General features: G+C 39.2%; 2 pseudogenes; both read left to right on the forward strand.

The window, feature by feature from the left end:
• Nucleotides 1-23729: 23729 nt before the first annotated feature.
• Nucleotides 23730-24491, forward strand: LOC131277630 (zinc finger CCHC-type and RNA-binding motif-containing protein 1 pseudogene; annotated as a pseudogene).
• A 5624-nt stretch (nucleotides 24492-30115) lies between these two features.
• LOC139438533 (olfactory receptor 2G2-like) lies at nucleotides 30116-81091 on the forward strand (annotated as a pseudogene).
• Nucleotides 81092-144179: the final 63088 nt, after the last annotated feature.

A 144179-nucleotide genomic window follows, 5' to 3' on the forward strand; every position in this document is an offset into this window, starting at 1 on the left:
CCTGACAGCCTTCATGTTACTCAAATGTGGCCACTCTCACAGCCAAACTCAGCATGTAGATGCAGTGCATTCCCCCCAGCGAGGGACATGACACCTGGGGATGAGCTTCCCTGGCACCGAGGGATCACCTACCACATACCAGCTGAAGATGCAACTAGAAAATGACCTTGAATTAAAGGTTCAATACGGATCAGCAGAATATCCCTGTCTACATATAATAACATGACTTCAAAATGCTGTTTGACCTAATGTAAGGGGGAAATGGAAAGGAGACATGAGATTATAAGGCTATGAGTCTCTAAAAAAGAGTCTGGAGGTTGTCAGAAGGAATGCCCTTATGCACAAATTAGCAGAGTCTAAGATACAGATAAAGTAGATACAACCCCAGGTATTGGTTCTTTTGAGGGATAAAGAGACCCATGGGTTCTATGGTCATGGCAGATGGGGTTCACTGCCATGGCAGATGGCCCTTCTTTGGAGCTGGTGTTTCTGTGTGATGGAATTGGACTCAGAGGGGATCTCTTTTCACAAGACTTGCATGCTACTTTATTGGAATTGTAGTTGGTGCTGGGGTTTAAGATACATTTAGGGGATTTGAATTTCTAGACTGATAATATGACACCCAGGCCCAGAGCCTCAACAGACTTCAGCTCCTACACTTTGATTTATTGGACTTACCCCACTCAGCTAACATCGAGTTGAAGAAGGTCAACCACCACACCATGGAGCCTAGAGTGTCTACAACTGAAAGCAGGAGGAGTGCATCCAGTATCCATGTGGAATCTAAGCCCCCACTTGACATAGATGTGCAATGGACACAACCAATCCAATGTCCACAGAGAAAATGTGGAATGTGTGTGGGAAGGGTAGCCATGGTGGCTGCTGGGTTTGGGGAATGGGAGGAAGAGATGAGATGTGGAGGCAGTTTTGGGACGTGGAGTTGTCCTGGGTGGTGCTTCACGGACAAGTACGGGACATTGTAGATCCCCCCAGGGCCCACTGGATGGAACGTGGGAGAGTGTGGGCTATGATGTGGACCATTGATTTACGGGGTGCAGTGATGTTCAGAGATGTACTTACCAGGTGCAATGGATGTGTCACGATGATGGGAGAGAGTGTTGCTGTGGGGGGGGTGGGGGGTTGAATGGGACCTCATATTTTTTGAATGTAATTTTTAAAAATAAATAAATAATTTAAAAAAATTGAAACAGCTATCAGTACACTCAGCAGATATTGTTCTACAGTGATACCAAAGCTTAAGAAGTCAGCAGGATCTCCAGATCTTTCTTTTTCATTTCTCTATTATTTCATTCATTCTTGCCCTCATTTATTCATTCATCAATGAATGTTTATAAAGAGAAAGATGATAGCAGTGTTAGGCATTAAAGATGAAAAGCTGAACGGGACACAGTAGTTCATTTCCTATCCCTAGATTTTCATGTAGCTGCTTCCATACCATGCTTTATTTTCTTTTTTTTCTTTTTAATTAAAGAAGTTGTAGGTTTACAGGTAGACCATGCAGAAAATACAGTGTTCCCTTATATCTGCCTCTATTTTTAACATTTTGCGTTAGTGTGGTACCTCTGTTACAAATGATGGGAGAATATTATAATTGTACTATTCATACCATCTATGTAAGTGGATTGGGAAATAGAAAATCCAGGTTTCTCCATTACTGTTAGAGAGAATCTTGCACTGTATTTTAACATTAGTGATTGAAAACAGCAGTTACATATAACCTCATCTTCCTAATATTTTATTGGGAAAGAATATTGTAAAAAGATTTTGGTTTTGTAATACACACTATTAATATTTAACCCCTCTAAGTGGAGTTTGGAAAAATTCTCTAGTCTCACTTGTAGTCATTTTATAAGACCCTAGATCACACTTATTTGGGTGCAAGCTTTACTTTTATCTCTTTCCCTATAAGTTCCTTTACCTTCTACTGTTTCAATCATGCATTTCTTTGCTTTTGAAATTCATATATTTCTATAAGCCACATCAAATCCTTATGGAAGAAGGCTTATTACAAACAATAAAATTGTCTATTGTGTCTCTTGATGAAGGTAAATGTAGCCATTATTAGAGACCTGAATATTTCGCCTGTTTTCAAGAATCGCATTGGATTATTTCTTTTTTTGAGATTTATTTATTTATTTCTCCCCCCTCCCTCCATTGTCTGCTTTCTGTGTCCATTCATTGTGTGTTCTTCTTTGCTTGTGTTCTCATTTAGGCAGCTGTGGAAACCGATCCTGGCACATTTGGAGTGGGAGAGAGGCAGTCATTCTCTTGCACCGTTTCAGCTCCCTGGTCTGCTAAGTCTCTTATTGTCTCTCCTCTGTGTCTCTCTCTCTCTTTTTTAAAGATATTTATTTATTTATTTACTTACTTACTTACTTATTTATTTATTTATTTATTTATTTATTTACCCTTCCCCCTGCCCCACCCTGGTTGTCTGTTCCCTGTGTCTATTTTCTTCTGTCTCCTTCTTTGTCCGCTTCTGTTGTTGTCAGTGGCATGGGAATCTGTGTTTCTTTTTGTTGCATCATCTTGTGTCAGCTCTCCATGTGGGTGGCACCATTCTTAGACAAGTTGCACTTTCTTTCACACTGGGCAGCTCTCCTTATGGGGCACACTCCTTGCACGTGGGGTTCCCCTACATGGGGACACCCCTGTGTGGCACGGCACTCCTTGTGTGCATCAGCACTGTGCATGGGCCAGTTCCACACAGGTCAAGGAGACCCAGGGTTTGAACCATGGACCTCCCATGTGGTAGACGGATGCCCTAACCTCTGGGCCAAGTCTGCCGCCCCCTGTGTCTCTTTTTGTTGCATCATCTTGCTGCATCAGCTCTCCATGTTGACCAGCACTCCTGTGTGGGGCAGCACTCCTGCACAGGGTGGCACTCTGCATGGGCTGGCACTCTGTTTGGGCCAGCTTGCCTTCACCAGGAGGCCTTGGGTAATGAACTGTGGACCTCTTATATGGTAGATGGGAGCCCATTTACTTGAGCCACATCTGCTTCCCATGGATTATTTCTTTTTATCTCAAATACAATTCCATAATTAAAGTGAACTATGAGAACTTAAGAATTAAGTGTGTATGGCACAGTCTACATCAAGTATTCTGAGAACAGAAGGTAGTATTGTTAGTTTTTCTCAATGACTCGTTTAATAAAATATATTTAATGAATGCCTGACATTTTCAGGTATGAATGATGCAAATAGTGATCAATAAATGAACATAAAAATAAAAGTTATTTTCATAAGTAGGCAAAGCAGTTTTTTTCAAGTCACCCTTTGTACAAAGTATGTTTCCTGACCTCAAGGAATTTGGGGATAAAAAGGTATTATCTTTTCTCAATGAATTTTGAAAGATCTTATAAGAATTTTGTAATAATTTACTCCAGATCACATAAGATTCCTTTAAAATGATCTAGCATGACATTAAAGTGCTGTGAACTTCTTAGTCACAACTGAAATGCTGTAGTCTAATTTGAACGAAATAGACATTTTTTCTGTTGATTCTCTCAAATGTTTTTATTAGAAAAATTGTTTTTACAGAAAAATCATGCATAATACACAGAGATCCCATAAAGTACATTATTTTATTTTTAGCTTGCCAAAGTCAGCAGTTTATTGAAAAGTACATTATAATCAAATCAGATTTATCATAAGAAGGAAACCACTGTCTCCATATCAATTATATGAGTTCTTCCATTGCTAGAATCACATTAGGTCTATAGTAGAATACCAGCCATTCTACTCTAAGTCCTTCATTCATTCCCAAATCCTGAAGATTCTGGGATGCTGATGCCCACTCCACCTCAAATTGAGAAGTGGCTTAGATCCCCTGGGGTAGATGAATGGACTGTCTTGCTTGTAGTGGCAGACACCCTTTGTTCCTTGGGATGGTCATTGTCCATCATCATCTCCTTGTTTTTTGGGTAAGTCCAATGAACAGGAGAGTAGGTGTTGCAACTCTGTTGAGATTTATTGTATTTTATTTTATTATCTCTTTAAAAAATACCTAAATCACACAAAATGTTACAATAAAAAATATGAGGTTCCCATATACCCCATTCCCCACATCACACTCCTCCCACATTGACAACTTCTTTCATTAGTATGGTACAGTCATTGCATTTGATGAGTACTTTTTGGAGCATTGCTACACAGCATGGATTATACTTTATGTTGTAATTTACACTCTGTAGTTTACATTCAGTGTCTTATGGCAAGATATATAATGCTCTGTGCCTGTCCCTGCAATATCATTCAGGGCAACACCAAGTCCCCCAAAGGCCCAATATCACACTTCTTTTTCCTTCTCCCTGCCTTCAGGAACTCCCATGGCCACTGTCTCCACACCAATGATATAATTTCTTCCATTACTAGAGTCACAATAATTCTATAGTAGAATACCAGTAAGTTCACTCTAATCCACATTTCATTCCTCCATCCTGAGGACCCTGGGTTGGTGATGTCCACTTCACCTCTAAATTGAGAGGGGGCTTAGATCCCACATGGCTGATGGATGGAATTCTCCTGCTTGCAGCTATAGACTCTCTCAGTTCCCTGGTTTGGTGGTTGACCATCATCACCTCCCTGTTAGCTGACCTGGGTATGTCTAATGACCTGGAGAGTAGGTGTTGCAATTCTGCTAAGACTCAGGGCCCAGCTGGCACATGGACAGTCCAGAGATTCAAGTCTCCTGAGCATACACCAACCCCAGCACCAACCACAGGTTCAGTAAAAGTGACAGAATAGGCATGTGTAGAGAAGTCATATCTGAGTCCATCTCCATCACACTCAGGAGTACAAATTCCAAAGTAGGGCTCTCTGGCAAGGTACCAAACTCCAGAGCCATCTGCCATGACTATAGGACCTGGGTGTCTCTGTAGCCATCAGGAGCACTGATATCTGGGGTTGTATCTACTTTGGCTATCTCCGAGATCCTGCTGAGATGTGTATAAACATGACCCCTCTGATGGCCTCCCAACTCATTTTGAAGACAGCCATATAAACTCACTTGTCTTTACCATTTCCATTTTTATTCCAGGTATTTTTCTAGTTACATCACCAGTTGATTGATTCTTGGTAGTAATTGCTTGGCACCAGGGAGGCTCATTCCCAGGGGTCATGTCCCACACTGGGAGGAAGGTAATGCATTTATATGCTGTTTGGCTTAGAGAATGGCCATATTTGAGCAACATGGAGGCTGAGAGCCTCTTAGGCACACAGCAACACTAGACCAAATCAAAATTTCTAGTGCAAGAGGTTTATAAGCATATCCATCAGTATCAAGGGCCCATCATTGGACCATCATTTTTCACTGGTCTTTGCCCTTGCACTTGGGGATTGTTGCTTTTCCACTTGGGAATGAGGCAGAGCTACCCAGGACGGGAACCCAGCATTCGTCAATTGTCATGTGAACCTCTACCCACTGTGTCAATACCCAAGGAATATCCAAACACATCTATAAACCCTATATGCATGCCCAGATTAACTCCCTCCCATGTATCAAGCATCAATGACACCCACACCAATGCTCCTCCCTTACCATAGATGAACCCCTCTGTGATACAAAACTTGCTCAAAATGAAGCCTAACATATTGCCAAATTCAATTAATAGGAAAATGAGATAGTAATGATAGGTTTAAGCATTAGAAATAAAATACATAATAATTTAGAAAACTAAAAGTAAAAAATTGAGATATTAGATAAATTAAAAATATTATAGGAAATTTTTTGACATTTTGACACTATGAAAAGATGAGTACCCACATACTCCCTAGATGCTTGCCCCAGGTGCACCCTCTGCTGAATGCCCCTCATCCAACACCCAAAACCAGTAATATTTCCTTATTACAGTGTCAAAAGATTTTTCTCAACATTGTAGTTTCACCCACATACCCACCAATCCCCCATGTTCACCTGCCCCTTCCTCTAAACTTCCCCCCACTTCCAAGGACCATCTAACCAATCCTCCCAACCCTAGCCCCTGTCAAGCCTGCACTGCCCAACCCAATAGTATCCCTATACCCCCATCATATCCCTTCACTGCACGATTACTTACCTTTACCTTATATTAGATGTTGCCCATGTAGACATTGGCTTACAACCTTCCTCTCCACTCTATTTTCTCTAAGCCTATATTCCAGGCTCTAGCTCTCTGAGACAGCTTGATTTACTTAATTCATATCAGAGAGGTCTTATAGTATTTGTCCTTCAATGCCTGGCTTGTTTTGCTCAACATAAGGTTCTCAAGATTCATCCATGTTATCCCATGTATTTATACTGTATTACTTCTTACATCTGAATAGTATTCCATTTATGGAATATACCTCATTTTGTTTGTTCATTCATCTGTTGATGGTCATATTGGTTGATTCCAGGTTTTGTCAATGGTGAATAATGCTGCTTTGAACATTGGTGTTCATATATTGGTTCATGACCTGGTTTTCAGTTCTTCTGGGTATATATCCAGCAGAGGAATTGCTGGATCATATTACAGATCTATAGTTAGCTTTTTGAGAAACCACCAAAATGTCCTCCACAATGGCTGGATCATTCTACATTTCCACCAGCCAGGGATGAGGGCTCCCGTTCCTTCGCATCCTGTTTTTTTAATGGTCGCCAGTCTAATGGGTGTAAGATGGTATATATCTCTTTGTAATTTTGATTTGTATTTCCCTAATAGCTAATGATTTTGAGCATCTTTTCATGAGCTTTCTAGCCATTGTATTTCTTCTTTGGAGAGGTGTCTGTTTAAATCTCTTGCCCATATTTTAAATGGGTTGTTTGCCTTTTTATTAAAGATATAGGATTTCTTTATATATGCTGGATATTAGGCTCCTATCAGATATCTTGTAATCAATATTTTCTCCCATTGAGTAGGTTCTCTTTTCACTTTCTTGACAAACTCCTTTGAGGGGTAAAAGGCTTTAATTTTGAGGAGGTCCCAATTATCTATTTTTTTCTTTCAGTGCTAGTGCTTTGGGTGTGAAGTTCATGAAGTCACTTCCTATTACACTGTTCTGTAGATCTTTCCTTACATTGTCTTCCAAGGTCTTTATGATCTTGGCTCTTATATTTAGATCTTTGATCTATCTTGAGTTTATTTTTGTATAAGGTGTGAGGTGGTGTTCCCTTCCCATTCTTTTGCATATGGATAACCAGTTCTCCAAGCACCATTTGTTGAGGAGGCCATTCTCTCCCAGTTGAGTGGGCTTGGTGACCTTGTTGAATATCAGATGACTGTATATGTGAGGATCTATATCAGAACTTTCAATTTGGTTCCATTGGTCAGTAAGTCTCTCCTTGTGACAATAGCATACACTGTAGCTTTGTAGTATGTTTTAAGGTCAAGTAGTGTGATTTCTCTGATTTCATATTTCTTTTGCAATATGTCTTTGGCTATTTTGGGCCTCTTTCCATCCCAACTAAATTTCACAGTTTTTCCAGTTCAGTAAAAAATCTGTGTAGTTTTCTGAGTATAAGTTATTTACATCCTTAGCTAAATTTATTCCTAGGTATTTGATTTTTTAATTTACTATTGTAAATGGTATTTTTTATTTCCTCCTCATATTGCTCATTATTGGTGTTCATAATGCTACTGATTTTTGCACATTGCACATTGATCTTATAATCTGCAATCTTAGTGAACTCATTTATAAGTTTTAGAAGCTTTGTTGTAGATTTTTAGCACTTTCTATGTATAGGATCATGCCATCTGGAAATAGTGAAATTTTGACTTTTTCCTTTTCAATTTGGATGCATTTTATATTTTTTCTTGCCTCAGTGCTTGAGCAAGTACTTCTAATACGTTGTTAAAAAGGAGGCTTGATAGTGGGCATCCTTGTTTTTTCCCCAAACTTAGAGGGAAAGCTGTTAGGATTTCACCATTGTATATCATATTAGCTGTTGATATTTTACATATACACTTTAACACGTTCAGAAAGTTTTCTTCTATTCCTATCTTTTGCAGTTTAGTCAGGAAAGGGTGCTGTATTTTGTCAAATGCTTTTTATGCATCTATAGATATGATCATGTGATATTTTTCTTTAATTTGTTTATGTCATATGTTAAATTGAATTTTTTATGTGGAACCATCCTTGAATACTTGGGATAAAACCCACCTGGTCATGGTGTATAACCCATTTGATGTGTTGTTGAATGTGATTAGCAAATATTTTGTTAAGGGTTTTAGCATCTAGGTTTATTAGAGACATCAGTGTCTCTCTAATAGTAGTCTCTAATGTGGCATCTTTGTTTGGCTTTGGTATTAGGGTAATGTTAACATCATAGAATGAGTTAGGTAATATTCCTTATTCTTCAATTATTTGAAACAGTATAAGCAAGTTTAGTATTAGATCTTTCTGGAATGTTTGGTAGAATTCATGTGTGAAGCCATCAGGTCCTGGGCTCTTCTAGGTGGGAAGTTTCTAACAAATGATTCTCTTTACTTACAATTGGTCTGTTGAGATAATCAGTTTTCCCTTTTCTTAATGCAGGCTGCTTATGTGTTTCTAGGAATTTGTCCATTTCCTCTAATTTATCCTACTTGTTTGCACACAGTTTTTCAAAGTACTGTTTTATGATTCTTTTTATTTCTTTGGGATCTATGGTTATGTCTCCTCATTTCTTATTTTGTTATTTGCATCTTTTCTTTTTTTCTTTGTTAGTCTAGCTAAGGGTTTGTCAACTTTATTGATCTCAAAGAATCAGCTCTTGATTTTATTTTTTCTAGGGCTTTCTTATTTTCTGTCTCATTTATTTCTGCTCTGATCTTGTTATTTCTTTCTACTTATTTGGCATTAGTTTGTTGTTTTTCTACTAATTCCTCCAAGTATGCAGTTAGGTCTTTGATTTTAGCTCTTTCTTCTTTTTTATGTATTAATTTATTGCTATGAATTTCCCCTTAATACAGCTTTTGCTGCGGCCCATAAATTTTGATATGTTGCTTTGTCCTTTTCACTGGTTTCAATGTATTTACTGATTTCTTTTGAGATTTGTTCCTTGACTTACTGTTTGTGTAAGCGTGTGTTGCTTAACTTCCATATCTTTGTGCCTAATCTGGTTTTCTGGCCCTTGTAGATTTTCAGTTTCATTCCATTGCAGTCAGAGAAATGAATTTGTATGATTTCAATATTTTGAACTCTCCATCATTTTTGAATGCCAAGATTGCTGGGTAGACAATTTTTGGCTGGAAGTCTTTTCATTTAATGCCTTGACTATGTCATACCACTGCCTTCTTGCCTCCATGGTTTCAGATGAGAAATCAGCACTTAATTCTAGTGAGCATCAGTTCTATGTGATGGTTCTCTTTTCTCTTGTTGCCTTCAGTATTTTCTCTTTATCTTGAGCATTGGAAAGTTTATCAAGTATATGTCTTAGAGTAGGCCTGTTGGGATTTATACTGTTTGGACTGCACTGTGCTTCTCAGATATGTACAGCTATCTCCCTCAACAGGATTGAGAAGTTTTCAGCCATTACTTTCCTCAACACCCCTTCTGTCCCCTTCCCTTCTCTTCTCCTCCTGGGATGCCTGTAATACATATATTTGTATGTTTTGTTTTGTCATTCAAATCCTAAAGTGCCTGCTGGATTTCTTCTGTCTTTTTATTATCTGTTCCACTGTTTGATTTCAAATGTGCTGTCTTCTGCATCACTAATTCTTTCCTCTGCCTTTTCAAATCTGCTGTTATTTTCTGAGAGTGTATTTTTTATTTCTTGGAATGTGCCATTCCTCACCATCATATTTGTTATCTTTTTATGTATGTTTATAATTTCTTCATTATGCTCTCTCGGTGTTTTCTTAATATCCTTAATCTCTTCCTTCACTTCATTAAGTTGGCCCATGCTATTTTTTGGACAACTTTGATTAGTTGTTTGATGTTCTGCTTCTCTTCCTGGTTTTCAGTTTGTTCATGTCTTCCTTTTTCTTGGTATGGTTTATAATTTTTTGTTGCTGTCTGCTCATCTTCTTATCTTGATGGGTTTGTTCAATTGATTAGCTTCTCCCTCTAGTCTCAGGTTTTATTTAGTTGCTGTTTTTGTGTGAGTGTTATGGTTCTTCTTTGACACTGTGTTCTTATTTCCTTATTGTTATCTAAGTTTCCTAGATAGAAAAACATTAGTGCCAAACCAAGAAAAAGAGGTAAGAAAAGAAAAAAGATATTAACTATATTGATAGAAAAAGTTAGAAAAGGAACTGTGTAAGGCCTAGGAAAATGAATATTTAACCCATATAAGCAGTGTAAAGTTATAGGAATAAAAAAGTGGAGTACCTACAATGAAGTGGGAAACCAAATATGGAGAAGTATATAGAATGACCTAATTTTTTTGTCTTTATTTATTTCTCTAATGTTACCTTAAAAAAATATGAGGTCTCCCTATACCCACCACCCCCCTCATCCCACACCTCCCCCATAACAACATCGTCATCCATCATCATGAGACATTCATTGCATTTGGTGAATACATCTCTGAGCTCCACTGCACCTCATGGTCAATGGTCCACACCATAGCTCACACTCTCCCACAGTCCATCCAGTGGGCTATGAGAGGACATACAATGTCCAGTAACAGTTCCTGCAGTACCACCTAGGACAACTCCAACCCCCAAAAATGCCCCCACATCACATCTCTTCCTCCAGCACACACATTCCCTACCCCCAGCAGCCACCATGGCCACTTTCTCCACATCAATGCCACATTTTCTTCAATTACTAATCACAATAGTTCATGAATAGAATATAAGTACATCCACTCTAATCCATATTCTATTCCTCCATCCTGTGGATCTTAGAATGGTTGTGTCCACTCCACATCTATGTCAAGAGGGGGATTAGATTCCACATGGATGCTGGATGCAATTCTCGTGCTTTCAGTTGTAGGCATTCTTGGCTCCATGGTGTGGTGGTTGACCTTCTTCACCTCCATGTTAGCTGATAAGCCAGAGTGTAGGAGTTGCTAGTCTGTTGGGGCTCAGGGCCTGGCTATCACATGGTCAGTCCAGAGATTCAGGTCCCCTGGGTATACATTGAACCCCAGCAAAAACTACAGATCCGTTCAAAGTAACAGGAGAGGCTTTGGACAAAGGTCACATCTGAGTTCAGCTCCATCACACAGAAACACAAACTCCAAAGTAGGGCCAACTGACATGGCACTGAACTCCATCTGCCATAACCATAGAACCTGTGGGTCTCTGTAGCCCTCAGAAGAACTAATACCTGGGGCTGTATCTACTTTATCTGTCTCTGGGACTCTGCTGAGGTGTGCATAAGGGCAACCCCTATGATAACCTCCTGGCTCTTTTTGGAGACTCATAGCTATATAAACTCATTTGTCCTTTCCATTTCCCCCTTTTATGCAGTTCAAAAAGCATTTTTAACACCAGGTATTATATGTAGACTGAGATATTCTGCTGGTCCGAGTTGACCCTTTTATTCAAGGTCATTTTCTAGTTACATCATCAGCTGGTACTTGGTAGTAATCCCTCAGCACCAGGGAGGCTCATACCCAGGAGTCATGTCCCATGCTGATGGGAAGACAACACATTTACATGCTGAATTTGACTTCAAGACTGGCCACATTTGAACAACACGGAGGCTCTCAGACAGTAACTCTTAGGCACCCTGCAGTTCTAGGCCTTGTTCTTATTTCAGGTGCACAGGCTTACAAGCATAGTTATTAGTATCAAGGACTCATTGTTGGACCTTTCTTCTTTTTTGGTCACTATGAAAATATCCAAACATTTTTATGTACCCTGGATATATGCCCTGGAGAACTCCCTGCAAACCATGTGTACCCTGTCAGTAACATCCCACACCAGTATTCCTCCCCTGCCATTGTTGAACCTCTCTGTGATCCAAAACTTCTTCAAAAATGAAGCCCAATATATTGCCAGGTTCCATTAATAGTAAAATGGAATATAGGGATCAGTTTAAAGGTTAGATATAGAATACATATTAATTTAGAAAAGTTAAGGTAAAAATAAATTGGGATATCAAAAAATTTAAAAATTCTAAAGCTTTGTTTTTGGTGTTTTGCCTTCCATCACTGCAGTAAGTGTTGCCCTGTATGCAAATGGCAAGGCAACTTCTTCCGTCTTTTCCTCAGTGTCTACATCTTTTCTTTTATCTTTTCTTTTTTTCCTAATTATTAAGCTTATCTTCACAAAAGTTTTAGGTCACAGTAATTGATATATACAATATACAGTACTCCCACATATCCAACATAAAAACATTTTTCCTTCCACAGCAATAATCTTTTTACATATACTATATTTACTGAAACTGATGTACAGATATTGAGACAATAGCTTTCAAACAAGGTAACATTAGGGTTTACATTGTTGTTCATATTTTAGACTATACAATTTTCTAAATTTTTAGTTATCTTATGTTTTACATTATGACTTACATTTTAGCCTATCAGTCCCTATATATTTTTGGTGTAATTTAACATGTCTTACATCCATCCTTGCATAATCTTGTGGAACACTTCTATTGTCCACACAGTTACATTGATTCCGTCTATTTGATACCTCTTTCCCCTCCCCTCAGGGCCCACAGTGACAGTCAATCTTCATTACTTGAAGGGCCATGTTCAGAGATACTTGCAACAGTGTTGAGGGCTTGGCAATGCCCTAATGCATTGGGAGCCATCTTTCTCTTGAGAAATACAATTCCCTCTATTTGAGAACATCAGTCCTCCACAGGATGTGGGTCTCTATCCAATGATATAACCCACTATAGCAAAATGAGCACTCACACACTCCCTAAAGCCTGTCCTGCATCAGATTATCCCCCTGAAGCATCTTAAAAGGTAACCTTCCTTATTATATTTTTGAAAAAGTTTTCTCAGCATTATACTCTCAACCAAATACCTGACAATCTCCTATGTTCATATGTTCTCCTACACTCCCCCCAATTTCTTGAGCAATATTACCCATCCTCCCATCCCTAGCCCCCTCAAACCCACAAAGCCCCACCCAAAGTTAAACATATGCCCCCATTTTATCCCCTTCCTTGTACAAATACTTACCTCCCACTTATCATAGATGTCACCCATGTAGGTGTCAGCTTGCATCCTTCCTCTACACCCCAATTTCCTTTAAGCCTATCATCCAGTCTCTAGCTCTCTGAGGCAGCTTGGTTTACTTACTTCAGATCAGAGAGGCCATGTAGTATTTGTCCTTCAATGCCTGCGTGCCTTCACTCACATAAGGTACTCAAGAGTCATCCATGTTATCACATGTGTTTGTAGTGTATTCATTCTTAAAGCTGAGTAGTATTCCATTGTATGTATATACCACATTTTATTTATCTATTCATCTGTTGATGGGCATTTGGGTTGATTCCAACTTTTGGCAATAGTGAACAATGCTGCTATGAACATTGGTGTGCATATAATTGTTTGTGTCCTTGTTTTCAGTTGCATTGGGTATATACCCAGCAGTGAATTGCTGGGTCATACGGCAAATTTATAGCTAGTTTTTTGAGGAACCACCAAACTGTCCTTCAGAATGGCTGGATCCTTCTGCATTCCCACGAGCAGTGGATGAGTGTTCCCATTCCTCCACATCCTCTCCAGCATTTGTAGTCTTCTGGTTTTTTTTTTCATAGCTGCCAATCTTATGGGAGTAAGATGGTATCTCATTGTAGTTTTGATTTGCATTTCCCTACTAGCTAGAGATTTGGAGCATTTTTTTCGTGTGATTTTGGCCATTTGTATTTCTTCCTTGGAAAAGTGTCTGTTAAAATCTTTTTCCTATTTTTTAAATGGGTTGTTTGTCTTTTTATTTTTGAGATATAGGAGTTCTTTGTATATGCAGTTTATAAGTCTCCTATCACATATATGGTTGCCAAATATTTTCTCCCATTGTGTAGGCTCTCTTTTCACTCTCTTGACAAACTCCTTTGAGGTGCAGAAGGCTTTAATTTTGAGGAAATCCCTTTTATCTATTTGTTCTTTTGTTGCTCATGCTTTTGGCGTGAAGTTCATGAAGCCATTTCCTATTACAAGGTCCTGTGGATGCATCCCTACACTGCTTTCCAAAGTCTTTATGGTCTTGGCGCTTATATTTAGGTCTTTGTTCCATCTTGAGTTGATTTTTGTATAAGGTGTGAGTTGGTAATCCTCTTTCATTCTTTACATATGGATATCCAGTTCTCCAGGCACCATTTGTTGAATAGGCCATCTCTCCCAGTTGAGAGGGTTTGGTGGCTTTATCGAATATTATATGACTATATATATGAGGATCTCTATCAGAATCTCAATTCGGTTCCATTGGTCTGTGTGTCTCTCCTTGTGCCAATACCATGCTGTTTTCACTACTGTAGCTTTGTAGTATGTTTTGAAGTCAGGTAGTGTGATTTCTGGAATTTCATTTTTCTTTTTCAATATGTTTTTGGCTATTTGAGGCCTCTTTCCTTTCCAAATAAATTTCATAGTGAGTTTTTCTAGTTTCTTAAAGAATGCTGCATTGATTTTTATTGGGATTGCACTGAATGTGTAGATCAGTTTTGGTAGGATAGACATCTTAATAATATTTAGTCTTCCTATCCATGAACAGGGAATATTCTTCCATTTATTTAGGTCTTCTTTGATTTCCTTGAACAGTGTTGTGTAGTTCTCTGTGTATAAGTTAAATTTATTCCTAGGTATTTGATTTTTTATTGAATATTGTAAATGGTATTTGTTTCTTGATTTCCTCCTGAGCTTGCTCGTTATTGGTGCACAGAAATGCTACTGATTTTTGTACATTGATCTTATAACCTGTGACTTTACTGAACTCATTTATTAGTTCTAGAAGCTTTGTTGTAGACCTCTCAGGGTTTTCTATGTATAGGATCATGTCATCTGCAAATAATGAAATTTTGACTTCTTCCTTTCCAATCTGAATGTCTTTTATATCTGGTTCTTGCTTCAGTGCTTGAGCAAGTACTTCTAAGAATAGGTGATATTGGACATCCTTGCCTTGTTCCTGATCTTAGAGGGAAAGATTTTAGGATTTCACCACTGTAAATGATGTTGGCTGTGGGTTTTTCATACGTACTCTTTATCATGTCCAGAAAATTTCCTTGTATTCCAATCTTATGCAGTGTTTTTATTTAGAAAGGGTGCTGCATTTTGTCAAATGCTTTTTCTGCATCTATAGATATAATCATGTGATTTTTCCCTTCAATCTTTTTATGTGGTGTGTTACATTGATTGATTTTCTTATGTTGAACCATATTTGTATACCCGGAATGAATCCCACTTGGTAATGGTGTATAATTCATTTAATGTGTTGTTGAATACGGTTAGCAAGTATTTTGTTGAGGACTTTTGCATCTAGTTTCATTAGAGAATTTGGTCTGTAATTTTCCTTTCTTGTGGTGTCTTTGTTTGGCTTTGGTACTAGGGTAATTTTGGCATCATAGAATGAGATAGGTAATGTTCCATCTGTTTTGATTTTTTTGGATAGGTTTCAGCAAGACTGGTATTAGTTCTTTCCGGAATGTTTTGTAGAATTCACCTGCGAAGCCATCTGGCCCAGGACTCTTCTTAGTTGGGAGATTTTTAATGACTGATTCTATCTCTTTACTTGTGATTGGTTTGTTGAGATCATCAATTTCTTCTTTCATCAATATAGGCTGCTGATGTGCTTCTAGGAATTTGTCCATTTCCTCTGAATTGTCATTTTTTTTTTGGAATATAGTTTTTTAAGTATCCTCTCATGATCGTCTTTATTTCTGTGGGGTCAGTGGTGATATCTCTTTTCTCCTTTCTTATTTTGTGTATTTGCATCTTCTCTCTTTTTTCTTTGTTAGTCTAGCTAAAGGTTTGTCAATTTTATTGATCTTCTCAAAGAACCAGCTCTTCATTTTGTTTATCTTTTCAAGTGCTTTTGTATTTTCTATTTCATTTAGTTCTGCTCTTATCTTTGTTCATTCTTTCTGTGGAGTTTGTTGTTTTTTTACTAATTCCTCCAAATGTGCAGTTAGGTCTTCAATTTTTTCTCTTCTTTTTTGATGTATGAATTTATGGCTATAAATTTCCTCTCAGTACTGCTTTTGCTGCATCCCATAAATTTTGGTATGTTGTGTTATCATTTTCATTAATTTCAAGATAGTTATTAATTTCTTTTGAGATTTCCTCCTTGACCCACTGTTTTTCTAAGAGTGTGCTGTTCAATTTCCATATCTTGGTGTGAAATCTGGGCCTCTGGCCCTTGAAGATTTCCAGCTTCACTCCACTGTGGTCACAGATATTATTTTGTATGATTTCAATCTTTCTGAACGCATTGAGCCTTTCTTTGTGGCCTAGCATATGGTCTATCTTGGAGAATGATTCATGTGCACTTGAGAAAAATGTATATCCTGCTTTATTCAGGTGGTATGATCTATTAGGTCTAGCTCATCTAAGATACTGTTCAGAGTTTTTGTTTCTTTATTGATTCTCTTTTGAGATGTTCTGTCCAAAGTTGATAGTGGTGTATTAAAGTCCCCAAGTATAATTGTAGAGACATCTATTCTTTCACTTAATTTTTCCAGTGTTTGCCTCACATATTTGGAGGTGCCTTTGTTCTTCTTGAAAGATTATCCCTTTCACTAATATGCTGTATCCATCTTTGTCTCTCACAATTGTTTTGCATTCAAAGTCTATTTTGTCTGATATTAATATAGCTACTCCTGCCTTTTTTGGTTATTGTTTGCTTGTAAGATTGTTTTCCAGCCATTCACTTTCAACCTCCATTAATTCCTGGGTCTAAGATGTGTTTCTTGTAGACAGCATATAGATGGGTCATATTTCCTTATTCAATATTCCAGTCTGAGTCTTTTGACAGGTGAGTTTAATCCATTGACATTCAGTGTTATTACTTTCAAGGAATTATTTTTGTTAACCATATTTTGTTTGGACTTGTGTTTGTCGTATTTTGTTTGTTTTCTTCCTTCTCTTTTTGTCTTTTTTGTTGTTCTTACACTCTCTTCCATCTCTGCCTCTCCTGTTTTTTCCTTCCTTCCTGCCGAACTCCATTTAGTATTTTTTGAAAGTCAGGGCTCTTGTTGGCACACTCTTTTAATTTCTGTTTATCTGTGAATATTTTGAACTCTCCATCATTTTTGAATTCTAGCTTAGCTGGGTAGAGTGTTCTTGGTTGGAAATTTTTTTCTTTAGTACCTTGACTATATCATACCATTGCCTTCTTGCCTCCATGTTTTCAAATGAGAAATCAGCACTTAATCTTATGGAACCTCCCCTGTATGTGATGGTTCTCTTTTCTCTTCCTGCTTTTAGAATTTTCTCTTTGTCTTGAGCATTGGATATTTGACAAGTACATGTCTTGGAGTCAGCCTTTTGGGATTTATCATGTTTGGAGTGTGTTGGGCTTCCTGGACATGTACATTCATCTCCCTCAGTGCATTTGGGAAGTTTTCAGCCATTATTTCCTCCAAAACCCCCTATGTCCTCTTTCCCTTCTCTTCTCCTTCTGGGGTGCCTATAATACATACGTTTGTGTATTTTGCATTGTCATTCAGGTCCCTAAGTCTCAGCTGGATTTTTTCTTTTTTTTTTTAATTATTTATTTATTTATTTTTAAAATTACATTAAAAACAATATGAGGTCCCATTCAACCCCACCGCCCCCGCCCCCCACTCCCCCCACAGCAACACTCTCTCCCATCATCATGACACATCCATTGCACCTGGTAAGTTCATCTCTGAGCATCACTGCACCCCATAGTCAATGGTCCACATCATAGCCCAGACTCTCTCACGTTCCATCCAGTGGGCCCTGGGGGGATCTACAGTGTCCCGTAATAGTCCGTGAAGCACTATCCAGGACAACTCCACGTCCCAAAAACGCCTCCACATCTCATCTCTTCCTCCCGTTCCCCACACCCAGCAGCCCCCATGGCTTCCGTTCCCACACCCATTCCACATTTTCTCTGTGGACATTGGATTGGTTGTGTCCATTGCACACCTATGTCAAGTGAGGGCTTAGATTCCACATGGGTACTGGATGCACTCCTCCCGCTTCTAGTTGTAGACACTCTAGGCTCCATGTTGTGGTGGTTGACCTTCTTCAACTCCATGTTAGCTGAGTGGAGTAAGTCCAATAAATCAAAGTGTAGGAGCTGAAGTCTGTTGAGGCTCTGGGCCTGGGTGTCATATTATCAGTCCAGAGATTCAAATCCCCTACATATAACTTAAACCCTCGGCTGGATTTTTTCTCTTTTTATCAATCAGTTCTACTATCGGTTGGATTTCAGATGTACTGTCTTCCATGTCACTAATTCTCTCCTCTGCCTCTTCTAATCTGCTGCTATTTGCTGAGAATGTATTTTTGATTTCTTGAACTGTGGTGTTCATCACCATCGGATCTGTTATCTTTTTGCATATGTCTGCAATTTCCTATGATAGTGTTTTCTTCATATTGTTAATCTCTTCCTTTACTTCATTACATTGGTCTCTAACATATGCTTTGAGATCTTTAATTACTTGTCCAATGTTCTGGTCCTCTTCCTGGTTTTTAGTTTGTTCATTGGATTTGGCCATGTTTTCCTGATTATTGGTTTGGTTTGTAGTTTTTTGTTGCTGTCTGGTCATCATTTTATCTTGATGGGTTTAATAAGTTCCTTGGTGTCTTTGTTTAGTCTTGGGGATTAATTAGTTGTTGTTCATGTGTAAGTGTTATGTCTTCTCTTTGTCACTTTGTTATTCTTACTCTATTATCTTGTTTCTGGCTAAATTCACTTTGAAGGAAAATATTAGGGCCAGGGGAAACAAAATGAGTAACAAAAGAAAATGTATAAAGTAGTATTGGTAATAAATGTTAACAGAGCAAAAATGTGAGATCAAGATGAATGGATATTAAACTCATGTAAGTTGTGCAGAGTTATAGCAGTAAGTAGAGTACCTATAATGAGACAGTCTACTGAATATGGGGAGGAATATAGTATGAATTAAAAGGCCAGTGTTTTCATGAGAGAGGGAAAGAGAAAAGAAAGACAATAATATCAAGAGTGGATAAAAGACAGAAAACAGAACAAAGGTATTAGAATTAAAAAGTCAGACAATTTGGGGGCCAAAGAAAGGGAGGTGGAATGTAAGAGAAACAGTAGATGATGGAGGATAGAAAGATGTAGGGGAAAGGGGATAGTGTATCTGGCCAAATTCAATAAACACAGAAAAGAGGAAATGGGGGATAAGGAAACACAGCAAATGTGAAGCACTCCCTGAAGCACCTATTATATAAAGAAAATAAAATAAAATAAGAAGAAAAAGAGAGAAAAGAAAAAAAGAGAAGAGAAAAAGTGGGGGCAGAGAAAGGGGGGAAACAAGCAAAAAAAGTAAAAGAGAAAAAAACTAAATAAATGAAAAAGGACCTTGGGTGATAAAACCAGAGAAAAGACCAGGAGACAATGCAATATTAGCACCCATGACAAAAAAAAAAAAAAAAAAAAAAAAAAAAAGAAATAAAAGAAAAGAACCAACGTTTCAAGCTAGGAATCCTCTTTGCAGTTAAATAAAACACTTAGGGATCTGGCCTTCCCCCTTTCTCCCTTCCTCACTTCTCTCTCCCAAGGTAGCAGGAAAGCTACCTGAATGGTCTGGTAGGAGATTCAAGTGGGTCCTTTTTGAACCAACTAAACACAGAAAACAAGGACTCTTTATTTCCAGTGTGAGATCACCTATACCTCACCAGAATCCCCAAATATGCTATTGGAAGCTTGGATAACATGTCCTACAGTCCCTCCCCATTAGGCGTGCTAGGGGAGGTCTAATTGATTTTCTGACTCCACCTTCTCCCAGACCAAGTTTCTTACCCCAGGACATTTAGGTAAATAGGGCTTCTTCAACAGATTCACCTCTCTTTTCTTCCCAGACTCTCCCCAAGTCAGCTGGTATACTCCTCCAAGCTCAAGGAGAGAGAGAGAAAAAACAACAACAACAACCAAAAACATGGAGGGTTAGGGTAATCAAGGACCTCAGGTGGACCTCAGGATGTGGTGGATTCGGGGATGGGAAGTCCATGGTATTGCAGACTCAAGGTGTGTGAGTCTCTGGAGCACGGGCCACCAGGGTTTATGGGACACAGATGTGGGAACCATACATCCAGTTAACCTGGGGTTTGGGAACACTGCAGCACAACAAAGCCTTAAGGGATCCCTGTGGCCAGGCTGCCAGCCTTAGGGGAGGGGTCCCACCCACAACTTCTGACCTTCATGTCAGAAACCCAGAATTCCACCTCTCACAAGAATCTCATCACTGTCTCACCAAATCAACATCCAGACACCTCCTGCCCTGCAATCCCCAGAAACAGCCCACTTAGGGTTTGGGAACACAGCAGCACTACAAAGATTTCAAAAGTTCCACCCACAACTTCTGACCTCTGTGTAAGAGACACAAAATTCTACCTCTTGCAAGAATGTCTTCTGTCACTGTCTCACCAAATTGACATCCAGACACCTCCTGCAAGCACCCAAAACAGCCTGGTCCAGCAGGACTCTGACCCTACTCAGCTGCTTCTTTGCAGGAGAGATTATGAGGTGCAGTCACTCAGATGCCATCTTGCCCCACCTCCTAGAATGACTGAAAAGGCTGGCGTGAGGAGGTGAGAGGGGAAGAGAAAAGAAAGGACAAAAGTGAAAGAGTTTATAAAAGATAGAAAATGGAATAATAGAGTTAGAAATAAAATGACAGAAAAATTAAGGGCTAAACAAACAGGTGGAATGTAAGAGCAACAACAGAAAGCGGAAGATAGAAAGATGTAGGAAGGAAAAGAGATAGCATTGTTAGTCAAAATCGGTACACACAGAACAGAGGAAATTGAGGAAGAGGAAACACAGCAAACAAAAAATAAGCTGGCAGCACTTAATTTGAAAAGTAGGGGGGAGGTGATAAAGAGTAAAGAAAAGCAAGAAAACAGACAAGCTCACAAGTAAGGAGTCAACCAAACACTAAAAAAAAGCAGCCTTCCCTCTTAAGTCCCTATGGAGCTTCTCAGACTGCCAGTGTTTATCAATCAATTACCCTGCAGCCTTCCTGCTGCAGATTTTGAAGTGAGTAAACTAAGTTAAATTATAAAACAAAGGTAACTTTCTTTTTTTAGGAAAAAGAAGAGACCCAAGAGATGCTAATATAAGAATAATTTCTATGTTTTCCCTGTCCCAAGTTATCAGCTAGATGTTTAATATCCCAGTGGGTCACTACTCTCTACAAGGAGTTGGGAATTGCACTAGAGACCTTGTATATTCAAGGTGGAAACTCCTCCATGGAGCTAAACTTTCTTGTTAGGTCTATTAGCTATTCAGAAAGCTAGAGAGTCCATTTCCCTTGATCAGGATTGAGTCTTTCAAATTGGATAAATTCCTGCTGATTAGGAATCTGCCCTTCTCCCTTTTTATTCTTACTGCTTTCTCCCCCAGGGCAGCAGGATGCAATAGCCTCTGTGAGAGTTCCCTTTTAAAACTCAAATAGGACCCTGGTGACTTAACTCACCACAGGAAAAAAATGACTCTCAACATCTTCAAGAGAACCCACACCTCACAAGGCAGGTTCAATTTTAATTGTCCCACTCAGGCTTTCTATTATTCAATCAAGTTTGGAGACTTTAATGTTTCTAGACCATTGTTCACTTCTTTTATTGGCATATAATTATACATAACAAAAAGATGAGTATTAATATTAAAGATCTTAACAATTTTAGAAATTTGATGAGTTCCTATGTGTCATTGTCTAATAACAATGCAATACAAGTTAAAAGTAGAGGTGAAATAATTTTAAAAGAATACTATATTTATAAACTAAGGGATACACGCTCACTCTCAGCTCTAAACTATATGATTTTGTAGAAGAAATAACCTATAGTCAAATGATTACTGCTAGGATTCAACAAAAAATGTAGTACAAGAATGGAACACACAGAGTGGTATGTTTCTTTGTAAGCAGAGACTGTCTGTGATTGGGAAACTCAGGATGACTTCATAGGAAAGTAACAAGTGAGCTAAGCCTTGTGCATTTGTGTGTGTGTGGTGTGTATCTGTGTGTAAATCATGGGCAGTGCTAGAATTTCCTCTGTTTTTCTGAATTTATATTCTGTTTCCAGAGAAGAGGCTCTTGTGTGATACTATCCATCATCTTCCAATTTGTTTTTTATCCAAAATTATATTCCATTGTCACTTGTAGTTATTTTTACATTTCAGTTTCAGTGTCTTGACTAAGTTTAATTTGCCCATTAATTCAATTGTGTATTTATTCCTTTTGGTTACTTTTTGAAAAGCCTCATTCACTGAGTTTATAATCAGTGGTATATACCTTCACAAGCTCTTCTAGTAGGTCTTTTTACATTTCTGGTATCTTTATTTAGAATGATTGGGGTGATTGGAGCAGTTTTGTGAATCTCTATAGAAGACAAACCCTGAGGTGTGTTTTGAGTAAGATTATGATTTACAAGTCAGGTGATGCCAGGTCCCAACTAGTGATCTTATCTGCATCTGAAAACTTCAACTGGTCTTTTAACAATTAGAACAGAGTGATAAAAATATCTGCCCTATATTCCTCCTTTTCCCAAAGTGATTCTTGGCTAACAGTGTCCTAGTGAAAGCAGATATTAATTGTTTCCTTGGGGTTCTTTGCCCAAGTGACCTCGGCCAGTAAATACACCACATATCTCTTGTTGTGACTTCCTCACTTTCTCATGACTTTAAAGAAAAAGAAGATTCCCCTCCCTTTATGAGCTTACACATTTCTTCATTCTTGGTGCCTGCTTTTCAACTTAGATAAAATATGGTAGCCATTCTGCCAAGAATGCCTACATTTTTCTTTCTACCTGCAAGTGTCCCTAAAATCTGCAGGCAAAATGTTTATGGGGACAAAGTCAATTACTTGTCTGTGGCTCTTTACAAGAAATCAATAAGTAAATTATCTCCTGTTAATCAGATTAAAGAGAGGTGTATGTTAATTTTTAAGTATTTTATCAGACAAATATATGTTTCACTTATTTGAATTGATTAAATAAACTTTGTATAGAGATCCCATACTATTAATAGCTACTAAAATTCATGGAGAAAGTGCTAATTAGAAAATGTGTTATCCGAATATGATGCTAATATAGTAAACAAGTCTGTCCTCTTTCAACATATGAATGTATATTATTCTGTAGAAGAAAATAACTTTATGGATCATTTATAATTAGATTAATTTTTTAGGAAATATAAAGCAATTGCTTAAGTTCCCGTTAAGAGAGTAAAAATGGACAGTCCTCCTTGTGAATCTATAGACACAAGTAATTTTTAGGAGTGATCAGTCCTACTTTAATTTTCCTCCTTATTCTACATTATAGTCTTGTTTAAGGGTTTCCCTTGCCAAGAGGAAACTTGGCAGATGGAAACTACTGACAAACTTCTAACCATGATGCAACATCCCTGAGTAACTTAACTTGGTTCAGAAGGAAAATCTCTGGAGGTGAATGTCTTTCAGGATACCTGTTTCATTCATGAAGAACTGTTACGCCCGCTCCTGGGCCCGCCTCCGGGTCGGGGCTCTGACCGCATCCGAGGCGCGTCCCGACTGCAGCAAGGGAGAGACGGAGGCGCTGTCATCTTCTTGACTTGGGCGCCTGCACTCTCCCGGGACTCGGGATGCCAGAGCTGCCGCGTGGGGCGAGAAATAGTCGGGGTTGAGCCCCAGCTGGGCCGAGGGCTCACACTCTTCTGGTCTCTCGGACAAGACTCACCTGAAGGAATGTGTGGTGGATTGGCTCCAAGTAAAAGTACAGTGTATGTATCCAACTTGCCCTTTTCCCCAACAAACAATGACTTATATCGGATATTTTCCAAGTTTGGCAAAGTTGTAAAGGTTACTATAATGAAAGATAAAGATACCAGGAAGAGTAAAGGGGTTGCATTTATTTTATTTTTGGATAAAGAATCTGCTCAAAACTGTACAAGAGCAATAAACAACAAACAGTTATTTGGTAGAGTGATAAAAGCAAGCATTGCTACTGACAATGGAAGAGCAGCCGAGTTCATCTGAAGGCGAAACTACTTTGATAAATCTAAGTGTTATGAATGTGGAGAAAGTGGGCACTTAAGTTATGCCTGTCCTAAAAATATGCTGGGAGGACGTGAACCTCCAAAGAAGAAAGAGAAAAAGGAAAAAAAGAAAATTCCTGAACCAGAAGAAGAAATTGAGGAAGTAGAAGAAAGTGAAGATGAAGGGGAAGATCCTGCTCTTGACAGTCTCGGTCAGGCCACAGCTTTCCAGCAAGCCAAAATTGAAGAAGAACACAAAAGATGGAAACCCAGTTCAGGGGACCCCTCAACCTCAGATGATTCAAGACGCCCAAGGATAAAGAAAAGCACATATTTCAGTGACGAAGAAGAACTTAGTGATTAAGATTAATATTTATTATGTAAATATCATAAAAATAAAAAACTTTATAGTACAAAGTTCAGCTGGAGACTGAAGATTACTTTTTTTTTAGGAGGTTCTGGGGATCGAGCCTGGGACCTCGTACTTGGGAAGCAGGCACTCAACCACTGAGCTACACCCATTCCCCTCAAACAGTTCTTTATTTTACCATAAAATAGTTCACAAGCATCTGAAAAATAACTTTAAATATCATGTCTCTCTCTATCTTAGCAGATAATAAAAATCAGGATTTGCTAATAACCATTAATCCTGAAAACAACTAATTTTAATAAGAATAAGAACATGTAATGTTATCATAGTAATACTACTGTTCAACCCAAGAAAGAAGGTAGATATTAAAAAGATTTGAGAAGCTCTTTGTAAAAGCTTTATTAGTATCTGATTGGTTTACATGAATATTTTTGAAATTAGTTTAATATTTACCACAAAAACTTCATAAAAACTGAAAAAAGAGTTGAGTTATTGTTATTAAATGTTAATAAAATTTTCAGTATTATTTTGTGCTAAAAAAATAACTTAATTTTGGCAGGACACAATATTGAGTCAGAAGACAACAATCTTTTGAAAAAAATAAAAGACAAAGACAATATTTGACTTTTATTTTTAGCATGAATTAAGTGAAGGGAAAATGTGAGACTGGAGGATAAGCATGAAGTGTGTGTGTTTGCACATGTTTTTGAATGTTCTGATTAGAGGTGATAACTGACACCCTTATGTAAATGAGTTTGGCAGGAAGGAGCTTGTAGAGAAAGGAAAGCAGAGAGATGGAAAAATACCTGCTTTCTACCTAAATCTTGGCTATAGGCCTTTAAAACATTTTTTATTGCTCTTTCCTGCAAGATTCTTATACTATGCATGGTAAGGCTAACTGTAATATAGGAAAACAGTAGATATAAAAGTCAGTGTGTCATAAATACAGAATGACTGCTAAACACAAAAAACCTCAGAAGCTCACAGAGGAATACATACATTAAAACAGTAATGATTTAAATATTTCATAAACTGGGAAGCTGCTGCATGTTTTTATCTTGGAAGAAATATGATAGAGTCATATTTCTGTGAATTTTTAGGATCTGATATAAAGTGATGGCAGTAGGATGGGATTATTGGAGATACAGGAGGTAGAAGTTGGGGTCAAATATGAAGCTACATTTTCAGTTCAGCAGCCTGGAGAATGTTATACACTATTTTCAAGGAAGTCATCAAAAAACTTTGGTGGTGGGAACTTGGACTGATGGCTAGATATGTTTAGTGAAAGGTGATATTAGAATATGTATACATAAAAACAGACATACTAGTATAATTCATAATAAAATTTCATAATAAAAACTGCTGAAAAGAAGGGAAGATAAACTCATGATCGGGAGCAATGAATTGAAGTCATGTGATTGAGTAAAAATGTTGATAAGAATTGACATAAAAGAGAAGAAAGCAGGTTTTTTTATTTTTGAAGAAGCTTTAGATTACATAAATGTTAATAGAAAATATAGGGGATTCACATATATCCCACCCCCTCCCACTCCCACACTTTCCCCCATTAACAACATCTTTCATTGGTGTGGTACATGCATTACAATTGAAGAACACATATTGAAGCATTGTTACTAACTGTGGACTACTGTTTACATTGGAGTTTACACTCTGCCATGCACAATTTTATAGGTTATGAAAAAATGTATAATGGCCTGTAATTTTCATTTTAATGTCATACAGGACAATTATAATATCTCAAAACTGAACCATGAAAGCAGATATTGTAATCTGTGAAATGACAATAATAAGAAGGAGAAGAAAGAATAAAATTCAATATAGAAAAGAGAAATCTGTCTTAATGGAGGAAGAATTAAAACTGGTAAGAATTCCATTATGGTCAGAATTTAAAGAATAGAAGCACAGTGATTAATATATTTCATTATTAATAACAATGAGGCAGAATAGAAATGAGGCAAACCCATTGGATTTCCTGTTACAAGATGACTGCAAACTTTGTGAATTCTGTTTCAGTAAACCCAAAGGACAGAAAACATATATAGGAGAATGAAATGTAGAAATGTGGTAAGAAGGGCAGCTTTAGCTGCTATCTTGTGCAAATATGAAATCAGAAAATTGACCATTTTGATTACATGTAGATATGGAAATCATATAAATTTGCATCCTCATTGAAAAGAGGATAGAAGGTGAAAAGAACTGAAAGGACAAAATGAAGTCTAAAAGCACTGTTATGTTCTAAAATTGAGGGGATACAAGCATGGTAAGAGGTAGAACTAAAGAAATAGAAAAGTAAATGCTCAGGGAGGGAGCCTGGCTTGATGCCTTGATCTGGACAGAGCTGCCATCACGCACTGCCATGTGCCTGACCACCCACAGCTGGAGCTGGTGTGAGACAGCCTCTATGATGATGCCTTGATTTGGAAACTTTCATGACCTCAGAACTGTAAACTTTTAACCTAATAAATTCACACTATAAACACCAAACATGCTTGGTATAATGTTCCCAGCCATTTTTAGCAAACTAAAATAAATATAAAACCTGAAGAATGAAGGAATGAAATTTGGGGTAGGTATGAGGAAATCTGGCCAACAGAAATGAGTTGTACTTCTAAGGCACCAAGGAGACTGCAGGGCTGCTGAAGTGCAGGCGTGCTGGCTCAGTGGCACCGCTAGTATCATTTAAGCAGCAGGTAGGATTCTGGCAGGTAAGAAAGGTCATCCCTGGTGTTAGGGTAAAGGCTACTCTAGAGATGTGACAATAAAGAAGGGATGGCAAGGTACAGAGAGTGTAAACAAAGAGAACAGCTTGTGACCACCCCTTGGCTTGGAAGGACAAGGGAAGGAAATGTGTTTAGAAGTCAAAAGAGATTGGGAACTGTGGGGAGTGTTGCCTGGCACATCTTGAAGGGATGCAGCTACTCTCAGGAATGTGATATGTTTAAGCAAAGAGAAAGTGGGGGAAAATACTCTTCTCTTCCTCTCAAGTTTTCTCACCATTCCGATCTTCTGGTGATTTCAAACATGAATACTAACTACAATTCAGCAAGCAACCAAATTGAATAAGGGAGACACAGTCCATAGGGATCAGCTTCCCCTGCACAGACCAGAACAAGGAAGAGTAAAAAATGGTTTGGAACTCAATGAATAAAATAGGCCCCAGTCTTTTCTCTTCTCCCATGACATCTTGAGCATAAGTCTTCATTCACATACATTTGCCCTAAGATTACCTAATGACATTTTTACTACCAGGCATCATGTTTTTGTTCCAGGCAAGAAGAAGCAGTCAACTACAGGGAGAAATATATATTCTCTCCATTTTTAAGAATTTTAACGATAAAGGTTAAATCCCACAGATTTCCTATACTTTTTTTGTTGAAAACTGGGCTACCTCTAGCTCCAAGTTAGATAGATAATTGAGCATTTAAGTCTGGTCACTTTACTTTCTCAAACAAATTGGGTTTCAATAAGTTAAGGAGTAAAGCTGTGATGGATTTTGTGTAGAAATCATCAGGATCAGCAAACGATGAGTGGGATGAGCTTGGTAGAGAGTGGGGGAAGGGAGTGTCAGACAGAAAGAAACTGTGATCAAGGACTGGATATTTAGAAAGAGCTTTTTGGGGGTGTGGGAGTAGCTCAGTGGTTGATTGCCTGCTTTGCATGTGTGAAGTACCAGGTTCGATGCCCTTATCTCCTAAAAAAAAAGATATGTCATAAATTGGAATCAATTCAATATTTTCAGATAGTAAAGTGAGCCTCAGGAATTTTCAGCAAGGAGAGGCTGTAAAGGAATGAGGGAGTCAAACATTCAGTGCTGTTCAAGTCATTTTAAAGAATGTAGGTAGAAAAAAATTGGGATAGTGAACATGAAAACCACACAAGAAAGGATTTTCAGTGAAAGAAAAAAGTGAGATAGTGAACATAAAAACCAAACAAAAAAGAATTTTTGGTTACAACCCAAATGTAAAATTATTGCATAAATATAAAACACAGTTAAGAGCCTAAAAACAAAACATAAAGAAAATATTTACTACAGACATGCTATTTAAATTTTTATATTATCAATTCAGAAAGCTAACATACAAACCACGGAGAAGAGCTGAACAACCCAGCAGGAAAAAGTGTTCAAGTTAAGAAAAGGAACTGTCTGAGATATTTAGATACCACTATGCATAGAAAATATATTAAAACTGGTGAACAATCAAGCATGTTAAATAATAATTGAATATCTTTGTCATCTGAAATATATACAAAAATGAAATTTAATTCTTCTGTTGCCAATGGTGTGGTAGAATAAACTCTTTTTACACTGTCTCTTGGTACATTCCTGAAGAAAACAGTAGAGATATTTTTGAAAAGTATCATGCCATCATGCAACATTGTTCATATGAAAGTTTGTTGAAGTGCTATATGTAATTGTAAAAAAAGAAAAATTGTCATGTCCTACATTATAATATTTGTTTGACAAATCATTATATAGCATATTTTATAATAGAATACTTTCCAAGTATTAATAATACACATACATAAACATAGATGGATAGTTAGATAGTTGCAGATAGATGATAGGTGGTAGGTAGATACATTTTGCAATGGGCAAAGGTACACAGTATATTGTTTAATGGAGAAAATAGATTATAAAATAGTATGCATAGTTAGATACTATTTATTTATTTTTAAAGACTTTTTTATTTTTATTTATTTATTTCCCCTCCCCCCCCCCAGTTGTCTTCTCTCTGTGTCCATTCACTGTGTGCTCTTCTGTGACCACTTCTATCCTTATCAGCGGCACTGGGAATCTGTGTTTCTTTTTGTTGTGTCATCTTGCTGTGTCAGCTCTCTGTGTGTGGTGCCATTCTTGGGCAGGCTGCACTTTCTTTAGCGCTGGGCAGCTCTCCTTACCAGGTGCACTCCATGCGCGTGGGCTCCCCTATGCCAGGGACACCCCTGTGTGACAGGGCACTCCTTGCGCGCATCAGCACTGCGCATGGGCCAGCTCCACGCGGGTCAAGGAGGCCTGGGGTTTGAACCATGCACCTCCCATGTGGTAGGCGGTTGCCCTATCCATTGGGCCAAGTCTGCTTCCTGTTAGATACTATTTATACACTATTTTATACATGTACGTGTAATTACATTTAATGATGTCATCCCAAGGAACCTGACATTTTATTGCAAAAGTTTTAAAATATTTTTTAATGTAAAATGTGTTCTTGGGCAAGCACATACGTGCAAGTTTAGTGACAATATTGATAATTTAGATTTTTAAAAATTGCTTACCTGCCTCTCCCTAAAATAAACATCAAATTAAAAAAATAAATTTTAAACCAGAGAAAAAAATTTTTTAAAAATAAGCAGAAACGCTTTTTTCTTAAGTCCTGTAAGGCCCATGACAATCATAGTTCATGTCTGTAATTCACAATCTTACTTTTCTTTTTTTTCCTTCAGCTCCCACAATTTCCATTTTATCCTGATCTCTAAGTGAGGAGTACTTAAAAGTTCCACCCAAGCAATACATCCATAGGCTCTCATTTCTGTAGTTTAGGACTTTGATTTTATCCTATTTAAAATATCCTAAGACCTCAAACCGAGAACTTAACTTAAAAAGTGAATCAGCGGCTTCACTAGTGTCCCCCGCGCCTCTGCGCCCGTCTGGCCCTGGGCCGCTCCCGCCGCCGAGCCGCGGGGTGGGGGGGATGAGGAGCTCCCGCAGCCCCCGCTGCCCCGGCCAGGGGCGGCGCCTCCGCCTGCGGCCTCGGGAGGGCGGCGGCAGGGCCGGGGCGGGCGGCGGGAAGAGCGCCTCCGCGGGGCCCGTGCGCGTGCCCGCCTCTGGGCGTGTCTGTCCCCGTGTGTATCTGTGACGTCGCTGTGCGTCCTTCCCAGTCCCCCTCTGTGTCTGCCTCTGGGTTTGTGTCCGTCTGTGTTGATGTCCCTTGAGCCTGTGTCCCCTCTCGCCGCACCCCCCGGCACCGAGCGCCCGCCTCTAGGTCTTTTCTGTGCCCCTGAGTCGCCGTCTCTGGTTTTGGCCCCTGGAGCTGCGCCACATGCTTGCGTCCTGGCGGCGTTCAGTGTCTCCCTCCCTCTGTCTGGCTGTCTGTATTCTGTCCGGTCTTTCTTTCTTCTCCATGGCCTTCCTCTCCGTGGCCCGTTAGTCCCCGTCTTTCCCCTGGAAGCCGGCCCCAGGGCCTCAGGCCGTCGCAGGGAGTGTGGGCGCGGGGTGTGGGGAGACCCGGGCCGTCACTGCAGGCCCAGCCTTCGGGCTAGGGGGACCTTCCTGCCTGGGTCTTCCTGCACCTCCCCGCTCCACCCCAAGTCCTTCCACACCCGCGGGGAACCCGTTCGGTGGAGGCCCCTGAGTCCACCCGCAGGGAAGAGGGAGGCGGGCCACTGCCTCTCCCGGGGCACCCCAGTTGGAGCGCTTTGGGCCGGGCGGGGTGGGGTGCCTGGAATTGTCTGAAGGGGCATGGCTGAAGGTGTGGGTGGGGCCTCCCACCGCTGGGCGTGAGGTACTCCCTCACTGATGGGTCTTCCCAGATGGCAGCAGGCAAGAGCCCCCTCCTCTGCGGTCTCAGGTTGTCATTTTCTCCTGCAAAGACTCCTCCCTTCTCCATGCGGTAATGACTTCAGCGTTCTCAGCAGTCAGCCCCTCCAGTAAGAGCTGGGGATTTAGGAGGGGAGCAACTGCCTTGCTGAGTGCAGAATGCCACCCTTCGCGATTCCACCAGTACCCCTTCATATTTGGGGAAACTGAGTCCCAAAAAGTCAATGCACACAGCTCCCTCCCCAGGTCACAGGGCAGCCAGGGATTGGCAGCCCCAGGATTTCCAGGCCCTTGAACGGGGCGTTCCCTGGAGGCCTGAGTGAGGGGAGGAAATAAATTTGAATTCTTTTTGTAGGAGGCAGGATTAGCATAGGGCACTTCTGAGTGAGCAGCTCCCTGCCCCGCCTTCCCTGGAATGGAGCTTTCCTGAAGGGTGGGGATGGGCAGGCTTTCCACGTGTGGAGGGAAGAGGGCATTCTTCGGCTTCTTTTCTGAAAAGGTGTCAGGACACTTTGGGCAGCAATTGGAGGCTCCTCAGTAACACATTCAGCACACATTCATGGCAAATGCCAGCCCGGCATGCCTACCTGGCACCTGGCTCCCAATGTCTGGAATGGGAGGGTCAGCATCTCCAGGCAGCCACCCCCTCTCCTCTGTCCCTCCTCCTGCCCTCTGACAGACCCTGCCCCCATGGCCAGAAGGCCTTCCCAGAAGAACAATGCTGATGGTGTAGGTGTTTACTGAGCAGTTACTATGTGCCGGGTACCTCAGTGTGCTGCTTCAGCTTAATCCTAGTAAGACCTTGCGAGGTGGGAAAATTATTTCCATTTCACTGAACAGGAAGGAGCCTGAGGTTCAGAGAAATAAGTGATTTACCCAGGGACAGCCAGTGGAGAAGTGGCAGAATAGGGATTGACCTCCACTTGCTCTGACCCAGAGCTTGCCCCTGAGTGTCCCAGCAAGGCCTGGCTGCTTCCAGGGAGGAGAGCCATCCACAGGAGGCTGAGATCAGAACTCCATGACCACACTCTTCCTCATTGTCTCCTCCCCTGGCCTCCAGCCCTCCCCTGGCAAACAAGACACCTCCACCCTACCCTGTACCTGCAAAGCCATCCCCTACTCACTTGTCCCCCAACACCCACAAGTCCTCCTTCAGGTCCCAGCTCAAGTGCTGCCTCCCTGGGCAGCTTCCTCTGACTCCTCCAGGCAGACTTCCCTACTCCGTGGCCTGTGCTCCTTGCTCCCCTTGTGCTCTCTCTGTTCTTATGGCGATTGTGGTGTCATCACTGTCAGTGAGGCTGTCTCCATCTCCCCATGAGGGACTGTGCAAGCTGAGTCCTCTCACTGTCTCACCTGAGAAGGTACACATCAGGTGCCCAGTCAGCATTGGATAAAAACATGAACTTATGGCTCTGAAAGGTCTTGGAGGCCAAGGATATTGGAATCCTAAATTCTCAGAAGGACTTGAAATTTGATGTTCAGAGAGGGCCCAGCTTAGAGCCTGAGTAGATTAGAGCCAGAAGTGTGGCAGAGCAGCCAGGACAGGCCACCAGCCCTGGGTACTTGTACCTCCAGGAGTGTTTTGTGGCAGCTGTGACCCCTGAGGCTTGAACACCTGTGGGTTAATGAGGTAATTTAACTCTCTCAGATGGTTGGTGGTGCCCTGTAGTTAAGCTTAGGTGTTCAGAACCGTGCCCTCTCCTCGCAGGCAGTTCTAGAACTGTGGAGGGAGCCTCTGGTAGAGGAGCTTGGCTTTGGGCAGGCTCTTGTCACCTAAGTCAGCATCTGTCAGTGGGATGGGACAGATGCTGGACTCTCCGGATGAGGGAAGAAAGGGACCTCACAGGCCCTCTGAGTAGCATCTGCTGCAGCCTCTGCTGTGGAAGCCTGTTATGAGTGCTTGCTGTGTGCCAGGTGTAGGCTCATCACCTGCCTTGTTAGGGGGTGAGCAGTGGGCACAGTTGAGCCTTGGACTGCTGGGGCTGTGGGACTGTGCCCACCCCAGGTGGGATTTGGGTGTTTTGCCCACAGGAAATGACTGGGATTCCAGGTGACCTATGAACCAAACCAAGCTTCTGTGGGTTCCAGAGTCCAGTGCCCAGCTGCTCTGGGGTGGAGACCTCTGGGGCAAAGGTGGACTGAGCTGTCTTGTGGGCCCTGGGCATTTGTCCAAGTGTGTGTGTGTGGGGGGGGCTGGCCCCCTTCACAGAGACAGCACACATCTGGCAATGGGTCTGGCTGTTTGGCCGTGACCTGGCCCAGAACCAGGTGTGCTTGTCCTCTGGGCCTGCCTCCATGCATGTTGTCAAGAGCCACCCAGGCCTGGCTCCCTGACTGTTAGGAGGCCCGGAGAAGTTCCATCCTGTGGGGAAAAAGGAGTGTTTAAATCCCCTTGTTCCTTTTGTCCTTGAAATAAGCCCTGTGGTAGGTGTTGTTCTGCTCTTCTTTTGGGCCTCAATGAACCAAGAGAACTGGAGGTTCCAGGTAACTTGCCCCGGTTGCACACCTGGTAAGCAGCAGATGTTTTAGAACAAGCCTCACCTGCTTCCACAGCCTGCATTGCAGGTCACACACACACAATTACAAGACAGGGGGCCTGGTGGAATTGTGAGTGCTTGGGAGGGTGGGTGCTGAGAAGGACGCCACTGGAGCTGGGGGGGTGTGCTATGGGGGCGTGAACTCTGAGCCGGGCCCTGAGGCTGGGCAGGATTGGCTGGAGGTGGAGGAGAGTTGAGGCTGGAGAGGAGGCAGAGCTGTGGCCCCTAGACCCCTGTGCTCCCCTGGCCAGGCACCGGCAGCTTGGCAGGACTTGGGGCTGTTGAGGGGCCTGCCTTGGAGAGGGATTGACTGGCAGCCCCTGTACACACAACAGATCACCTAATTCCACCTTCCTGGAGGTAGGTTCTGTTGCTGCCCCATTTCACAGGGGAGGAAACGGAGCTTCAGAGAGGAGGGTGACTTGGCCAGAGACACAGCCAGGAGGTGGCAGAGCTGGGATTCCAGCTGAGGGCAGTCAGATGCAAATAGCCATCCCAGAGGACATCCTGGAATGGGTCAGAAGGAATGGAGGGGAACTGTCCTCCTGTGAGCCTGTCCTCTCTCTGAACAGTGGTGCCTGTGGCCCAGCCCTTCACTGTTGGCCCAGTGCAGCTGGAGAAGAAGCAAGGTGAGCTAGAGGTGGTCATGGGGGGCTGTGCTGGCTGCTAGAAAGAGAAAGAGGGCCCTGGCTGAGCACTGCACCCTTCAGTGCCTCTGTGTCCTCATCTGTGAAATGGAGACAAAAGGCTTCGTGGGGTCATGGGAAGTGGTAGGAGGAGACAGTGGACAGCTGCATAGGGCTGCTGCAGGGCCTGAGTGGGCATTGGGGGCTCAGCCCAGATTCCAGTCTGGGTGGGCTCTGCCCCCACAGTGCCACTGTTGGTCTTATTGTCACAAAGGGCTGGAAGAGCCTGGATCAGTGCCCAGCAGGTAGAATTATGGTTATATCCCTGTTAGGACATTGAGACTGCTATGCCATCTGGAGGATGGTTTCCCAGGGCTCCCTGGGGCTTCCTGGGGCCTTGCACACCAACCCCCTCTCAGGCATCAGTGCTGGTCCTGCCTAGTGCTGTGGGGAGGAAGTATGACCCTTTGAGCAGTGCAGTGGCTCTTTTGGTTCCTAGCCCTGTGTTTATGACCTGTGAGCTCTGGCCTCCTTCTGTTTGGGGTGCCTGGACCAGGTGAGCCCATTTGGGCTGTGGGTGTGGCTCTCTCCTTTCACAGGAACCTGAGGAATCTGGGTTTCTGACTTTGAGACCAAGGGTCATCAGTTCATTTGCACCTCCCCCTGCTCCTTGACCCTCAGGCTGCAGCAGAGGGGGTGGCAGACACTTGCCCTCCTTGTTTTTATTTGCCCTCTTTCCTGAGCTGGGTAGGGCTTGTGAATCTGAGCCAAGCAACGAGGCTGCTGAAGAGAAAAAAGAGCCACAAAATAGCCAAACATTTTTTTCAATTAAAAATTGTTGCATGCAGATTAGAGAAAACTAGAAAATAAAAGAAGGAAGTGGATGTGAGTTAAGCAGTTCAGCACTTGCCTACCAGATGGGAGGCCTGGGGCTTCATTCTGGGTGCCTCCTTTAAAAAAAAACAGACACAGAGAGTGGACAGTGAAGACAGTGAGTGCAAACAACAAGGGAGGGGAGAAATAGGTAAATAAAAATAAATCTTAAATAAAAGAAAATACAAGGGATAGGAAGAAAATTTTTTAAAAAAGTGAATCTGAACTGGTGGTGCTCTTAGAGAAAATGGTATTGCAGTTATATTTTTAAATAATTCCTATAGATCAAGCTATGACTAAATTGAGCTCACAATATGAAATTAAGAAATGAATGGGCAAATAACTCTAGTAAGAATTAGGAGAAAAAACAAATAACAGGCTTAGATCCCTAAGAACCTCTCAGAATACAGCTAGCCAAGAGAGGCCATGAAAAAAAAAACCCCACATTCTTTAAGGTGATTAGATGTATAAAATAAGGAATGGAAAATGTGAGGAAATATATGGTAATATCAAATTAGTCCAAATCAAAATCTAATGGAAATAGTCATAGAAGTTAAAAACTTTATGGATTAAATAGTAGACACCACTGAAGAGAGAATTCATGAAATGGAAGTAGATCTGAATGCAGCACAAAGAGGTAAAAGGAGAGAAAAAACGAAGGAGAGTTTGAGAGAGGAGGAGAAGAAAATGATCATGACTGATCCTAATGCATAGATTTTAACTAAAATGTATGAATAAATAGCTTTTTTCCATTGATGTGAGTGTGACATTTTGGAGCTGTTTCTGAATCTCAAAAAGGATCATTTTCTTGGAGCTCATCCATTACTGTGGGTTTGGGGCACTGTGGTCAGATTGCTCCAATGAGGTGTGTCCCAGGGTGGGTCCTGACCCTCTAACTGGAGTCCTTTATAAATGAGGGACTGACAGAGGAGACATGCAGGGAAAAGCAGCAGAAACAGAGAGACCCCAAGAGGCTGGAATCAGTGGAGCTTAGAGGCATGGAAAGAGACCCCTGAGAGGTTGAGAGAGATGAGGCCCAGAGGAGAAGGGAGAGACAAACCACATGCCTGAGCACCCACAGTGGAGCTCAGGGAAAAGTGAACTTGGAGGGAAAGGCAGATACCTCAGCAGAGACTGGCCATCATTGTGCCATGTCACATGGCAGGAGTCCAGGATCACCAGCAGCCAACCCTGAGTAAGATAGCATCTCTGAAGATGCCTTGATTGGGACATTTTCAAAGCCTTGGAACTGTAAGCTTTTAACCTAATACATTCCCATTATATAAGCCTACATTTTTCTGGTATTTTGTTCCTAGCAGCTTTTAGAAAATTAAAACAAGGTGGTTTCAAATGTTTTCTTATTTCCAACAATGCTGTGGTGATTAATGATGCATATTTCCTTGTACATATCTCTACATATTCCAACAAGGAGTGGGATTACTGAGTTGTGGGAAATGTGTTTGTCCAACTTATTTGCTATAGCCAAATGATTTTCAAATAAGATCAATTTATACTCCCATCAGCAGTGGCAGATAATTCCCATTCCTCCCCTTTTAAATTATCACCAATCAGATGTTTGTGAAAAAGCATCTCATTATTGCTTTAATTTGCATTTCACTAATTAGGTTATGTTGAGCACCTTTTCAAACAGCTAAAAGAAGTTCAGTTTTCCTGTTCTATGAATTGCTATTGCATATATTTCTATTGGTTGTTTTCATTTTCTTACTGATTTGAGTGTGATCTTCATATATTCTGCATACAAATGAGTATTAAATGTTTCAATGAGAATATAAATCACAGGACCATAGTTTGCCTTTTAATTTTGGTGTCTTTTGGGGACAAGTTTTACTTTAGTAAACTTTCTACTGTCATTATGATTTGCTCTTTTTGTTTTTTTTGTCTGAGATTTATTTCTCTACTCTGATGTTATAAAGGTAGTATTGGGGTTCTCTAGAAAAAGAGAACCAATATGATATGTATGCATATATAAATATTAAAGGAATTGGCTCACGTGATCAGGGATTAACACGTCCAAATTCCATAGGACAGGCCACAAGCTCGAAATTCCAGTGAAGTTGAAATTGTATTCTGAAGGAGAAATAGGCTGACTGATGCAGACATAGACAAACTTTTGACTGCTGAAATCCTAAGTTCTGCCTTACTAATCAGAAAACTGATTAGATGAGGAAAACTCTATCATTTCTATGGGCAATCTTTTTTGTTGTTTGTAGATGCAAACACCCATATGTGCAATCAAATGATATAGATACTAACCCATCTATGAGATACCGTCACAGTAACAATCAGATCAGTGCTTCCTTGACCAAAAAACTGTACACCATAAACTAGCCAAGGTGACACATGCAATTAGCCATCAGAAAAAGGTCTTATCCAAATTCACTGTTCTATTTGGAGTAGTACTCAAGAATAGAGAGGGGGCAGAAGTAGGGAGAGAGAGAAAAAAAAGATATAGAGATACAGAAATACATATAAAGCTATCTTCAAATTCAAAATATATAAATTTACATGTAAATATACAAATTTAAAATACTCATTTACATATATACTTTTTTACTAGAGAAGTTGTAGGTTTACAGAAAACTCGTGTATAAAATACAGTGTTTCCATATACTACCCTATTATTAAAACCTTGTACTGGCATTGTACATTTGTTTCAATTGATAAAATCATATTTTTATAACTGTACTATTAACTATAGTCCATGGTTTACCTTATGGTTCACTGTTAATACATAAACTGTGACAAAACTTTGTTGTGACATAAAGTTAACTAATCTCTATACATTTATTTAAGTTTATTTATTTATTGGTTAACTGAGACTTTAAAAAATTTGTGTATTCTGTTTTCTGTGTATGGATTGCACTGGAGGCAAAAATGGAAATAGGTAGAATTGTTACCAGGCAATTGTTCCATTAAAAAATTACGGTAGTTTAAACTATGTTGATAATGATGGGATCGGGCAAATTGGCAGTTTGGGGATGTATTAAAGAACTTGAGCTAACAGAATTTATCAGATTCTCAAATTAGGGTTTTGCAAATAGAGACTGTGACACCTAAGTTCTTGGTTTTGCTTGCTCTTACTCCTTTTAGCATTTTGGTGATTTCCCCCAAGTGGGTCAGAATGGGTGAATTTAACATCATTATTTAGGGTGCTCTGGTAATGGCTATTGCAGAGAACATTGTGGAGTCTTCAACTTTCTCCCTACCACCAGGATCTATGAAGCTGAATTATTAATGAGACTGAGATGAGGAGATAGCAAAGCAAGAGCAAAGGCTTAGTAGGGTCTCCAAAGAATAAAATATGGCATGGAATAGAAATGTGCAAGCAACTGCAATAAAAATCAGTTTTCCTTTTTTCTGAATATATATTTCCCAGCCTTTTTCTCTCTCTCTCTTTTTTAATGTTACATTAAAAAAATATGAGGTCCCCATATACCCCTCACCCCCTCACCCTACTCCTCCCACATCAACTTCCTTCATCATTGTGGGACATTCATTGCTTTTGGTGAATACATTTTGGAGCACTGCTGCACCACATGGATAATGATTTACATTATAGTTTACACTCTCCCCCAGTCCACCCAGTGAGCCATGGCAGGGCATACAATGTCCAGCATCTGTCCCTGCAGTACCATCCAGGACAACTCCAAGTCCTGAGAATGCCCCCACATCATATCTCTTCTTCCCTCTCCCTCCCCTCAGCAGCTACCATGGCCACTTTCTCCACATCAGTGCTACATTTTCTTCCACTGCTAATCACAATAGTTCCATAGTAGAATATCAGTAAATGCACTCTAATCCATACTCTATTCCTCCATCCTGTGGATCCTGGGATGATTATGATAGTTAGGTCCATAATTAAGTGATAGTCAATTGAACATAAGTGGAATGATGAGTGAACTTTCCAAGTGTATCTCATAGAAGATTCCCAAGATTTCACTTAATATTCAGATCTATTTCTGGGTGACATGTTTATTGCATATGCAGAACTTTGGTCAACCTGAGGACTGAATTTATGCATGAATTGAAGTCTGTCCCCACTCTTGCTGATCTGGAAACAAACTACACTGTTATTTGAATAAGACATAAACTTTTACTACATTTAATTCATTATAACTTTGGGTCAATTTGTTGCTGCAGCCTAGTTCACCAAAACTAAAAGAGAAACGTGAATTGGAAGTGGCCTGTGCCATAATATAAACCACAAATATATGACATTTTGAAATCATATTAATAGATCTTTAGCCATTTTAACTGATTTTCTAGTTTTCATATCTCTTTTCCCCTTTTATTAATTTTATTTTACTTTGAATCATCCTGCTTATCTTTAGAAACATATTAAATACTTTTTCAGCTCTCATTATTTAAATTTTAGTAACTATTTTTCCTCTAAGATTGTTTCTCTTTTATAGAATCTTGGTCTTGTTTTATGAATGCAGTATCATTTGTTCTCCCTCTAAGGATATTAAATTTTTATTTTAGGTGGACTGTCTTCTGCACATGAATTGTCTCTTTCCTGTGAGTTCCTTTTTAAATACCTGTGTATTCAATTTTGCAGGCTATCTCTTATATTATAGAATTTCCTCAAATACTTGCTTGTCCACCGTGACAGTTTTATACTATTTATGAATTCCCAAAAGAGATATATGTTATGTTTGTAAACTGGTCTGTTTCTCTGGGAGTGACAATCCTTTTTATTAAATTCAGAGGTTTCACATTCACTTTATGAAATCAAAATTAGCATTTTGATTCAACCATGCCATTAGGGTGTGAAGGTTTGAGTCCCTGCCCCTTTGATGGCTATATAAATGGATGCTCAATCAAGAACAAAGAAGTAGAACACAGAGGAAGAGAGACAGGTCCATAGATATGGCAGAGGCCCTGGGAGGAGAGATGAATCCAATAGCTTGAAGCAGAATAGAATACAGCATCTAAGAAAGTCTGAGAGACAAGCCATATGCCAGCCCTTAGCTGAGATCAGAAGAAGTTGAGACCATGGAGCCTTAAGAAGAAGAAAGAAGACTGAGCCCTTGCAGACATCACCCACCATCTTTCTTCAGCATGTGGCAAATGACTTTGAGTGAGAAAGTACCACTTATGGTACCTTATGTTGGACTCTTTAGGGCCTTGTGACTGTAAGCTTCTACCCCAAATAAATACCCTTTATGAAAGAATAAATTTCTGGTACTTTGCATGGCACCCCTTTGGCAAATACAGAATTTGATACCAGGAGTGTGGTGGTGCTTTTGCAATTACCAAAATGCTGGAAAGGTTTTATAAATGGAGAAGGGGTATTTTTTTTTTTTTTGAGGAATTGTGAGATGCTTGATGCAAAAAGCCTAGATTTCTTTGAAGAGACTTTTGGTAGGAATATGGATGCTAAAGAGACTTTTTATGAGGCCTTAGAAGTTAATGATGAAACTATTATTGGAAACTGGATGAAAGGTGATCCATGTTTTATTTTTATTTTTTCCTTTTTTCTTTTTTTTTTTTTTTGCATTATAAAATTTTTTTTTAATTTTTTTATTTTTTATTGACTTTGTAATAATATTACATTAAAAATATATATGTGAGGTCCCATTCAACCCCACTCCCCCACCCCCCCCTCTCCCCCCCCCCCAACAACACTCGTTCCCATCATCATGACACATCCATTGGATTTGGTAAGTACATCTTTGGGCACCTCTGCACCTCATATACATTGGTTCACATCATGGCCCATACTCTCCTCTATTCCATCATGTAGGCCCTGTGAGGATTTACAATGTCCGGTGATTACCTCTGAAGCACCATCCAGGGCAGCTCCATGTCCCGAAGACGCCTCCACCTCTCATCTCTTCCTGCCTTTCCCCATACCCTTTGTCCATTATGTCCACTTTTCCCAATCCAATGCCACCTCTTCTATGTGGACACTGGATTGGTTGTGTCCATTGCACCTTTATGTCAAGAGGAGGCTCAGATTCCACCTGGATGCTGGATGCAATCCTCCCATTTTCAGTTGTAATCACTCTAGGCTCCATGGTGTGGTGGTTGTCCTTCTTCACCTCCATCTTAGCTGAGTGTGGTAAGTCCAATAAATCAGATTGTAGGTGCTGGAGTCTGTTGAGGCTCAGGATCTGGCTATCACATTGTCAGTCCAGAGATTCAAATCCCCTAAATATATCTTAAACCCCAACATTAACTGCACCTCCAGCACATTAGCATGAAAGTCTTATGAAGGGAGATCCCATCTGAGTCCAGATTCATCACACATAAACACCATTTCCAAAGAGGGGCCATCTGCCCTGGTAGTTAACCCCATCGGCCATGACCATAACTCCCATGGGTCTCTTTAGCCCTCAAAGGAACCAATATCTGGGGGTTGTATCTGCTTTATCTGTCTCTCTGACTCTGCTCAGTTGTGCATGAGGGCAAACCTTCTGCCAGCCTCCAGACTCTTTTTTAGAAACTCGTAGCCATATAAACTCATTTCTCCTTTCCATTTCCCCCTTACTTTAGGTCAAACAGCATTTTAAAGTCATGGTATTTTATGTAGACATGGATATTCTCCTGATCCGCATTGAACCTTCCGTATAAGGTCATTTTCCAGTTGCATCATCAGTTGGTAGTTGATAGTGGTCCCTCGTTGCCAGGGAGGCTCATCCCCGGGTGTCATGTCCCACGCTGGGGGGAAGGCATTGCATTTACATGCTGAGTTTGGCTTCGAGACTGGCCACATTTGAGTAACATGAAGGCTGACAGAAGGAAATTCCCAGGCACAAAGTTGCTCTAGGCCTTGTTCTTATTTTGGGTTTATCAGCTCACAAGCATAGTCATTAGTATCAGGGGCTCACTGTTGAACCCTCACTCCCTCCCGGTCCCCACCACTGTACCTGGGAGACTGTCGCTGCTCCCCTAGGGACCACGACAGAGCACCACTGGCCAGGAACCCAGTACCCCCCCTACTGTGGTTTTTAATTGTTGCCACTATGAGTATATCCAAACATTACCATGCACCCTGGACATATGTTCTGTACAGCTCCCTGTCAGTCATATATCACCTGTCATTGGTATCCCATACCAGTATCCCTCCATTGCCATTGTTGAAACACTCTGTTGATCCATGTTTTAAAGCCAAAGAGAACTTAACAAGATTAACTCCTGATAGTATATTGAAGACAGAATTTGAAATCTACACACTTGGACATTTAGAGAAGGATATTTCCAAATTAAATGTGGAAAATACAGCCTGGCTTATCCATGCAGCTTATAACAAAATGTTAGAGGAAAGAGATAAGATGATAGCTGACTTGGACACAAAGAAAATAGGAACTGATTCTAGAAATTTCAAGCCTATGGCAATCAAGCCCCCAGAAGATAGTTCCCTATTTGAAGAATTAACTAAACATGGAACTTTTAAGTCAGGATTGAAAATGCAGCTATCTAGGAAAGACTTGTGGAAAATTTTATTGTCTGATGGCTTGGTCCCCTGCTTCCAGCATGCTAAACCAACAAGCTTATTGAGAAAGCTGTATGAAGAAAAACACTGTCAGCCTGGACTAAAAGGGACATGGAGGGGAAAGATGAAAGGGAAAACAGTTTTAAGAGGAAAACCATGGAAGCTGAGGTCTGGAATTAAGACATCTCCTTGGGCCAAGAGAGGAAACCCACCTATGTGTACCGAAAGAGTGAGTTTTCCCCAGCAGCTGAAGAAGGTCGATGTTCCATCCTGTTTAGGGAGAGTTTTGCTGCCCCAGGCTACAGAGAGGGTGGAGAACATTCTGCAGTTCAACACTCCATAGGTCTGAGAAGTGTGGGCATGTCTCCCATAGATGAGGGAAGGTGAGGTTGCCAGCCTATTTCTCTGAAAGAGTTGGGCATGTTCTTCAGAGTTTAGGGAGACCGTTGCCACCCCCTCACTGTACTAAGGGGTTGAGAATACTCAAGAGATTGGGTAAAGTGTGGCCATCACCCTAACATTCTTGGATGGTGAGTTCTGGAGCCATCACCCAGATGCTCGATGAGTGTGGAACCAGGAAAATGGCCATTTGGCAAGCCTGTGGAAAGGGTGGGATCCACGAGATCCCAGGGAAAAGAAAAAACATATTATTGTTCTGAATGATATTGCAATGACAGATACAGACTTCTTGCCAAAACCTACAAAATTGTGTGGGACAGAGTGAAAACTACAATGTAAACTATAATCCATGCTTAGTGGTAATGCTCCAAAATGTGTTAATCAATTGAAGGATGTTGTTAATGTGGAAAAATGTGGGGGATATAGGGAGCAGTGTATATGGAAATCCCCCCTTGCTTTTTATATAACATTTATGTAATGTTTTTTAAAAATATGAAATATATTAAAAAATACACACACACACACACAGAATGACTCTCAGACTTTGAAATATAATGAAGTGTACCCTACAGGGTTTTGGAACTGTAGGGTACCAGTGATACATGTTTCCCTCCCAAATCCTCTGTATGGTAATGAAAATGTTTATCTTTTGCCTGTTCCTTTGTATATTGGAATCAGATAAATTGTTTTGTAAATTTCAGAGGCCAACAGCCAGGTAGAACTTTGCCCCAAGACAAACTGTATTTCTAGAAACTGATTATGATGTGATTTTGTACTTAGCATTATTACTGTTTTAAGGTTTTGGGTTTATTTTTAATATGGTGAAGTCTTTTTGAAATTCAGAGGGTGGAATGTGGCAGTTTGATATTATTTATGCATTCCAAAAAGAGATTGTGTTTGTTAACTGGTCTGTTTCCCTGGGTGTGAGTCCTTCAGAAGTTTCACTTTTGCTTTATTAAATCAAGATTAAAGTTTTGATTCAACCATGTCATTAGGGTGTGCAGGGCTGAGTCCCCACCCCCCTGGTGGGCTATATAGATGGATGCTCAACCAAGAACAGAGAAGTAGAGACAGAGAAGATGAAGAGGAAGAGAGACAGCAAATACATAAGGAGGAAGCCCTGGGAAGAGACAAGCCTGATAATTTGCAGCTGAGGAAAGCAGAGCAGTGGAGAAACCCTGAGAGACAACCTTATGCCAGCCTACAGCTGAGGGACCACAGACTCTTAAGAGGAAAAAGGAAGGCTCAACCCCCATGGACATCACCTGCCATCTTGCTTCAACATGTGGCAAATAACTTTGGGTAAGAAAGTACCTTTTATTGTACCTTGATTTGGACTCTTTAAGGCATTGACTGTGAGCTTCTACCCCAAATAAATATCCTTTATAAAAGCCAACAGATTTCTGGTACTTTGCACCAGTACCCTTTTGAGTGACAAATATATCCATTCGTATTTAACAATGCTGAAAAATTTTGAAGGTCATGCTTATCAAAAGGTGGATTGTTATAGAACACTCATTTTTGGGAACCATTTTCCTATAGATGTTTCTCCAGAAGAGAATCCTCCAGTATCCACTGAAGGGTGGTTATTTGGCAATTAGTCTCCTGGGTGTAGTATGAAGGAGAGGGAATAAGGACCTCTAACTTCATTAAATAGACTCTTAATTAATGTCCCTGTGCCTAGCATTTGTTAAATCTTTGCATTCCCCTGTTACAAGTATTCTCAGGTCTTGAAATTTTCTCATTCAAATTCTCCATTTCTTTATTCCACAAATCCTTATTGGGACTTATGATGTGTTAAGTTTAAATAGAAACATAAATCCCTTACCATGTGGAGTTCATTTTCATTCTAGCAGGTAAAGGCATTAAATAAGCAACAAATATCATAATGTATGCTATAGTATTTTTCATTATGGTATTATATAAATTCATTAAATAACCATTACATAGTATGACTGTATTATCAAGGTTATGAAAAACAGGTATTAATTAAGAATTAGGAGAATAGGATGTTGGGAAGGTGTTGTCATTTTAAATGGGATTTCCAGGGAGGTACTCATTAAGAAGGGATTGTGGCAGTTGAGATTATTTTATGTATGCTAAAAAGAGAAAGATTGTTTGTAAACTAATATATTCCTCTGGGTGTGATACCCTTTAACTGCATTAAATAATTATTAAATTATTTTGTAAGATTGCTTTAGAGCAGGGGTTCTTAACCTTTTTTGTTCCATGGACCTCTTTGCCAGTCAGGTGAAAACCACAGACCCCTTATGAAGTCCACACTATAAGGTGATTATTTAATAAATATATCACACATATATTTTAATAAATATATCATAAATATACCAACCCATCCCCACAAGAATAATGTTTTTTAAATTTAAATTCAAGCTCATTGACCCCTTGTAAATAACACCTGCTTTAGGGCTTTTTTTTTTTTTTTAAAGATTTATTTATTTAATTTCCCCCCCTCCCCTGGTTGTCTGTTCTTGGTGTCTATTTGCTGCGTCTTGTTTCTTTGTCTGCTTCTGTTGTCGTCAGCGGCACGGGAAGTGTGGGCGGCGCCATTCCTGGGCAGGCTGCTCCCTCTTTTCATGCTGGGCGGCTCTCCTCATGGTGCGCATGGCGGGGGGACACCCCTGCGTGGCAGGGCACTCCTTGCGCGCATCAGCACTGCGCATGGCCAGCTCCACATGGGTCAATGCGCATGGCCAGCTCCACATGGGTCAAGGAGGCCCGGGGTTTGAACCGCGGACCTCCCATATGGTAGACGGACGCCCTAACCACTGGGCCAAAGTCCGTTTCCCGCTTTAGGGCTTTTGATTGGACTACATCAGTAGGTGTGACTCATCTGAGTCCTCACCCCTTTGCTAGTCTGATATAAATAGACATTTGTTAAGACACAGAAAGAGAGAGCTCTCATTTCTTTTCCTGCCATGTGACAGAAAGGAGAAGGTAAAACAGCTGAGGCCCTGGGGAGAGAAGAGACATTTGCCTGAGAGCTTACAGCTGAATTTGTGAAGAGAGCAGAGCAGCTGGGCCTGAGATCCAGGTAGAGATCACTCACCACCTTGCTTCAAAAGCTGACTTTATTGGGAAAGTCAACAGATTTCTGTTACTTTGCATCTGTATCCCTTTGCCAAACCAAGACAGACATGATAGAGAAACACTTGAAGGATGTGAAGGAATTCATCCTGCAAATATATGAGAACAAATATCCCAATCATACAGGACTGAGGAGGGAACATGGAAAAGATATAAAACATTGTGGAGGGATCCCAATTAGCAAGTGAGAGCTTAGGATGAGATGAGGTGCAGAGGAAAAGTGAAGTCAGTTTGGGTAGAAACCTACTGGCCAATTTTTCTGTTGTTAGAGTTGTGGGATTATAGATAATGATGCATAAAATACAGAATATCCATTTACCATGTCACTATCAACACCCTGCACTGGTGTGGTACATTTGCCACAATTGGTGAAAGCACATATAAAAAATTGTACTATTAGCTATAGTCTGTGATTTAACTTAGGGTTCACTGTGTAGTATAGATTCATGAATTTAAAAAATACATATTCTATTGCCATATATACAAGCTAACATTTCCCCTTTTAACCACAATCAGATATATATTTAAGAGCTCTTAATTACATTCATCGTGTTGTCCTACCACCATCACCATCCATTGCCAAAACATTTCCACTGTTCCAAACTCTGTACAGTTTAAGTCTTAACTTCCCATTTAAGACTTTAATATCCCCAAAATACCTACTGGCTTTTTAAAGGATTTTGGATTTTATTCTGAATGAGATGGAAAGCCAATGGAGAGTTTTGAAGTTATTGTATGACTTATCTTAAAAATGTCTTTGACTGCTGCATTGTGAATGAAATACATGGACTGATGTTGGAAGCAGGGGAACAGACTGAATCTCATGCAGGAATCCAGTAGAGATGATGGTGGTCAGGAAAAGCACCATACCATGGAGATGGTAAGAGACTTAAACTTTCTTCATATAATACCACAATGTCTCTTGAAAATTTCCATCAAGTTCTTTTTTATATAATGGCATTTTACTACCCTGAAACATATTAAATATATATGATAATTTGACATTAGAATTTTAGGCAAAGATACATTCATTATTTGCATGGCATAATAGCTGCTTCTTAGAAAATATGATATATGATGTAAAACACATAGAAACTGCTCTCTACATTTGAATGAACCCAAAATACTTTATGCACAAGTGAGAGGGTAAGGCAGCATCTAAATGACTGTGGTTTTCCTGGGATATTTCTCCATATTTTGAAGAGTTATATTGGAAACCCCAAGGAGGTTGAAAACTTGGTAAAGAAAATAGGGCAAAAAAAAAAAAAAGGAAAAAGGAATGGATAAAATAAAAACTCTAAGTGTACAATTCAGAAGTATTAAATTCATAATGCTATGCTACCATCAATACCAACCACTGCCTAAATTTTTCCTCACATCAAGTACAAACTCTATACCCATTAAGCAATACCTCTCCATTCTCCCCAATACAGGCTCTGATAATCTCTAATCAACTTTCTGCCTGTATGTATTAGTTTATTCATGTAGTTGGAATCATAGAATACCTGTCCTTTGTATCTAGTTATTTCAGCATAATAGTTTCATTCATCCATGTTGTGGCATGCATCAGAGTTTCATTCTTTTTTTTTTACTGAATATTGTTCCATTATTATTATTCCATTAAATATGTTTATATATATATATACACACACACTATGTTCCATTTATCCTTTTATCTTTTGATGAACACTTAAGTTGTTTCCACCTTTGGGCTATTTTAAATAATACTGACATGAACATTCATGTTTAAGAATATATTAGGGATTCTGTTTTCATTTCTTTTAAGTATATACCTAGAAGAATGGCTGTTGATCATAGGTAGTTCTACATTGAAATTTTTAAGAAATTACCAAAATGTTTTCCACTGAGCTTGCACCTTTTTACCCTTCCAGAGTCATATTATTCTTAACCATTTTTTTCTTTTGTAAACATAAAAATGCATAGAACACAATGGTCAATTTAAACATTAAGGCAAACACCCATATAATTGAAAATATAGCCAATAACTCAAATCCATCCCAATGGTCAATACTTTACTTTTCCCAGGAATTACCACACAACTGACATTATAGGAATTTGAATTCTTGTTTTTAATTTTTAACCACCTTTTATTTTTTTTAAAGATTTATTTATTTATTTATTTCTCTCCCCTTCCCCTCACACCTTGGTTGTCTGTTCTCTGTGTCTATTTGCTTCATCTTCTTTGTCTGCTTCTGTTGTTGTCAGCATCATGGGAATCTGTGTTTCTTTTTGTTGTGTCATCTTGTTGTATCAGCTCTCCGTGTGTGCGGCACCATTCTTGGGCAGGCTGCACTTTCTTTCACACTGGGTGGCTCTCCTTATGGGGTGCACTCCTTGCACGTGGTGGCATGGCATTCCTTGCATGCATCAGCACTGCACATGGGCCTGCTCCACACGTAACCACCTTTTAAAGCACCTGTACAATATTGCAAAGTTTTTCCTGTTTTTGAACTTTCTATAAGATGTGCCTTATATATTTATTTGTGCCTTGCATTTTGCTCTTTTGTTCTATTACCATATATACAACCTAAAATTTTGACTTTTAACCATATTCAAATATATAACTCAGTGATGTTAATTGTGTTCACAATGTTGTGCTAAAATCATCACCATCCATTACCAAAACCTATCCACCATCCCAAAAAGAACCTCTGTACATTTTAATCATTGACTCCCTATTTCCTACCTCCACTCTATTAACCTACATTCTAAATTCTGATTCTATGAGTTTGCTTACTTTACTTATTTCAATGAGATCATACTATATTTGCCCTTTTGTGTTTGGATTATTTCACTCAATATAATGTCTTCAAGGTACAACCTGTTATTGCCTGTATCAGAATTTCACTCCCATTTGTTGCTGAATAATATTCAATTTTCTGTATCTACCACATATTGTTTATCCATTCATCAATTAATGTACACTTGGATTCCTGCCATCATTTGGCATCATGCCACTAAGAACATGGATGTGCAGATATCTGCTTTCAATTGTTTTGGCTATACACCCATGAGTGCGATTGCCAGACCAAATGTTAATTCTATGTTTTCCACAGTGGCACCATTTTACATTCCTACCAACAATGAATGAGTATTCCTATTTTTCCACATCCTCTCTAAGACTTGTAATTTTCAGTTTTTGAAATAGTAACCATCCTAGTGGGTGTGAAATGGTATCTCATTGTGTTTTTTATTTGCATTTCCCTAATGGCTAAGCATCTTTAATGGCTTGAATGTCTTTTCGTGTGCTTTCTGGTCATTTGTATGTTGTTTTTGGAGAAATGTCTATTCAAGTCTTTTACCCATTTTTGAAATGGTGTGGTGGTTTGGAGCTATATGTACCCCAGAAACACATGTTCTTAAACTTATTCCTTGTAAATACCAAGAAATTGCTCTCTTTACTCACTGGTTACTGACACCCATCCCCCACTCTCACATTAGGCAGCAGTGGGATCCAGTCACTGCCATAGATTGCTGGTGCCAGACAGAGACATGTAAAACCTGGTTCCCAAGATTGAAGGAGTACAGCACAGGCCCAAAGCTTCCCACTGCTTCTTGATTAACTACTTTCTGTCTCTGGGGGCATGGCCTTAAGGGCAATTACTGTTCCATGCCTCCCCATCCTCAGCAAAAGTGACAGAGGAGACAAAGAAAGAATGCTTCCTCAGACCTGTGGAAGATAGTTGGACTACATTTTGTAGAAAGGTGCCAAGTCAAGAAAGTATAACTTTGTGGAGCTATGAAAGAAGTTCCTGACATACTTACTGGCCTCTATCTGATCCTCTACCCTGAAAGCTACTCTGGCTGGTGCTGGTTTTGTGGTTCCTGGCCTTGATCCAGCAGGAAAAGACTTTCTTGGGAAACTCTATCCAGCTTTTCCCTCCTCCCAGAATTTGTCCTACAGGCAAAAGCAGCTTGAGACAACTAAAGCAGTGTAAAAAACAATTGAGGCAGACAGCCTGTGGCAAGGAATTGTCTGCTTTAAATCCTACAGTGGGACACCTGGAGAAGGAAGGTCTGCCTCTGTGTAAGTCCAGAGGGGCATTCAAATGCTTGCAAACAGAGGAACTCATAAGAGAAAAAACAATTCTAGAAACAGCAATGAAGACCATACTTCTCTGGACATACCAGACAAATTCTTTAAAAAAAAAGTTATTCAATATGTTCAAGGAGATGAAGGAAAATACAGAGAAAAAGCTAAAGGATAAAAATATTTATAAAGAACCAAACAGAACTACTGGAGTTGAAGACCACAATAATTAAAATGAAAACTTCCCAGGAGGGTCTCAAAGCATATTGGAAGTGGAAGAAGAAAGAATTCATGAATTTGAAGACAAGAAAATTAATGAGCAAGGCTGATGAGTAGAGAGAAAGATGAATTATAAAAAGGGAAAATAGCATAGGAGTCCTGTGAATTATCAAGTGTACCAATATACACATTATGAAATTCCCAGGAATAGAAGAAAGACACAAAGAGGCAGAATGAATATTTAAAGATATAATGACAGAAAACTTCCCAAACTTGGCAAAAGACATGAATATGCATATCTAAGAAGCCAAGGGAAAAGCAAGCAATATAAACCTGAAGAGAAAATTGTACTTTCACATTCTATTCAAACTACTGAGTACAACAGAGAGTGCTCAGAAAGCTGCAAGAGAAAACACATTATGAAAAAGGGAGATTCAATTATTTTAAGTGCTGATTTTGTTGTAGAATTTGAGAGAGGTTCAATTATTTGCATATAGAGAGACCAGGACTCAGGAATGATTTTGAGAAGGAAAAATGGTTTATTGACGGCCGGCCAGACTCGGGAGCTTTCTGTTTGAATCCCAAGCCCCAAACAAGATTTTTGAATCCCTTTTATACAGAGAGGAAAGGCCAAATGGTCCCTTTGTTTCAGTTCTCAATAAGCTTCAATTAGCATATATATCTTCCACATCTTAGGTAAGCTTTTAGCATGGACTTCAGACATTCTAGGTAAGTTTTTAGCATATTTAGTTGGCATTTCCCCTAAATACTTAAAGTTTATAGACCTTGCATTGTTAAACTGTTTCCTGGGACTGGAGTCCTTGCCATTGTTACCAAGGGCAGGACTGCAGCCTCTTACCATCACACTCACAAGTCAGAGAGTTTAGGTTATCTCTGAAGAGACAAAGAGCCTCCCACCCATAGCCCACACCATTTCCCCCCTTTGCCAAAGTTTAACTTGCTAAGCTTTGGCATAATTATAGTTGGAGCTATGAGGTGGATGGCTGTTTGTTGTTTTGATTGATTATTTATCAATCTTTAGTGTAGCATCCAGGAGTGTTTTTAAAAGTTTAGAAGTTTCCATTCTGGACAGCAGAATCCTGGGGCGGGGGCCTCCTGCAGTCATCCTGCGGCCACCGGCACTCATGTGGATTTCCAGTCAGGTTCCAGATCCATCTATTAATTGTATTTTACCCTTGAAGAGTTTACACCTTTAATTTAAAAGGGGTGCTGAAGGGAGATGATCTCTTTTCTGTAACTGCTTCCTGCTGGCCATGGGCTGTAGTCATTGCCTAATAAGGTGTAAAACTCTTAATTTATTTTAACTGGAGGAAAATGGATCTGGCATTCTGTATGAAATTGGGTGAAGTTTTCATATGGTTAATAAGATGTTCACTCTGAAAGAAACAAACTTAATTAAAAATTTGGAATACCCATTTTTAAAAGAGGACATTGGATTACAGAGGTAGACAAGGTTAGGTGCCTATAAAGATGGCACTCCTTAAAAGCTGGTGGGAACAGCATATATATTCTTTTTTAAGTTATTCATCTTCAGAGAGAAATTGCAACAGACACTTAGCTTTGTCTGAAGACACATTCCAAGCTGTTCAATGATTGGCACTCATTCGCTCTGTCAGATGCTCCTGGTCAACTGGCACTCCTTGGGCAACTGGCTTCACTCAGGATTAGAACACTAAGTTGAAAATTCTCTTAGTTTTCACCTGTGGGAGTGATCAGAACTACAGAATAAAGGTTTTTTTACACCTTGGTTTTAATTGTACAATTTCTAGCAATTTTGACTTGTTCAATAGGTGACTCACCATCAGCAAGCAAGCCGCACTTTTGCTACACAGCAGAGTACAGTAGAATATAGAAGTTGACTGAGACTGGCTGAGACTGCCACCTTATTTTATAGACATGTTTATTAACTGTTTAGAAAATGATTTTACCAGGAATTTAACATGTCTAATATACTTCTGCACTTGATCCAAAATAGAAAAGATAACGTTATAATTATTAGGCATATATTTAGTACAGGATAAAAGTACAGCACTTAATATTAACTAATGTATTACTTAATGCATAAGGATTCAGAGTTGCAATGATTAGTTTTGAGTTTCAGGTTTGTAATACTTTACATGTTATCTCTCCATGAGAGCATGCCATAATGCCATTTGTGTTTAAGTTTCACTTACAGTATCCTGGTATCATGGCTCCACTTAGCATGTTCTTCATCGCAGTGAGCAAGTCACAGTATCCTTGATCTTAGAGAGATTTTCCAGTATTCTACTAGCCTGGTGCATAGTGCTCTCTGGCACTATGGAACAGGGCCAGTCTGGAGGCGATATCCATTGTACACTTGGCTGTACTGAGTCATTATTGGCTGCTGCAGGAGCTTGAAACTGCAACGTAGTTTCCATTGACTTCAGGAGCAGAACCAGAGGCTGATATAGCAAATATTTTTAATTGAGGGGTCAGTGACCAGCCTCACCAATAACTCACATGGAGAGGCCACCTGTAATGTATTCAAGGCCTGGTTTGAATGCACAAGAGTTTGACAATGTTAAAGTTTATTCCTTGTTTTTATATATATTTTAAACAACTTAATGCAACACATATATCAAATGACTGTTTACTTACACAATTTTACTATGAAGATAACAGTAGGTACTTTACTTTAGTAATAAAGGAAAAATATTATTTTTCATTGTTAAAATGAAAACAGAAGATTTCCAATAGAATCAAGATAACTTTTTATTACCATTTACTTAAATATGTACTTTGTGGTGGCCTTCAGACAGGTTTTATTATCATTAAGTTATTTCTGCTACCAATACCAATCTAAGTTTTAGTTAACAATGACTTCTAGAAGTAGAACTATTTAAACATTTTCAGTTTGGCAGATGTTTTACAAACTCCTTATAATTGACTATAACCACATTGACTAGACACATCATGTTTAAATAAACTTATTAAATTACAATTACCAAAGAAATTTACTCTATTTATTTAAGAGAGCATATCTACAATCTTTTTCCTTTAGCCTAATTTCACCAATGTGAACTTACAATTTTCATTACTCTAAAGATTTCGTACATAATGTTAATTTAGTTTATAAATTAACTATGGGAGATTACACTCACGTTAAATAAAATTGAAACCATTATAGTTTATGCAAGGAATGTTCTCTTTTTCCCTTACAGGAAGCTAAAAACTTTTCTTTGTTTAATTATGAAAATGAATAATTTAAAAGCATACTGACTACCAGGTTTTAAAACACATTACACAATTATTTAATTTGTTTAATCATAACCCAGGAAAGATCTCTCCATAGTTTTTATGGACTTTTCTTTACTTACTGAAATTTGTTAATAGAGCCACTAATTACCTTTATTTTGTTGCAAAGAAATCTTCTGGAAGTAAATAAGGCTCACCAGATTGTGGAGAAGAAAAGAATTTATTCTCAATCTTGCAAGAAGGGGCACAGAGCCAGATATGGCTGGTGCCCCGAACAAAGAAAAATGACACAATTTATACCCCTAAGCCTAGCATACAAGCTCTTCTTCTGCTTTTCCATAGATTGGATACTCCAGAAGTTACAGCTTATCTGAGATCTAACTTTCCAGCACAAAAGTTTGTGATTTAACTGCTTCCTCTATGACAATCATTTTAGTTTTTACCTGTTCCCCTTTGTTAAATAAGGAATAGAATTTAGTGCTGAAATGGCACCGACCTAGCTCCTTCTTGGGCATCCTTTCACTGCCCATAGGACTGGCCTAAGATGGTCTCCTCCACTGCTGTCCAACCCGGGAGTGGGAGACTGAGGCAGCAGGCCACCAGGTTACAAAAATCAACATTTTTTTAATGTGAAAACTAACCTAATCCTTGTTTGTTTGTTTTTTTAATCTAGACCAATTTCCAGGATGTTAGGACTTGAACCTACAAACAGCCCTTTTTATTAAAATCAAGCCTCCACTCCTTTAGTGGATATAAGACTAGTACCAGATTCTAACATGCAGTTAGACAAACCCAAAACACCAGGGCTTTTTCCTGGTTTTTCTCCAGGACATTAGGACTCGAACCTATAAACAACCCTTCCTATTAAAATCAAGACTCCACTCCTTTAGTGGATATAAGACCAGTACCAGATTCTAACATGCAGTTAGACAAACCCAAAACACCAGGACTTTTCCCCAGTTTTTCTCCTTTTCCCAAGCCTAGAGAGAACGGCTTCCCCCCAACTTTCTGGGGCTACTAGGGTTCTCTCGGGAGGTGATCATCCTCCCCTTCCTAGCAATTAAAGCTAGGGCTTTCCAGACTGTGCTCACCTGGGGAGTCTTACCTTCTTCCATGTTCGGAGTTCTTTTTCATTCCCAGAATCTTTCTCTTCAGACCTTCCATTGCCCTCAATTTTTGTCGGGAAGATTCTGGTGGAGCCCACATCTTTTCTGGATTAAATTTAATCCAGGGGCACCCAGATTTGGGGTTCACCTGAGTCCTCCCAGCTTCCTCAGGGATTTGGAAGGGGCAGCAAAATGCTACCATCTCTGGCCTTCGTTTGTTATCCCTTTGTGGTTGCCAAAAATGTTGTAGAATTTGAGAGAGTTTCAATTATTTGCATATAGAGAGACCAGGACTCAGGAATGATTTTGAGAAGGAAAAATGGTTTATTGATGGCCGGCCAGACTCGGGAGCTTTCTGTTTGAATCCCAAGCCCCAAACAAGATTTTTGAATCCCTTTTATACAGAGAGGAAAGGCCAAATGGTCCCTTTGTTTCAGTTCTCAATAGGCTTCAATTAGCATATATATCTTCCACATCTTAGGTAAGCTTTTAGCATGGACTTCAGACATTCTAGGTAAGCTTTTAGCATATTTAGTTGGCATTTCCCCTAAATACTTAAAGTTTATAGACCTTGCATTGTTAAACTGTTTCCTGGGACTGGAGTCCTTGCCATTGTTACCAAGGGCAGGACTGCAGCCTCTTACCATCACACTCACAAGTCAGAGAGCTTAGGTTATCTCTGAAGAGACACAGAGCCTCCCACCCATAGCCCACATGAATTTCTCATAAGAAACAAGGAGGCAAGAAGGCAGTGGGGTGAAATAATTAAAATATTGAGAGGAAATAACTGCCAACAAAGAATTTTATATCTGGAAAAACATTCTTTTAAAAATGAGGGAAAGATTATGACATTCTCAGATTAACAAAAGTTGAGGAACTTTATCAACACTAGAACTGCTAAAGGTTATTATACAGTTTGAAAGGAAAGGAAACTAGAGAGTAATTCAAAGTGGCATAAAGCATTAAAGTCATCAGATAAAGCAAACCATAAGAATAATTATAAATAAGAGTATTATTGTATTGTATTTTTAAGTATGTAACTCCTCTTTTCATATACTAAAGGTGTTAAAATGCAAATGCAAAGAAAGTAATGATTTATCTATGGATTTTATTTTAAAAACAATATAAGTTGTAACAAGTACAAAAAAGGTAGGGGAATGGAGGGGTATAGGAACACTCTATCTGTAAGCTATAAAAGTCAAATTGGTATAAAATCAAATATGACTGCTACATATTTAGAGTGGATTTTAGCCCTTGGTAGCCATAGGAAAACATGAAAAATAAACTGAGAAAGAAATGAGAAGGTACTTAATATGGTATAATACAAAAGATAACCAACCAAATGACTATGAAATTATAATATATATAAGTGGACATTAATGGAAGAAGTGAGGGACAAAATAGGCATAAGACTTACAAAGACTAAATAGCAAAATGGCAGACATAAGTCCTGAATTATCAATAGTTACTTTAAATGTAAATGGATTAAACTCTCCAATCAATAGGTACAGATTGGCAGAATGGATAAAATATGCTGTTTACCCAATAATTATAATTAAAAGGTGTAAATGGGTTGGAAGTGAAAGGATTGCAAAAATTTACTATACAAGTATAAAACAAAAGAGAGCTGGAGTAGCAATAATAATATGATAAAATAGATTTTAAGTCTAAAACTGTTAGAAGAGACAACTCAGCAGGAATATACATGATAATATATATATACACCTAAGAGGAAGGTACCAAAATATATAGGAGAAATACAGATTTGAAGGGTGAAATGGTTCTACACTAAGAGTTGGAGACTTTAACACACCACTTTCAACAATGGATAGAATATTTTTACAAAGATCAATAAAAAAGTAGAAAACTTGAATGATACTCTAAATGAGCAAGATCTACTGGGCATATATAGAACACTTCACCCAACAGAATATATATTATTCTCAAGTGCACATGGATCATTTTCAAGGATAGACCATGTATTACGTCACAAAAAGTCCCAATGAATCCAAAACACTGAAAGTATAGCATTTACCTTCTCTAATCACAATGAAATGAACTAGAAGTCACTGACAGAGATAGAAATGGAAAATTCATATATTTGTGGAAATTAAACAATGTATTATTCAACAGCCAGTGGGTGAAAGAGGAAATCACAAGGGAAATTAAGAAGTAATTTCAGGTAAAAGAAAATGAAAATATGTTGTACCAAGACTTAAGAGATTCAGCAAAGATAGTGCTGAGAGAGAAATTTATAGCTCTAAACAGTAACATTAAAAAAGAAAAAAGAGGGATTGTGGCTGAAAGGGGTAGTCTAGGGATGTAAATGTCAACTGAAATAAAGCTAGAGAATAATCTTGGGACAGAATGACATAGTGAACCTGGAGGTGGGCGGGGATTATGGTTAATAATACAAATGTAATGGAAAACGGACTTTGGCCCAGTGGTTAGGGCGTCTGTCTATCACGTGGGAGGCCCGCGGTTCAAGCCCCGGGCCTCCTTGACCCGCGTGGAGCTGGCCCATGCACAGTGCTGATGTGCACAAGGAGTGCCCTGCCACACAGGGGTGTCCCCCGCATAGGGGAGCCCCACGGGCAAGGAGTGCACCCATAAGGAGAGCCACCCAGCGCGAAGGAGGGAGCAGCCTGCCGAATGGCACCGCCCACACTTCCCGTGCCGCTGACAACAGAAGCGGACAAAGAAACAAGATGCAGCAAAAAGACACAGAAAACAGACAACCGGGGGAGGGGAGGGGAATTAAATAAATAAAAATAAATCTTTAAAAAATAATAATAATAATAATACAAATGTAAGAATGTTCTATGAACTAGAACAAAGGTACATCACTATTATAAGGTAGTAAGAATATAGTGTAAGGTAAAAATACAATTAATATGAATTATGTACTATGGTTAACAGCAATATTGTGATATTCTTGCATCAATGTTAAAGAAAGTGTTATATTAGTGATAAGGGACAATATTGGGGGTATGAGATTTTTTCTTTTAATAAGGAGGAAGTTCAAACATTAACTGGGGTAAACGTTACACAACCCTGTGATGAAAGTGAGAACACCTGAGTATAAATTTTGGATGGAATGTACAAGCATGGGACTGTATAATACAGTGAACCATGTGGTAGAAGATGGATTATGGTTAACAGTACAAATATGAGAATGTTCTCTCATGAACTATAACAAATGTACAATACTAATACATACTGTTGATAACAGTGTATATATGGAAAAATATACCAAAGGTACAATATGTACCATAGTTAGTGTTAATAGTCTAATCATGTCCTGTCAAAATCTGTAACAAATATTCCATAACAGTGTAAGTTGTCAGTGGATGGGTGACGTATGTGAATTTTGCACATTATGCATGATTGTTTTGTAAGCTCACAACTTCTCTAATAAAAATTTTTAAAGATGAGAAAAAAGAATGATTTCTGAATAGAGAACTATCCTCAAAACTGGAAGAACTGGTAAAAGAAGGGCAAATTAAACCCAAAAGGAGCAAAAGGAAGGAAATAACAAAGCTTGAAATGGAGATGAATTAAATGGAGAATCAAAAAACAATATATGGGAAGTGGACTTTGACCCAGTGGTTAGGGCGTCCGTCTACCACATGGGAGGTCTGCGGTTCAAGCCCCGGGCCTCCTTGACCCGTGTGGAGCTGGCCCATGCGCAGTGCTGATGCGCGCAAGGAGTGCCGTGCATCATAGGGGTGTCCCCCGCATAGGGAAGCCCCACGCACAAGGAGTGCACCCATGGGGAGAGCCGCCCAGCGCGAGGGAGGGAGCAGCCTGCCAAGGAATGGCACCGCCCACACTTCCCATGCCGCTGACGACAACAGAAGTGGACAAAGAAACAAGACGCAGCAAAGGGACACAGAAAACAGACAACCGGAGGAGGGGAGGGGAATTAAATAAATAAAAATAAATCTTAAAAAAACAAAAAACAAAAAACAATATACATCATGAACCAAAAAATCAATAAATTTGACAAACCTTTAGCTAAACACAAAGAAAAATGAGATAGGCAAAACTAACTAAAATCAGAAATGAAAAGAGGAACATTATTACTGTTCCTTTTTATTACCCCACCAAATAAAAAGGACTTTAAGAGGATAATATGAAAAACTGTACAACAGCAAATTAGATAAGCTAGATGAAATGGAAAAATTTCCAGCGACACACAAAGTACCAGATTGACTCAAGAAGATATAGATGTCAAATAATAACTAGTAAAGACAGTCATCAAAACCTTCCCAACAATGAAACCATATTACTTCATTGGGAATTTTATCAAATATTCCAAGAAATATTAAGACCAATCTTAATTTTTTCCAAAAATTGGAAGAGCAGTCTAATGGTCTGTAGTTGTATGTACCTCAGAAAAGTAGGTTCTTCATGTTAATCCATTCCTGTGGATGTGGATCTAGTTTAAGTAGAAACTTGGTGAGAAGAATCTTAAGATGTGACTCACCTCATCCAGGGTGGGTCCTAATCCTCTTACTGGAGTCCTTGAGAAGAGAATGAAATTCAGATAGAGAGAAGCAAGAAGCTGGAAACAAGGACACCTGAGAGAAAAGGGAGATATCAGCAGACACATCTTCCTTCAGCCCTTGCCTGGTTGCTGCAGTGTTCTGCTGAACTCTGGAGTTTTGAAATAGTTGATTCAGACAGTTCCTCACTATTTAATAGTTAGTTGTTCTGGTTAAGGGATTGATTCCTGGAGCATTCTACTCCACCATCTTCCCACAATTCTCCTGTGTGCATGTATCATTGTGTACACATGCCCAGATTTCTCTAGGGAAGTTGTTGGCATAATTGTTGGCTATATTGAATGCAGATATTCAATTTTGTTACAAAATGTCAAAATGACTCCTGAACAGTCTATTATGTTGTCCTAATGTCAGTGTATAATAGTATTTGTTGCTTCACATTATTTTTGCACATCATGTTGTCAGCTTTTTAAATTTTGGTAAATCTCACATGTAGGTATGTAATTGTATCACCTTTTGGTTTTAATTTAGATTTCCCTCTGAGCACCTTTCTTTTACTAAATTATTTCTGTTTTGAAGTATTTGTTCAATTATCTTGTCTAATTTTCCTATAGGATTGTATGTTTGTACTGATTTATGAAGGTATTAATATATGCTTGACATAAGTCTTTGTCATTTATATCTGTTGTAAAGTCTTCTCAGTGTCTCTTTAACTTTCTTTATATTGTCTTTCATTAACTGGATCTTATTAATTTTTCTGCCATAAACTTCTCAGTCTTATTCATGGTTGTTATTAATTTCTGTGTCTTGTTAAGAATAAACAACATATAATACAAATAATACTTTGTAATATCTTTATGTTCTTTCCTTCAGCTTTTTGCATGTAATTGACCTTGCATTTTATTGTGTAATATTGACACAGGTGTACAATTCAATTTTATATACATACCTAATTATCCCTGTATTAAGTATTTAAAAAATTTTTCCTTCCTCCATTGATCTGCAGTGCCAATCTGGTCATACATAACTCATGGATGGATGTTCCTGTTTCAGGGCTCTTCCTTCTTTCCATTGGCTTATTTTCCTATTTGTGCCCTGATATCACACACGTTGAGTTGTAATTATAGGATGTCTCTGTATTATTGTACAACTGGTTCCTCCACTTTTTTCTTCTTTTTCTGAAGGGTTTTTACTTTTTCCATCCCATTTCCATTTAAAATTTAGACTTGTTGAGGCCTACTTTTATTTATTTTTGTTATTACCTTGTATCCATAACTCATTTCCAAAAAGAAAATCTTTCTCCTATTCTTTTAATTCTCTTAGGTTAAAAACTTTATATTCCATAATGGTGACATTGGGAGTTGGAGGAGATCATTCCATACACTCATTATGCCTTATTTATCTGCAGTTATAATTTATTTATCCATTTTAGCTATATATATATAATGATAATTAAATATCCATGTCATTACCACCCAACTTAAGAGAGTATCACCAATAGCTTTTGAGCCTCCTAAGTGCAAAAAGATCTCTTTCTTTCTTCAGAAATGAAGTATAAATTTTCTGTTAAAATAAGCAAAACCTACAATATTTCCATTTTACTTCAAGTTGATGAGCTTATTGAATAGGATGATGTCAAATAACATTCTAAGACTTTCATACTCTAACTATATACTTGTGACTTTCTGAATACTCACATGCCCTCTTTAAGCTCCAGCCCTGTAAAACTACCTGAAAACATATGTTTTTCCCTTCCTTGTATTTTTGTCCACTATAATTCTTTTCCATGAAATGTTTCTTTTCTATCTTTCCTCATAGTACTGGCTAATTTTTACTTTTCTCTCAAAACCCTCAAAATATTATTCTCTTCTTCAGAAGATTCTTTTGCTCTTAAATAATGCCTGCTTTTTTTTCTTACATGGTACTTCATTGGCTACAAACCTTTTCTCTCTTTTGCCAGTGTGTGATCTACCTAAAGACAAGTTCACCATCACATCTCCATTTAGTGATCAGAAAAAGATAAGCACTCAAGAAATGACCACGTGGGTCTAAGCCCCTCTCGATATAGAGGTGAAATAACATTACCGTCCCAGGGGCCACAGGATGGAGGAGTAAAATATGGATTAGAGTGGACAAATGGGTGACTAGTAATAGAAGTCACTAGTCACCATTGTGACTAGTAATAGAAGAAACTGTAGCATTGATTTGGAGAAAGTGGCCACGGTAGTTGATGAGGGCAGGGAGAGGGAAGAACAGATGTGATGTGGGAGCATTTTTGGGACTTGGAGTTGTCCTAAATAATGCAGGGACAGATATTGGACATTATATATCCTGCCATAACCCACTGAATGTACTGGGGAGTGTTTAAAGTACAGTGTAATCTATAATCCATGCGGTGCAGCAGTGCTCCAAAATGTATTCACCAAATGCTATGAACATGCCACAATGATGAAAGAGATTGTTGATGTAGGAGGAGTGTGGGGGTGTGGGCTATGTGGGAACCTTTTATATTTTTTAATGTAACATTTTTTGTGATCTATGTATTTTCAAATGAATACAATTTAAAAAAAGAAATGACTGGAATGGCATTTTGCATATAATGGCTAATACATTTTAATCACTCATTATTTGATTTAATACAGCATGTAATTTTGGTTGTTGAGGCATAAAATGGTTAGGAGACATGACTCAGATTTTATGGGCTCTTATTACAAAGTACCATATTTACATAAATAGTTATGTCATATTATTAGTTTTATATAAGTGCATAATAAAGTGTTTCAAATGTGAAGTAAATGTTGGTTGATTTAATAGATAAATTTAATAGATAAAATTTAATGGATGGAGGGATTCAAATAATTCCTTCAGTTAACAATATTTATTGAGCAACTGTTATGTCAGGCACTCTGCTCAGCACTAGAAATAAGATCATCCAAATATTCTCATTTCCTGCCAGCACAAAATTCAGAGTGGAAGCCAGACTTTAAAAATTGGTATGTAATTTTTTCAACTGTTTTTACATGTTAGTAAGTAAAATAAGTAGCATCAATAAAAATGGATTTGTTTCCTCCTGGCAGTTTGTGCAAGGCTTCTGAGAAATGAAGTACAGAGACAAGACACACTGTGAGAAGAATATTCCATTGTGAGTAGAGTAGGCTATAGTGTCTCATTATGGAGGAGAAACTGAAATGTGAGGAACATAAATAGAATACTAAGCAAGACTGGAGTAACTACAACCAAAAAAATAGGCAAAGGGAAATTATTACAACTGAGCATTGCAGTCTGTAGGAGGAAGTTTTCTAAAAATAACAAGAAACCATTACTGGGACTTAAATGAAGATCGCAAATGGAAAGACATGTAAATGGATACATAGATGGATGGATGGTGGATGGATGGGTAGGCTGATAGATGAATAAAGGACTGTGCACATGTGTTCAATTAAGTCTTGAGAGCATTTTTGGAATATTGAAATTTCATAGTCTAAAAAATAATGTATCAGGTGATGAAATATATGACTTTAGGGATTACAATACATTGGTCTCCTAGGATACTCTTCTTTGGCCATCTTGTATTAAATAAGAATTTCCTAGTGGAGCCTGATATCCCAAGGGAACAACCCATGAGCTGTCAATAGAGAATGCAAGCATCCATGCTTCAGGGAAACTGACAGCTTCATAATAGAACATGTTTATTCTTAGAGTTCAGGGGAAGCAGAACATCTTTACCTACTACCAAGTTACACTTCTCTAAATGTGGCTTGTTAAAAATATAGCATTTTTTATTGCCACCATTTTCTAGAAATTTGGAGTATTCCAAAATCTGGAATCTGGAAGGATAATACATTTCCAAGGAATCTTGTGGTTGAATTAACATATTAGCTTAAGGGAAATTCCAATGATTTTAGAATTGGATATTACGAGAGAGCTCACTTTATTGCTATCTAGTTGTGATCATAATTATGTTACTTTAGAGACATGTTTCTAAGGTGACAATAGTAGCTTTATTTCTGAGCCCTGTTTTTGCTTTATTAATAATGTACTATCTGTTGACTTTAAAAATGATTTTAATTTTTCCATAGAGCATGTCCAGAAAGCACTTTATTTTTAATTTTCATTTTCCAGGGAAGAAAGCATGAGTTCAAGGATCTGCAATGAGCTGGTGGCCAATCATTTTGGATCAGTGTCACCACTGATTACATTTTTGTTCAATTTTCTTCTCTATGCTCTTATTCCACTTTAGGAGAAAGCGAGAACTACTCAACACAAAAAAAGGTATGTGATTGCAGAGATCACTTTATATGACTGTTATAGTAATGATGTTGTATTCCCTTACCAGAGCAAAGTTCAGTTATGGATTTCCAGTAGGAAGCTCAGGTAACCAATTACCCATAAGTCCTTAGATTTTTATGTATGATTTTATAACTTCCTCTACCAGTTTATCCTATAAGTAGCATTTAAGTACTTCAAAAAATCAATCTATAACCATACACATTGATTGGAGTAGATTTACTTAGACCTATAGATTTTAGGGTTCCTCATGTTGAAGGTTAGAAATAGTTTTGGACTATCATACCCCTCCCCATTGTCCTGTGTAAGCATTTGTGAATCAGAAAATAATGCCTGAGATTAAACTTTATATTTTGGCCTCATTCATGCCATGTTTTTCTCAACTGTTTGAGTAAGCTAATGTAAAGTGACCAAGCTTATCATATCCACTTCTTCCACAATTGCATATCTTAACTCCTTGTCCCTTTCCTGATGCCATTGGTTGCCCTTAATATTTACCAGAAGACCACCTCCCACTGGTTCTGTCTACATAATATATTTGTATTCAACATCCCTTCCTCTCTTTATCCAAAATCAGGACATTCATTACACATTTGTGAAATAGGAATTGTTAAAGCACCAAGTTGAACACTGTTTTCTATCTACAATTCTGTAGTGTTAAGGACTCCTAAAGATATTGGAAGATCAAGTGTTTAATGCTAAATATTTAAGTATTCTCCAAGGTATCAGCATAGGTTGGGAAGCCTAAAACCAAAACTCAAAATATAGCAATTTATCATTAAACAGAATTTAGGGAAAAACAGAGAACTTTGGGCTGTGAGCTCCTGTGATCAAATTCTGTTTCTCCCCTAGAGTCCCCTTGGGTGGGTTACTGCACTAAAAAGTCCCTTAGAGGTCAAGATCTCAGAACAGAGCTTGGCACCTGGTGAGCCCAATGTGTCTTATTATCATCATGGCCACCAGGAACTCAAAGCCATCTTCTGGACTCACAGTTCATGGGTCCTGTTAAATTATCATATTTTGCAGTAAATGTGTTTCCAACTCCTCATGACAAGATAAGTTAGATGCATCAAGAAACTGGTATTAACACCCTCACTTGACATATGGAGAAACTCATTTCTGAGGAAAGGAATAATTTTCCAAGGTGAGTGAGTCAGTGATCACACTGAGCACAGTATCCAGATTTATCACCCCACTCTTGAACCTCTATAAGTAGCCGTTATTTCAAACCTGGCAGTCTCTCAGGAAAAATCCAGCCTAAAAAGGCAGGGCACACTTCTCTTTTCCAAAATAGGTCAGAGTAGACAGAAGTTTTCTGAGCCCAACATCCAGACCAGACAGTGAATTCTGTTGTGCAGAGAGAAGCAGCTTGCAAGCTCAACAATGTGATAGGTACTCTTGGATTTATTTCCAGAATGACTGGACCAGAATTGAACATTTTAAAAAATATATATATTTTTAGAGAAGTTGTGAGTTTACAAAAATTCATGCATCATGTGCAGAATTCCCATACATTTCCCATCCACCAGCACCTGGCATTGTTTTGGAATATTTGTTACAGATTATTTTTAAAATCATCAAAATATGACTAGTAATATGGTCTATTGCTTACATTTGGTATAGCTTCCCATTGATCTGGGGGTTCTTTCAGAGGATTATGTTGGCAGACAGTCCCCTGCAGATACAGAGTAGGGTTTCACCCCACCACCAAGTGACTCAGTGCTTAGTGGTTGCTTTTCCAAGCATATTCAATGATGCCCAGTTTGAAGGACTCCCACTGGCTGCCTGCAAGAAGAAAAATGCACCAGGCCCCTTGAGATACAGTGCAATGAAACATTGGTTACCCAGCTATTGTAACTGGCAACCTCAACATTATTCATATCCATTCTTAAATGACCTGATGGGCTTTATGAAAGTTTTCTCTGAAATTAAGGAGTTATGCTCATTTTCAAACCCATGTTAATTAATCTTTAAATCTCTGCTAAATGCATCATGACTCTCTTACCCAAAACTGCTCTCTAATGATCCTGATTAAATGCTTGTTACATTTCTATTGCTTGCCTTACCTTTATTGGTTTTTCTTCACTTTATTCCCTTTTCTTCACATGTCTAGGTACTTATCTGCACATGGTTACTATGAAGAGAGGATTCACAGAGATGGCCTGAAACCATTTCACATCCATCAACCTGCAGTGCCATAATTAGGCATGGATGGGAGAACATATGGCTAACCCTTAAACAACTTCTACTTTTTTGGGGGCTTGCTTGTTTCTTCCTAGCCAACAAAGTTCTTGATTGCAATGTATTTTTAATTTTATATTCCTGATATGTAGTGTAGGACCTCAAACACAATATTCATTAAATAAATAAGGATGGATACATGAACTGATTTCATGTCCAAAGACAAATAATTAAGTAATATTATTTCTCTAAGAGGTATAATGTGCTCTTAAAAAGTTGTTTATAAATGAATGGAGCTGAATGTGAAAATTAAGTAGAGTATAAAATATAATCTCAAAAATTAATAAGCTCTTCATGTATTCATTCATATATATAAATATATCCATTTAAAAAAATTTATTGAAGGATATCCATTCATATATAAACATACATATATAAACAATAAGAGTATAGTAATAATTGTGAACTTACAAAACAAACATGTACAACATTATACAGGGCTCTCATACTTCATACTACCCTAAATACCTCACATTGTTGTGAAATATTTTTAACTAATGATTAAAGCACATCCTCAAAATATTACTACTAGCCAAAGTATTTTACATTTGGTGTATCTTTCCCCCAACACACCCCATTATTATTTTATATCATTTACACGTGACCATACATAAACAATTAACATATAGTAAAGGTTTGAACTTACAAAGCAAACATACATAACATCATACAGGGGTCCCATCTACCAACTGACCACCACCACCTTGCTTTGTTGTGAGACATTTGTTACAAATTATTTTTTTAAAGATTTATTTATTTACTTATTTATCCCCTCCCCCCCCAGTTGTCTGTTCTCTGTGTCTATTTGCTGTGTCGTCTTTGTCCGCTTCTGTTATTGTCAGCGGCACAGGAATCTGTGTTTCTTTTTGTTGCATCATCTTGCTGTGTCAGCTCTCCGTGTGTGTGGTGCCATTCCTGGGCAGGCTGCACTTTCTTTCATGCTGGGCGGCTCTCCTTACGGGGTGCACTCCTTGCGCGTGGGGCTCCCCTACGGGGGGGACACTCCTCCGTGGCACAGCACTCCTCGTGCGCATCAGCACTGTGCATGGGCCAGCTCCACACAGGTCAAGGAGGCCCGGGGTTTGAACTGCGGACCTTCCATGTGGTAGACGGATGCCCTAACCACTGGGCCAAGTCCGCCGCCCTGTTACAAATTATTAAAGAATATTGTCAAAATCTTATTACTAATTATATTCCTTATCTTACATTTGGTATATTTTCCCCTAACCCATCCTATTAAATTTTTTTAAATACATTTTTTATGACAGAGGTAAATTTACAAAACAATCATGCACATGTGTAGTATTCCCATTTACAACACCCCTCTATCAACACACCACACTGTGGTGGAACATTTTTTACAGATGAGATAATATCATCAGATTATTACCAGGACCATAGTGTACATTTGGCACACTTTTTCCATACTCCCCCATTATCAACACAGTACATCTTTGGCATAGATGTATGAATATTACATTATTACTGTTAAGCACATTACATAGGTCATTCCATTTGTATTTTTCCCATGTTTCTCCACATTTCCACCCCCACAAATAGTGATGTACATCTCTTTAGCTCACAAAGAACAGTCTTGAATCTGTCCCATCAACTACAATTCTCACCCACCTCTGGGTTTACTGTATTATTCAGTCCCTAAATTATTCTCTAGCTTTCTTTAGTTGGCATTTACATTCCTAGATTGCCCTTTTCAGCCACATTCCTATTTATAAACCAGCTGTTACTCACTAAAATGTGTTACCATCAACTTTATACATGTCCACACTTTTACACTAGTTAATTAAAACCTCCACATACATTAAATATCAGTAGTCCATCTCAGTCCTCCTCTTATTTCCTTTAAGAATCCACCACCTACCACCAGGTCTTAAAGATATTTTCCCATATTTTCTTCTAGAAGCTTTATTGTTCTTGTTTTTATATTTAGGTTTAATCCATTTTGAGCTAATGTTTATATAAGATGTGCAATAGGGTTCTCTTTCCTTCTTTTGGTTATGGATATCCCGTTCTCCCAGCACTATTTGTTGACTGGACTGTTCTGCTCAAGTTGGGTGGGTTTGATAGGCTAGTTAAAAATCATTTGACCCTAGATGTGAACGTCTGTTTCTGAACCATCAGTTCTCTTCCTTTGGTCTATGTGTCTGTCTTTATGCCAGTACCATCTGTTTTTACCACTGTAGCTAGGTAATTTGATTTAAAGCCCAGAAGTGAGAGTCCCCCAACTTTGTTTTTCCTTTTTAAGATGTCTCTGGCTATTCAGGACCCCTCAACCTTCCAAATAAATTTGATAATTATGTTTTCCATTTATTTAAAAAGTAGTGGTGGAATTTTTGTCAGGATTCCATTGAATCTGTATATCAATTTGAGTGAAACAACTTTTTAAAATTTTTACTTTTATTTAAGAATTGACATCTTAATGATATTAAGTCTTCCAATCTGTGACATTGGAATGTTCTTCTAATTAATTTTTTTTTTTAAACCAATGAGTTGCTTTACATCATTGGTTAAGTTTATTCCTAAATATTTGGGTTTTATCTGTCATATATTATTTTCATCACTCTCTTGACACTTTTAATTACATTTACTGATATAATCTTCATGTCTAGACTCTCTTCCAAGTCTCCCTCTCCTGACTTTTCTTTTCAGGTTATAGCACACCCTCTAGTATTTCCTGCAAAGCAGGTCTCTTGTTTACAAACTCTTTCAGTTTCTGTTTATTTGTGAATATTCTAAACTAGTCCTCATTTTTGAAAAACAATAATGCTGGATATTAGATTCTTGGCTGGAAGTTTTTCTCTGCTGTATCTTAAATATATCAGACCAGTGTCTTCTTACCTCCATGGTTTCTGTTGAGAAATCAGCATTTAAACTTATTGAGTGTCCCTTATGTTATGCATTACTTTTCTCTTGCTGCTCTCAGAATTCCCTTTGTCTTTGGTATTTGAAATTCTGATTAGCATGTGTCTCAGAGTTGGTCTATTCAGATTTATTCAGATAGGAGTACATTGTGTTTCTTGGACATGGCTACCTATGTCCTTCAATAGGGTTGGGTAATTTTTTACCATATTTCTTCAAATATCCTTCTGTCCCTTTTCCCTTCTTTTCTCCTTCTGGGACACCCATGACATGTATGTTTTCATGTCTCTTACTGTTGTTCGGTTTCCTGAGAATTTGTTCTATTTTTTCCTTTCTTTTCTTCAGCCGTTCTTTTGTATGTTCACTTTCAGAGGCCATTTCTTTAAGCTCAACAATCCTTTATTCTGCCTCATCAAATCTGCTATTATATGATTCCAATGTATTTTTAATTTCATTTACTACCCTTTTCATTCCCATAAGATCTGCTATTTTTCTATGTAAGCTTTCAAATTCTTCTTTGTGCTCATTCAATATCTTCTTAATATCCTTAATCTCTCTAGCCATCCCATTGAATTTATTAAGAAGATTTGTTTGAACATCTATGATTAGTTGTCTGAACTACTTTATGTCATCTGGAAACTTATCTTGATCCTTTAACTGAGCCATATTTTCCTGTTTTTTTGGTGTGGATTGTAATTTTTTGTTGGTGTCTTGGCATGTGGCTTAATAGATGCATTTATTCTGGGTGCAGTTTCTCTCTTTAGTTTAGGGCTTCTTGCCCTTTCTCCCTTGCTGGTTGTGTAGTAGGTGCCAAGAATATAGTTGATGCTGTTAAGCTGTAGAAGCTCATGCTTCTCTCATTGCCCCAGGGACCAATGAAGCTTCTCCCAACTTTCTCCTTTGCCAGGGGTAGTGACAGAGCCACAGCCAAGTGTAGTAATCCAAGTCATGCAGGCCTAGACTATAGTTGCCTGAGAGACTGATGAAGCTTCATGTCTCTTTCTCCCCTGCCTGAGATGTGGATGGGGCTACAGGTGTGGGCAGCAATCTATGCTGTGTGGGTCTAAACTGACCACATTTGCCCAGGTAGACTTCCAACTCTGTCCAGCCAAATATACCTGCAGTTAACAGGAGAGGCTGGCACAGGTCTCCCCTGCTTCCTCCCTGCTGGAGGTGGGGCTGGGGCTTAGGATACAACTGCAATCTGATCTGGATGGAAAGAAGGCTTCCCTTGCCAGCACTAAGATTTTCAGTGCACCCTGCTTCCCCTCATGGCAGGGGCAGAGTCTGGCCTCTTTCTGACTTGGACATGTTCAAATTTTATCTGTTCTTAGGGTTATAATTTAGCCTGCCAAATTTACTAATCAGTAGCTGAAGTTGGTGCCCAACTATCTCTTCCTCCCCTGTTTTTTTGGGAAGTGGAGCCTCCAATTCTAGCCACAGATTAGCTCCTAAGGTGGCTTGAAATGCCAGTGGAGGATTGTCACCGGCTTCCAGGACATGGAGTACTTTACTCATGAATCTTCTCTGCAGGTGGGTAGTCTCCTCCTTCCATTCTTTCAAGGATACTGGAGGATGTTCTTCTGGTCTCCTGGAGCTCCCAAACAGGAGCTTCAGATAGCTCTGGGTGATTACTAACTGCCCTGTTGCATGAGCTGACTCTAGGCTCCTTACTCTCCTGTCATCTTGCTGGTTGTCTATCCATTTATTTTTTTTAACATCATTTCTGGATTAAAGTGGTTTCTGTTTTAAATTTTACTACATTGTTTAGACACACATCTTTAAAAAGAAAATTCAAACAAAGCCACATCCCTCTTATGAAGACTTTCCTTTTACTTGATGAATAATATACAAATAAGGTTTACTGACCTTTAAGGTCTTTGAAAAATTGACTCAAACTTACCTTTAATTACCATATCCTGCTATTTGATTTAGTCAATATATACAGCAATGTCCCCACAAATTTATTTATTTTTTAAATCTTGTTTATTAGAGTATTTGTGAGTTTACAGAAAAACCATGCAAAAAATACAGGGTTCCTATACACCACTCTGCCACCAATGCCTTGTATTGGTGTGGAATGTTTTTTACAAGTGATAACACGATATTTTTACAATTTTACCATTAACTAGAGTCCATTGTTTAACATAGCAGTCACTGTGTAGTGTAGTTCCATGGACTTTTTAAAAAATTTTCTGTTACCAGCTATACAGTCTAGCATTTCCCCTTTTAATCACATTCAGAAATGTATTTCAGTGGTGTTAATTGCATTCACAATGTTGTGCTACCATCAACACCATTCATTACCAAAACCTTTCCATCATTCCAAATAGGAACCCTTAAACTTTGTATATTCTAGCTTTATAATCACAATGACCTTTTGTTTTGTCTCAAGGTAGTTGGAAAACCTATAGCCAGTAGACTGTGTTCACACACACTAATATTTTCTAGTGTGGCCTTTTTCTTCATCTATTTCCAAGGCTTGATTTCCCAGCACAAAATCTTTTTTTTTTTTACCTATTAAGTTACTTCATTCATTGCAGAGAGGGTAGACCTACATTTCCTTTTTTAACTTTATTCCATTAAACATGGATTTAGAACTTTCAGCATCTTAAAGGTTTAATAAATATAATATTAATTTATTTAATTGATACTCCATAAATGTAGGGAGATTACATTTAAGCTAAATAAAATTGAAACCATTATATTTTATTCCAGAAATGTTCTTTTTGCTTCTTTTATAGGAGGTTTAATGGATTTTTCTTGAATAAAATTCTAAACCTGTGAATAATCATAAAAGCATACTGAATGCTAGGTTTTGTAATATATTACAATTGCTTAATTTTTTAAAATTACAATTTAGGAAAGATCATTCCATACATTTCAAGGAATTTTCCTTTACTTATTGATATTTGATAATAGGGATATGACCACTCATATTTTAGGCAGCACTAAATCTTTTTCCTGTTTTGCTTGGGCCCTTTTTATTTTCTTTCTTTATTTTTTTAATGTTACATTAAAAAAATATGAGGTTCTCATATACCTCCAACCCCGTCACCCAACTCCTCCCCCAATAACAAAAACCTCCTCCAACATCATGAGACATTCACTGCACTTCGTAGATACATCTCTGAGTACTGCTGCACCTCATGGTCAATGGTCCACACCATAGCACACACTCTCCCACAGTCCACTCTGTGGGCTATGGGAGGACATACAATGTCTGGTAAATGTCCCCGCAGCACCACTCAGGACAACTCCAAGTCCCAAAAACGTCCCCACATCACATCTCTTCTTCACACTCCCTACCACCAGCAGCCACCGTAGCCACTTTCTCCACACCAATGCCACATTTTTTTGATTACTAACCACAATAGTTCATGAATAGATTATCAGTAAGTCCAGTCTAATCCATACTCTAATCCTCCATCCTGTGGACCTGGAATAGTTGTGTCCACTCCATATCTATATCAAGAGAGGGCTTAGATTCCACATGGATGCTGCTTGCAATTCTCCTGCTTTCAGGTGAAGGCACTCTTGGCTCCATGGTGTGGTGGTTGACCTTCTTTACCTCCATATTAGCTGAGGGGGGATAAGTCCAATAAATCAGAGTGTAGGAGTTGCAAGTCTATTGAGGCTCAGGGCCTGGCTATCACATGGTCAGTCCAAAGATTCAAGTCCCCTGGGTATACATTAAACCCCAGCACCAACTACAGATCCAGTAAAAGTAACAGGAGAGGTTTGTGAACAAAGATCATATCTGAATCCAGCTCCATCATACAGAAAAACAAACTGCAAAGTAGGGCCAACTGACATGGGACTGAACTCCATCTGCCATGACCATAGAAACTGTGGGTCTCTGGCCCTCAGAAGAACCAATATCTGAGGTTGTATCTACTTTATCTGTCTTTAGGACTCTGCTGAGGTGTGCATAAGGGCGACCCCTCTGATAACCTCCTGGCTCTTTTTGGAGACTCATAGCCATATAAACTCATTTGTCCTTTCCATTTCCCCCTTTTATTCAGGTCAAAAAGCATTTTTAACTCCGGGTATTATATGTAGACTGAGATGTTCTGCTGGTCTGAGTTGACCCTTTTATTCAAGGTCATTTTCTATTTACATCATCAGCTGGTACTTGGTAGTAATCCCTCAACACCAGAGAGGCTCATTCCCGGAAGTCATGCTGGGGGGAATGCAACGCATTTACATGCTGAGTTTGGCGTTGAGACTGGCCACATTTGAGCAACATGGAGGCTGTCAGGAGGTAACTCTTAGGCACCCTGCAGCTCTAGGCCTTGTTCTTATTTCAGGTGCACAGGTTCACAAGCATAGTCATTAGTCAAGGTCTCATTGTTGGATCTTCCTTTTTTGGTCTTTGCCATTGCATTTGGGGGGTTGTTGCTGTTCCTTTAGGGAATGTGATAGAGCTCCCCTGGCTAGGAACTCAGCACTCCCTCAGTTGTTTTTAATTGTAACCACTATGAAAATGTCCATTTTTATGTACCCTGGATATATACTCAGAGAACTCCCTGCCAGCCATGTGTCCCCTGTTAATAACACCCCACACCAGTATTCCTCCCCTGCCATTGTTGAACCTCTGTGCTCCAAAACTTCTTCAAAAATGAAGCCTAATATATTGCCAGGTTCCATTAATAGTAAAATGGAATATAGTGATGAGTTTAAAGGTTAGATATAGAATACATATTAATTTTTAGAAAAATTAAGGTAAAAATAAATTGGGGTATCAAAAAATTAAAAGATGTAAAAGCTTTGTTTTTAATATTTTGCCTTCCATCACTGCAATAAATGTGCAAATTGGCAAGGCAACTTCTTCCATCTTTTCCTCAGTGTCTATATCCTTTGACCTTTTTTCCCTAATTATTAAGCTTGTCTTCACAAAAGTTTTAGATCACAGTAATTCATTGAGGTCATTTAGTATTTGTCCTTCAATGCCTGGGTTGCTTTGCTCAAAATAAGGTTCTCAAGATTCAACCATGTTATCCCATGTTTTTAGTGTATTTGTTCTTAAAGTCGAGTAGTATTCCATTGTATGTATATACCACATTTTATTTATCCATTCATCTGTTGATGGACATTTGGGTGACTCCAACTTTTGGCAATAGTGAATAATGCTGCTATGAACATTGGTGTGCATATATCAGTTTGTGTCCTTGTTTTCCATTCGACTGGGTATATACCCAGCAGTGGAATTGCTGGGTCATGTGGCAGATCTATAGCTCGTTTTTGGAGAAACTGCCAAACTGTCCTCCAGAAGGGCTGGATTCTTCTGCATTCCCACCAGCAGTGGATGAGTGTTCCCATTCCTCCACATCCTCTCCAGCATTTGTAGTCTTCTGTTTTTTTCATAGCTGGCAATCTTATGGGAGTAAGATGGTATCTCATTGTAGTTTTGATTTGCATTTCCCTAATAGCTGGAGATCTGGAGCATTTTTTCGTGTGCTTCTTGGTCATTTGTATTTCTTCCTTGGAGAAGTGTCTGTTTAAATCTTTTCCCCATTTTTAAAATGGGTTGTTTGTCTTTTTATTTTTGAGATATAGGAGTTCTTTATATATGCAGGTTATAAGTCTCCTATCAGATATATGGTTATGAAATATTTTCTCCCATTGTGTTGGCTCTCTTTTCACTTTCTTGACAAGCTCCTTTGAGGTACAGAAGGCTTTAATTTTGAGGAAGTCCCTTTTATCTATTTGTTCTTTTGCTGCTTGTGCTTTTGGTGTGAAGTTCATGAAGTGATTTCCTATTACAAGGTCCTGTGGCTGCTTCCCTACACTGCTTTACAAAGTCTTTATGGTCTTGATGCTTATATTTAGGTCTTTGATCCATCTTGAGTTGATTTTTTTATAAGGTGTGAGTTGGTAATCCTCTTAAATTCTTTTACATATGGATATCCAGTTCTCCAGGCACCAATTGTTGAATAGGCCATTCTCTCCCAGTTGAGAGGATTTGGTGGCTTTATCAAATATTATATGACTATATATATGAGGATCTCTATCAGAACTCTTAATTTGGTTCCATTGGTCTTTGTGTCTCTCCTTGTGCCAATACCATGCTGTTTTCACTATTGTAGCTTTGTAGTATGTTTTGAAGTCAGGTACTGTTATTTCTCCTATTTCATTTTTCTTTTTCAATATGTCTTTGGCTATTCAGGGCCTCTTTCCTTTCCAAATAAATTTCATAGTTAGTCTCTCTAGTTCCTTAAAGAATGATGTGTTGATTTTTATTGGGATTGCATTGAATTTGTACATCAGTTTTGTTAAGATAGACATCTAATATTTAGTCTTCCTATCCATGAACAGGGAATATTCTTCCATTTCTTTAGGTCTTCTTTGATTTCCTTGAACAGTGTTGTGTAGTTCTCTGTGTATAAGTCTTTTACCTCTTTAGTTAAATTTATTCCTGGGTATTTAATTTATTTATTTACTATTGTGAATGGTATTTGGTTCTTGATTTCATCAAAAGATTGCTCATTATTGGTGTACAGAAATGCTACTGATTTTTGTACATTTATCTTGTAACCTGCGACTTTACTGAACTTATTTATGAGTTAGAAGCTTTCTTGTAGACTTCTCAGGGTTTTCTATGTATAGGATCATGTCATCTGCAAATAATGAAATTTTGACTTCTTCCTTCCCAATTTGAATGCCTTTTATGTCTGGTTCTTGCCTCAGTGCTCGACCAAGTACTTCTAAGACAATGTTAAATAAGAGAGGTGACAGTGGGCATCCTTGTCTTGTTCCTGATCTTACAGGGAAAGATTTTAGGACATCACCATTGTAAACAATGTTGGCTGTGGGTTTTTCATATATACTCTTTATCATGTTCAGAAAATTTCCTTGTATTCCAAACATTTGCAGTGTTTTTATCAAGAAGTTTGCTGTATTTTGTCAAATGCTTTTTCTGCATGAGTAGATATAATCATGTGACTTTTTCCTCCAATCTGTTTATATGGTGTAGTACATTGATTGATTTTCTTACGTTGAACCATCCTTGCATAACCAGAATGAATCCCATTGGTCATGGTGTATAATTCATTTAATGTGTTGTTGGATATGGTTAGCAAGTATTCTGTTGAGCATTTTGGTGTCATTAGAGAAATTGGTCTGTAATTTCCCTTTCTTGTGATGCCTTTGTTTGACTTGTTACCAGGGTAATGTTGGCATCATAGAATGAGTTAGGCAATATTTCTTCTCTTTCAATTTTTTGGAAGAGTTTCAGCAAGAGTGGCATTAGTTCTTTCCAGAATGTTTTGTAGAATTCACCAGTGAAGCCGTCTGGCCCAGGGCTCTTCTTAGTTGGGAGGTTTTTAATGACTGATTCTATCTCTTTCTTTGTGATGGTTTGTTGAGATCATCAATTTCTTCTTTCATCAATACAGGCTGCTTATGTGTTTCTAGGAATTTGTCCATTTCCTCTGAATTGTCATTTTTGTTGGAATATAGTTTTTCAAAGTATCCTCTCATGATCGTCTTTATTTCTGTGGGATCTTATTTTGTGTATTTTCATCTTCTCTCTTTTTTTGTTAGTCTAGCTAAGGTTTTGTCAATTTTATTAATCTTCTCAAAGAACCAGCTCTTGGTTTTGTTTATCTTTTCAAGTGCTTCCTTATTTTCTATTTCGTTTAGTTCTGCTCTTATCTTTGTTCTTTCTTTCTTTCTTTCTTCTTACTGTGGGTTGCTTTTTTATTTCCTTTTTTACTAATTTCTCCAAATGTGCAGTTAGTTCTTCAATTTTTGCTCTTTCTTCTTTTTTGATGTATGAATTTGTTGCTATAAATTTCCCTCTCAGTACTGCTTTTGATGCATCCCATTAGTTTTGGTAGGTTATCATTTTCATTAGTTTCAAGGTAGTTATTAATTTCTTTTGAAATTTCCTCCTTCACCAACTGTTTTTCTAAGAGTGTGCTCTTTAATGTCCATATCTTGGTGTGAAATCTGGGTCTGGTCCTCGTAGATTTCCAGCTTCACTCCCCTGTGATCAGAGAAATTATTTTTTATGATTTTGATCTTTCTGAATTCCTTGAGCCTTTCTTTGTGGCCTAGCATATGGTCTATCTTGGACAATAATCCACGTGCACTTGAGAAAAATGTATACCCTGCTGTATTCAGGTGTAATGATCTGTATATGTCTATTAAGTCCTGCTCCTCTAATATGCTGTTCAGAGTTTTTGTTTATTGATTCTCTTTTGAGATGTTCTGTCCAAAGTTGATAGTGGTGTATTAAAGTCCCCCAGTATAATTATAGAGGCATCTATTATTTCACTTAGCTTTTCCAATGTTTGCCTCATGTATTTGGAGGCTCCCTTGTTAGGAGCATAAATATATATGATTGTTCATCCTTCTTGAAAGATTATCCCTTTCACTAATATGTAGTGTCCATCTTTGTCTCTCACAATTGTTTTGTATTTAAAGTCTATTTTGTCTGATATTAATATAGCTACTCCTGACTTTTTTTGGTTATTGTTTGCTTGTAAGATTGTTTTCCAGCCATTCACTTTCAACCTCCTTGAATCCCGGGGTCTATCTAAGATGTGTTTCTTGTAGACAGCATATAGATGGGTCATATTTCCTTATCCAATCTTCCAGTCTGAATCTTTTTACAGGTGAATTTAATCCACTGACATTCAGTGTTATTACTTTCAAAGAATTATTTATGTTAGCCATATTTTCTTTGGACATGTGTTTGTCTAAAATTTTTTTCTTCTCTTTTTGTCTTTTTTGTTGCTTGTACACTCTCCTCCAACTCTGCCTCTCCTGTTTTTTTCTTTGTTCCTGCAGAACTCCCTTTAGTATTTCTTGAAGGGCAGGGTTCTTGTTGGCATACTCTTTTAATTTTGGTTTATCTGTGAATATTTTGAACTCTCCATCATTTTTGAATGCTAGTTTAGCTGGGTAGAGTATTCTTGGTTGGAAATTTTTTTGTTTTATTATCTTGACTATATCATACCACTGCCTTCTTACCTCCATGGTTTCAGATGAGAAATCAGCACTTAATCTTATGGAGCCTCCCTTATATGTGATGGTTTTCTTTTCTCTTGCTGCTTTTAGAATTTTCTCTGTCTTGAGCATTGGATAATTTGACAAGTATATGTCTTGGGGTGGGTCTGCTGGGATTTATGGTGTTTGGGGTGCATTGTACTTCCTGGACATGTACATCCATCTCCCTCAGTAGATTTGGGAAGTTTTCAGTCATTATTTCCTCCAACACCCCTTCTGTCCTCTTTCCCTTCTCTTCTCCTTCTGGGATGTCTATAATACGTATGTTTGTGCATTTTGCATTGTCATTCAGGTCCCTAATTCCCAGCTGCGTTTTTTTCTACCTTTTTATTGATCAGTTCTACTCTCTGATTTCAGATGTACTGTCTTCCACATCACTAATTCTGTCCTCTGCCTCTTCTAATCTGGTGCTCTTTGCTGAGAGGGTAGTTTTGATTTCTTGAACTGTGGTGTTCATCACCATCATATCTGTTATCTTTTTGTGTGACTGCAATTCCTTCTGTATTCTCTCCAAGTGTTTTCTTCATATTGTTAATCTCTTCCTTTACTTCATTAAGTTGGTCTCTAATATATATGTTTTGAGAGCTCCTCTTCCTGGTTTTTAGTTTGTTCATTGGATTCAGCCACGTTTTCCTGATTATTGGTTTGGTTTGTAGTTTTTTGTTGCTGTCTGGTCATCATTTTATCTTGACAGGTTTAATCAGTTCCTTAGCTTCTTTGTCTAGTCTTGGGGATTAATTAGTTGTTGTTCATGTGTAAGTGTCTTCTCTTCATCACTTTGTTCTTCTTACTCTATTTTCTTGTTGCTGGCTAAGTTCACTTTGAAGGAAAATTTAGGGCCAGGGAAAGCAAAATGAGTAAGAAAAGAAAATGTATAAAGTAGTATTGGTAATAAATGTTAACAGAGAAACAATGTGAGATCTAGGAGAATGGATATTAGACTCATGTAAGTTGTGTAGAGTCATAGCAGTAAGTAGAGTACCTATAATGAGATAGTCAACTGAATATGGGGAGGAATATAGTATGAATTAAAAGGCCAGTATTTTCATGAGAGAGGGAAAGAGAAAAGAAAGACAATAATATCAAGAGTGGATAAAAGAAAACAGAACAAAGATATGAGAAATTAAAAAATCAGACAATTTGGGGGCCAAAGAAAGGGAGGTGGAATGCAAGAGAAACAGTAGATGATGGAGGATAGAAAGATGTAGAGGAAAGGGAGAGTGTAGGTGGCCAAAATTAATACACACAGAAAAGAGGAAATGGAGGATGAGGAAACACAGCAAATGTGAAGTGCTCCCTGCAGCACCTATTAAATAAAGAAAATAAAATAAAAAAGAAGAAAAAGAGAGAAAAAAAGAGAAAAAAGGGGGGAACATAAAAGGGGATGAAACAAGCAAGATAAACAGAAAAAAAACTAAATAAATGAAAAAGAACCTTGTGGGATAAAATAGGAGATAAGACCAGGAGACAATGCAACAGTAGCAACCATGATAAAAAAAAAAAAGAATCAAAGTTTCAAGCTAGGAATCCTCTTTGCAGTTAAATAAAATGCTTAGGGATCTTACATTCCCTCTTTCTTCCATCCTCATTTCTGTCTCTCCCAGGTCAGCTGGAAAGCTGCCTGAGAGGTCCGGTAGGAGATTTAAGTGGGTTCTTGTTGAACCAACTCAACACAGAAGACAGTGACTCTTTATTTCCAGCATGAGAGCACTTACACCTCACCAGCAACCCCAAATATGGGATAGCATGTCCTACAGTCTCTTCCCCTTAGGTGTGCTAGAGGAGGTCTAATTGATTTTCTGATCCACCTCCTCCCAGACCAAGTTTCCTATCCTAGGACATTTAGGTAAATTGGGCTTTCTCAGCAAATTCACCTCTGCTTTCTTCCCAGACTCTCCCCAAGTCAGCTGGTACACTCCTCAAAGCTCAAAGAAAAAAAAAAAAAACGTGGAGTGCTAGGGTAATCAAGGACCTCAGACGGGCCTCAGGGTGCTGGATTTGGGGATGAGAAGTCCGGGATATTGCAGACTCAAGGTATGTGAGTCTGTGGAGTGTGGGCTACCAGGTTTTAGGGTATACAGACCTGGGAACCATGCATCCAGTAAACATGGGGTTTGGGAATGCTGTAGCACAACAAAGATTTCAGGGATCCCTGTGGCTGGGCTGCCAGCCTTAGGGGGAGGGGTCCCACCCACAACTTCTGAGCTTTGTGTCAGAAACCCAAAATTCCACCTCTCACAAGAATCTGTCACTGTCTCACCAAATTGACATCCAGTCACCTCCTGCCCTGCAAGCCCCTGAAACAGCCTGCTCAGGGTCTGGGAACACCTCAGCACAACAAAGTTTTCAGGGATTATCACATCTGGGCTGCCAGCCCTAGGGGGAAGAGTCCCACCCACAACTTCTGACCTCTATGTCAGAGACCCAAAATTCTACCTCTTGCAAGAATCTCTTCTGTCACTGTCTCACCAAATCAATGTGCAGACACATCCTGCCCTGCAAGCCCCCAAAACAGCCTGGTCCAGCAGAACTCTGATCGTACTCACCTGCTTCTTTGCAGGAGAGATTAAGAGATGCACTCACTCAGACACCATCTTGCCCCTAGCACTAAATCTTTATTGTCATTGATTTGTCATAAAATCCCTGAGGTTAATACATGATATGACTTCATCTTTCAGAAGTGAAAGGTCAAAGTAAGAGTAATTCAGGGGACCAATGAGAGTGCCTCCTCTGGATTTATTCTGATAGGTTTTTCAGACAAGTCTCAGTTAGAGCTGGTTCTCTTTGGAATAATCTTGTCCCTTTACCTCATGACCTTTCTAGGCAACACTGCCTATCATCTTGGTGTCCATCTTGGACTCTAAACTCCACACTCCTATGTATTTTTTTCCTCTCCCATTTCTCCTTCCTGGACCTCTGCTTCCTCAGCAGTATCATTCCCCAGCTTCTAGTCAACCTCAAGTGTTCAGATAAGTCCATCACATATGTAGACTGCATGATTCAACTCTATGTCTCCCTTGTAATGGGCTACACTGAGTGTATCCACTTGGCTGTGATGACCTATGATCACTATGTTGCTGTTTGCCATCCTTTACATTATATTTTTTCATGCATCTTTGGCTCCGCCATGTCTTGGCCTCTATGGAATGGTTCAGTGGGGTGGCCACTACATTGATTCAGTCCACACTCTCCCTTCAGCTGCCCTTCTGTGGTCACTGCCAGGTGGATCATTTCTTCTGTGAGGTCCCTGTACTCATCAGGTTGGCATGTGTGGACACCACCTTCAACCAGGCTGAGCTCTTTGTGGCTAGTGTATTATTCCTGGTGGTGCCTTTGTCACTCATCCTAATCTCCTATGGGTACATTGCTCAAGCAATTTTGAAGATCAAGTCAGCCATTGGAAGACATAAAGCATTTGGGACCTGCTCTTCCCACCTGATGGTAGTCATCTTCTATGGAACCATCATTTTTATGTATTTGCAGTCAGCCAAAAGTAGATCCAAGGACCAAGGAAAGTTTGCTTCCCTCTTCTACATCGTGGTGATCCCCATGCTTAACTCACTCATCTATACCCTGAGGAACAAGAAGTAAAGGCAGCACTGAAAAAAAAATTTTTGGAAACTCTATGACTGAGTGGGACATGATTATCAAGAAACATTTAGGAGAGACTTACTAAGGGTGAATCACTTAATGAAGGGTGACTAAATAACTAATTTTGTTATGTTCATGACCCTGTCAATGGAATTCAGTAGAAGAGAATAAATTAGAGCTTGAATTTCAGAATCTGAACAATCTGAGTTTGAGTGCCCATTTCACCACAGAAGAGCTGTGGGACTTGGCCAATTTGCACAACTACCATTACATTATTTCTAAACTGGGCTGTATACTAGGACCTGAAATGCAATAGACCCAATTAAAACAGATCACTGTTCTAAGGATTTTATTGTTTTTAAAGTTAGTTTTTATAATATTTATTCTGTTTAATAGCCACAGCCATATTTTTAGATGGCTATAAACTACTGAATTATTATAAAGTTTTTACAATTTTTCTTTCACAAAAATTAAAATACTTTGACCAGTTGCTCAGAACAGAAAGAGAAAACACTAAACTTCAGTGATATTCTTTTATCAACTCTAAGTATGGGTTCCTAAGCCCCTTAAGTCCCATTTGTAAGTCCCATCTGAATTCACCTCTAGTGCTGCACCCCACACCCAGTCCTGTATTATAAGTTTCTGATTTTTTGTATTTCTTCCCTTACTAGTTTTTTAAAAAATCCCCCCTTGTGGCTTTTTGCTTGCCATCTGCTCTCTGTGTCTATTCTCTGTGCATTCTTTTGTGTCTGTATTTTTTTACTTTTTATTTATCTCCCCGCCCTTGTGGCTTGCTTGCTGTCTGCTCGCTGTGTCCATTTGCTGCATGCTCTTCTGCCTTTTTTTTTTTTTGCTTGTCTCCCTTTTTTTGTTGTTGTTGCATCACCTTGCTGAGGCGATTGTCCATGGTGCTTGTGGGCTCTCCGCAGCATGTGGGTGAGCCTGTCTTCACAATGAGGCTCTGGGATGTGAACCCAGGGCCTCCCATATTGTAGATGGGAGTCCAACTGATTAAGTCTTAGCCACTTCCCCCCTCACTAGGTTTTTGAGAACAGCAAGTACATTATGATTTAATCACAATTTAAAATAAAACCTTTGCATATGACTTTACAATGCCTCCCAGCTTTCTCTTTAAGCTCAAATCTCTAATCTTCAAAACCTCATATTAAATTATGTATTTCTCTCTAACAGCCTGTTTTATTCCATTAAAAATTTATTGAAGTATGTTATACTTACACGAACAATCAGAAACAGTAAGTATATAGTAAAAGTTGTGAACTTAGAAAACAAACATGCATAACATCATACAGTTCCCATACATCACCCACAACCAATACCTTGCATTTTTGTGAAACACTTGTAACAAATTATGAAAGAGCATCATAGTAATTTACTATTAATATATTACTACTAATTATAGCATATATCTTACATTTGGTGTATTTTTCCCCAAACTCACCATATTATTATATTAAAGTTTACAATCAATGACATTTGATATAATCACAGAGTTGTGCATTTATTATTTTAATCAATATTAGAGCATTTTCCTTTTCAAGACTTGAAAAAAGAAAAAAATTAACAAAAAACAAACCACTATAATGCTCATATGTTAGTGCTATAAATTATAAATCCTAAAATGTTCTTTGACATTTTTCATTCATTTCTAAACATTTAAAAACACATTTTTACCAATTCTGCAAAGATTAAATTTCAGCTTTTCATTCTGTAACTAGGTTCTATTTTCTGGTGACATATTCTTGCTATTATTAACTCCATGATTTTTCTCATTTTATTTATTAATAGTTCATAATAGTGAAATCATGCAATATTTGTCCTTTTGTGCCTGGCTTGCTTCATTCAACATAAAGTTCTATAGGCTCATCCATGTTGTCATATGCTCCACGACTTCATTATTTTTTTTTTTTTAAGATTTATTTATTTATTTAATTTCCCCCCCTCCCCTGGTTGTCTGTTCTTGGTATCTATTTGCTGCGTCTTGTTTCTTTGTCTTGTTTCTTTGTCCGCTTCTGTTGTCGTCAGCGGCATGGGAAGTGTGGGCGGCGCCATTCCTGGGCAGGCTGCTCTTTCTTTTCACGCTGGGCGGCTCTCCTCACGGGCGCACTCCTTGCGCGTGGGGCTCCCCCACGCGGGGGACACCCTCGCGTGGCACAGCACTCCTTGCGCGCATCAGCACTGCGCGTGGCCAGCTCCACACGGGTCAAGGAGGCCCGGGGTTTGAACCGCGGACCTCCCATATGGTAGACGGACGCCCTAACCACTGGGCCAAAGTCCGTTTCCCTTCATTATTTCTTACTGTTGAATAAAATTCCATGTGATGGAATCCTGGGTTGATTCCATCTTTTGGCAATTGTGAATAATGTCACTATGAACATAGGTGTGTGGATGTCTGTCCATATCACTGCTCTAAGTTCTTCTGGGTTATATACCTAGTAGTGGTCTTGCAGATTCACATGGTAGATCTATATCTAACTTTCTTACGAACCACTAAACAGACTCACAGTGGGGATTCTACATTCCCACCAACAGTGAATAAGCATTCCTGCCCCTCCACATCCTCTCCAACACCTTCAGTTTTCTGTTTTGTTAATAATGGCCATTCTAGTAGGTTTGAAATTAAATCTCACTGTAGATTTGATTTGCATTTCCCTAATAGCCAGTGATGTTGAACATTTTTTTTCATGTGTTTCTTCACCACTTGTAATTCTTTTTTAAGAAAAATACCTATTCAAGTTTTTTGGCCAATTTTTAATCAGGTCATTTGAATTTTTATTGTTGAGTTGCAGGATCTCTTTATATATAATGAATATTAGACCCTTGTCAGATGTATGATTACCAAATATTTTCTTCCATTGTGTAGGCTGCCTTTTTACCATCTTCACACAGTCCTTTTTGCTGGAGAAGTGTTTAATTTTTAGGAGGTTCCATTTATCTATGTTCTCCTTAGTTGCTTAAGCTTTGGGTATAAGGTTTTGGAGACTGCCACCTACTGCAAGGGCTTGTAAATATTTCTCTACATTATCTTCTAGCAGTTTTATAGTCTTGGCTTTTATATTTAGGTCTTTGATCAATTTCGAGTTGATTCTTGTATAGGGGGTGATATAGGGCTCATGTTTCATTCTTTTTGTATGGATATCGAGTTGTCCCAGCCCCATTTGTTGAAGAGACTGTTCTGGCCCAGAAAAGTGGATTTGGTAGGCTTATCAAAAACCATTTGACCTTAAAGGTGAGGGTCTATTTCTGAACTCTCATTTTCATTCTATTGATCAATGTATCTATCTTTATGCCAATACTCTGCTGTTTTTTTTTAAGATTTATTTTATTTATTTCTCTCCCCTTCCTCCCCCCCCCCTTTGTCTGTTCTCTGTGTCCATTTGCTGCATGTTCTTATTTGTCTGCTTCTGTTGTTGTCAGCAGCACAGGAATCTGTGTTTCTTTTTGTTGTGTCATCTTGCTGTGTCAGCCCTCTGTGTGTGTGGTGCCATTCCTGGGCAGGCTGAACTTTCTTTTGCACTGGGTGGCTCTCCTTACAGGGTGCACTCCTTGCACATGGGGCTCCCCTACACAGGGGTCACCCCTGTGTGGCAGAGCACTCTTTGCGTGCATCAGCACTGCACATGGGCCAGCTCCACACCAGTCAAGGAGGCCCGGGATTTGAACCTCAGACCTCCCATGTGGTAGATGGATGTCGTAACCACTGGGCCAAGTCAGCTTCCTTTACCCTGCTGTTTTGACCACTGTAGCTATATACTACTCTTCAGTATTGGGAGGCATGCATCTTCTGATTTTGTTTTTCTTTTTTAGGATGTTTTTTATTATTAAGGAACACTTTCCCTTACAAATAAACTTGGTAATTGACTTTTTTTTATATCTGTTAATTAGGCTGTTAGAATTTTGATTGGTATAGTGTTGAATATATAAATGGGTTTGAGTAGAATTGACATCTTCATGATGTTTGGTCTTCCAATGCATGAACACAAAATGTCCTTCCATTTGTTTAGGTCTTCTTTGATTATTTTTAGCAGTGTTTTGTAGTTTTTGGAATAAAGGTCCTTTACATTCTTGATTAAATTAATGTCTACATATTTGAATTTTTTGTTGCTATTATAAATAGAATTTTTTCTTTATTTCCTCCTCGATTTGCTCATTACTAGTACTTAGAAACACCACCTTTTTTTGGCATAGTGATTTAGTTTCCTGCCACTTTGCTGAACTCATTTATTAGCTTAAAAGCTTTGTTGTAGATATGTCAGAATTTTCTAAATATAAGATCATGTCATCTGTAATAGAGTTTTATAAGTATTTTTTTATTTTTTAAAAGATACTTAGATTACACAAAATGTTACACACAAAAATATAAGGGACTCCCAAAATTTCCCCATCCCCACAGTGTCCACTCTTCTCCACATTAACAAATTCTTTCTTTGGAGTGGAACATTCATTGCAATTGATGAGCACATCTGAAGAACTGACAAAACATGGATTATAGTTAACACTGTACTTTACACTCTTTCCCACTCAACTCTGTAGGTTATGACAGGATATATAATGGCCTGTATCTTTCATAGCAATGTTACTCAGGACAATTCTAAGTCCTGAAAATGCATCTCTTTTTCCCTCTCCCAACCTTCAGCACCTCCAGTGTCTCCACGTCAATGAAATAATTTCTTCCATTACTAGAATCACAATAAGCCTATAGTAGAATACCAGCAAGTCCACTCTAGTCCATTCTTTATTCACCAATCCTGAGGATTCTGGGATGGTGATACAACTCCACATCTAATTGAGAAGGGACCTTGATCCCATATGGCTGATGGATGGGACTCTTGCTTGCAGTTGAAGACACTCTCAGTTACTTGCTATGGTGGTTGTCCATCCTCACCTCTTTGTCAGTTGTCCAGGGTGAGTCCAATGAACTAGAAAGTAGGTATTGCATCTCCACTGAGGCTCAGGGCCCAGCCGGCACATGGAAAGCCCAGAGATTCAAATCTCTTGGATGTATGCCTACCAATGTCAGCACCAACTATAGGTACAAATAGAAGGGACAGAGGAGGCATGTGTAGAGAAGTCACATCTAAGTCCAACTTTGTCACACTAGGTTGCACAAACTCCAAAGTAGGGCCCATTGGAGAGACACCAAACTCTGAAATCTACCTGCCATGACTCTAGGACCTGGGTGTCTCCAGAGCCCTCAGGAGCCCCACTATTTGGGGTAGAATATACTTTGGTAGTCTATGAGATTCGGCTGAGGCATACATGAGCATTACCTCTGGGATGACCTCCCAACTAATTTTGAAGACTCTTAGCCATATAAACTCATTTGTCTTTTCATTTCCCCCCTTTTATTCAAGGTCTTTTTCAAGTTGCATCACCAGCCAGTGCTTGGTAATAAACTCTCAGTGGCAGAGAAGCTTATCCCTGGGAGTCACATATGGTAATATATTTATGTGCTGAGTTTGGCTTACAGAGAGGCCACATCTGAGTGACATGGAGGATCTCAGGGGGTAACTCTTAGGCACCCTACAACACTAGGCTAAGTTTCAATTTCAAGAGCAAAGGCTTATAAGCATAGTCATCAATATCAGGGGTCCATCAATGGACTATCCTTCTCTAGTCATTGCCTCCATACTTGGGGAATGTTGATATTCCATTAGAGAATGTGGCAGAGCTTCCCAGGATGGGAATTCAATATTCTTTCAGTTATTGCATGAATCTCCACTCACTGTGACAATGCCCCATGAACATTCCAGCACATGTATATACCTCACATGTATGTCCAGGTGAACTTCCTTCCATGTATCCCACATCATTGACACCCCACACCAATGATGCGCCTCCACCACAGTTGTAACCCTTCTGTGATACAAAACTTCTTCAAAATGAAGCCAATAATATCACCAAATGTAATTAATAGGAAAATGAAATAATAATAATGGGTTTAAACACAAGAAATAAAATATATAAACAGAAAAACAAAAACTAAAATAAAGTTTAAAAATTGGGGTATTCAAATAAAAAATATTTTTAAAAAATGAATACTTTTTTTGACATTTTGCCTTTCATCACTGTAATATCTGTTGTCCTGTATGTACAGTGGAATTTTCTTTCATTTCTTCCTCAATGTCTTACTTTTTTCATTTTCTCTTCAAATAACTTTTAGGTCACAGTAAAGTCACAAACAGAATATAGAGGATTCCCATATACCCCAAATCCTTCCCCTTTCCCCCCTTCCCTATTAATAGCCTTTTTACATATGGATGGTACATTTGTTACAACTGATGTAGAAATATTGAAACATAGCTACTAACCATGGTCAATGGTTTACATTATGGTTTACACTTTAGACCACACATTTTTATAAATTTTTTATGAAATTTAACATGGCCTATATCCATCATTGCAAGATCATGCAGAACACTTCCATTGTTCCCTAAATATCCCCCTTCCATATATTCTATTCTTCCCTCCCTCTCCCCATGGGGTCCACTGCAACCACCAGACTTCACTCCTTGAAGGACAAGATTCATAGATACTTGCAACAATGCTGAGGGCTTGACACACTAGTCTGTCTTTCCCTATAAGAAACTGTGTGTGCTCTCAAGAGGCACCCTCCCCTTATTTTGAGAACTTATTGGGCCTCCCCAGGATGGGAGTCTATTTCCCACTCATTATGTGGTTCTTTCCCCAATGATACAACACACTATGATGAAATGATCATTTGCCCTTTCTCTAGAAGACTGTCCCAGGTGCACCCTGTCCCAAATGACCCCCATTCAACACCCTAAACTAGTAACCCTTTTCATATTGCCAAAAGAGCTTTCTCAACATTGTAATTTCAGCCACATACCTACCAATCCCCAGTGTTTACCTCCTCCCTCCCTCAACAATCCCTCCAGTTCAATGGAGCATCCAACAATCCTCCCCACCCTGTCAAGCTTGCACTGCCCAACCCAATAGTAGTAACCCTGTACCCCTGCCATATTCCTTCACTGCACAACTACTCATTTCCACCTTTTCATAGATTTCACATATATGGGCATTAGTTAACAAACTTCTCCCTTTCTATTTCATGTAACCCTATTTTTCAGACCCTTGCTCTCTGTCATCTTGATTTGCTAAATTCATATCAGAGAGGTCATGTAATATTTGTCCTTCAAGACTTGACTTGCTTCATGCAATGTAATGTCCTCCAGATTCATCAGTTTTCCCATGCGTTAGTACTGTATTCTTTCTTATGGCTGAGTAATATCCCATTGTATGTATATACCACATTTTATTTATCCATTCATCTCTTGATGGGCATTTGAGCTGATTCCAACTTTTGGTAACAGTGAATAATGCTGCTGTGAACATTGGTGTGCATATAACTGTTTCTGTCCTTACCACCAATTCTTTTGGTTATATATCCAGAAGTGGAGTTGCTAGGTCATATAGAAGATCTATAGTTTCTTTGAGGAATTGCCAAAGTATCTTTCACAATGGCTGGGCCATTCTACATTCCCACCAGCAATTGATGAAGTTTCCCATTCCTCCACATTCTCTATATCATTTGTAGTCCTCTGTTTTTTAATGGCCACCAGTTCAAATTATGTAAGATGGTATCTCATTGTAGTTTTGATTTGCATTCCCTAATAGCTAGTGATGTTGAGTATCTTTTCATGTGCTTTTTAGCCATTTGTATTTCTTCTTTTGAGAAGGGTCTGTTCAAATCACTTGCCCATTTTTTAAATGAGTTCTTTATTTTTGAGATACAGGATTTCTTTATATGTGCTCCATATTTGGCCCCTATATGGTTACCAAATACTTTTTCCCTTCGTGTGGGCTGTCTTTTCACTTTCTTGGCATACCCCTTTGTGATGCAAAAGGTTTTAATTTTGAGGAGATCCCATTTATCTATTTTTTCTTTTACTGCTCATGCTTTGGGTGTAAAGTTTATGAAGCCATTTCCTATTACAAAATCCTGTAGATGCTTCCTAATATTATCTTCCAAGGTCTTTATGGTCTTGGCTCTTGTATTTAGATCTTTATTCCATCTTGCATTGATTTTGTATAAGGTGTGACATGGTGGTCCTCTGTCATTCTTTGGTTATGGATATTGAGTTCCCTGCCTTCAGTTTTATTGAGTATATACCAAGAAGTGGGATTGCTGGTTTTATGGTAATTCTATTTTTAACTTTCTGTGGCATTTCCAAGCTGGTTTCCAAAGAGTCTGTGCCATTTTACAATGCTGCTAGCAATATATTAGGATTTGTATTTCTTTGTATCTTCACCAACATTTACTATTTTTTGTTTTGTTAGTGATAGCCATCTAGTGGATGTTAATTGGTATCTCACTGTGGTTCGGATCTGCATTTCTCTGATAACCAATGATTTTGAGTATCTTTTCAGGCTTTTTGTATATCTCCTTTGGAGAAATTCTACTTAAATCACTAGTGAAGACTTACTGTCCTTGACTTCACTGCATTGGGAGTTTTTTTTTCCTTAAGCAATTTTATTAAGATATATTCACATATTATATAATCCAACTAAAGTATTCATTAAATGGCTTTTCTAAAAATGAATGCATTGTGCATTCATCTCTGCACTCAATTTTAGGGCATTTTCATTACTCCAAAAAGAAAAGGCTCTTACCCATTAGCAGTAAGCAATCCCTCTGTCCTTCCCCTGCCATTCATAACCACTAATCTAATTCCATCTCTATAAATTTATTTTTATTTACATTTCATATAAATGAAGCCTAACAATATGTAGTACTTTGTGTTTGGTTTATTTCAGTCAATTTTTTTTTTACCATTGATAGAAAAATATTAATATTTTACTATTCTCTACAGTCCATTGATTGCTTTAGGTGTATTTTCACCCAAATACCACCCTACTTTTTAATATCATGTGATATTAACATACATTTGTTCTGATTCAGGGAAGAATATGCTTAAATTTGTACTATTTTTTTAATATACTTTTAAAAATTTTTTAAAGAAACGTAGATTACATAAATATTACATAAAAAATTTAGGGGACTCCCATATGTCCCAATCCCTAGCCCTCATTTCCCACATCAATAATATCCTTAATTAATGTGGTACAATTGCCACAATTGATGAACACATCTTGGAACATGCCACTAAGTGTTGATTATAATTTACATTATAGTTTACACTCCCACATTTTTGTAAGTTATTACAAGATATATGATGGCCTATACCTGTCACTGCAATGTCATTCATGACAATTCCCACGTCCCAAAAATATCCCTAAATTATACCTATTTTTCCTTCTCCCTCCCCTCAGAACCTCCAGTGGCCACTGCCTCCACGTCAATGATAAGAGTTCTTCCATTGCTAGGATCACAATAAGTCTATAATAGAATAACAGTAAGCCTCCTCTTGTCCATTGTTCATTCCCCAATTCTGAGGATTCTGGGATGGTGAGGACCACTCTGTCTCTAGTTGAAAAGAGGCTTAGATCCCATGGGATCAATGGATGGGACTATCTTGGGTGCAGTTGCAGACTCTCTGTTCCTTGAGATGGCTGTTGTCAATTATCATCTGGTTAGTTATCCTGGGTGAGCCAATGAACTGGAGAGTAGCTTTTGCAAATCTGTTGAGATTCAGGGCCCACCTGGTACATGGACAACCCAGAGATTTGAGTCTTTAGCACTAACTACAGGTTCAAATGGAAGAGGCAAAAGAGCCATGTTAGGAAAACCACCACTGAGCCCAACTCTGTCATATAGAGCATAAATTTGAAGTAGGGCCTGCTGGTAGGGTGCCAAAATCCTGAGCTGTCTGCCCTGCCTATAGTGTCCATTTGTCAAGGAAGAGAAAAGGCAACCTACTCAATGAGAGAAAATATTTGATAACCATATATCTGATAGGGGCCTAATATCTAGAATTTTAAAAGAAACCCCACATCTCAAAAATAAAAGAAACATACAACCCATTTTTTAAATATGGGCAAAAGATTTGAATAGACACTTCTCTAAAGAAGAAATACAAATGTCTGAAAAGTGCATGAAAACATACTGAATATCACTAGCTATTAGAGAAATACAAATCAAAACTACAAGAGATATCATCTTACACACATTAGACTGGCAACTATTTTAAAAACAGGACTACAAGATTTGGAGAGGATGTGGAGGAATAGAAACCTTTATCCATTGCTGGTGGAAATATAGAATTGTGCAGCCATTGTGCACAGTTTGATGGTTCCTGTGCTATAGAAGCTAACTATAGAGGTGCCATATGATCCAGTAATCCTTCTGCTGGGAATATACATAGAAGAATTGGAAGCAGGTCCGCAAGCAGATATATGCACACCAATTTTCATATCGGCATTATTCGCTATTGCCAAAAGTTGGAAACAATCCAAATGTCCATCAAGAGATGAATGGGGGGGGCAAGATTGCATCTGAGTGATAATCTCTCCTGCAAAGAAGAGGCTGAGTAGAGTTGGAGTCCTGCTGGACTAGGCTAACTCAGGTGCTTGCAGGGCAGGAGGTGTCTGGACGTCAATTTAGTGGGATGGTGACAGAGGAGATTCTTGCAAGAGGTAGAATTTTGGGTCTCTTTCATGGAGGTTGGGGTTGTGGGTGGGACCCTTCCCCCTGGGTCTGGTGGCCCGGCACTGGGGATTCCTGAAGGCTTTGCTATGCTGGGGAGTTTCCAAGCCCTGAGTGGGCTGTTTCAGGGGCTTGCTGTGTGGGAGGGGTCTGGAAGTTGATTTGGTGAGACAGTGATGGAGGAGATTCTTGTGAGAGGTGGACTTTTGCATTTCTGACATGGAGGTCAGAGGTTCTAAGTGGAGCCCCTCCCCCTAGGGCTGGTGGCCAGGCCTTGGTGATCCCTGGAATCTTTGTCATGTGGGGTGTTCCCAAACCCTGAGTGGGCGGTTTCAGGGGCTTGCAGGGCAGGAAGTGTCAGGATGTCGATCTGGTGAGACAGTGACAGAGGAGATTCTTGTGAGAGGTGGAATTTTGAGTTTCTGACATGGAGGTCAGAGGTTGTGGGTAGGACCCCTCCCCCTAGGGCTGGAACCCAGCTGTGGGGATCCCTGAAGGCTGTGTTATGCTGTGGTGCTCCTAGGCATGCTGTTAACTGGATACAGGGCTCCCAGGTCTGTGTCCCCTAAACCCTGGTGGACCACACTTCAGAGACTCACACACCTTGAGTCTACAATATCACAGACTTCCCATTCCTGAATATACCGAACCCTGAGGTCTATCTGAGGTCCTTGATTAACCTAGCCCTTGGAGTTTGTGTGGTTTTTTTTTTCTCTCTCTCTCTCCCTGAACTTGGAGGAGTATACCAGCTGTCTTGGGGAGAGTCTAGGAAGAAAGGAGAGGTGAATCTGCTGAGAAAGCCCAATTTACCTAAACATCCAGGGATAGGAAACTTGGTCTGGGAGAAGGTGGAGGCAGAAAATCAATTAGACCTCTCCTAGCACATCTAATGACGAGGAACTGTAGGAGATGCTATCCAAGCTTCCAGTAGCATATTTGGGGTTGCTGGTAAGTTGTAGGTGATCTCACATTGGAAATAAAGAGCTATAGTCTTCTGTGTTGAGTTGGTTCAAAAAGAACCTACTTGAATCTCCTACTGGACCTCTCAGGCAGCTTTCCTGCTGCCCTGGAAGAGAGAAGTGAGGAAAGGAGAAAGGGGGAAGGTCAGATCCCTAAGTGTATTATTTAACTGCAAAGAGATTCCTAGCTTAAAACGTTGGTTCTTTTTTTTTTTGTCTTGGTTGCTAATATTGCATTGTCTCCTGGTCTTTTCTCCCATTTTCTCCCCCAAGGTCCTTTTTCATTTCTTTAGTTTTTTTTTTTCTTTTTCTTTTTCTTGTTTCCCTCCCTTTTCTTTGCCCATCCCCTTTCTCTCTTCTCTTTTCCTTCTTATTTTATTTTATTTAGATAATAGGTGCTGCAGGGAGCACTTAACATTTGGCTGTGTTTCCTCATCCTCCATTTTCACTTTTCTGTATGTATTGATTTTGGCCACCTACACTATCCCCTTTCCCCCACATCTTTCTATCCTCCATCATCTACTGTTTCTCTTACATTCCACTTTCCTTTCTTTGGCCCCTTAATTGTCTGACATTTAATGTCTAATACCTTTGTTCTGTTTTCTGTCTTTTATCCACTCTTAATATTATTGTCTTTCTTTTCTCTTTCCCTCTCTCATTAAAACACTGGCTTTTTATTTCATACTATATTCCTCCCCATATTCAGTTGACTGTCTCATTATAGGTACTTTACTTACAGCTATAACTCTACACAACTTACATGGGTCTAATATCCATTCTCCCAGATCTCACATCGTTGCTCTGATAACATTTATTACCTATACTACTTTATACATTTTCTTTTCTTACTCATTTTTGTTCCCTGGCCCTAATATTTTCGTTCAAAGTGAACTTAGCAAGCAACAAAAAAACAGAGTAAGAAGAACAAAGTGACAAAGAGAATACATAACACTTATGTATGAACAACAACTAACTGATCCAGAAGACTAGACAAAGAAGCTAAGGAACTGATTAATCCCGTCAAGATAACATAATGACCAGACAGTAACAAAAAACTACAAACCAAACCAATAATCAGGAAAACATGGCTGAATCCAATGAACAAACTAAAAACCAGGAAGGGGAGCAGAACATCGGACAAGTAATTAAAGATTTCAAAACATATATTAGAGACCAACTCAATGAAGCAAAGGAAGAGATTAACAAGATGAAGAAAACACTGGGAGAGGAAATTGCAGACATATGCAAAAAGATAACATATGATGGTGATGAACACCACAGTTCAAGAAATCAAAAATACACTCCCAGCAAATAGCAGCAGATTAGAAGAGGCAGAGCAGAGAATTAGTGACGTGGAAGACAGTACATCTGAAATCAAACAGAGAGTAAAACTGATCGATAAAAAGATAGAATAAATCCAGTTAGGACTTAGGGATGTGAATGACAATGCAAAATGCACAAACATATGTATTATATGCATCCCAGAAGGAGAAGAGGAGGAAAAGGGGAAAGAAAGGGTGTTGGAGGAAATAATGGCTGAAAACTTCCCAAATCTACTGAGAGAGAGAGATGTACACATCCAGGAAGCACAATGCACCCCAAACATCATAAATCCCAACAGGCCCACCCCAAGACATATACTTGTCAAATTATCCAATGCTCAAGACAAAGAGAAAATTCTAAAAGCAGCAAGAGAAAAGAGAACCATCACATACAAGGGAGGCTCCATAAGATTAAGTGCTGCTTTCTCATCTGAAACCATGGAGGCAAGAAGGCAGTGGTATGATATAGTCAAGATAATAAAACAAAAACTAATTTCCAAACAAGAATACTCCACCCAGCTAAGCTAGCATTCAAAAATGATGGAGAGTTAAAAATATTCACAGATAAACTGAAATTAAAAGAGTATGCCAATGAGAACCCTGCCCTTCAAGAAATACTAAAGGGAGTTCTGCAGGAACAAAAAAAAAACAGGAGAGGCAGAGTTGGAGGAGAGTGTACAAGCAACAAAAAAGACAAAAAGAGAAGGAAAAAAACAAACAAAACATGACAAACACAAGTCCAAACAAAATATGGCTAACATAAATAATTCCTTGAAGGTAATAACACTGAATGTCACTGGATTAGACTCACCTGTCAAAGGATTCAGACTGGGAGATTGGATAAGGAAATATGACCCATCTATATGCTGTCTACAAGAAACACATCTTAGACCCAGGGATTCATGGAGGTTGAAAGTGAATGGCTGGAAAACAATCTTACAAGCAAACAATAACCAAAAAAGGCAAGTGTAGCTAAATTAATATCAGACAAAATAGACTTTGAATGCGAAACAATTGCAAGAGACAAAGAAGGACACTATATATTAGTGAAAGGGATAATCTTTCAAGAAGGAAGAACAATCATAAATATTTATGCTCCTAACAAGGGCACCTCCAAATACATGAGGCAAACACTAGAAAAACTAAGTGAAAGAATAGATGCCTCTACAGTTATACTGGGGGACTTCAATACACCACTATCAGCTTTGGACAGAACATCTCAAAAGAGAATCAATAAACAAAAACTCTGAACAGCATATTAGAGGAGCTGGACTTAATAGACTTATACAGATCATTATACCCGAATACAGCAGGATATATATTTTTCTCAAGTGCACATGGATCATTCTCCAAGATAGATCACATGTGAGGCCACAAAGAAAGTCTCAATGAATTCAGAAAGATCAAAATCATACAAAACAATATCTGTACTAGGAGGGAAGGAGGGCCCAACAGTGGGCTCCTGATACTAAGTGGCTATGCTTTTGAGCCTATACACCTGCAATAAGAACGGGGCCTGGAGTAGCACTGTGCCTGGGAGTTTCCTCCTGACAGCCTTCATGTTACTCAAATGTGGCCACTCTCACAGCCAAAGTCAGCATGTAGATGCAGTGCATTCCCCCCAGCGTGGGACATGACACCCAGGGATGAGCCTCCCTGGCACTGAGGGATCACTACCACATACCAGCTGAAGATGCAACTAGAAAATGACCTTGAATTAAAGGTTCAATATGGATCAGCAGAATATCCCTGTCTACATATAATAACATGACTTCAAAATGCTGTTTGACCTAGTGTAAGGGAGAAATGGAAAGGAGAAATGAGATTATAAGGCTATGAGTCTCTAAAAAAGAGTCTGGAGGCTGTCAGAAAGAATGCCCTTATGCACAACTGAGCAGAGTCTAAGAGACGGATAAAGTAGATACAACCCCAGGTATTGGTTCTTTTGAGGGATAAAGAGACCCACGGGTTCTATGGTCATGGTGAATGGGGTTCACTGCCATGGCAGATGGCCCTTCTTTGGAGCTGGCGTTTCTGCGTGATGGAATTGGACTCAGAGGGGATCTCTTCTCACAAGACTTGCATGCTACTTTATTGGAATTGTAGTTGGTGCTGGGGTTTAAGATATATTTACGGGACTTGAATTCTCTGGACTGATAATATGACACCCAGGCCCAGAGCCTCAACAGACTTCAGCTCCTACACTTTGATTTATTGGACTTACCCCACTCAGCTAACATCGAGTTGAAGAAGGTCAACCACCACACCATGGAGCCTAGAGTGTCTACAACTGAAAGCAGGAGGAGTGCATCCAGTATCCATGTGGAATCTAAGCCCCCACTTGACATAGATGTGCAATGGACACAACCAATCCAATGTCCACAGAGAAAATGTGGAATGTGTGTGGGAAGGGTAGCCATGGTGGCTGCTGGGTTTGGGGAATGGGAGGAAGAGATGAGATGTGGAGGCATTTTCAGGATGTGGAGTTGTCCTGGGTGGTGCTTCATGGACAATTATGGGACATTGTAGATTCCCCCAGGGCCCACTGGATGGAACGTGGGAGAGTGTGGGCTATGATGTGGACCATTGATTTACGGGGTGCAGTGATGTTCAGAGATGTACTTACCAGGTGCAATGGATGTGTCACGATGATGGGAGAGAGTGTTGCTGTGGGGGGAGTGGGGGTGGGGGCGGTGGGGTTGATTGGGACCTCATATTTTTTTAATGTAATTTTTAAAAATAAATAAATAATTTTAATAAAAAAAATAGGATCACAAAAACAAAAAAACAAACAATATCTGTGACTACAGTGGAGTGAAGCTGGAAATCTGCAAGGGCCAGTGGCCCAGATTTCACACCAAGATATGGAAATTAAACACCACACTCTTTGAAAAACAGTGGGTCAAAGAGGAAATCTCAAAAGAAATTAATAACTACCTTGAAACTAATGAAAATGATAACACAACCTACCAAAACTAATGGGATGCAGCAAAAGCAGTACTGAGAGGGAAATTTATAGCCATAAATTCATACATCAAAAAAGAAGAGCAAAAATGGAAGAAATAACTGCACATTTGGAGAAATTAGTAAAAAAAACCAACAAAGTAACCCAACAGGAAGAAGAAAGAAAGGAACAAAGACAAAAGGAGAACTAAATGAAATAGAAAATAAGAAAGCACTTGAAAATATAAACAAAATGAAGAGCTGGTTCTTTGAGAAGATCAATAAAATTGACAAAACCTTAGCTAGACTAACAAAGAAAAAAAAGAGAGAAGATGCAAATACTCAAAATAAGAAAGGAGAAAGGAGATATCACCACTGACCCCACAGAAATAAAGACTATCATGAGAGGATACTTTGAAAAACTATATTCCAACAAAAATGACAATTCAGAGGAAATGGACAATTCCTAGAAACACATAAGCAGCTTATATTGATGAAAGAAGAAATTGATGATCTCAACAAACCAATCACAAGTAAAGAGATAGAATCAGTCATTAAAAACCTCTCAACTAAGAAGAGCCCTGGGCCAGACAGCATCACTGGTGAATTCTACAAAACATTCCGGAAAGAACTAATACCAATCCTGCTGAAACTCTTCCAAAAAATCAAACCAGAAGGAACATTACCTAACTCATTCTATGATGCCAACATTACCCTAGTACCAAATTCAAACAAACACATCACAAGAAAGGAAAATTACAGACCAATTTCTCTAATGAACCTAGAAGCAAAAATCCTCAAGAAAATACATGCCAACTGTATTCAACAACACATTAAATGAATTATACAGCATGACCAAGTGGGATTCATTCCAGGTATGTAAGGATGGTTCAACATAAGAAAATCAATCAATGTAATACACCACATAAACAGACTGAGGGAAAAAAAATCACATGATTATATCTATAGATGCAGAAAAAGCATTTGACAAAACACAGCACACTTTCTTGATGAAAACATTGCAAAAGATGGGAATACAAGAAAATTTTCTGAACATGATAAAGAGTATATATGAAAAACCCACAGCCAGCATCATTTACAATGGTGAAATCCTAAAATCCTTCCCTCTCAGATCAGGAACAAGACAAGGATGCCCACTATCACTTCTTCTATTTAACATTGTCTAAGAAGTACTTGCTTGAGCCCTGAGGCAAGAACCAGATATAAAAGGCATTCAAATTGGAAAGGAAGAAGTGAAAATATAATTATTTGCAGATGACATGATCCTATACATTGAAAACCCTGAGAGGGCTACAACAAAGTTTCTAGAACTCATAAATGAGTTTAGCAAAGTTACAGGTTATAAGATAAATGTGCAAAAATCAGTAGCATTTCTGTACACCAATAATGAGCAAGCTCAGGAGGAAATCAAGAAATAAATACCATTTACAATAATAAATTAAAAAATCAAATACCTAGGAATAAATTAAAAGATGTAAAAAACTTATACACAGAGAACTACACAAGACTATACAAGGAAATCAAAGAAGACCTAAATAAATGGAAGAACAGTCCCTGTTCATGGATAGGAACACTAAATATTATCAAGATGTCTATCCTACCAAAACTAATCTACACATTCAATTCAATCCCAATAAAAATCAACACAGCATTCTTTAAAGAACTAGAATAACTAGCTATGAAATTTATTTGGAAAGAAAAGAGGCCCCGAATAGCCAAAGACATATTGAAAAAGAAAAACGAAATTGGAGAAATCACACTACCTGACTTCAAAACATACTACAAAGCTACAGTAGTGAAAACACCATGATATTGGCACAAGGAGAGACACACAGACCAATGGAACCGAATTGAGATTCTGATAGAGATCCTCAAATATATAGTCATATAATATTTGATAAAACCACCAAACCCTCTCAACTGGGAAAGAATGGCCTATTCAACAAATGGTGCCTGGAGAACTGGATATCCATATGTAAAGAATGAAAGAGGATTACCATCTCACACCTTATACAAAAATCAACTCAAGATGGATCAAAGACCTAAATATAAGAGCCAAGACGATAAAGACTTTGGAAAGCAGTGTAGGGAAGCATATACAAGACCCTGTAATAGGAAGGGGCTTCATGAACTTTACACCAAAAGCACGAGCAGCAAAAGAACAAATAGATAAATGTGACTTCCTCAAATTAAAGCCTTCTGTACCTCAAAGGATTTTGTCAAGAAAGTGAAAAGAGAGCCTACACAATGGGAGAAAATATTTCATAACCATATATCTGATAGGAGACTTATATAACCTGCATATATAAAGAACTCCTATATCTTGAAAAGAAAAAGACAATGAACCCATTTTAAAATTGGGGAAAAGATTTAAACAGATACTTCTCCAAAGAAGAAATACAAGTGGCTAAAAAGCACATGAAAAGATGCTCCAAATCTCTAGCTATCAGGGAAATGCAAATCAAAACTACAATGAGATACCATCTTACTCCCATAAGATTGCCAGCTATGAAAAAAACAGAAGACTACAAATGCTGGAGAGGATGTGGAGGATTGGGAACACTCATCCACTGCTGGTGGGATTGTCAAAGAATCCAGCCATTGTGGAGGACATTTTGGCAGTTTCTCTAAAAACTAGCCATAGATTTTCCATATGACCCAGCAAGTCCACTGCTGGGTATATACCCAGTAGAACCGAAAACAAGGAAACAAACCAATATATGCACATCAATGTTCATAGCAGCAGTGTTCACTATTGCCAAAAGTTGTAATCAACCCAAATGCCCATCAACAGATAAATGGATAAATAAAATGTGGTATACACATACAATTGAGTACTACTCAGCTATAAGAATGAGTACACTACAAACACATGTGATAACATGGATGAATCTTGAGAAACTCATGTTGAGTGAAGCAACCCAGGCATTGAAGGACAAATACTACATGACCTCAATGATATGAAATAAGTAAACCAAGCTGCCTCAGAGAGCTAGAGACTGGATGATAGACTTAAAAGAAATTGGGGTGTAGAGGAAGGATGTAACAAGACACCTACATGGGTGAAATCTATGATAAGCTGGAGGTAAGTATTTGTACAAGGAAGGGATAAAATTGGGGCATAGGTTTACCTTTGTGTGGGGCTTTGCAGGCTTGAGGGGGGCTAGCGATGGGAAGATGGGTAATATTACCCAAGAAATTGGGGAGAGGGGGGCAACATACAAACATAGGAGATTGTTAGGTATTTGGTTGAGAGTATAATGCTGAGAAAACTTTTTAAAAAATATAATAAGGATCATTACCTGTTTAAGATGCTTAAAAGAGATAATCAGATGCAGGACAGGCTCCTAGGGAATATGTGAATGCTCATTTTGCCATAGTGGGTTATATCATTGGATAGAGATCCATATAATGAGAGTGAAAGTATACTCACATACTGGGGAGGACTGATGCCCTTAAATAGAGGGAATTGTATCTTTCAAGAGAAATAGTGGCTCCCAGTGCATTAGGGAAGTTGATCATATCAAGCCCTCAACATTGTTGCAAGTATCTCTGAACATGACCCTTCAAGCAATGAAGATTGACTGTCACTGTGGGTCCTAAGGGGAGGGGGAAAGAGGTATTGAATAGATGGAACCAATGTAACTGTGTGGGCAATAGAAGTGTTCCACAAGAGTACACAAGGATGTATATAAGACATAAAATTAAACCAAAAATATATAGGGGCTGAAAGGCTAAAATATAAATCATAATGTAAAACATAAGATAACTAAAAATTTAGAAAATTGTATCATCGAAAATATAAACCACAAGGAAAACACAAATATTACCTTGTTTGAAAGCTATTGTCTCAATATCTGTACAACAGTTTCAGTAAATATAGTATGAATATGTAAAAAGATTATTGCTGTGGAAGGGAAAAGGTTTTATGTTGGATATGTGGGAGTACTGTATATTGTATATATCAATTACTGTGATCTAAAACTTTTGTGAAGATAAGGTTAATTAGAAAAAAGAAAAGAAAAAGAAAGGACATAGCGAGGAAAAGACGGAAGCATTTGCCTTGACAATTTGCATACACGGTCACACTTATTGCAGTGATGGAAGGCAAAACATCAAAAACAAAGTTTTTGCATTTTTAAATTTTTTGATACCCCAATTAATTTTTACCTTAATTTTTCTAAAAATTAATATGTATTCTATATCTAACCTTTAAACTCATCATTATATTCCATTTTACTATTAATGGAACCTGGCAATATATTGGGCTTCACTTTCCAAGAAGTTTTGGATCACAGAGAGGTTCAACAATGGCAGGGGAGGAATACTGGTGTGGGATGTTATTGACAGGGAACACATGGTTGGCAGGGATTTCTACAGGGCATATACCCAGGGTGCATAAAATTGTTTGGATATTTTCATAGTGGATATAAATTAAAAACAACTGAGGGAGTGCTGAATTCCTAGCCAGGAGCTCTATCACAGTCCCTAAAGAAACAGCAACAATCCCCCAAGTGCAACGGCAAAGACCAAAAGAGAATGAAGGTCCAACAAGGAGACCTTGATACTAATGACTATGCTTGTGAGCCTGTGCACCTGAAATAAGAACAAAGCCTAGAGCTGCAGGGTGCCTAAGAGTTACCTCCTGAGAGCCTCCATATTGCTCAAATGTGACCAGTCTCAAAGACAAACTCAGCTTATAAATGTGTTGCCTTCCTCCCAGCATGGGACATGACTTCCAGGGATGAGCCTCCCTGGCACCAAGGGATTACTACCAAGTACCAGCTGATGATGTAACTAGAAAATGACCTTGAATAAAAGGGTCAACTCAGACCAGCAGACTATCTCAGTCTACATATAATACCAGGAGTTAAAAATACATTTTGACCTGAATCAAGGGGGAAATGGAAAGGACAAATGAGTTTATATGGCTATGAGTCTTCAAAAAGAGCCAGGAGGTTATCAGAGGGGTTGCCCTTATGCACACCTGAGCAGAGTCCCAGAGACAGATAAAGTAGATACAACCCTGGGTATTGGTTCTTCTGATGACTACAGAGACCCACAGGTTCTATGGTCATGGCAGATGGAGTTTAGTGCCATGTCAGTTGGCCCTGCTTTGGAGTTTGTGTTTCTGTGTGATGGAGCTGGACTCAGATGTGATCTTTGTCCAAAGCCTCTCCTGTTACTTTTACCAGAACTGTAATTGGTGCTGGGGTTTAATGTATACCCATGGGACCTGAATCTCTGGACTGACTATGTGATAGCCAGGCTCTAAGCCTTAACAGACTTGCAGCTCCTACACTCTGGTGTATTGGACTTACCCCTATCAGCTAACATGGAGTTGAAGAAGGTCAACCACCACACCAGGGAGCCAAGAGTGCCTACAACTGAAAGCAGGAAGATTGCAGCCTGCATCCATGTGGAATCTAAGCCCCCACTTAATATAGATGTGGAGTGGACACAACATTCCAAGGTCCACAGGATGGAGGAATAGAGTATGGATTAGAGTGGACTTACTGATATTCTATTCATGAACTATTGTGATTAGTAATAAAAGAAAATGTGGCATTGGTGTGGAGAAAATGGCCATGGTGGCTGCTAGGGATAGGGAATGGGAGGAAGAGATGTGATGTGGGGGCATTTTCAGGGGTTGGCGTTGTCCTGGTGGTGCTGAGGGGACAGTTATCAGACATTGTATGTCTTCCCATGGCCCACTGGGTGGAATGTGGGAGAGTGTGGGCTATGATGTGGACCACTGACCATGAGGTGCAGCAGTGCTCAGAGATGTATTCACCAAATGCAATGAATGTCTCATGATGATGGAGGAGATTGTTGTTATGGGGGGAGAAGTGTGGTGAGGGGGTGGGAGGTATATGGGGACCTCATATTTTTTTAATGTAATATTAAAAAAATAAATTGAAAAAAATAAAATTATAATAACCATGTAAAAATTATAAAATTTCTCATTAAAAAAAGAGATGAATGGATAAGTTGTGGTATAGACATACAATGGAATATTACTCAGCTAATAATCATTTTTTCTCAATTATATAGAGATTTAATTCATATAGATACGAGCCAGACCATTCACCTGTTCACACCAATACACTTTGATAAAGGCCTACCCCAATGAAACCAACAAACCAACCAAAGAATTTTTCCTTCATGCCCCTTTACAGTCAATACCTGCCCACCCCCAGTATTTCTCACACCTTCTGGGAAGAGACCAACTTGGTCCTCTTCTTTTACAGGACATCATTTTTTCAGTTATAATTAGCTTTGTAACTTCAATCCATTGTGCCTACTGATAAAGTTTTCTGCTTCCATTGCAAACTCCTCCTTCTTGTATCTATTTCATTTAATAACATGTAATTTAAAAATGATCAAAATATGTTTTCAGGAGTACAGTAGATGCATTATCATGGTACATTGAGAAAACTGGCACTGAGAGTTTAACTGAATCAAAGATGTTCACACGAAAAGGGTACTTGGGATTGAAATCAGGAGCTGACCAATTTCAAATTTCATGTTTGCTACTAATTTTTTTCTCTAATACTCATTTTCCTCACCTTTGAATGGCAATAATTACATGTGTTTATGAGGACATACCTATGAATTTTCTAATGGGTCCAGGCAATCAGTGAGTAGTTGATACTGCTTTTATTATCTTAATAGGAGTCAGAGAAAATTGAGAATGTTTATTGTCACATACACATACATTCTACCCCTCTCTCTTTCTCCCTCTCTCTCTGTCTCATACCCACCCACAGATACACATGTGCACAAGCACAGAAACACCCACAGCTGCTTTCTGAAGGTCATGGCAAGTAATGCAACTCCTGCTTTTCCTGTTTGGGCCGTTGGAATGTGTCCTGGTGCTTAGAAAGACCAGGAGCAAAGGGGAATCCCAGAGAAACAGAGCCATGGCCTTGTTGAGTGGTGGCTGCAAGAGTCTGCTGGGGATCATGTGACCTCTGTGGGGACCAAGTGACCCCTGCATTCAAGTCCGTGTCTTCTTATCTTCAGCAGCATCTCCATGAACAAGTCCTAAACATGACTCAGTGTTCCAGTGACCTTCAGGTCTCTGGGCAAAGGGACAAATGATCCCCCTCAGATGTCATCTTCCAGAGAATGGTAGTTCACAGAAGCATATATTTTCTGAAAAACAATTCATTTATTGTAGACTTGCAAATGGAATGAAATGTTTGTAGTGTCCTTCCTACTCTGTTGCCTATCCCAAAACCATAACCAAATCTCCTAGAAGGCTGCAAGTGGTTTTTGTCTGAATTACAGTTTTTCTGAATAGAGACCTAACAGGAATTAGGCATATAAGCTCCTATAGGATGTGTAGATGGAAGGCAATCATCAAGTAATCTTGGAAATTTCCATCTGTGCCCTGGATATAGACAACCCCATGCAGGTGAGGAATGAAGCTCAGTAGGCATTGTAGGGTCAGGAGAAGGGTCAGCCTCACAGAATTAAGGAACGCACCAGAATGTAGAAATGAAAATTAAGACGTGCCTGAGACCTAGAGGAAACCGTGCAGGCTGTGAAGGATCACTCCTATAATGGATCTACTGCTACTTGATTCCTTAAGTGAGACTGATAGCTATATTATATTTTATATTTTATGAATATACACTTCATAAAAATTTCTTCACTTAAGCAGCTCTGGGTCTTCCCAGACATAACCGAACTAGTTTTCAATTAGTCTAATTTTAGAAGCTTACATTTTGCATCTTGTTCCCTGAAGAATATTAACCAACCCTTCTCAGTTTTGCTTACTGGAATAAAAATCTCAAAGCAAAACCAAACAAAATGGTGTCAGGAGTATCTTGTGACCCAGGAAATCTGTAACTTACATCAGAGGATAAAAACCTTGATATCCTTGAGTGCTCACTGAGAAAGGAGTCATGGAGACTGGCATGTAGGCACCTGCACAACACTTTCTAAACTCTGACTTATTTGGTGCTGAAACCAAGGACAAGGTGAATGTGCTTGAGAGAACACAGGCCTGAGAAATTGCATGTATCCTCCTCACAAGGCCCCTGGAATATCTAGTCCTCACTATGTTTGTTTTTTTACTTGTTTTACTTCTACCCTAGCCCTCTCCTTTGCCTATAAAAACCCTGGCTCCCATTCTCACTTTGAACAGGTTTTGGAAAGATCCCCCAGTTCCTTGCTTGTGCACTCACATAAATCACCTCCTCACAGAGACCTGTATCTCCTAGTGGCACAGGACTGGGGGGGGAGGGGCCTTCTGTTGGAAATGTCCCCGCACAGGGTAACAAGATCCCCAAAAGATTCTGTTTGGTGGTGCTAAATTCACAGCGGTTTTCTTTCTGTTGCTCACAGCTGCAAGTCTCCTGACCACAGTTCTCAGCCCACTTTCATGTCATGATTTTTCACTTAGCTGTGTTCCTGGTGGTGTCCCAACTTGGGTTACCATGTTTGAGCATGAAAGTTGATGTTTTATGAAATATAAAAATAAATTACCTTGGCAACAGGCTTCTTGGTATTTCTCAGGTACTTGTGCTAAAATCATCAGATCATGACTCAGAAAGGAAATTGGGAAGGGGAAGGTTAGAATAACAAGCTAGGAGAGGAAGGGCAAGATGGTGTTTGAGTGAGTGACCCTTACATTCTCTCCTGCAAAGAGGTGGCCAAGTGGGGATGGAGTCTTGCCAGAGTGGGCTGTCTTGGGGGCTTGCAGGGTGGAGGGTGTGTGGATGTTGTTTTGGAGAGACAGTGACAGAGGTGGCATTTGCTAAAGGTAGAATTGTGGGTTACAAGTACATAAGTTGGAAGCTGTGGGATGGTGGGACCCTTCCCTCTGGGGCTGGCAGCTGCGGTATGCCCTGAGAACTGTCGGTTGTGCAGCAGTATTCCTGGGCCCCATGGTCCCTGGATGCATGGTCCCCAGGTCAGTGTCCCCTGAGGTCCCATAGCCTATGTTCCACGGACCTACATACCCTGGGTTTGCAGTGTCCCAGATTTTCCTTTCCCTAGTCCAGCACTCCTGGAGGTCCGGGATTGCCCTAGCCCTCCAGGTTTGGACTAATTCTGTGGGTGGGAGGGATTTGATGGGGGGTGCAGCAGGGGTCCTGGCTAATATGGGTTCAATATTCTGGTGATTCCCCCCACTTCTGTTCTTTTTATTTTTCCACTTGGAGGAGCATACGGCTAGCTTGGGGAGAGCCTGGGAAGAAAGGAGTGGCGAATCTGCTGAGAAAGCCTATTCACCTAAATACCCTGGGATAGGAAACTTGGTCTGGGAGAAGGTGGACTCAGAAAATCAACTAGCCCTCTTGTAGCACACCTTAAGGAGAGGGACTGAAGGAGGTGCTTTCCAAGCTTCCAATAGCATACTTGGGGTTCCTGGTGAGGTGTGGGTGCTCTCTCTCTGGAAATTAAGTCATTGTTTTCTGTGTGGAGCTGGTTCAACAAGAGCCCTCTCGAATCTCCTACCAGACCTCTCAGGTAGCTTTCCTGCTGCCCTGGAAGAGAGAGAAGTGAGAAGGGAGAAAGGCCAAATGTCAGATCCCTAAGCATTTTATTTAACTGAAAAGAGGACCCTTTGCTCGAAGCTTTGTCTGATATTTTCATGGTTTCTGTTCTTTTCCCTTCCTCTTTATCCCCCGAAGGCCCTTTTTTCTGTTTTTCTTTTTCTCTCTTTTTCTTCTTGTTGCTTGCTTCCCCCTCCCTTTTGTCCCTTTTTTCCTTTTCTTTCTTTCTCTTCTTTTTTATTCTTTTTATATTAGGTGCTGCAGGGAGCACTTCACATTTGCTGTATTTCTTCATCCTCAACTTTCTCTTTTCTGTGTGTATTGATTTTGGCCACCTACACTATCCCCTTTCCTCTACATCTTTCTATCCTCCATCATTTATTGTTTCCCTTACATTACACCTCTCTTTGTTTGCCCCCCTATTTTTCTGACTTTTTATTTCTAATACCTTTGTTCTGTTTTCTGTCTTATATTCACTCTTTATATTATTGTCCTTTCTTTTCTCTTTCTGTCTCTCCTGAACACAGTGGCCTTTTAATTCACAATATATTCCTCCCCATATTCAGTTTCTGTCTCATTATACATTCTCTGCTTTACTTACTGTTATAACTCTACAGAGCTTACATGAATCTACTATCCATTCTCCTAGCTCTCACATGTTTCTTCTGTTAATATTTACTATATTAGTATATCAATATTATATACAATAGTAGTATATCAATACTACTATTATTCATTTTCTTTTCTTACTCCTTTTGCTTTCTCTGGCCCTAATATTTTCCTTCAAGTGAATTTAGAGGACAACAAGGAAATAGAATAAGAAGAACAAAGTGACAAAGAGAAGACATAACACACACAAAAACAACTAATTAAACCCCCACAAAGAAGCTAAGCAACTGATTAAACCTGTCAAGATAAAATGATGACCAGACAACAACAAAAAACTACAAAACAAACCAATAATCAGGAAAACATGCACCAATCCAATGAACACAGTAAAAAGCAGGAAGAGGAACAGAACACAGAACAGGTAATTAAAGCTCTCAAAACATATATTAGGGACCAATTCAATGAAGGGAAGGAAGAGATTAGGAATATGAAAAAAACACTTGGAGAGAATACAGAAGAAATTGATATACACAAAAAGATAATGGATATGATGGTGATGAACAGCACAATTCAAGAAATCCAAAATACACTCTCAGCAAATAACAGAAGACTCAAAGAGGCAGAGGAGAGAATTAGTGATATGGAAGACAGTACATCTGAAATCAAATAGATAGTAGAATTGATGGATAAAAAGATAGAAAAAATCCAGCAGGGACTGAGGAAATTGAATGATGATGCAAAACACACAAACATACACGTTATAGGTATCCTAGAAGGAGGAGAAGGGAAAGGGGACAGAAGGGGTGATGGAGGAAATAAAGGCTGAAAACTTCCCAAACCTATTGAGGGAAATGGATGTACATTATTCAGGAAGCACAACACACCCCAAACAGCATACATCTCAACAGGCTTACCCCAAGACATACACTTGTCAAATTATCCAATAATCAAGACAAAGTGAAAACACTAAAAGTAGCAAGAGAAAAGAGAACCATCACATACAAAGGAGGCTCCATAACATTAAGCACTGATTTCTCATCTGAAACCATGGAGGCAAGAAGGCAGTGGTATGACATAGTCAAGGTCCTAAAAGAAAAAAATTTCCAACCAAGAATACTCTACCCAACAAAGTTAGCATTCAAAAATGATGACGAGGGAAACAGACTTTGGCCCAGTGGTTAGGGCATCCGTCTACCATATGGGAGGTCCGCAGTTCAAACCCCAGGCCTCCTTGACCCGTGTGGAGCTGGCCATGCACAGTGCTGATGCGCGCAAGGAGTGCCTTGCCACGCAAGGGTGTCCCCTGCGTGGGGGAGCCCCACGCGCAAGGAGTGCACCCATGAGGAAAGCCTCCCAGCATGAAAAGAGAGTGCAGCCTGCCCAGGAATGGCACCGCCCACACTTCCCGTGCCGCTGATGACAACAGAAGCGGACAAAGAAACAAGACGCAGCAAATAGACACCAAAAACAGACAACCAGGGGAGGGGGGGGAAATTAAATAAATAAATAAATCTTTTAAAAAAAAATGATGGCGAGTTCAAAATATTTACAGATAAACAGAAACTAAGAGAGTATGCCAACAAGAATATTGCCCTTCAAGAAATACTAAAGGGAGTTCTGCAGGAAGAAAGAAAAAACCAAGAAAGACAGAGTTGGAGCACAGTGTAAGAGCAACAAAAAAGACAAACACAGATAAAATCAAACAAAATATGACAAACACAAATCCAAAGAAAATATGTCTAACATAAGAAATTCCTTGAAAATATTAACACTGAATGTCAATCAATTAAACTCACCTGTCAAGAGACTCAGACTGGAAGATTGGATAAGGAACTATGAACCATCTATATGCTCTCTACAAGAAGCGCATCTCAGACCAAGGGATTCAAGGAGGTTGAAAGTGAATGGTTGAAAAACAATCTTACAAACAAACAATGGCCAAAAAAGGGCAGGAGTAGCTATATTAATATCAGACAAAATAGACTTTAAATGCAAAACAATAGTGAGAGACAAAGATGGACACAACATATTAGTGAAAGGGATAATCTTTCAAGAAGAAAGAACAATCATAAACATTTATGCTCCTAACAAGGGAGACTTGAAATATGTGAGGAAACACTGGACAAACTAAGTGAAGGAACAGATGCTTCTACAATTATAGTGGGGGACTTTAATACACCACTATGAACTTTGGACAGAACATCTCAAAAGAGAATCAATAAAGAAGCAAAGACTTTTGAACAATATATTAGAGGAGCTGGACCTAACAGACATATATGGAACATTATACTCAAATATAGTAGGATATACATTCTGCTCAAGTGCACATGGATCATTCTCCAAGATAGACCACATGCTAGGCCACAGAAAAAGTCTCAATGAATTCAGAAAGATTGACATCATACAAAATAATTTCTCTGACCACAGTGGAATAAAGCTGGAAATCTGCTAGGGCCAGGGACCTAGATTTGGCACCAAGAATGGAACTTAAACAACAAACCCTTATAAAAACAGTGGGTCAAGGAGGAAATCCCAAAAGAAATTAATAACTACCTTGAAACTATTGAAAATGATAACACAACATACCTGAGCTTATGGGATGCAACAAAAGCAGTACTGAGAGGGAAATTTATGGCCATAAATTCATACATCAAAAAAGAAGAGCTAAAATTGAAGAACTAACTGCACACTTGGAGGAATTAGTTTAAAAAAACCAACAAACTAATTCCAAAGGAAGAAGAAAGAAAGACTAACAAAGATAAGAGCAGAACTAAATGAAATAGAAAATAAGAAAGCACTTGAAAAAATAAAACCAAGAGCTGGTTCTTTGAGAAGATCAATAAAATTGACAAACCCTTAGCTAGACTAACAAAGAAAAAAGGAGAGAAGATGCAATACACAAAATAAGAAAGGAGAAAGGAGATATCACCACTGACCCCACAGAAATAAAGACTATCATGAGAGGATACTTTGAAAACTATATTCCAACAAGAAGGACAATTTAGAGGAAATGGACAAATTCCTAGAAACAATAAGCAGTCTACATTGACAAAAGAGGAAATTGATGATCTCACCAAACCAAACACAAGAAAAGAGATAGAATCAGTCATTAAAACCTCCCAACTAAGAAGAGCCCTGGGCCAGACAGCTTCACAGGTGATTCCACCAAACATTTCAGAAAGAACTAACACCAATCTTTCTTAAATCTTCCAAAAAATTGAAATAGAAGGAACATTGCCTAATTCATTCTATTATGCCAAGATTACTCTGGTACCAAAGCCAAACAAAGACACCACAATAAAGGAAAATTACACACCAATCTCTGTAATGAACATAGACGTGAAAATCCTCAACAAAATACTTGCTAATCGTATTCAACAACACATGACCAAGTGGGATTCATTCCTGGTATGCAGAATGGTTCAACATAAGAAACTCAATTAATGTAATATATCATATAAAAGATTGAAGGGGGGTGGCAGACTTGACCCAGTGTTTAGGGCATCCATCTACCACATGGGAGGTCCATGGTTCAAACCCTGGGCCTCCTTGATTTGTGTGGAGCTGGACCATGTGCAGTGTTGATGCACACAAGGAGTGCCATGCCATGCAGGGATGTCCCCCACGTAGGGGAGCCCCATGCACAAAGAGTGTACCCCATAAAGAGAGCTGCCCAGCATGAAAGAAAGCGCAGGCTGCCCAGGAATGGTGCCGCACACATGAACAACTGACACAACAAGATGGCGCAACAAAAAGAAACACAGATTCCCATGTTGCTGACAACAACAGAAGTGGACAAAGAAGATGCAGCAAATAGATACAGAGAACAGACAACCAGTGTGGTGGGGGGAGGGGAGAGAAATAAATAAACAAATCTTAAAAAACAAACAAACCACAGCTAACATCATTTACAATGGTGAAATCCTAAAATCTTTCCCTCTAAGATCAGGAACAAGACAAGGATGCCCATTATCACCCATTCTATGTAACATAGTCTTAGAAGTACTTGTTCAAGCACTGAGGCAATCACCAGACATAAAACGCATCCAAATTGGAAAGAAAGAAGTCAAAATTTCACTATTTGCAGATAATGTGATCCTATACATAGAAAACCCCGAGGAGTCTACAAGAAAGCTTCTAGAACTTATAAATGAGTTCAGTAAAGCCACAGGTTACAAGATCAATGCGCAAAAAATCAGTAGCATTTCTATACACCAATAATGATCAATCTGAGGAGGAAATCAGGAATCAAATACCATTTCCAATAGTAAATAAAATCAAATACCTAGGAATAAATTTAACTAGAGATGTAAAAGAAATCTATGATAAGCTGGAGGTAAGTATTTATACAGGGAAGGGATAAAATGGGGGCTTAGGATGGGACTTTGTGGGCTTGAGGGGGGCTAGGGATGGGAGGATGGGGCAGATGGCCCAAGAAATTGGGGGGAACATTTGAACATAGGAGATTGTCAGGTATATGGTTAAAATTATAATGCAGAAAAACTCTTTAGAAAATATAATATGGAAGGTTACCTGTTTAAGATGCTTAAGGGGGGGGCATCTGACACAGGGCAGGCTTCTAGGGAGTGTGTGAGTGTTCATTTTGTCATAGTGCGTTGTTATATCATTGGGTGGAGACCCATACAATGAGAGTGAAGGTATACACACATCCTGGGCAGGACTGATGTTCTGAAACAAAGGGAATTGTATCTTTCAAGAGAATTGGTGGCTCCCAATGGGTTCGGGTAGTCAAGTATGTCAAGTCCTCAACATTGTTGCAAGTATCTCTGAATATGGTCTTCAAGTAATGAAGATTGTTGTGGTGGGCCCTGATGGGAGGGGAAAGAGGGGTTGAATAGATGGAATCAGTGTAACTGTGCAGCAATAAAAGTGTTCCACAAGACATTCAATTATGGATATAGAACATGTTAAATTACACAAAAAAATGTATAAATGTCTATAGGCTAAAAATGCAAACCATAATGTAAAACATAAAATAACTAAAAATTTAGAAAATTGTATAGTCAAAAATACAAAGTATAATGTAAACTCAAATGGAACCATGTTTGAAAGCTATTGTTTCAATATTTGTACATCAGCTGCAGCAAATATAATATGAACACATAAAAGGATCATTGCTGGGGAAGGCACAAAATGATGTTGGATATGTGGGAGTACCATATACTGTACATGTGAATTACTGTGATCTAAAACTTATGTGAAGACAAACTTAATAATTAGGGAAATAAAAGAAAGGATGTAGACACTGAGGAAGAAATGGAAGAAATTGCCTTGCCACTGTACATACAGGACAATACCTATAGCAGTGATGAAAGGCAAAATGTCAAAAACAAAACTTTTTCATTTTTTCATTTGTTGATACCCCAATTTTTCTTTTTTTATTTTTTAATGTTACATAAAAAAATGAGGTCCCCATATACCCTCCACCCCCCCACCCCACTCCGCCCACATCAGCAACTTCTTTCATCATTGTGGCACATTCATTGCATTTGGTGAATACATTTTGGAGCACTGCTGCACCACAGGGATAGTGGTTACATTGTAGTTTACACTCTCACCCAGTCCACCCAGTGGGCCATGGGAGGACATGTGATGTCCAGGAACTGTCCCTGGACATCCTGAAAATGCCCCCACATCATATCTCTTCTTCCCTCTCCCTACCTCAGCAGCTACCATGGCCACTTTCTCCACATTAATGCTACCTTTTCTTCCATTACTAATCACAATAGTTCCAGAATAGAATATCAGTAAGTCCACTCTAATCCATACTCTATTCCTCCATCCTGTGGACCCTGGGATGGTTATGTCCACTCCACCTCTATATTGAGATGGGGCTTAGATTCCACATGGATGATGGATGCAATTCTCCTGCATGCAGTTGTAGGCACTCTTGGCTCCCTGGTGTGGTGGTTGAGCATCTTTTCACATGCATTTTGGCCATTAGTATTACCTCTTTGGAAAATTTTCTAGTCTTTTGGCTTTTTAAAAATTGGGTTGCTTGCCATTTTGTCAAGTTGTGTGATCTCTTTATATAATGTGGAAATAAACCCTTGTCAAATATGTGGATTCTGAAGATATTTTCTCATTGATTTGGCTACCTTTTCACCGTCTTAGTAAAATTTTTTAAGCACAAAAGTGTTCAATTTTGAGAAAGTCCTATTTACCTATTTTTTCTTTATTGCCTGTGCTTTGGGTGTAATCTCCATGGAACCACCATGTACCACAAGGTACTAAAGATGCTGACCTAATTTTTTTGTTCTAGGAGTTTTATTGTCCTTGCATTTATATTTAGTTGTTTGATCCATTTTGAGTTCATTTTTTAATAAGGTGTGGGATAGGGGGCACTTTCTTTAGGCTAAGAATATCCAGTTTTCCCAGTACCATTTGTTGAAGAGGCTGTACTGACCTGGCCGAGTAGCTTTGACAGCTCTGTGAAAAATCACTTAACCATAGATTTGAAGATCTTGTTTTGAGCACTTGGTTTGATTCCATTTGGCAATCTGTCTGTCTTTATTCAAGTACCAAGCTGTTATTACCTCTGTACCAAGATAGTATCTTTTAAAGCCTGGAAGTGAGAATCTTCCATCTTTATTCTTTTTAAAGATATTTTTGGCTATTTTGGCCCTTATCCTTTTAGACATTTTTAAAAATTGGCTTTTCCAATTCCACAAAGATGACTGTTGGAATTTTTATTGGGATTGTGTTAAAACTGTAGTTCAGTTTGCATAGAATTGACATCTTAATGATATTTAGTCTTCCCAGTTATGCATCCAGAATATTCCTCCATTTATTTATATCATCATTCTTTCTTTTAGCTATATTTTATACTTTCCTGAATATAGGTAATTTATGGTCTTGTTTTAATTTATTCCTAAGTATTTGATTATTTTAGAAACTATGGTAAATGAAATTTTTTCTGACTTCCCCCCTCAGATTTATCATTAATAATGTATATAGACACTATTGATTTTTGTAAATTAGCCTTGTATCAAGCCACTTTGGTGAAATTGTCTATTAGTTCTAGGAGTGTAGTTGTAGATTTTTTGGAATGTACTAGTTATAGGATTATATCATCAGTGAATAGTGATTTTACATCTTCCTTTCCTATTTGGGTACCTTTTTTTTCCCTTGCCTAATGGCTCTATCCAGAACTTGTAGCACAATATTGAATAACAGTGGACAGAGTGGACACCCTTCTCTTATTCCTCATCTTAGCAGAAAAGCTTTCAATTTTTCATATATGTATTTTATTGTATTAAGAATGTTTCCTGCTATTCCTATGTTTTGGAAGGATTTTATCAGGAAATGATGTTGTATTTTGTCAAATGCCCTCTTTTGCACGTACTGAGATGATCATGTGTTGTCCCAAGGCAAATATTTTCTCCATTTTGTTCTCCCAGGACAATGTGTAAATACGTGATACAACAAGGTACTGTTTTTACTTAACTTTGTGTGTTCTGTTTATATTATAGATAATCCTATTGAGAACTGAGACTGTGGCTTGGTTTTGAATATGAAATACAATCAAAATCCAGCAAAAAGTAGATAGGAAACAATTTCAATTTAATTTAATAATACAAAGTCAATCTGGGTTCTTTCATTTTTCACCATTCTTGTCTGTTTTATTATTATTATTATTATGAAAAAAATTAAAATACTTTAATAATGATTGAAGTGATGGAGACTGCCCATCTGCAGAGAAGATTCATAAATAAAGCACCCTATGCCCTAGAGGCCAGTGCCCATCCTCCAGTGGAGGAAAAAACCACTTCGGGATTATTCTGCAGTTGGAAACGGAAGCTCCACTTCCCAAAAATGGGCAGGAAGATACAACTGGGCACCAGCTTCAGCTACTGATTAGTAAATTTGGCAGACTAAAGTATAGTCCTTAGAATGGCTAAAATTTAAACATATCCAAGTCAGAAGAGACTGGTATCCACCATTTTAACTCCACCCCATGCACGAGGAAGGCAAATGGACTAAAAAGCCCAGTGCTGGTAGGGACCAGCTTCTTTCCATCCAGATTGGATTGCAGCTCTAGCCCAAGACCCAGTCCCACTTCCAGAGAAAGTTGGGGGGACCTTTGCCAGACTCTCTGGAAAAATACAGTACACACCATGGATGCCAGTAATCATACTACACTGGTGGTGCAAGCCATCTCAGGAGCTCCTCTGTGACTGGAACTGGAAGCTCTATTTCCCAAAAACAGGGAAGGAAGAGATGGTTGGCCACTGATTTCAGCTACTAATTAGTAAATTTGGCCACCTAAAGTACAATCCTAAGAACAGCTAAAGTTTTAACCTATCCAAGTCAGAAAGAGGCCAGTAGGCTATTTTGACTTTGCCCCCAGCAAAGATGAAGCTGGGCTGACTGAAAATCACCCTGCTGGTAGGGACCAACTTCTTTCACTCAGATCAGCCTGCAGGCCAAGCCAAGGCTTCAGCCCCACCTCTAGCAGGAAAGAAGCAGGTGGGTCCTCACCACCGTCTCCAGGTAACTGCAGGTACATTCAGTGGGGAAACTGAATAGTGGGAACTCTACTGGGGCAAATACAATCATTTTGGACATGTGTGGCATAGATTATTGCCCATACCTGTAGCTCCACTCCTCCATAGGCAGGGGAGAAAAGGACTTGAGACATCATCAGTCTCTCTGGGTGACTACGATTAAGGCCTGCAAAACTTGGATTATCACACACAGCTGTGGCTCTGTCCATACACCTGGCAAAGGAGAAAGTTGGGACATGCTTCATCAGTCCCTGGGGAAATGAGGGCAACTTGAGCCTCACAGCTTAAAGCACCTACTACATCTTTGGTTCCTACTACACAACAAGCAAGGGAGTAAGGACAAGAAGCACTAAACTAAAAAGAAAACTGCACCCAGAATAAATACTTTTAGTAAGCCAGATGCCAAGACACCAACAAAAAACTGCAATCCATGCCAAGAAACAGGAAGCTATGGCCCAGTTGAAGGAACAAGATAAGCCTCCAGATGATATAAAGGACAACGTTGAGACAACTAATCAGAGATGTTCCAACAAATCTCCTTAACTAATTCAATGAGATGCCTAAAGAGATTAAGGATATTAAGAAGACACTGCATGAGCACAAAGAAGAATTTGAAAGCATACATAGAAAACTAGCAGATCTTATGGGAATGAAAGGCACAATAAATGAAATTAAAAATACACATGAACCATAAAATAACAGATGAGGAGGCATAAAGATTGGTGAGCTTGAAGAAATGGCCTTTGAAAGCAAACATACAAAAGAACAGATGAAAAAAAAGAATGGGAAAAATTGAACAAGGTCTCAGAGAAATAAATGATAGCAAGAGACATGCAAACATATGTGTCATGGGTAGACCAGAAAGAGAAGAGTAAAAGGGCAGAAGGGATATTTGAAGAAATACTGGTAGAAAATTAATCAACCCTATTGAAGGACATGGATATGCACATCTAAGAAGCACAACACACTCCCATCTGGATAAATCTGAATAGCAACTGAGACACATACTAATCAGAATGTCAAATGTCAAAGACAAAGAAAGAATTCTGAGAGCAGCAAAAGAAAAGCAATGCATAACACATAAGTGATACCCAATAAGATTAAATGCCAATTTCTCATCAGAAACCATGGAGGCAAGAAGACAGAGTTATATATTTAAGATACTGCAAGAAAAAAGTGCCAGAAAAGAACCTTATATCCAGCAAGATTGTCTTTAAAAATTGAGGGTGAGTTTAGAATATTCACAGATTAAAAGAAATGGAGAGAGTTTATAACCAAAAGACTAGCTTTGCAGGAAATATTGAAGGGTGTGTTACAGCCTGAAAAGAAAAAACAGGAAAGAAAGGTTTGGAAGAGAGTCTAAAAATGAAGATTATATTAGTAAAAGTAGCTGAAGTAAAAAGAGTGGTGAAAGTAAAATATGACAGATAAAAGCTCAATATTTATGAATATACTTAACCCATGTTGTAAAGCACTTGTATTCAGAAAACCACAACTCATTGTTAAAAGAAATAAATAAGACCAAAATCTTTGGAAGAACATTCCATGCTCAGATTGGAAGACTAAATGTTACTAAGATGCCAATTCTACTCAAAATGATATACAGATTGAATGCATTCCTTATAAAAATTCCACGAGCATATTAAAAATGAATGGAAATTTATTTGGAAGGGTAAGGAAGGGGTCCTGAATAGCCAGAAACATCTTAAAAAAGAAAAGCAAAGTCAGAGGACTCTCACTTCTGGTCTTTAAACCATATTACCTAGCTACAGTGGTTAAAAACAGCAATGGTACTGTCATAAAAACAGACACATAAACCAACGGAACTGAATTGATTGTGGTAAGGTGAGGTATGAGACCCCTGTATGATCTTATGTATGTTTGCTTTGTAAGTTCACAAAAATTACAATAAACTTATTGTCTATATATTTTATGTATGAGTGATATACTTCAATATATGAAGAAAAATGGGGGAAAAAATCCACAACCACTCACAACCAGCATATCTGCAGGCCTGGTTTCCTGCCATCTTCCAACCTTGGGATCACCCTGATGAATACGACATCCCTCCCCCCTACTGCTCTGTGGGCCTCCAGCTGGCTCCAGTGCCACCTTCTTCCCATCTGACCAGGCCCTTCAGACACCCCAAGTGGCAGCACTGCCTCAGCCAGAAACCCCCAGCCTGCCCACACTAGGGTTCTGCAACCCTACCCCAAAGTGTAAAGACCTCTTTAACCCTAGAGTCACCCCCCCCAACCTATTGGTGGGCAGCTTCATGGAGCCATCAACTCTGACAATTCTTTCCAGTCTGCAAATCTGGCAGCTCCCACCTCAACCTCTCCTCAAGGCCAGCCACCCCTGGGTAGCACCAGTTAGCTTTGGGGGGTTGATACCCACAAGTTCCACCTTGGACACCCAAGCCAGGCTCCAGCTGGCCTATGGGTCCACCCCTACTGTATTCTCCTCTGGCACAGCCAATGCATCTGATTTTGCATACATCACCAACGTGCCCTGTGCTGTGACCAATTTCAAGGCCAATGTGAGGCAGTGAATCTCAACATTTGGCAGCACCACTCCAGTCGGGGTTTAAGCAGCACATAGGAGCTTTGGGAACCAAGTGGAGGTCACAGATCTGTGCTCCAACATTCAAGCACTCAGGATAAAAGCAGAATGGAGGGGGGATCCCACACTACAAATTGCTATGGAATAAGCTTAAGCCTGAAGCCCTAGGGCCCTGGAGCCAGAGCACCCCTACTGCCATTGTGGGAGCCAGCACCCCTAATAGGAACCTTGTGTTTGGAGGCACTAATGCCCCTACAAGCTACCCAACACCCAGGGACCTGCCATGGCAGAGCCTTTCCCGTGGAGGGCCCAGCACCTCTCAAACCCATATTGGGTTTACATGCACATTCATCCCTTTATTCCCACCAACCCACCAGGAACAGCCTTGCTTTCAGGGTTCAGTCATCACAAGGCAGGGCTTTGCATGAGACAGAACTGTGGGCCCTCAGCTCATTCAATTCTCTCCAGGTGGGGCTCCACCATCTCAGTGTCTAAGAGGCAAAAGCTGGCCTGAGGGAGAGGAACCTCAAAAAGCAGCCTTGGGAAGTGGATATGGCTCAAGCAATTGGGCTCCCATCCACCATATAGGAGGTCCAGGGTTTGATGCCCAGGGTCCCCTGGTGAAAGCAAGCTGGCCCATGAGGCAAGCTGGCACATGTGGAGAGCTGGTGCAGCAAGATGACACAACAAAAAGACACAGAGGAGAGACAATAAGAGACACTGCAGATCAGGGAGCTGAGGTGGCACAAGAGAATAGTCACCTCTCTCACACTCTGGGAGGTCCCAGAATTGGTTTCTGGAGCTGCCTAATGAGAATACAAGCAGACACAGAACACACAGTGAATGGACACAGAAAGCAGACATCAAGGTGGGGAGAGAAAGAAATAAAATAAATTAATTAAAAAAAAAAAAGAAGTAGTCTTGTCCACTTTCCTTCAGGCTGAATCTGCGATTGACCAATTTAAATGTGTTATACAAACCAACCCCTGTTCTCTTCACTCCTAGAGCCAGTTGGAGTCCCAAAGATAGAAGTTTCCATTTCCTCTGCATTCCCTGCAGTTTTGTTCCTGAAGTTGGGGGTTTGGGCTATCATCTGGTAGGGTCGCAGTAGCCAGATTACTTGGGCAGGACAGGAGGTGATAACCTGATCCCTCCAGACGAAGAGCCGGCTGAGCCCACAGCTGCCCATAGGTGCCTCCTGCCCTTCCCATTTTCCTTGTCAGTCTTAGAGATGTCTTATAAATAAAACCTGTTTTTTTTTCCTTTTACATAATATATCTCTGCTCTGTAAATCAAGTATAGAGAAGCCATTGACTTGTACAATTGGAGACAGATGAAGCCAGGTTTAACTCTAAAGTTTCTGATGTCCCAGCTAATGGGGTAGGGAAAGCAGCAAAATAAATGAAACCTGACACATAAATATTAAAAATGTGATCTGAGGTGGGGGGAGGAAAATAAAAAAATAAATAAAACCTTTTTTAAAAAATGTGATTTGACTTTAAGGTCTGGGAGTCCAGATATAGTGGATCCAGGGAAAGGATAGATGGGGTGCCCAGGGTAAAAGTGGCCTGGGGAAGGGATTGGTAGACAGGGAGCCTGGGGAGAAGAGGCCCTGGGGAGGGAGGGAGACAGGTGGAGGCCCAAGACAGTGGGTCCAGGGAAGGGGACTCTGACTGTGGAACAGGCTATATCATCACTAGTACACCCAATAAAACACATGTGATACATTTAGTGTTTTGAAGCTGATTTTTTTTTTTGCTTCTAATTAAGGTTTAGACAAATCACAGCTTCATCTAAAGAGTGTGGGCCTGGCATCAAGGCCCTAGGACCAGAGTGAACAAGGGAAGAAAACTCACCTCTGCTCTGTAAGCAGTGAAATGCATATGTCTAAGATATGAAATATTCCTGGTCAATTTGTCTTAAAAAAAGCATAGGACTGGACAACCAGCAAGATGGCAGTGGAGTAAGAAGCTCCTAGAGTCAGCTCCTGCTACAGGACAGTTAGTAAACATGCAGAGCTCTCTGGAGCTAGCTGAAGCACCTGTCTGGGGGCTCCAGGAGGCCAGAAGAGCATCCTGCAACATCCCTGAAAGAATAGGAGGAGGAGACTCCCATCTACAGAGAAGGCTTGTAAGTAGAGCAAGTCACACCATGGAGGCCAGTGCCCATCCTCCATTGGAATCACAAGCTGTTCCACAACTGTAATTGAAAGGTCCACTTCCCAAAAATGGGGAGGAAGAGATGGTTGGGCACCAACTTCAGCTACTGATGAGTAAATTTGGTGGGCTAAAGTATAATCCTAAGAACAGCTAAAGTTTGATACTGTCGTCAGAAAAAGGCTGGCAGTCACCATCTTAACTCTGCACCTGGCATGAGGGGAAGTGGGGCAGACTGAAAATCCCAGTCCTGATAGGGACAGGCATCTTCCCATCCAGATCAGATTGCAGCTGTAGCCTAGGCCTCAGCCGCACCTCCAGCAGGGAGGAAGCTGGGGGACCTGTGTTAGGCTTTCCAGGAAATTACCAGCCAAGCTACAGAGGCCAGTGAATATCTTACTATGGCAGCACAAGTCACCCCAAGAGCTATTCTGTGGCTGGAATTGGAAGTTCCATTTTCCCGAAAACAGGGAAGGAAGAGATTGTTAGCCACTGATTTCAACTACTGATTAGTAAATTCAGCTTGTTAAAGTCTAACCCTAAGAACAGCTAAAGTATGAACCTGTCCAAGTCAGAAAGAGGCTGGTAGCCACCATTTTGACTATGCCCCCAGCATGAGGGGAAGCCAGCCTGACTGAAAATCACTGTGACCATAAGGACCAGTTTCTTTCATCCAGATCAGCCTGCAGCCTTATCATAGGCTTCAACCCCACCTCCAGCTGGGAGGACACTGGCAAGCCCTGTACCAGCCTATCCAGGTAATTGCAGGTACCTTTGGCTGACACAGACTGAATAATTAGAAGTCTACTAGGGCAACTGCAGTCATCTTGGACCCACACTGCATAGACTGCTGTCCACACCTGCAGCTCCATCCCTGCCCCAGGCAGGGGAGAAAGGGCTGTGAAGCTTCATCAGTCTCTCTGGGTAACTACAGTCTAGGCCTGCATGACTTGAATTATTCCACACAGCTCTGATTCTGTCCCTACCCCTGGCAATGGAGAAAGTTGGGAGAAACCTCATCAGTCCCTTGGTAAGGAGGGCAGCTTAAGCCTTCACAGCTTATTGCACCAACTATATGCTTGGCTCCTACTGCACAAACAGAAAGGGAGAAAGAGCAGGAAGCCCTAAACTTAAGAGAAAAACTGCACCCAGAATAAATACCCTAGTAAGCCAGATGCCAAGACAACAACAAAAAATTATTATCCACACCAAGAAACAGGAAGATATGGCCCAGTTAAAGGAACAAGATAAGCCTCCAAGAGTTGAGACAACTAGTCATAGAAGTTCAAACCTCCTTAATAAAGTCAATGAGATGGTTAAAGAGATTAAGGATACTGAGAAAACATTGCATGAGCACAAAGAAGAATTTGAAAGAATACATGGAAAAATTGCAGGTTTTATGGGAATGGAAATCAATAAATGAAATTTTAAAAACATTGGAATCATATAATAGCATATTTGAGGAGGCAGAAGAAAGGACTGGTCTCTGAAAGTGAACATACAAAAGAACAGATGAAGAATGGAAAAAAATTGAACAAGGAATCAAGGAACTAAATGTAGCAAAAGACATGCAAATATACATATCATGGATGTCCAAGAGGAGAAGAGAAGGGAAAAGGGGCAGAAGGAATATTTGAAGAAAAAATGTTTAAAAATTTCCCAACCCTATGAAGGACATAGATATCCATGTCCAAGAAGCACAATGAACTCCCATCAAAAAAAATCTTAATAAACCAACTCTGAGACACATTCTAATCAGAATGTCAGATGCCAAAGACAAAGAGAAAAGCAATGCATAACATAAGGGATATCCAATATGATTACATGCTGATTTCTCACCAGAAGCCATGGAGGTAATAAGACAGTGGTCTGATATATTTAAAATATTACAAGAGAAAAACTTTCAGCCAAGAATCTTATATTCAGCAAGACTGTCTTTCAAAAATGAGGGTGAAGGAAGTGGGCTTGGCTCAGTGGATAGGGCATCCGTCTACCACATGGGAGGTCCGTGGTTCAAACCCTGGGCTTCCTTGACCCAAGTGGAGCTGGCCCATGTGCAATGCTGATGTGTGCAAGGAGTGTCATGCCATGCAGGGGTGTTCCCAGTGTAGGGGAGCCCCACATGCAAGGAGTACACCCCATAAGGAGAGCCACCCAGTGTGAAAGAAAGTTCAGCCTGCCCAGTAATGGCACTGCCCACACAGAGAGTTGATGCAGCAAGATGATGCAACAAAAAGAAACACAGATTCCCATGCCACTGACAACAAAAGAAGCTGACAAAGAAGAACACGCAGCAAATAGACAGAGAACAGACAACTAGGGTGGGAGGGAAGGGGAGAGAAATAAAATAAATAAATAAATATTTTAAAAATATTAGGGTAAGAGTAGAATATTCACAGAAAAACAGAAACTGAGAGAATTTCTAAGCAAGAGACAAGATTTTCAGGAAATATTAAAGGGTGTGAGAAGGAAGAAGCAAGATGGTCACTGAGTGAACTTGCCTTGCGATCTCTCCTGGGAAGAGACGGCTGGGCATGGCTGGAGGTTCTCTGAGGCAGGGATTTTTCAGGATTTTTGCAGGGCAGGAAGTGTCTGGACATCGATTTGGTGGAAAGGTAACGGAGAGGATTGGTCTATAAGATATAATTTGGGTTCTATTGCCCAGAGGTGAGACCTGCACATGGGTTCCTCCCTCTTGGGGGTGGGTGGAGCCATGGTGCCACGTAGTGGCTCACCTTTTTGCTGGCTCTGCGGTGCTGGGGAGTTCGCGAATCCTGGGTGGGCTGTTGGCGGGTTGATGTGACGGGTTGCCTTTGCGGATCGAATTGGGGAGATAGATGGTGTTTTGTTGTGAAGCGGGGGAAATTTTTGATTGCGGACATAAATAATAGCACTTCTGCCTGAAGCCTCACCCCCACAAGGCCAGCTGCCGATCTGCAACTGAATTAGGCTGTAGGCAATAAAGGGAAGTAATTGGGAAGTTGTTTCAGGGTGCAGCGAGGGAGGGGGACACATCTGGAAGCTGATTAGGGAATATTTTGCGAAGCTTGGGAATTCCAGTTTTGGAATCTGTTTTCGGCATCATGGGCTGGGCTTCGGATCTGTACCAGTAAAGTGGCTGTGGTGTAAAGGCGCCCTCAAGTGGCAGTGTTGTGGAAGCACAGGGCGGGAGCTGTCCAAAAGCTGAAGTGATGATATACCCACATTAATGAGCCCTACTAAGTAAGTGAATTGCAGGGTTCAGACATAATATAGAGTTTGCGGATCTGACTTCCCCCATAGGGCTGGTGCCCAGCTGTGGGGATCCCCGAGGGCTATGTTACACTATGGGGCTCCTAGGCTTCCTGTTGACCAGATTGGAGGTTGCCAGGTCTGAATCCCCTAAACTCTGGTGGCCCACACCCCAGAGAATCACACCTCTTGAGTCTTTAATATCTCAGACTTTCCACCCCTGAATGCATCATGCCCTGAGGTCCATCTGAGGTCCTTGAATGCCCTAGGCCTTCAACATTGGCATTTTTTCTTTATCGTTTCATTTTGTTTTGTTTTTATTTTCATTTTGTCTTATTTTTTACTTTTTTTAATGTACTGATTGCTAACATCGCATTATCCCCTAGTCTTTTCTCACAGCGTATCCCCCAAAGTCTTTTTTTTTATTCAGTTATTTAGGGTTTTTTTTTTTTGTGGTTGTTGTTCTGTAGTTGGTGTTTTAATTGTGGTTCATGTATATCTGTTTTTTTCCTTTCCCCTACCTGTTCCCCACACTTTTCCCACCCCCTTTTCCTTTCTCCCTTTCTTCTCTTCCCCCCCTTTATTTATTTTTTTATTTTTCTGTTTTCTCTCTCCCTCGTGTCCCTCATCTTCTACTTATTTTATTTTAACTCAATTATACAATAGGTGCAGCAGGAAACACCTCACATTTGCTGGGGTTTTCTCATCCTCCACTGCCTCATTTCTGTGTGAACTGATTTAGGCTACCTACACTATCCTCTTTCCCCTACATCTTGATATCTGCCATCATCTACTGTCTCTCCTATATTCCACCTCCCACCTCCCTTTCTTTGATCCATGAAGTGTCTAAGTCTTAATTTCTAATACCTTTGTTTTGTTTTCTGTCTGTTATCCACTCTTAAAACTATTACCTTTCTTTTCTCTTTCCCTCTCTCACAAAATCAATAGCTTTTTAGCTCATACCATATTCCTCCCATATTCAATCATCTACCTCATAATAGGTACTCTACCTACTGCTATAACTCTACACAATTTACATGAATCTAACCTCCATCCTCCCAGATCTCATATTCTTGCTTTGTTAACATATATCACCAATACTACTTTACACTTTTCCCTTGCTTACACAATTGCCTTTCCCCAACACTAATACTTTCCTTTAAAGTGAACTTAACCAACAACAAGAAATTAGAATAAGAAGAACAAAGTGACAAAGAGAAGATATAACACTTATGCAAAAACAACAGCTAATTAATCTCCAAGAGTAGACAAAGAAGCTAAGGAACTGATTAAATCCGTCAAGATTAAATAATGACCAGAAAGCAACAAAAATCTACAAATCAAACCAGTAATCAGGAAAACATGGCTGAATCCAATCAACAAACCAAAAATCAGGAAGGGGAGCAGAACTTTGCACAAGCAATGAAAGATCTCAGAACATTTATCACCGACAAATTTGATGAAGTAATGAAAGAGGTTAACAACATGAAGACATCACGTGGAGGGGAAATTGCAGACATACGCAAAAAGATAACAGATATGATGGGAATGAACAGCACAGTTCAAGAAATCAAAAATACACTTGCAGCAAATATCAGCAGACTAGAAGAGGCAGAGCAGAGAATTAGTGATGTGGAAGACAGTACATCAGAAATCAAACAGATAGTAGAAGGGGTCGATAAAAAGATGGACAAAATCCAGCTAGGACTTAGGGACCTGAATGACAATGCAAAACGCTCAAACATACGTATTATAGGCATTCCAGAAGGAGAAGAGAAGGGAAAGGGGTCAGAAGGAGTGTTGCAGGAAATAATGGCTGAAAACTTCCCAAATCTACTGAAAGAGACAGATGTACATATCCAAGAAGCACAGTGCACTCCACTGGTCATAAACCCCAACAGGCCCACCCCAAGACATACACTTGTAAAGTTATCCAATGCTCAAGACAAAGAGAAAATCCTAAAAGCGGCAAGAGAAAAGAAAACCATCACATACAAGGGAAGCTCCATTAGATTAGTGCTGATTTCTCATCTGAAACCATGGCGGCAAGAAGGCACTGGTATGATATAGTCAAGGTACTAAAGGAAAAAAATTTCCAACCAAGAATACTCAATCCAGCTAAACTAGCATTCAAACATGATGGAGAGTTCAAAATATTCTCAGACAAACAGAAACTGAAAGAGTATACCAACAAGAAACCTCCCCTTCAAGAAATTCTACAGGCAGTTCTGCAGGAAGAAAGGAAAAAACAGGACAGGCACAGTTGGAGGAGAGTATAAGAGCAACAATGACAACAAAAGAAGACAAAAAGAGAAGGGAAAAAAATACAAACAAAATATGACAAACACAAATCCAATCAAAATATGGCTAACACAAATAATTCCTTGAAAGTAATAACACTGAATGTCAACGGATTAAACTCTCCTATCAAAACATTCAGACTGGGACATTGGATAAGGAAATATGACCCATCCGTATGCTGTCTACAGAAGACACATCTTAGACCCAGAGACGCATGGAGATTGAAAGTGAATGGCTGGAAAACAATTATACAAGCAAACAGTAACAAAAAAAAGGCAGGAGTAGCTATATTAATATCAGACAAAATAGACTTTAAATGTGAAACAATTGTGAGAGACAAAGAAGGATACTACATTTTAGTGAAAGGGAAAATCTGTCAAGAAGATCGAACAATCATAAATATTTATGCTCCTAACAAGGGCACCTCCAAATACGTGAGGCAAACAATGGAAAAACTAAGTGAAAGAATAGATGCATCTACAATTATAGTGGGGGATTTTAATACACCACTATCAACTCTGGACAGAACATCTCAAAAGAGAATCACTAAAGAAACAAAACATTTGAACAGTATATTAGAGGAGCTGGATCTAATTGACATATATAGATCATTACACCCAAACACAGCAGGATATACATTTTTCTCAAGCGCACATGGATCATTCTCCAAGATAGACCATATGCTAGGCCACAAAGAAAGGCTGAATGAATTCAGAAATATTAAAATCATACAAAACAATATCTCTGACCACAGTGGATTCAAGCTGGAAATTTGCAAGGGACAGAAGCCCAGGTTTCACACCACGATTTGGAAATTAAACAGCACACTCTTAGAAAAACAGTGGGTCAAAGAGGAAATCTCAAAAGAAATCAATGACTACCTTGAATCAAATGATAATGATAACACAACATGCCAAAATTTATGGGATGCAGCAAAAGCAGTACTGAGAGGGAAATTTATAGCCATAAATTCATATATCAAAAAAGAAGAAAGAGGGAAAATTGAAGAACTAAATGCACATTTGAAGGAATTAGAAAAACAACAACAAAGTAACCCAACAGGAAGAAGAAGGAAGGAAATAACAAAGATAAGAGCAGAACTAAATGAAATAGAAAATAAGAAAGCACTTGAAAAGATAAACAAGACCAAGAGCTGGTTTTTTGAGAAGGTCAACAAAATTGACAAATCTTTAGAGAGACTAACAAAGAAAAAAAGAGAGAAGATGCAAATACACAAAATAAGAAATGAGAAAGGCGATATCACCACTGACCCCACAGAAATAAAGACTATCATAAGAGGATACTTTGAAAAACGATATTCCAACAAAAATGACAATTTAGAGGAAATGGACAAATTCCTAGAAACACATAAGCAGCCCATATTGACAAAAGAAGAAATTGATGATCTTAACAAACCAATCACAAGCAAAGAGATAGAATCACTTATTAAAATTCTCCCAACTAAGAAGAGCCCAGGGCCAGACGGCTTCACGGGTGAATTTTACAAAACATTCTGGAAAGAACTAACACCAATCCTGCTGAAACTATTCCAAAAAATTGAAACAGAAAGAACATTGCCAAACTCCTTCTAGGATGCCAACATTACCCTAGTACCAAAGCCAAACAAAGACACCACAAGAAAGGAAAATTACAGACCAATTTCTCTAATGAACCTAGATGCAAAAATACTTAACAAAATACTTGCTAATCATATTCAACAAAACATTAAACGAATTATACACCACGACGAAGTGGGATTCATCCCAGGTATGCAAGGATGGTTCAACATAAGAAAATCAATCAACGTACTACACCATATAAACAGATTGAAGGAAAAAAATCACACGATTATATCTATAGATGCAGAAAAAGCATTTGACAAAATACAGCACCCTTTCTTGTTAAAAACACTCCAAAAGATTGGAATACAAGGAAATTTTTTGAACATGATAAAGAGTATATACGAAAAACCTAAAGCCAACATTGTTTACAATGGAGAAATCCTAGAATCCTTCCCTTTAAACTCAGGAACAAGACAAGGATGCCCATTGTCTCTGTTCCTATTTATCATTGTCTTAGAAGTACTTGCTCAAGCACTGAGGCAAGAACCAGATATAAAAGGCATTCAAATTGGAAAGGAAGAAGTCAAAATTTCATTATTTGCAGATGACATGATCCTATACATAGAAAACCCTGAGAGATCTACAACAAAGCTTCTAGAACTCATAAATGAGTTTAGTAAAGTCACAGGTTATAAGATCAATGTGCAAAAATCAGTAGCATTTCTGTACACCAATAATGAGCAAGATCAGGAGGAAATCAAGAAACAAATACCATTCACGATAGTAAATAAAAAAATCAAATACTTAGGAATAAATTTAACTAAAGAGGTAAAAAACTTATACACCGAGAACTATACAAGACTGTTCAAGGAAATCAAAGAAGATCTAAATAAATGGAAGACTATTCCTTGTTCATGGATAGGAAGACTAAATATTATTAAGATGTCTATCCTACCAAAACTGATCTACACATTCAATGCAATCCCAATAAAAAATCAACACAGCCTTCTTTAAGGAACTAGAAAAACTTACTAAGAAATTTATTTGGAAAGGAAAGAAGCCCCGAATAGCCAAAGACATAGTGAAAAAGAAAAACGAAATTGGAGGAATCACACTACCTGACTTCAAAAATACTACAAAGCTACGCTGGTGAAAACAGCATGGTATCAGCATAAGGAGAGACACACAGACCAATGGAATCGAATTGAAAGCTCTGATATAGAACCTCACATATATAGCCACATAATATTCGATAAAGCCACCAAACCCTCTCAACTGGGAGAGAGTGGCCTATTCAACAAATGGTGTCTGGAGAACTAGATAGCCATATGTAGAAGAATGAAAGAGGATTACCATCTCACACCTTATACAAAGATCAACTCAAGATGGATCAAAGACCTAAATATAAGAGCCAAGACCATAAAAACCTTAGAAAGCAGTGTAGGGAAACATCTACAGGACCTTGTAATAGGAAATGGATTCATGAATATCACACCAAAAGCACGAGCAGCAAAAGAACTAATAGATAAATGGGACTTCCTCAAAGTTAAAGCCTTCTGCACCTCAAAGGAGTTTGTCAAGAAAGTAAAAAGGGAGCCCACACAGTGGGAGAAAATATTTGGCAACCATATATCTGATAAGAAACTTATAACTTGCATAAAGAAAGAACTCCTATAATCTTGAAAATAAAAAGATAAACAACCCATTTAAAAAATGGGAAAAAGATTTAAACAGATGCTTCTCCAAAGAAGAAATACAAATGGCAAGAAAGCACATGAAAAAATGTTCCAAATCTCTAGCTGTCAGGGAAATGCAAATCAAAACTACAATGAGATACCATCTTACACCCATAAGATTGGCAGCTATGAAAAAAACAGAAGAATACAAGTGCTGGAGAGGATGTGAAGAAAGGGGAACACTCATCCACTGCTGGTGGGAATGCAGAAGGATCCAACCATTCTGGAGGACAGTATGGCGGTTTCTCAAAAAACTAGCCATAGATTTGCCATATGACCCAGCAATACCACTGCTGGGTATATACCCAGCAGAACTGAAAACAAGGACACAAACCGATATATGTACACCAATGTTCATAGCAGCATTGTTCACTATTGCCAAAAGTTGGAATCAACCCAAATGTCCATCAACAGATGAGTGGATCAATAAAATGTGGTATATACACACAATGGAATACTACTCGGCTGTAAGAACAAATACACTACAAACAGACGTGATAACATGGATGAATCTTGAGAACCTTATGTTGAGTGAAGCAACCCAGGCACTGAAGGACAAATACTACATGACCTCAATGATATGAAATAAGGAAGCTGCCTCAGAGAGCTAGAGACTGAACGATAGGCTTACAGGAAATCGGGGGGTGGAGGAAGGATGTGAGCCAACGTCTGCAGGGGTGGAATTTATGACGAGCTGGTGGTAAGTATGAACACAAAGAAGAGATAAAATGGAGGCAAGGGATTGCCTTTGGGAGGGGCTTTGCGGGTTTGAGGGTAGCTTGGGATGGGCGGATGGGTAATATTGCCCAAAAGTGGGGGGAGGGAGGGGTAGCATATGAACATAGGAAAGTGTCACGTGTTGGTGGAGAGTAAAATGCCGAGAAAATCGTATCAAAATATAATTAAGAGGGTTACCTGTTTAGAATGCTCGGAGGGGATGGTCCGATGCGGGACGGGCTCCTGGGGAATGTCTGAATGCTCATTTTGCCAGAGTGGGTGGCACCATTGGGTAGAGACCCAAGTAGTGAGAGTGGGGGTGGACCCACATCCTGGGGAGGACTAATGTCATCAAATAGAGGGAACTGTATCTCTCGAGAGAAACGGTGGCTCCCAGGGCATTGGGGCAGTTGAGCAAGTTAGGCCCTGAACACTATTCCAACTATCTCTGGACGTGGCTCCTCGGGAAACGGAGGTTGGTTTTCACTGTGGGCACCAAGGTGGATGGGAAAATGGATGTTAAATGTGTGGAACCAAGGTAAATGGGGGGTAAGAGAGGAGTTTCGTGAGAGTACACAAGGATGGATATAAAACATGTAATATTACACCATAACATATAGGAGACGACAGACTGACAATGTAAACCATAATGTAAAACATAGGATAACTAAAAAATTAGAAAACTGTGTATCCTAAAGTAAGCACCACAATGTAAGCACAGATGTCTCCTTGTTTGAAAGCTATTGTCTCAGACTCTGTACATCACTTTAAGTAAATATGATGTGAATAGGGTGTAAGAGTATTGCTGTGGAAGGGAAAAAGTTTTGTGGTGGATGTGTGGGAGTGCTGTATATTATATATATAAATTGCTGTGGTCTAGGGCTCTTGTTAAGAGAAGTTCAATAATTAGGGGAAAAAGAAAAAGAAAAAGATAGGATGTAGAATTTTTTCCAAGTCAACACGTATTCTATATCTAACCTTTAAACCCATCGCTATATGCCATTTTGCTAGTAAGGGATCCTGGCATTATATTGGGCTTCAATTTTCAGGAAGTTCTGGATCACAGAGTGGTTCAACAATGGCAACAGAGGAATACTGGTATAGCATACTATTGACAGGGGATATATGGCTGAAAGGGAGCTATACAGGACATATGTCCAGGGTGCATGGTAATGTTTGGATATACTCATAGTGGCAACAATTAAAAACTACAGCTGGGGGGGTACTGGTTCCTGGCTGGTGGTGCTCTGTCGTGGTCCCTAGGGGAGCAGCGACAGTCTCCCAGCTGCAGCGGCAAGGACCGGGAAGGAATGAGACTCCAACAGTGAGCCCCTGATGCTAATGACTATGCTTGTGAGCTGATATGCCTGAAATAAGAACAAGGCCTAGAGCAGCATTGTGCTGGGAATTTCCTCCTGACAGCCTTCATGTTACTCAAATGTGGCCAGTCTCGAAGCCAAACTTAGCATGTAAATGCAATGCCTTCCCCCCAGTGTGGGACATGACACCCGGGGATGAGCCTCTCTGGCACCGAGGGATCACTATCAACTACCAACTGATGATGCAACTGGAAAATGACCTTGAGTGGAAGGTTCAATGCGGATCAGCAGAATATCCCTGTCTACATAAAATAACATGACTTTAAAATGCTGTTTGACCTAATGTAAGGGGGAAATGGAAAGGAGAAATGAGTTTATTTGGCTACGAGTCTCTAAAAAAGAGTCTGGAGGCTGTCAGAAGGATTTCCCTTATGCACAACTGAGCAGAGTCTAAGAGACAGATAAAGTAGATACAACCCCCAGGTATTGGTTCCTTTGAGGGCTAAAGAGGCCCATGGGTGCTCTGGTCATGGCAGATGGGGTTAACTGCCATGTCAGATGGCCCTTCTTTGGAGCTGGTGTTTATGCATGATGAATCTGGACTCAGATGGGATCTCTCTTCATAAGACTTTCATGCTACTGTGCTGGAGTTGTAGTTGGTGTTGGGGTTTAAGATATATTTAGGGGATCTGAATCTCTGGACTGACAATGTGATAGCCAGGCCCTGAGCCTCCACAGACTCCAGCACCTACAATCTGATTTATTGGACTTACCTCACTCAGCTAAGATGGAGTTGAAGAAGGACAACCACCACACCATGGAGCCTAGAGTGCCTACAACTGAAAGCAGGAGGATTGCATCCAGTATCCATGTGGAATCTGAGCCTCCTCTTGACATAGAGGTGCAATGGACACAACCAATCCAATGTCCACAGAGAAAAGGTGGCATTGGAGTGGGAAAAGTGGACAGGTGGCTAATGGGTATGGGGAATGGCAGGAAGAGACGAGATGTGGAGGCGTCTTAGGGACTTGGAGCTGCCCTGGATGGTGCTTTAGGGGCAATCACTGGACATTGTAAATCCTCACAGGGCCCACTGGATGGAATGGGGGAGAGTATGGGCCATGATGTGGACCATTGACCATGAGGTGCAGAGGTGCCCAGAGATGTACTTACCAAATGCAATGGCTGTGTCATGATGATGGGAATGAGTGTTGCTGGGGGGGGAGTGGTGGGGTGGGGGTGGTGGGGTTGAAGGGGTCCTCATATATATTTTTTTAATGTAATATTTTTACAAAATCAATTTAAAAAAAAGAGCATTGTCAAAATATTACCATTAAACAAAGTATTCCCCCCCCCCAAAAAAAAGGGGTGTGCCAGAGCCTGAAAAGACAAGACAGGAGAGAGAGGCCTGGAAGAGAGTCTAGAAATGAATATATCAATAAAAGTAACTAAAGTGTCAAAAGAATGGTGAAAATAAAATATGACAGATAAAACTCAAATAGTCAAGAATAAATTTATCCAAAGATGTAAAGCACTTGTATTTAGAAAACTGCAACTCAATATTTTAAAAACATAAAAAAAGGCCTAAATAACTCAAAGAACATTCCATGCCCACACATTGGAAGACTAAATATCATTAAGATGTCAATTCTACTCAAATTGATATACAGAGTCAATGCAATCTTGATAAAAATTCCACCAGCATTTTTTAAATTGAAATCATGAATATCAAACTTATTTGCCAGGTTAAGGGGTCTTGAATAGCCAGAAACATCTTAAAAAGGAAAAGCAAATTCTCTTCTCCAGACTTTAAATCATATTTCCTAGCTATAGAAGTTTAAAAAAAAAAAGCATGGTACTGGCATAAAGACAGACACATAGACAAATGGAATCAATCTGATGGTTCAGAAACAGATCCTCACATGTATGGTCAAATGATTTTTGACTAGCCTGTCAAACCCACACAGCTCAGGCAGAATAATCCATTCAACAAATGGTGCTGAAAGAACTGGATATCCATAGCCAAAAGAAGGAAAGGGGACCACTATTTCACACCTTATCCAAAAATTATCTCAAAATGGATCAAAAACCTAAAAATAAAAGAACCATAAAGCTTCTAGAAGAAATTGTGGGAAAGTATTTTCAAGACTTGGTGGTAAGTGGTAGATTCTTAAAAGACATAAGAGGAGGAATGAGATGTGGACTACTGATGGTTAATATATGTAGAAGTTTTAATTAGCTTTGCTATAAAAGTGTGGAAAAGTATAGAGTGGATGGTAATACATAGTGAGTAAAAGCTAGTTTATAAATGGGGATGTGGTTGAAAATGTTAGTCTAGGTATGAAGTGCCAATTGACAGAATGCTAGAGAATAATCTAGGAACTAAATAGCACAGTAAACCAAGAGGTGAATGAGAATTGTGTTTGATGGTACAGATGCAAGAGTGTCCTTTGTTAGCTAAAGCAAATGTACATCACTACTGCAAGGTGGTGGGAACGTGGAGAAGCATGGGAAAAATACAACTAGAGGGACCTTTGGACTGTGGTTAGCAGCAATAATATAATATTCTTGCATCTATGCCAAAGATGTACTGTGTTGATAATGGGGCAGTGTGGAGTATGTGTGCCAAATGTACACTATGGACATGGTAACAATCAGATGATATTCTTGTCTGTAACAAATGTTCAGATAGAGGGGTGTAGTTTGGGAATTCTGCACATGTGGATGATTATAAGTTTACAACTTCTTCCAAAAAAATATACTTTAAAAATTAATGAGGGTGGGTTGGGGGAAAAATACACCAAATGTAAGATAAGGACTTTAAGATTTTGACAATAATTTTTCGTAATTTGTAACAAATGTCTCATGAAAATTCAAGGGTGTTGATGGAGGGTTGATATATGTGACCCCTGTATGATGTTATACATTTGCTTTGTAAGCCCACAATTTTTACCATACTTATTGTTTATGTATGATCATATATAAATGATATAAAGATAATAATAAGGTGGGTTGGGGAAAATGCTTTGGTTAGTTGTAATAGTTTGACAATGTCCTTTAATCATTAGTTAAAAATGTTTAAAAACATTTCAAGATATTGGTGGTAGGATGAGGTATGAGAGTTCTGTGTGATGCTATATGTTTGTTTTTTAAACTCCCAACTATTATTATATACTTATTGTTTATGTATGCTTATGTATGAGAGATATACTTCAATAAATTTTTTTAAAGATTTATTTATTTCTCCCCTCCCCCCGTTGTCTTTTCTCTGTGTCTATTTACTGCATGTTCTTTGCCTGCTTCTGTTGTTGTCAGTGGCATGGGAATCTGTGTTTCTTTTTCTTGCATCATCTTGTTGTGTCAGCTCTCCATATATGCGGCACCATTCCTGGGCAGGCTTCACTTTCTTTCGTGCTGGGCGGCTCTCCTTATGGGGTGCACACCTTGCGCATGGGGCTCCCCTATGCAGGGACACCCTGCGTGGCATGGCACTCCTTGCATGCATCAGCACTGCACATGGGCCAGCTCCACACGGGTCAAGGAGTTCCAGGGTTTGAATCGCAGACCTCCCATGTGGTAGATGGATGCACTAACCACTGGGCCAAGTCTGCTTCCCTTTTTTTTTTTTTTAATTTTAAAAAGCATGGGACCCACTGAGTTGTTCAGTCTCCTTTCTGCAGAATAGGGAAGGAAGGAGACTATTTGGGGAGTCAGGCAAGCTAAAATTAGATTTATAAAATAAAGTCTAAAAATTAGGTATGGCTTTTTTTATCACCATTTTACAGATGAGGGATAGGTACAAAGATCTCAAAGTACTTTCCCTGAAGTGACTCACCAAGTACATGCCAGGATCTAAGTACAGGGAAGTCTGACTTTAGGCTAACCCACTGTGGATATGACTCCACAAGAGTCACAATTCCACCCAAGTTGGGCTGCCCTCAAAGCCCATGGTGAGCCTCAACTACATCCAAGGGCTGCAAATATGATGGTCTGAAACCACCTCCCCAGCCAGGAGACTCATTGTAGAGACAGTGGAAAGAGCCACCATCTCCACTCTTTATACTTTATTAAACAGTGAGTGATGACTGTGTATGTAACCCTGTACTAGGCACAGGGCAGGGAGAGATGAATGTAAGCCTTATGGGAGAGATTTACAATCCAGTGAGCAAGAAATAAAGAATTAGCAAATACAACTTGAGGGATCAGTGTTAGGATAACAGAGCAGGTACGAAAGATGCTGGGAGTGGATGAGGTTCAAGCAGTTGAGCATCTGCTTCCCACACAGGATGCCCCAGGTTTGGTTCCTGGTGCCTTCTAAAAACAAGCAAACAAATGAATAAACCAACTCAAGGGAGCCTATGTGGCTCAGTGGTTCAGTGCCAGCTTCCCACATATGAGGTCCCAGGTTCAATGCCCAGTCCTGGTACCTAAAAAAAAAAAAGTTACCTAAGTCAGAGAACACAAGACTAGAGCTGGGAATCAAGGAGGAGGAGGAAACAGCCAACTGATGAGGGGCTATTTCCACATCAAGGAAATAGCCAGTGAAAAGTGGAGAAGGAAGACAGAGCTTGAGTCACTGGGTAACCTCCAAGGGAGGAGGGCATGGCAAAGAAACTCATTTAAAATGGGCAAAGTATTTAAATAGACATTTCTACAAAGAACATATACAAATGGCAAATAAGCATATGAAAAGCTGCTCAAGTCCATTAGCCATTAGGGAAAGGCACATCAAAAGCATGATGAGTTACTACTTCACACCCATACAAAAGGCTATTATTTTTAAAATTGGAAAATAGCAAGTGCTGGTGAGGATGCATATAATTAGGAAAACTTGTACACTGTTAGTAGGAATATAAAATAATGCATTGGCTGTGGAAAACAGCTTGACAGTGACTCAAAAAGTTACACTTAGAATTACCATATGACCTGGCAATCCCACTTCTGGATATGTATCCAAAAGAACTGAAAGCAGAGATTTAGACAGGTATTTGCATGCCAATGTTCAGAGCACAATAGAGAAAAAGTAGAAGCCAAATAACTATCAACAGAAGAATGGATAAGCAAAATGTGGTAAATATATATGATGGGATATTATTCAGCTCTAAGAAAGAAGTTCTGATGCATGAGACAACATGGATGAACCATGAGGACATTACATTCAGTAAAATAAACCTGGCACAAAAGGACAAATATTGTATGATCTCACTGATATGAAAGAATTATAATAAGCAAAATCATAGAGTTAGAATGTAGAATATAAGTTACCAAAAGATAGAATGGGGTAGAGAATGGAGAGCTGACGCTTAAATTGTGTAGAATTTCTATTTAGGTTGATTATAAGTGTTTGGGAATGGATAGTGGTGATGGCAGGACCTTACTGTGAATTATGTTTGTGAATGTGGTTGAGAGAAGAAGTTTAAGGTCATATACATTACTAGAAGGAAAATTAGAAGCCAAAATATGGGATTGTTTAATTAAGTGAATACTGTTGTGGATGATGGACTGAGGTTAATAGTACATATATAAAATTGTTCTTTCATGAATTATATCAAATGTCTGACACTATTATATGTTGTTAATAATAGGAAGGTAGACAAATCCAATGGATGTGTCATGATGATGGGAACGAGTGTTGCTGGGGGGGAGAGGTGGGGTGGGGGGGTGGGGTTGAATGGGACCTCACATATATATTTTTAATGTAATATTATTACAAAATCAATAAAAAAAATAATAGGAAGGTAGATAAAAAAACACCTACCTAATATAAACTATGGATTATAGTTATCACTAATATCTTATATTCCTTCATCAATCCTCACAAAGGTAATACACTAATGCAAAGAGTCAACAATAGAGGGAAACATAAGAACACTGAATTTTTTACATGAATTTTCTGTAAACATACAACTTCCCTAATTTAAAAAAACTGCAATAATTTAAGAAAGCATCATGCTAAGTGAAAGAAACTACACACAAAGTACTACATAGTCTATGATTTCATTAACATAAAATGTAAAGATAAATAAATGTATAAAGTTGGAATGAGATTAGTGGTTATGTAGGACTGGGGATTGATAGAGGTATTGAGAGGTGATTTCTAAGGGACATAGGGCCTTTCTTCTAGGAGTGATGAAAATGTTCTAAACTTGATTGTGGTGATGAATGCACAACTCTGTGATTATACTAAAGTACACTTTGGATAGATTATACGGTATGTGACTGTATCTCAAAACTGCTTTTAAAACTTGGGGCACACATTGTGGAGGTTCTTGTAGTCCAGTGTAATACCCTTGCATTTTACTGTAAGCTGGGAATGCATGGGGGTTTCAGTAAAGAGAAACAAGAGACAAGACCTGCCTTAGGTTTCAACAGGATCATTCTGGCTGCTAGGTAAGAATGGACCACAGTGGCAAGGAGGTCAAAGGCAGACCAGTTAGGGAGCTACCACAGTAGTCCAGGCAAGTGATATGGTGGATGAGACAGAGCAGTAGCAGTTAGGGAAATGGGTGGTCAGGTTTTGCACATATTTGAAGTAGTTGGTGCTGGAATGATGTGGGGTAAGAAAGTGACACAACTTCAACTCCAAAAGAGAGAGGAATGAACAAACAGGAGGAACACAACTATGGATTAAAGGAGACTACTATTATTCTAATAATGTAAGAACTTGTAACACTGATATAAAGACAGTGGACACAAGAGGTTCTGAGGGGAGGGAAAGGGAAGAATAGGTATAACATGCAGTATTTTTGAAACACTGGAATAATTTTGCATGATACTACAATAACAGATACAAGTCCCTATACATTTTCTCAAAACTTATAAAAATGTGCTGTGCAAAGTGTGAAACATAATGTAAACTATAGACCATGCTTAGCAGCAATGCTTCAATGTTTTCGTCATGTGACACAAATGGACCATATTAATGAATGATGATGTTCTTGGGGAAAAGTGTTAGGGGGAGGGAGTAGGGTATATGGGTATCCATGATATTTTTTATGGAACATCTATGTCATTTAAAGCTCCTTTAAAAATAAGGGAAACAAAACTTTTAAAAATTGTGACACTGAAGCAGAAGAACCAATGGAGTTGTCATGCTAGGCAAGAGAAAGACTGGAGTATCATCAAAACTATTTGATATTTGAAAACATGGAAAGAGATTCCAAAGGAAGAGTGCTTTGAATGAGATCTATAAAAAATAAAAATGATACATTGGTCTTCACCAAATTTTAAAACTGCAGATCTGAAAAAAAAAAAAAACAACTATAAAGGTAAACTACAGATGGGGAATAATATTTGCAAACTTAACTATGACAAAGAAAGAACAGGTACCTAGAATATCTGGAGCTAATAATGGAACAGGTATCTAGAATATTAGCAGTGGATGTGGTTCAAGGAGTTGAGTGCCTGCTTCCCACATGGGAAGTTCTGGGTTCAGTTGCAGGTACTTGCTAAAAGAAAAAGAAAAAACAAGCAAAGAAATGAAAAAAAAAATTCAGGGGAGCCAATGTGACTTAGTGGTAGAGCACTGGCTTCCCACTTACAAGGTCCTGGGTTCAACCCCTGACCCTGACATCAAAAACAAACAAACAAAAACAAAAAAAACACACAGATATATAGAATAAATTAAAAGAATTTCCAATATTGTCAAAATTCAACCATGAAAAAACAATTCTATTAGAAAATGGGCAATATATATGAGCAAACATTTCACCATAGTAGATAAATAGATGGGAAATAACTTCAGGAAGAGATGCTGTATATAATTAGCCATTAGGGAAATGCAAACTACACCATTATGATATATAACTACACATGATTAAAACAACTAAAATGCTGTTGGTGACAACACCAAATGCTGGTGAGGATGCAGAGAAATTGAATCTCTCATACACGGCATAAGAGAATGTAAAATGGTATAGTCACTCTGAAAACTAGTTAGCAGTTTCTTATAAAACTAAATATATATTTATCATACAGCCCAGCAAGTGTACTCCTGTACATTGACCACATAGAAATGAAAATGTATTCCCAAACTAAAGCATTTGTTTGTTGTTTGAAAAGATTTAATCAAACTGATAAGCCTCTAGCTAGGCTAACCAAACATAAAATAGAGAAGATAAAAATTACTAATACCAGGAATAGAAGAGGGGTCATCACTACTGGTTCCACAGACATTAAATGGATAATCAGATAAGACTATGAACATCAATGTGTCCAATAATTTGATAACTTAGATGTAATCACTCAAAAGTTCTTGAGAGGTGCAAGCTATCAAAACTCACACAAAAACAAATATAAAATCAGAATAGCCCTATAGCCATTAAAAATTTGAATCAATAATAACATTTCAAAATGAAAGGACCTGGTTCAGATAGTTCACTGGCAAATTCTACCAAACACTTAAGGAAAAATAAAACCAATTCTCCACAGCCTCTTTCAGAAAACAAAGCAGAGGGAACATTTCCTAACACGCTCAAGGAGGCCAACATTATCCTAATGGCAAAACAAGGAAAAGATATTACTAATAAAAATCAAGTGTTGAGGGAAGCGGACTTGGCCCAGGGGGTAGGACATCTGCCTACCACATGAGAGGTCCGTGGTCCAAACCCTGGGCCTCCTGACCCGTGTGGAGCTGGCCCACATCCAGTGCTGATGTGCACAAGGAGTGCCCTGCCATGCAGGGGTGTCCCCTGCATAGGGGAGCCCCACGCACAAAGAGTGCACCCCGTAATGAGAGTCACCCAGCATGAAAGAAAGGGCAGCCTGCCCAGGAATGGCACCACATACATGGAGAGCTGACACACCAAGATGATGCAACAAAAAGAAACACAGATTCCTGTGCCACTGACAAAGACAGAAGCAGACAAATAAAAAAGCACACAGCAAATGGACACAATGAACAGACAACTGGGGTGGGTTGGAGGGGAAATAAATAAATAAATAAAAATCTTTTTTAAAAATCGCATGTTGAAAAAGCTACATAATGAAAGGTAAGTCTCCCTCTCATCCAGCCCCTGTTCCTTTAGTTCTTCCCCTGCCCAGACACCCACTTAACAATTTCACACATCTCCTTGCTGGATAGGCTGTCCAGGCAGAAGTATATATGCCTGTATCTGATTGTACAGCCTATTTTTTGCATTTTTTTACTTGAATTAAGTTATTCAGTCATTAAGCCAATGTTTCTTAAAGAAATGTCCAAAATAGACCTACCAGCATGACCATGTAACAAAGTCACATTAGGAAACTCTTAGTGAGAGGGAGTGACATGAAAAGGCAGAACAGACATAAACCAGGACTGCCCTAGACAAGTGGGAGCACACAGTCATCTTGGAGCTCATCCACCTGTTTAACAGCTCTATGGTAATCCAGTTCATGGACTTACTTTAGTTGACATATCAGTGATCTGGAGTCCCAAGGGTCCACGAAGACAAATGTACCACCTCCAACTCCAGCAGCAGAAGGTCCAGTATTAAAGGATAAGAAACTCAGCACAGGGTCTGAACCCTCCCTAGTGCACAGGACTAACACCTCCCACAAACACTCCAGGATGCAGAGCTCCAGGCAGCCTAGCACCTGAGGAGCCACGGACATCACCAAAGGCCTGGTGGAAGGAGCCTGGAGCTGAGTATCATGGGAGAGAGGGGCAGGACAGCTTCTAGCACTGCCCACATGCAGGCCCCACCCAGACCTCAGTACCCAGCCAGGCCTCAGACTGGGATGGTCCTGGCGACTTCTTGGTTCAGGTACCCAGGGCTCAGCTATTGGGTCATCGGAACCAATCCTCAACTTCTGAGGTTTTTTCCAAATCTTTAACATTCTCCATTTAATTTTTAGGTGCATTCAACTTTTCACCTTTGCTTTCTACTTAAGCATTATCTTGTCAACCTATTTTTTAGAGATTCCATTTCAAGTTTGAATTATGTTCCCATTTTTCTTATTTTTTAATTTCTTCTCATTCATTTTTTTGTTTTTTAAAATTTATCATGTCTTATATAATTTTCTTTTTTGTCTTTATTTTTTTTAATGTTAAATTTAAAAAATATGAGGTCCCCATATACCCCCACTCCCTCACCTCACTCCTCCCACCATAACAACAACCTCCTCCATCATCATGAGACATTCATTGCATTTGGTGAATACATCTCTGAGCACCACTGCAATCATGGTCAATGGTCCACATCATAACCCACACTCTCCCACAGTCCACCCAGTGGGCCATGGGAGGACATGCAATGTCTAGTAACTGTCCCTGCAGCACCACCCAGGACAACTCCAAGTCCCAAAAATGCCCCCACATCACACATCTTCCTCCTACTCCCTACCCCCAGCAGCCATTATGGCCACTTTCTCCATACCAAGGCCACATTTTCTTCTATTACTAATCACAATAGTTCATGCATAGAATATCAGTAAGTCCACTCCAATCTATACTCTATTCCTCCATCCTGTGGACCTTAGAATGGTTGTGTCCACTCCACATCTATATCAAGAGGGGGCTTAGATTCCACATGGATGCTGGATGCAATCCTCCTGCTTTCAGTTGTAGGCACTCTTGGCTCCCTGGTGTGGTGGTTGACCTTCTTCAACTCCATGTTAGTTGAGTGGGGTTAGTCCAATAAACCAGAATGTAGGAGCTGCAAGTCTGTTGAGGCTCAGGGCCTGGCTATCACATGGGCAGTCCAGAGATTCAGGTCCCCTGGGTATACATTAAACCCCAGCAACAACTACAGTTCTGGTAAAAGTAACAGGAGAGACTTGTGGACCAAGATCACATCTGAGTCCAGCTCCACCACACAGAAACACAAACTCCAAAGTAGGGGCAATTGGCATGGCACTGAACTCCATCTGCCATGACCATAGAACCTGTGGGTCTCTGTAGCCCTCAGAAGAACCAATACCTGAGGTTGTATCTACTTTATCTGTCTCTGGGACTCTGCTGAGGCATGCATAAGGGTGACCCCTCTGATAAACTCCCAGCTCTTTTTGGAGACTCATAGCCATATAAACTCATTTGTCCTTTCCATTTCCCTTTTCTTCAGGTCAAAATGTATTTTTAACTCCTGGTATTATATGTAGAGTGAGATATTCTGCTGGTCTGAGTTGACCCTTTTATTCAAGGTCATTTTCTAGTTACATCATCAGCTGGTACTTGGTAGTAATCCCTCAGCACCAGGGAGGCTCATCCCCAGGAGTCATGTCCCATGCTGGGGGGAAGGCAACACATTTACATGCTGAGTTTGGCTTTGAGACTGGCCACATTTGAGCAACATGGAGGCTCTCAGGAGGTAACTCTTATGCACTCTGCAGCTCTAGGCCTTGTCCTTATTTCAGGTGCACAGGCTCACAAGCATAGTCATAGTCTTTTTTGGCCTTTGCCATTGCACTTGAGGGATTGTTGCTATTCCTTTAGGGACTGTGATAGAGCTCCCCTGGCCATTTTCTTAATGCCTTATATATTCTTTTCAGAAACTATATGTCAGTATATGACATAGGTCATGATGAAGAACTTTCATCCATTTGTTGTGGGTTACTCCACACTTACTCCTTTTCTCCCTATATTACTTTGGTACTTGAACGTAACATGAAATTTTTCTGTTGGTATGCATACAATTTTAAAACATTATAGACAAAACTGAGATTCAAAATAGCTTCAGTGAAGCAGAGATCTGTTTCTTTTCCTAGACTTTTAATGAAATTTTTTAAATTATGCAACTTTCTTCCTGATATTTCTGGATTCTCTACTTCTACCACTCTTAAAAATGGGTCCTCACTCTCATTACCTCTATTGCACCTTCTGTTGTTCATTTTCTTTCTCTATCTGACTACCAAATATTCCTTTTACATATACTCTATTGAGGAGAAACATTATTACATTGGCAAAATCTTGTCATTCTCTATGAATGTCTTTATATTTTCAAAATCAATTACCTATAGTTTATTTCAATAAGTTACATTGGATTTCATTTCTGAATTATCTTATTATTGCATATTTATATGTATTGTATTTCTACAATCACTAGATTTTAGTTTCTTATATATATTTTATAGTGAAATTTCTTTGTTTTTATACTGAGTCATTTGACTACAGTTTTTAATTTTATATCAATCTATTTTCATACATACTTGGTATTAGCAATGGCAGTCTATATTCAACAAATTTTAAAAAGTATCTATTGCTTCAGATTCACAATCACATAGGTTCAGTGTCATTTATATCTGGACTACAATATTACCACTATATGGCTTTATCTCTATCATCAGGCAAATACACTGACATCCCCCAAAGTAATCTTTATATTTCCCATGGTCCTCAAGGATTCTGCTTAATACTTGCTCTTGCTATGGTTAAAAAAAAACACAACAATATTTTATAAATAACCTATAGAAAGAAAAATTAATTTAATAGGGTTTACTGAATTTTTAAAATTTAAGAACACAAACATTTATGTATATTCTGTCATGATCTTATTATTAAAACTTGAACACAAGTACATTAGTAAGAAACATGTAATTCAAAACCATACAAATATAGGTCTACAATTAGCTCACATTCCAGGATTTCAGAAATGCACTCCCAAGCATCCTATATCCTGGGGGTTTTCTGCTTCTCTCTGAGTGGATGGTCATTTGTGGAACTCATTCCACTCTGTTCTGAGCTGCATCTAAATAACCCACTGCTAAAATAAGCAATAATAAAATACTGAATGTCTTTCCCATGAGGTCAAGAACAAGATACATTAGTTCATTTTCATCACTGCCATTGAACACTGTACTGGAAATTCTAGCCAGGGCATTAGGCAACATAAAGAAATAAAGTCATCAAAATTGGAATGGAAGAAGTAAACTATCTTTATACACAGATGAAAGAATGCTTTCAACAGACAGTCCCAAGGAATCCACAATACAACTGGAAGAAATGGAGATTAAGCAAACTTGCATTCTACAAGACATGCACTCAAAAGTCCGTTTTGTTTATATAGCAGAAAATAATATGAAATTGATTTTTTAAAGAAAATCCATTCATTTAGCCT

The sequence above is a fragment of the Dasypus novemcinctus genome, unplaced genomic scaffold (genome assembly GCF_030445035.2).
Source record: "Dasypus novemcinctus isolate mDasNov1 unplaced genomic scaffold, mDasNov1.1.hap2 scaffold_204, whole genome shotgun sequence".
In the NCBI taxonomy this organism is placed as follows: domain Eukaryota; kingdom Metazoa; phylum Chordata; class Mammalia; order Cingulata; family Dasypodidae; genus Dasypus; species Dasypus novemcinctus.